The 142,247-nt window shown below is 46.8% G+C and overlaps 3 protein-coding genes across 13 annotated transcripts; 2 read left to right on the top strand and 1 right to left on the bottom strand.

Annotated features, from left to right (window-relative positions):
* The first annotated feature begins 279 nt into the window (after positions 1-279).
* On the top strand, positions 280-59,159 carry DET1 (DET1 partner of COP1 E3 ubiquitin ligase). Of its 9 annotated transcripts, none has more exons than XM_045058833.1 (6): positions 280-413; positions 6,182-7,274; positions 10,074-10,261; positions 17,147-17,338; positions 55,224-55,294; positions 55,698-59,159. In XM_045058833.1, exons 2-5 carry the CDS (start codon positions 6,192-6,194, stop codon positions 55,267-55,269), a joined length of 1,509 nt encoding a protein of 502 aa, XP_044914768.1. In that variant the 5' UTR covers positions 280-413; positions 6,182-6,191; the 3' UTR covers positions 55,270-55,294; positions 55,698-59,159. The 9 variants fall into 9 exon arrangements, with proteins under 9 accessions (XP_044914768.1, XP_044914770.1, XP_044914767.1 ...); XM_045058835.1 differs by having other exon boundaries at positions 57,103-59,159; XM_045058832.1 differs by lacking the exons at positions 55,224-55,294; positions 55,698-59,159 and adding exons at positions 29,775-29,837; positions 31,340-32,126.
* On the bottom strand, positions 54,653-65,855 carry MRPS11 (mitochondrial ribosomal protein S11). Of its 2 annotated transcripts, none has more exons than XM_023254937.2 (6): positions 65,628-65,855; positions 65,320-65,442; positions 59,709-59,807; positions 56,820-56,949; positions 55,738-55,803; positions 54,653-55,041 (listed from the first exon to the last, which is right to left on the bottom strand). In XM_023254937.2, the coding sequence occupies exons 1-6, from the start codon at positions 65,768-65,770 to the stop codon at positions 54,934-54,936; spliced, it is 669 nt and encodes a 222-aa protein (XP_023110705.2). In that variant the 5' UTR covers positions 65,771-65,855; the 3' UTR covers positions 54,653-54,933. The 2 variants fall into 2 exon arrangements, with proteins under 2 accessions (XP_023110705.2, XP_003986865.2); XM_003986816.5 differs by having other exon boundaries at positions 65,569-65,729.
* A 121-nt stretch (positions 65,856-65,976) lies between these two features.
* MRPL46 (mitochondrial ribosomal protein L46) lies at positions 65,977-75,537 on the top strand. Of its 2 annotated transcripts, none has more exons than XM_045058837.1 (4): positions 65,977-66,254; positions 67,548-67,737; positions 68,510-68,683; positions 71,476-72,758. In XM_045058837.1, the coding sequence occupies exons 1-4, from the start codon at positions 66,027-66,029 to the stop codon at positions 71,580-71,582; spliced, it is 699 nt and encodes a 232-aa protein (XP_044914772.1). In that variant the 5' UTR covers positions 65,977-66,026; the 3' UTR covers positions 71,583-72,758. The 2 variants fall into 2 exon arrangements, with proteins under 2 accessions (XP_044914772.1, XP_003986866.1); XM_003986817.6 differs by lacking the exon at positions 71,476-72,758 and adding an exon at positions 75,148-75,537 and having other exon boundaries at positions 65,989-66,254.
* The last annotated feature ends 66,710 nt before the right edge of the window (positions 75,538-142,247 follow it).

The following is a 142,247-nucleotide window of genomic DNA, read 5'->3' on the forward strand; positions in this document are numbered from 1 at the left end:
AAGCCGAAATCAAGAGTAGGACGTCTAACCGACTGTCACCCAGGTGCCTCTGAAACACTAATTTTACCCATGTTTTTGCAAACGTGTCCTGCAGGCGCGGAGACCTCACCGTAAGAGATCACCAACGTGACCAGGTTAGGGCTCCCTGTTAATTTTTCCTTCACAGCCACTGGGCCCCTGTGGTTTCGATCCCCCCTCCAGGCACCAGGGTGCGCTGTATCTTCTCTTGGTGCCGGCTGACGACGGCGCCGCGCTCTCCCCACTTCTCGCTGAGCCGCACTTCCGGCGGCAAGCGGAAGCGGGGACTCGCAGCCGCCGGAGCCGGAGGCATGGCGGGGGCGGGGCTGGGGGAGGCGCGTGCCGAGCAGGCCGGGGGGTCCGTCTCCCCGGCCCTTTGAACCCGGAGCGTACAGGTGAGGACCTCTCCTTTCTTGGCCCAGCCCCCAAGCCCGTCAGGCCCTTCCCGAGGCCTCCCCGGCTTCCCGCCGCGGGGCGGCCCCCTCCCTGCCAGACGCCGAGGCTCCGCGGCCCCCGCCCTCCCTGAGCGGTCTCTTCCCATTGAGGCCCCGCCCCGGGCTTCTCTTTCCGGGGGCGCCCCCTTGGGTGTGTGTGCCCGCCCCTCGGTATCCCCTTACCGTTTTGGGAAGCTGTCACGAGGAATTGAGGGGGGGGGTTCACCGGCCCCCGTGGGGAAGCCGAGACGCAGCAGAGGAAAAGGACAGGTCTAGTGCCACTCGACGAGCTAGTAGCCCGATCCAGCCAGGCTTTCTTCTCGTTCCATAAAAAACGTGCCGAACGCACACGAGGGGCCAGCCCCATCGCTAGGCTCTGAGAAAACTTCGGTGACTGGTGTGGACGTGGTTGCTTCCTATCCGGGGGGTACCGTTTAGTGGGGGGAGTAAATTATTAAACGCACAACCCTGCAAGTACAAGTGCGTATTCAAGTCGTGGCCGTTACTGTGGAGAAGACAAAAAATAAACGGGGAGCCCTGTGTTGGAGAGAATGGTCAGGGAAGACTTCCTGGAGGAGATGGCAGTTAGGCTGCAACTTGAGAAGTTATGGCAAGGGCCTGGGGAAAGACGTTCTAGGCAGAGGGAACAGCACCTGTGGACACCTGAGTTGGCAAAGAGCTTGGCGTGAGGCAGGTCCAACGTGCAGGAGATGAAGCTTGAGAGGTGTCACGTAGTGTGATGGGCGTGCAGAACACCCACCACCTAGTGCCACAGATAGGAGTAAAATGCAGGGACAGAGTTGCAAGGGTGGTAAGTGCCGTGAAGGAGAGGTGTGGCCAGTAAGTTAGTATTTTAGCTAATGGGGAGTCGAAGGAAGACTCTTCTGAGGAAGTGATTATGAGGCTGATGGCTGAATTGGGAGTTAACTCAGCAAAGGGAGGAGGAGAGCATTTTTAGATTTGGTTAACAGCAGGTGCCAAGCTTCCGAGACAGGAGGTAGGGTCCCTCTTGAAGAAAATAAATGGTTAGAGTTAACGGGAAAAGATGAGGCCGGAGAGGCAGAGCTGAGACCTTTGAGCACCTGGTTGGCATGTTGAGGGCTTGATTCTTCTCTTTAAGAGCAGTGGGGAGATACTGACCTGTATTAGTCCACAGGGGAAAGGACGCAGTCACCAAAGCATTTTGGAAAGGTCACTCTGGCTGTTGAAAGGAGTGGATTTAGGTAGGAAGCTGGTGCAGTAACGCAGACGTGAAAGTGTAAAAGTTCGGAGAAGGGTGCCGGCAGCTTGTGATAGGAGTAAGTGGAAGATTAGAGAGGAGTGTTTAGAGGGTAGAATCTCCAGAGTTTGGTGACTGATCAGGGGGCCGAGGGAAAGAGGGATCAAGGAAGACTGTCAGGTTTCTGGTTCCTGCTAGCTGGAGAGTTGCTAGGCCATTCATTCACTGGCCTAAGGGAGCTGGGAGAGGGCCAGATTTTAGGACACTCGTAAGTTCCTCTCTATTTTCGTAAGTCTCACCCTGACTAGAGGGGACTTTCATTACATACTTTTTCTATAGTGTTTGAGTTTTTATGAGCGTGTACTTTTATAATCAGAACAGTCAGGGAACAAATTGAAAAAGCCTTGAAAAACTCCATGTCTCTCAAAATCACAATTGTGTGATATAAAAGTGTGTGTGTGTGTGTGTGTGTGTGTGTGTGTGTGTGTGTACGTACAGAGAGGGAGAGAGAGAGAGCACGCACGCTGAGGGAAGGAAATTCAGTGACGATTTCCTGTACGATTTGGAGCTGAAGCCAACAGGTCGTCAGCTCCACTCACCCCACCCCTTCACACCCATCACCCCAGTTACTGGTGTCTTTCTCTTAAAAAGACAAATCAGAGAGGGGCGCCTGGGTCGCTCAGTCAAGCATCTGACTTGGGCTGAGGTCATGATCTCGTGGTTTGTGAGTTCAAGCCCCACATCGGGCTGTCTGCTGTCAGCATGGAGTCTGCTTTGGATCCTCTGTCCCCCTCTCTCTCTGCCTGTACCCCACTCGTTCTCTCTCTCAAAAAAAATATATATATTTATATTATAAAAGAGAAATCAGAGAATTTCAGATGGGACTATGCAAAGTGTATCCCAATTTTCTTAGAATTAAGCATCTGTTTTGCTTAATATGATCAGTGGCTCTTTCTTAGCTGAGCAACTCTAGTATGCACTTTATCCGACTCAGCAGTTCGTCTGTTAGATGGTGTCTGGTCCCTATTCCTCCTGTTCCTGGGCCTCGTCTGGCTTTCTCATCCCGGTCTGCTCTCCCTCTGACTCCAACCCAGTCTTAGGTTGGCAGGATTGCCCTCGGCAGGGATTGAATGAGGCAGTTTTGTATGCTGTTTGGTATTTTAAAATGCTTCAACCTTAATACTGTGTTTTTAAGGCTGAATCAGAATAGCCACATCAATAATGTCACTGTTACAAGGAGTAGCTGTGTATGACTTAATACCGTATTGTCAGCTGTGGAGGATTTTGCTCACTTGATCATGCCAAGGGTCTTTGAGAACTTATGAGATTGCTTTTAAACTCCCGCCGTTTCTTCCAAGCATCTGTTATTAAGTTTGTATCTTATTGGCCGTGCACATTCTGTAACTGATTGTGTTTTCCTTTTTGCTCTGGCTGCTGAGAAAATCAGGGCCAAATGAGAGGGCTGGCAGTGCTGCAAGTCCGTGTGGTGTGCCTTTCTGCGTACGTCTGGCTTCGTCTTATTGTCCTACCTTAGTTTTCTCTTCACAATTATTTTCTGATTAAAAATTCTGAGTACAAGTAATACTTTGAATGTATGTAATCTTTAAAGAATGACAGTACAGTGAGTGCTGATTTAGGAAAAAAATGTAACCTTGGAGTTGCCAGTGTGTCCCAACCCGTATCCAGTTTCTTACTTTTCTCAGGTAACCACTGTTCTAATTTTATAATACCTTTGCTTTTGATATTTGTGTTCCATATCTATTGATGGCTTTTATTTATTTATTTATTTATTTTTAAATTTTTTTTTTAATGTTTACTTTATTTTTGAGACAGAGAGCATGAATGGGGGAGGGCAGAGAGAGAGGGAGACACAGAACCGGAAGCAGGCTCCAGGCTCTGAGCCATCAGCCCAGAGCCCAACGCGGGGCTCGAACTCATGGACCGCGAGATTGTGACCTGAGCTGAAGTCGGACGCTTAACCGACTGAGCCACCCAGGCGCCCCTATTGATGGCTTTTAAACTAGAAATTGTTTGAAGCTTATGTAAAGAGAAACACGCGAAATACTCTGCTGCTTGCTGTTTTCATTCATCATTGTGTTCTGAGATTCATTTAGGTTGTTATGTGTAGCTAACATTAATTAGCTAAGCATTAATTTATTGCTTCATGAGATTCCACTGCATGAATATGCCTGGAAGAATTTATCTAGTCTTCTGTTGCTGGGCATTTGGAGTGTCGTCAGTTCGGTCCTGCCGCAGACATTCTTGTTATTTACGTGCAGATATTTCTGTAGATCAGGGTTTCTCATCCTTAGCACTATTGACCTCTTGGTCCAAATGTGGGGGCCCGGCCTGTTTACTTGGCAGCATCCCTGGCTTCTGTTTGGTGGACACTCATAACACCCCTCCTTCCCAAGTTAGGACAACCAACCATTGTCTCCAGGTGCTCCAGTTGCTCCAGTGAGGAACCAGTGCCCAAGATCAGTGGTTGGCAGACTTTTTCGCAAGGGGTCAGATAGTAAGTATTTCAGTCTTGTGGGCCCAGTGGTCTTCGGTCTCAACTAATCATCTACGCCTCTGTAGGACAAAAGCAGCCATAGGTAACCTGTAAATAAATGGGTATGGCTGTGTCCCAATAAAATTTCACTTACAAAAACAGGCAGGCAGACTGGATTTGGCCTGAGGGCATTCTGCGCTCTCTTGCTGTAATCTGGATCAGTAGGGAATATATTTTATATCCTCACCCAGTGCCTGTAACTCGTATGTATAATTGAAACAAAAGTTTCATGAAATAGTACTTGCCCTTACTGTATGTGATACAGTTCAGTGTTTTCTGGTTTTGTTCCACTTTTTAAAATGTCTGGTATATCCACTAAATTTATTTCAAAGCCTCATCAGTGAGTTGTGACTAACAGTTTGAGAAATCTAGTTTGCTCAGTCATAGAGATATGCACATCTTTCACTGGACCAGATAGTATCTATACTTAGGTACAGCATTTCAGATCCCTTTTAGAAGGAGGCAGGGTATAAGTAAATACCACACTGTGTATATGTTTTTATTTCTAAAATATAGATTAGGTCAGTCACTCCTGGTTAAAACCCACAATAGCTGGTGTGGCATTGGTGTGGCCTGGCGTGACATGTGAAGTGTTTTCTAGTCTGCCTCCAGTCTGCTTTTCTAAGCTTCTCTTTTATTACTCACTCTGTGCTTCCTGGGCTCTAATCACCTGGAATCTCTATTCCCAAATGTATCACGCCTCTCTCCTTCCAAGTGTATTTCCTCCAAGTGAACGCTCCTCTTTTACTTTGCCTTGTGAATTCTTTACCCTGCAGGGCCCATTTTGAATGTTGTTCCATGCATTCATTTAACCTACTTGTGAGCACTTGCTGTGCCTCGGGTTCTGCCCCAGGTGGTGGTGGGGATTCAGCAAGGAATTGGGCAGGGTACCTGGGGTCTTGTGTGTGGTGACAGATACTGAAAAGGTAAACAAGATAATTTAAAAAGTGAGAAGGGCTGAAGAAAACAAAGTAGGGTGAAATGACAGTTGGTGTGGATGGGAAGGTAGGGAGAATCTGAGAAGTTGCTGTTTTAGCTGAGATTTGAATGGTGACGCAGAGGCAGCTCAGCGCTTCAGAAACTTTCTGCTTCCTTCCGGCTTCCACAGTTTCCCAAGGAATCCACAGATGATTGCATTGTTCCCCTCCAGACAATATATCATTTATCTGGTTGCTTGCAAGATTTCTACTTTGTGTTTCCGTTTTTTAAGTTTGACTGTGATGGGTCTGGGCGTAGATGTCTTTGTGTTTATCACGCTTGGGGTTCTCTGAACTTCTAAATCTTGAGTTTACATCTGTGAGGGTTTGCTTTCGGATTCTCTATTGTATTCCATTGGTGTATTTGTCTGTCTTTATGCTGGTGCCACGCTTAAAAAAAAAATTACTTTGGCCTTGTAATATGTTTTGAAATCAGGAAGTCTGAGTCTTCCAACTTTGTTCTTTCACAAAATTGTTTTGGCTGTTTGGGGTGCCTTGAGATCACTTGTGCATTTTAGGATTAATTTTTCTATTTTTGCAAAAAACGCCATTGGGATTTTGATAGGGATGCATTGTGTTTATACATTGCTTTGGGTAGTATGGACATCTTAACAGCCCAGTAAATAGACTTCTTTAATGAATGTGCACTGAACGTTGCTGTTAACACTGAACAACTCTGATGTAGCTCTAGGTTTATTCTCTTGAATATTCCCAACATCTAAGCATGCTTTGCAGGTGTTCCTAGTGAATCAGGTCCTTCCCTCAAACCTGTTTTTGGACTCAGAAATGTCGGGACCACTTTCTGACTCTAATCTGAGAAGGAGAACTGCTGATCACTGTCATTTTGGGAGTTCCTGGGTCCAGGGTATAAGGAGGAAAAGCTTTGACTTTCTATACTTCTATACTTTCTATACCTTTCTATATTTGTATTTCGGTCAATTTTGTTTTGTTTTCGTGACTTCTTCACTTTTCCGTGCAGAGATGTGATAATGGATCATCATGTTTCCACCATCAAACCTCGAAGGATCCAGAACCAAAATGTCATTCACCGCCTGGAACGCCGACGGATCAGCTCGGGCAAGGCAGGCACCCACTGGCATCAGGTCCGAGTATTCCACCAGAATGTCTTCCCCAACTTCACGGTCGTCAATGTTGAAAAGCCTCCTTGTTTCTTGCGTAAATTCTCACCTGATGGACGCTACTTTATTGCTTTCTCTTCAGACCAGACGTCTCTCGAGATCTATGAGTACCAGGGCTGCCAGGCAGCCGAGGACCTACTGCAGGGCTATGAGGGGGAGATCCTGTCCAACGGCAATGACCAGCGGTCGGTCAGCATCCGCGGCCGGCTCTTTGAACGCTTCTTCGTCCTGCTGCACATCACCAACGTGGCCGCCAACGGTGAGCACCTGAACCGGGAGTGCAGCCTCTTCACTGACGACTGTCGCTGTGTCATCGTGGGCTCAGCTGCCTACCTCCCGGATGAGCCGCATCCTCCTTTTTACGAGGTGTACCGCAACAGTGAGTCCGTGACCCCCAACCCCCGGTCCCCTCTGGAGGACTATTCCCTCCACATCATTGACCTTCACACCGGCCGCCTGTGTGATACGCGCACCTTCAAGTGTGATAAAGTGGTCCTGTCGCACAACCAAGGGCTGTACCTGTACAAAAACATCCTGGCCATCTTGTCAGTGCAGCAGCAGACCATCCACGTCTTCCAGGTGACCCCAGAAGGCACTTTCATTGACGTGAGGACCATCGGCCGCTTCTGCTACGAGGATGACCTGCTCACCGTGTCAGCTGTCTTCCCTGAGGTGCAGCGGGACAGTCAGACGGGCATGGCCAGTCCTTTCCGAGATCCCTTCATCAACTCCCTCAAACACCGGCTGCTGGTGTACTTGTGGCGCCGGGCGGAGCAGGACGGGAGTGCGATGGCCAAGAGGCGCTTCTTCCAGTACTTTGACCAGCTGCGGCAGCTGCGCATGTGGAAAATGCAGCTTCTGGACGAAAACCATCTGTTTATCAAGTACACTAGTGAGGACGTGGTCACCCTGCGGGTCACGGATCCATCACAGGTATGCGGTGCTCTCCTGCTCTTTGCTCCTCCCATCCCCTTGGGAAGATGGGAGCATTTCTGTCTTTGCCTATAGCCAGCCTCTCCGAAATTCGCATTTCATGTAGTCTTGAATTTTTGTTTTCCTAGGCCTCAAACTCAAAGCAACTCCACTTTTCTCTGGCCACGTGTATTCATTTGGACAAATGGAAGCTAAATCTCAAGCCATTGGCATGTGGATAGTCAACTCTGTGATTATTACCCTGATTCTTCTGCAGAGCATTTTCAGTACCCCTGAGATAGAAGCCCAAATGCTACAGGGTCGAAGTTTGGACTGCCTGTGGATAATCCTGCCTTGATTTTGTGAGGCTGTGATTAGTGGTCTGACTGCTTTAGTTCTAGGAATGAGAATGAGCCCACCATACCAGAAACATTTTCTAAAAATTTAGCCTCTCTTTCCTGCCCAGATGGTTAATGTCAGTATACTTCTTCGTAAAGCCTTTAGAAGGTAACTAATAGGTAAGCTCATCTGGCAGTTAAGTTTTATGACTTTACTCTGACCTTGCCCATGCATAGATTGTAGGGCAGTGAAAAGATTAAAAGGAAGCCAGAGTTTCTTATCCCCCAAGTGAATCATCAGGACTTCCAAGTATTAGGGTTTTTCACTTTGGATAAAAGATCTCTTTAGGGGAGATAGCTATTTCTCAGATGGGAATAAAATGGTGTTAAGGGCACAGAAACATGTAAGACTCTTGGGTTGAAACACCATGTTGAAATTCAGGGTATTTTGGGCATTTCTCTTTGAGAGGCTCTCCACTTTAGTGTTGATCAAGTAAGATACCTACCTTTCTATACCTTTGCCCCCCTGTTCTATTTCCAGAATCTCTCCTTAGATAGGAGTTTGGGAATTGAGAATAGAGAGCAAACCAGTAAACCACAAAGGGGGCTGAGTCTGGTATCTCCCACTGACTTGCAGTTGCTTCTATCATAGGAGAGACTGTACAGGGCATTGTTTCCTGAGACCTTACCAGGCATCCATGGTAAAATGTTTTCCAGTATTTTTCTTCTGAATCATAGCCTGTGTATTCTTCAAGGTGGCGGGGAGGGGGAGCGGTGAGTAATAACGGTTGGATGTTACTTTTTCTGGATTCTTCTTCCCTATTAATGATGAAGTCACCCGTTGAGCCATCACGAAGGAGCATCTAGTGTATCTTATGTGTCATGGGGGGTTGGCAGTGAAGCCCTTGACTTCTGTACCCTTCTGTCTCGTATTTCCCAGTCTGCCCTGGAGGCAAGCCTAGTAAAGGTTTGTGTAATTTTATATTCATATAATTGTGATGGATCCTGGTGAAGTCCTGAAATGATCCAAATGTTGTCCACGTATATAGAAAGGACATGACTCAATCTTTTATTTAGGTTTGAGCTATAATTACCTTTTTCTTTTGGAAAGACTAAGTCATCTGTGGTAGCTGCATTTGAGATTATCCTTCTTCCCTTTGCTAAAAAACATGACCTACTTATTTCCGGTAGCTGTAATAAATTGTAGCTAGAATCAGTACTGGAGCTCGGTGTTTTGCTGACAGAGGTTGTAACTTTAAACCCAGTTTGCCCTAGTTGTCCTCCCACCTCCTTCCCCAGTTTAATTTGATAGGTTTCAATAAAGTTAATGAGTAAAAGGCACATGTACACACAAAGCCTTGCTAATATTATGGGTATTATTCTCAGGTTACCCTCCAACCTCTTTAATTTACAGCCGCATTTAATTTCCAGGTGACCGAAAAAGTCATGTAATGAAAGCTCTGGAAGGACTAATGACTAGTAAAACAGGTGGGCCACGTGGCTCCAGGAAGTGGTGATGGAGACTTAAAGTCAGTCATAGGAGGGGGAGTACTAATCCTAATGTTCTGAAAACTTCTAGAGTCCTGTTGGAAGCCTGCAGATTGATTCACACTGCCACATCCATTGTGACAAAACGCAGGGATTCCTGGAGCTTCCTTGTTAGGCAGAGCAGAGAGCACTGGTTGTTTAAAGGAAGAGGGCCTGTCCCCCAGAGGCCCATTCAGAGAAAGCAGTAACCCTGCCACCTGTGGCATTTGAATGCTTTTCAGATGTCCCCTCTGATCTTAATTGCTACAGATCTCAAATGTGTCTTACAAATGCTCTTGGCTGAAAGAACACTTGTGAAGGAAGAAATGGAAAACGCGACTCTGATTTTCCATTTGTTCAGTGGCAGTTCCCTGCTTGGTGACAACTTGCCTGGGCAGTTTTAGGACACAGTGTACTTAAGGTGTCTCTCTGCATGTTAGAAATCTTAAGAGGGAAAATAAATGCCCCTGAATTGAACTTTCAACTGTACGTATACAAGAGAAAATAATTTGCCAACAGGCAGCTACAGGCTACCAATTACTTTCTCAGCAGGAGGGAGAATTAAATCTGGCATTTTAAAAAAGTGCTTTTTATTTCAGGGTGGGTTGGAGAGCAAGTCAGGAATAATTACTAGGAAGGAAAAATGTTGAATTTGCAGTCTTAAATGAAAGATTGAAAACCTTTCTACACACATACGTGGGCCAGCTCAGTAATTCTAGCAGCAGATCCAGTGGTAAATCTGGCGACACTGGCCATGACTGATGGCCCTGGACTGATCAAGTCCACCGAGGCCTCCTCCTTTCCCAGAACCACGTGCAGCCACGTTGTTGTGCTAGTGCAGGAGGGGAAGGGTTCGCTTGTTTTCCTTGGGTAGTTTGAATTTTCAGCCAAGTGAGAAGTTTCCAAGGCATGGCCTCACACCCGCTGTCTCAAAGCTCTCTCTCTTCTTCTGCAGGCATCTTTCTTTGTGGTGTACAATATGGTGACAACAGAAGTGATTGCTGTGTTTGAGAATACATCCGATGAGCTTTTAGAGCTCTTTGAGAACTTCTGTGACCTCTTCCGTAACGCCACCCTGCACAGTGAAGTCCAGTTTCCCTGCTCAGCTTCTAGCAACAATTTTGCAAGGCAGATCCAGCGCCGGTAAGCTCTTTCAGGCTTAACAGGCTTAATCTCTCTAGACAATTCACTGATGTTAGGCCAGTAGTTGCTTCCTCCAAAAAACTCTCCCTGTATTCTCTCCGCCCACCTTGGTTTGGTTAGGTCTGCCTGTGGTAAACCCTTGGGTCACCCTGACCTTTTCCTTTCTGTCTCCCAGCACCTGTGGAATTACTAGTACACTGTCCGTGATTCCTCCCAGACTGTATGTGAGCTACGGAAAGATAGAGACTGTGTCTTTACTATTTATTGCTGTGTTCTCATGAATACGTTTATTATATGTATTGCATTTAAGTATTTGTGGAGTGATACGACTTAAGGAAATAATTTTAGAACTTCTGGTTAAACAGGATACGATGTGTTGAACACATGCATTTATCTCTGCTTCATCCCCAAATCCTATTAAAGTGACAAAAAGAAGTAAAAGGTGTAACTTTAACAAAAACAAAGAGAATGGGAAAGGAGAGACATGAGAGGCAGGAGATGATTGGCGACGGGATAGGAATCAGTGTTGGGAGCTGAGAAGCTAACTGATGAGTGGTAACTGACTTGACACACTTCAGAGAACAGAAACAAGACTGCAGAGCTTAGCCATCAAGAAACAAGTTGCCTTGCACCAGAGAACTCTGGAAAGGGTCAGAGAATTAGAGGCCCTAGGTACCTCTGAAGATACCTGTAATGTGGGCTTAAACTCAGAGGATTGGGTGAAGTTCTTGCAAGGAGCAATCAGAGGGCTCCTGGTGGCTCAGTCGGGTAAGCGTCCTACTCTTGGTTTAGGCTCAGGTCATGATCTCACGGTCCATGAGATTGAGCCCCACGTTGGGCTCTGTGCTGACAGTGTGGAGCCTGCTTGGGATTCTCTTTCCTTGTTTCTCTGCCCCTCACCTGCTTGTGTGTGCTCTCTCTCCCTCAAAATAAATAAGTAAACTTAAAAAAAATTAAAAAAAAAAAAAGGAGCAATCAGGCCCTTTAGCCCCTTTCTCTAAGCCTACTTAGCCAATTGACTGTGTCTTCTCCACCTCCGCAGAAGGCTGGAGGTTCAGTCTCCTGAGAAACTGAACCATGTAGGCCCTGGTTTCATGTTCGTGAGGCATAGCTGAGAGTAGGGATGAGATTGTCATGCTAAAAACAAGAATTGAATGAAAGCCAACAAACTGAAAGGTAAGATATGACAGCCAGGCTTATACTCCTTATGCAGGAGATTAGAGATTTTTCACTAGGGAAACTGACCAACCCAAAGAAGAGACCTTCAGATACTGACACTTACAAACACCTAGGTCACCCTAAATTAATACCACCCCCCCCCCCCCCCATCATCAGACAGGGTTTTCTCTGAACCAGAGCTTCTGATACAATTATCTGAGTACAACATTATTGTGAAATGAATGGTTACTCTGGGCCAAGGGCCCAAGCTGAATCCTACTCTAGTCAGTGCCTCATTGGATGCCACTTTAAATTGCTCCCCCAACCTTGGCCAGTTAGGGAAAAGATCTGCTTTAGGTTTCAAGATAGATCACACTGGAGTGAACAGAAGAATCAGAATAAGCATTACTGCCACTAGGAAAAATGAGCAGAGTAGGTACATTAACGCAGTGGCATCATCTTTACATAAAAGGATAGTAATCAACTAGAAATGGGTATTGGTTTTCAGACAGCTAACTTGCCTTTTCCTTTTTCTCTGGTTCACACAAATTTTCTGCCTTCTAAGCGTTTCTGTTCAGTTATGGAAGGATATTTGGAGACAGAATGTGGCTCAGATTGTGGTTTGTTCTTTTTGGAACAAATTTCCTTCTTTTAAAATTAACTTTAAAATTAGGCAGATCATTATCAACTAATTACAAAGCTGGGTACAGCTGGCTGAGTGAAAACATCAAAAGAAGTCACTGGAAAGAAGGTAAACTCCCATGAGGGCAGGGATTTTTGTCTGTTTCATTCACTGCCATATCCATAGTACCTAGGCCAGTGTCTTTCATGTGGGAGAAGCTTATTAGGTATTTGTTGAGTGAATGAAGTCACCCAGTAATTATAGGAAGCTATGTTTTGTTTTTGTTTTTTTAATTATTTCAGAATGCATCTGGAATTAAGTGAAATTTTAAGAAGTCCTAGGAGAAATAAAGTTTGAAGAGAAAGGTGGTGTTCTAGCTTTGTGATTCTCAAAATGTTGGATCATACCACCAAAAGATGTTGAACAACTGTAGATGTCCTTACATATTAATTTTTAAGTTGATCTTAACATTTTTTTGCTATTAAATTTGAATAATTGCAGAAGATGCAATTTTCAGTGTATATTAAATATTCGTTTTTAAAAATATTACAAGCTTTTTTCCCCCAGCTTTATTGAGGTACAATTAGCATATAACATCGTATACGTTTATGGTGTATAACGTAACACTTTTGAACATAGCCAGGGAAACCTAGTTGCAATAGTAATTTGGTGTTAGTATTTGATATAAAAAGTAGAGAGCAAATTATTCCCATACTGTTTGAAATTTCACATTGTTTCTTCTTGTCTTCAAATTCGTATTTGTATCCTAATATAACATTTTATATGAATTGTATCCTAACATATCCTAATATATATTCCTAATAGATCCTAATATATTTTGTTAGCCATCTTATCACGCTTTGCTGCATTGAAAGTACAATGTGTATATAAATTGGAATCATTTTTCATTTCGTGCGAACACATGACTCTAAATGCTCAATTTTACAGTCTCCAGTAATCTTTTGGTAAAAATAAGTGAAAGTGGATCCATTATAGGTTAGAGCAAATGTTCAAGAAAAAAAGGAGGTGGGGCGCCTGGGTGGCTCAGTCGGTTAAGCGTCCGACTTCGGCTCAGGTCACGATCTCACAGTTTGTGAGTTTGAGCCCCGTGTCGGGCTCCGTGCTGACAGCTCCGAGCCTGGAGTCTGCTTCGGATTCTGCGTCTCCTTCTCTTGCTGTGCCCCTCTCTCATTTATGCTCTCTCTTTCTCTCCATAAATAAAAAAACATTAAAAAAAAAAAAGAAAAAAAGGAGGGGAACACTGAGGATCATGAGTTACTTAAGGAAAATCTTTAGACCAAAATAAAACAGTAAAGAATAAAGGAGCAGTATTGCAATCACTGAAATCATTGAAGCTATAAAAAAGGAAACATTCCTAAAACAGAAATTTAAACTTTGTTAGGTATAGTTGAGAGAGGAGAATAAACAGATAAAAGTAGGAAAATGGGAGAGAAACGATGAAAAGGAATTACAGAATTTGCCCAGGAGGCCCAACATCTGTTTATTTGCAGAGGGTGGGTGGAGAAAATGAAGAGAGGAAATAGTGTAAGACAGTTTCCCAGTAGTGGAGACAGTTTCCCAACTTCCAGGTTGGCAGGACCTTTCAGTGATGTGCTGGGGCTGGCTTGTACTGGCTCACGAGGGCCAGTTGTTAAACATGGCAGGGATTTTTTGCAAGCTATTGCTAAACGTGGTGATTATTAAAAATTAGTTATTTCCTAACTATTTTACTATTATTTATGGTCTTGAGTGTATTTGTGTCTGTCTCCTCTGTGTGGTGAAAATACTGTATATTCTCTCTCTATATACATATATACATATGTATATTCTCTGTATATTCTGTATATTCTCTCTCTATATACATATATATATATGTATTTTCTCTACTGAAAATCTGCTGCTGCTCATCTTTCGACAATGCCACATTCAGTGATGTCACGTTGGTACCTTGAAACTGACCACAGCAGTAGGATTTACAGCACAGAAATTGGCGAGCGCTGCAAATCATGGCTTCTTTCCCCAGATAAATACTTCTTAAGTCTTTATTAGTGTATCACCAGCTCCATCAAGTACCCAATGGAAAAAAGACCTGTATGGAGGCATACCATCATGAAAATTTGGAACATTGAGGCCAAAGAGAAAATTGTAAAAAGTTTCAGAAAGAACATACATTTCACATGTTAAAAAATAAGTTAGCAGAATGGTATTGCGTTTATCAATAATAACACCGAAAGCTTGAAGCCATTAAGATCATGCCTTTAGAAGTCTGTGGAAAAAAATGATACCGAGTCTAGAATTTTCTATCCAGTAGGGTGGAACAAAGATTTTTTCAGACATGTAAGTTCTTGAAAAATTACTTCTCATGTACCGTTTCTAAGGAAGCCTCTGGAAGATGTGTTTTCCACATAAAACACAAAAGTATGGTACAGGAAATAGTCTGAAACCAGAGAGAAGCACAGAGCTCTCTGAAGATGATGGTAAAAGGGAAGTTCTGGGAGGGCTGGCTGGACCGGGGACTGTAGCCTGAGTGCCTGCAGCAGGAGGGCCTCACGACGTTCATGGTTATACATTTAAGTGAGCGTTGTATGTTTCCCTCCAGCCGTGGAGAACACCGAGCAGATACAGGCATGGAACGGGCAGAGTTGAGCTTAACCAGGGCTGTAGGTTTTCCAGGGAAGTGCCCCCAAGCAAGAGAAGGCAGAGTTGTGCAGGATGAGTGCAGTGGATTAATGTGGAATTGAAGCATGGCCTGAGGAAAGAGAGAGGACACAGGATATGGTCAAGGTGTAGGGTGACAAAAACTGGTCGAATCAGTGGACTGTAGGTCCAGGGAGTAGAGGGAATGGGCTGGAAAGATAGGCGAGGAGGAGGCTGGAGAGAGTGGTGCCTCACCCTGATGTTACAGAGAGGTCGCAGTCATGGGTAATGGTGAGACTGAGGACGTAGTACCTCGGAATGAGGGCTGAGGCAGAGAGGAGGTTCAGGAACCAGGGGGCCATGGTGCTGGAAGGATCATCTCTACGAATTTGGAAATCCCCACGAACTGAGAGAGGCATAACTGGACAGAATGACGGTGAGCCAGGTGTTAAACGCTGCAAGTTGTCACAGGGATGACGGCTTCATCTTTCTGTCCGTGGGGAGCATGGCGAGTGGAGGTGGTGGTGCTGCTGGAAAAGCACTGCTTTCACCGTGGGCCAGCCCCCGTCACTGGGAGCCGGTGAGCCAGGCAAGGCCGTGGTGCGGGCTGAGAGAGGTCGTGCTGGATCTTGGCTGCCAAGGAGCTGAAAACGATGATTCCTGCTCCTTCAAAGGGAAAGAAATAAGTTCTCTTTGGCCCAAGATTTAATTTTATGACTTACACTGAGGTGGTGAAAATTACTGTCAAGACGACTAACGAAAAGCAGTATTGATAGCTAGGCTCATAAACGAGGTGTTAATGTCCATCTAGAATCACAGGTTAATGGTGAAGACAAAATACAGAACCCATCTCATCAATCTTTCTGGTCTCCTCAAAGTCAGGAACGTTTAAGTTTTTAAATTTATTTTATTTGCTTTTCATGCCATTAATTTCAGGGATGAGATGTCATATTTTGTCCCTGGACTAAATTATTTTCCCTTTGTATTTTAAACCATATGATATACTTTGATGTAGAGGTTAAAGAAATACATACTGATGGTTGACATTCTTTCTAAGAAACTGTAGGAAAGTGAAAAAGAATAAAAACAAAATGTGATTACACAGGCACAATTATTTTGATGTATTTCTACCAGTCTGATTTTTTTTTTTTAATGTTTATTTTTGATAGGCAGAAGGTGAGTGGGAGAGGGGCAGAGAGAGAGGGAGACACAAAATCCGAAGCAGGCTCCAGGCTCTGAGCTGTCAGCACAGAGCCCGACGCGGGGCTCGAACTCACAGACCGTGGGATCATGACCTGAGCCGAAGTCGGATACTTAACCAACTGAGCCACCCAGGCACCCCCACCACCAGTCTGATTTTTAGGACTAATTTTTTTCTCTGTTTTTTTTTTTTTTTTTTTTTTTAAATCATGCTGTGTAGACAGAGTGTAGCCTGTTTCTTTTACTTACCATTATGATAAATGTTTCCACTGTTACTATGCAGGCTTTGAAAATTATGGTTTTCCATTAGGTTCTTAATTTTCTGTCAATTTATTGCTATCATCAGCAATGCTTTATTAAAGGGGCAGAGAGATTTTTCTAAGTATGGGATTGCTTCCTTAGGGTAAATTTCCACAAGAAGAGAAATGCTTGGTCAAAGGGTATTAAATTTGGTATTCATTACAAGTGTGAGAAATTGCCCCATGGTTGTTGTTATTAAAAATAAGTGAGATGTGTGACTCTGTGTCCGCGTGACAGTTCTTCAGACGCTGGCGTTTCTGCAGGAGCACAGGTAGCTAGCTCGTAAACTTTGAACACAGAATGAGTAGTTCGTCCAAGGTTTTTTTTGTTTTGTTTTAATGTTTATTATTTTTGAGAGAGAGAGAGAGAGAGAGAGAGACAGAGAGCAAGCAGGGCAGGGGCAGAGAGAGAGGGAGACACAGAATGGGAAGCAGGCTCCAGGCTCTGAGCTGTCAGCACAGAGCTCGACATGGGGCTCGAACTCACAGACCGAGAGATCATGACCTGAGCTGAAGTCGGCTGCTTAACTGACTGAGCCACCTGGCGCCCCTAGAGTTTTGATGGAAGTTGGCTTATAACTGATCCCAAGGAGAGTCACAGAGAGGCCGCTCTGTTCTACAGGGTTCTTTGCTCTCTAGAACTCTTGATGCAAACCTAGGCTATTATTTGGGGGAAGTAGAATTGAATGGAAGTGCTGTCACAGAGTAGTCACATTCCTTTTAAACTTGCTTGGAAAGTCTTTGTTAACTCTTCTAATGTAATTTAATGTTCCTATTGCGAATTTTTTTCTGTTTCTGAGAATATTTGTAGCCGGGCCGACTGGGGATGTGTGAGAGCTCTGACTTCCTGCATTACCTAGATTTCTGTTTACAGAATGAGTTGTTTTTAGACATGTTTTATCAGCTTAAAATCCAAGACAGCTTGGTGTGTCCACTAACACAGCCTTCCTTACTGGTGCTTTATTTTAGGTTTAAAGACACTATCGTAAACGCCAAGTACGGAGGGCACACGGAGGCAGTACGCCGGCTGCTGGGGCAGCTCCCCATCAGTGCCCAGTCTTACAGCGGTAGCCCCTACCTTGATTTGTCTCTCTTCAGCTACGACGACAAGTGGGTGTCCGTCATGGAGCGACCCAAGACTTGTGGAGATCACCCTATCAGGTACACCATCACTGTAGCCTCAGGGCTACGGGCGGCCCGCCCCCTCTCTCTTCTTGGACATCATTTCACTGTGACTATGTCCGCTTGTACTCATGGCTTCAGTTGGAGGGACAGGCTGTTTCTGTAATGTGGTGAGTGCTTTGATCATGTAGGTACTAGTCTCAGTAGTTCTGCCCTTTGCTTCTCCTGAAAACATCCAATTCAGATGAGTTTGTTCCCTTTTAAAGGTATCCAGGGTATAAAACCACATGCCATTTCATAATAGCAGTAGGTTGAGACTTTCTAAATTTATTTCACTCAAATCATTTTATCTCCCGTGTTATCTAGTAGAAAAGCTAGCAGAGATAGTTTGGGGAACAGGCAGGTTTTGGAGAAACTCCCGCTTCCTCACTTGAAGAAATTCTGGAATGTTGATGCTGTATTATTGCTAGAAACTTGAGACTGACCTCTTACAGGCAGTCCCTCCCTCACAAATGTCCTCTTCACAGAACCCCCCCCCCACCCCCCTGTTGGGAGCTTGTGTTGTTCTGTGTGATGTATTGGGTACTAGGGAGAGGATTGGGCACCACTGCCACCCGTGAGGTTATTTCGGGGGAGGTATGTTCTGGAACCCTGGGCTGGAGAGTGGAAGCTCTTTTTCACGTAGAAACATAGAAACAGTGGTAGCTGGTATTTCACTGTCCGGCTTCATTGTGTATGAAAGAGGCCTGTGTAACATATTCTGTACGATTAATCACCATTCATGGCGTTTCCTTTGGGAAATTTCAGTCAGTTTCCAAAAAACAGTTAACCTTTTTTTTTAATTGCAGAAAGTTTTAAACATATAAAAGCGGAAGAGTGTAATGAACCTGCATGCGCCCACCACCCGGTCTTTTTTTTTTTTTTTTTTTTTTTTTCCCCCCACCACCCAGTCTTAACAGTTGCCATCCCATCCCATGGTCAGTGTTGTTTTGTCTTTCCACCACCACCACTCCCCCTCGCCCCAAATGCCACCCTTGATATGATGAAGCAAATCCCAGATTTCATAGCATTTTGCTCATACATATTTTAGTAATGTCTAAAAGAGAAAGACTTACAAAAATACAACCTCAGTACCATTCTATCTTAAGAAAATTATCAAAAATTTATTAAGACCACCCAATACCTAGTTTTCACATTTCCCTGTTGTCTTGTAAATATTCTTTTGTGGTTCCACGTGTTCCCATCAGGATCTAAACAGGGTTCATACATTGTATTTGGTCGCTTCTCCCTTAAGTCCGTTTTATTCTATACGTTCTGCTTCCTTCCTCTTTTCCTTGCAGTGAAATTGTTGAAGAAACCATGTTGCTTGTCCTGTAGTGTTTCCCACATTCTGAAGTTTGCTCACCGCATCCCTGGAGTAGTATTTACTATTTTTCTCAGTCTCTCATATTTCCTGTAAACTGGTAGTTAGATTTAGAAGCTCAGACAACTCGCTTTGCTTACAGGCCCTTTGTGTGTTGGGGACTATGTGGGTGAGGTGAATGTGGTTTTCACGCGTAAAAGCATATCGTGGGCCTCATTTGATATTGTCAAGTAGTGTGAGATACACTCCCCTCCTTTCTGACCTGCCTCTGATTTGAAAAGATTAACCTAAGTGACAAATTTGGAAATGGCTATTGCCCCTGACTACAGGGGTTTTTCACTTATTTTTAATTTAAAATGAGAAATGTAAGGATATTAGAGGCACTGGAAGAGGAAATGCTGTGACTTGAACACCTGTATTGTGTATTCCAGTCTCGTCTTTGTCGTTCTGCAGGTTTGCACGTGCCAAGTTGTCATCCTGGTTAGCGTAATACTTTGTAGTCGGCTTGTATTTTATAAATGTTTTTCTGTGTTGTTACATAGTCCTCCTGACAGCATATTGTTCCCTCGTTAGACGCACCACAGTTGATTTAACTCTTCCCCTGTTGCTGAGCCTTTATTCTCGGTCTGCATTTTTACATTAGAGCTTTGATAGAGTAGCCGTCTTTATTCACATCACTTAACTTCATTTAGATTAAATTCTGAGGATACAAATTCTTGGAAATGGGATTATGAGTATCTTTATGGGTACATAGGTTTGTTTTCCAAAAGGGAAATTACAGAGCTCTCTATTTCAGAGCTCTCATTTTTCTGGAACTTACCCTAATTCAGCCCCAACCCCCCTGAACGTCTCTGGTTCCTGATTCCAGAGGACACTTACTTTGCATATGGGAAAATGTATTTAAGTATGGGGATGAATGGAATTATTCGATGAAAAATGTCAGACTAGTTAGTATTTTGTTTTTGGGTGTGAAAAAGAAGAACCTTTCAAAAGAGTTTGTTCTTAACAACTCAAATATGGGTCTACATCTACACTGTCCTATATCGGAGCCACTAGCTGCATGTGGCTGTTAAGCATTTAAGATGTGACTGGTCCAAGTTGACATGTGCTCAAGTGTCACACATCAGATTTCAAAGACTTAATACAAAAAAAAAGAATGAAATATCTCATTAATATTTTTTTACATGAATTATAGGTTGGAATGATAGTATTTTGGATGCCAATATTGGGTTAAACAGAATATTTTATTAAAATTAATTTCACCTTTCTCTTTTTACCTTTTTTAAATGTGACTACTTGGAAATTTAAAAGTGTGCACGTGGCTTGCATTTCATTTCTAGCTCTGGTCTAGATACTCTTGGGGCAGCGTGTCTGGAAAAGAGGAGGCTGTAGTTAAGGCTGTAACTAAGGGTTATCTTGGGAAAGAGAAAGGAGCCAGTGACTCAGGACAGCACAGTACAATTCACAGTGACCCCTGCATACCACGAGCAGCTCAGACAAAGGTGGTTTCGCAGTTCTGATACCCTGAGGCTGATGTAAGAGGAGATCCCGTGAGTAAGATTGAATTACGAGTTGCCGCGTTCCCGTGCTGAGCGGATTGCAAAGTGGTGGTGAATATCTCTGTACCATCCTCTCTTTCTCTCCTTGTTCTGTTTAGGTTCTATGCCCGGGACTCTGGTCTGCTCAAGTTTGAGATCCAGGCAGGCTTACTGGGCCGCCCCATCAACCACACAGTGCGGCGCCTTGTTGCATTCACCTTTCACCCTTTTGAGCCTTTTGCTATTTCCGTGCAGAGGACTAATGCCGAGTACGTTGTCAACTTCCACATGCGACACTGCTGCACGTAGGTGCCTCACCAGAGCCCCGTTACCTGGTCTTCTGAAACGTTGCCCCCTTCTTGTCTCAGTGGACTCTGAAGCAAAAGCTCCTGCCTACCGGCTTTGTTGGTTCCAGATGGTTATACCTCAGTTGGGGAGAGCCGGAGAGAGGAGCGAGGGTGGCCCAGCCAAATGGAATTTTTATCGTATCCAACTACTGATTGATTGCAAGTCCTCTGGTCCTTTCCCTGTGGGAATGCCCAGCATTAATTAAGTCCAGTTAGTTTTTGTTCTGTTTTGCATTTTATTGCTATATGAAGATGACAGCATTACACCTCCCCCCCCTTCATGTCCATTCTTTGGCATTATGGTATGCGGTCTGAAGTGGGTACATCTTTGCTCACGGGAACTGTGTCCATCTTTCCACGTAGCCGACAGCAGGGCTATCTTTATATAAAGAGAACACAAATAAAGCCTTGGTATTTTCTTACTTAAATATATCCTGTTTGCTGACTGCCTTCTGTCCCGATCTCACCGAATACTTTTCACATTTGTGGTTCCAGGAGGGACTGTGAAAGGGACTGGAGGCCATGGCTCCAGCAGCTGCCCTGGGGAGAGTGGAGTGGTGTGTGCCAGCACGGAAGACCGTTATCTGTCAGGATTGCCGTCTTCCCTGGGGTTTCGTCCTGGTAGTCGTTACAGCTGGAGGGGCCGGGCATAACTGCACGTTGTCATGTGGAAGCACGCTCCCATCTGCACGGTCTGTGTCATGCAGGTGGGAGGGTGATCCGTTCTCTGGGGCCGTAGCGGATACAGACACCGTGTAGCACGCACAGCAGTTGGGTCGTGAGAGCTGGCAGGCTCCACGTGTCCCTAAAGAGATCAGACTGACTGCTCCTGGATGGCCCGGCCGTCACAGCTCCTCCGAACACCTGCTGGCCCCCAGCCAACCTCCTTCTGTGCGATCTCAGCCAGTGTCCTCTGGCGGGCTCGTGAGGCTGCTTCTGTCTCATCCGCATAACGTATCCCCGCTTATGGAGTCAGCTTGTTTAGTAGCACCTGACTTTGAAAGCAGCTTGAAATGTTGGATTTCAGAGCAGGTTGTGGAAAGAGTCACGGATGCGAACAGATGGATTCCGTATCCCTCTGCCATCCAGATCGACCTCCCTTGGGAGCATAACAAGTGTGATAGGAGATACAGAGCCCCACCAAAACCAGCTCAGCTAATTTCATCATCCTCAATATCGAACGGCTGCATTCTTTCTCATTCAGCGTGCAGCGCAGGATTTGAGCACCAGCTATGGGTCGGGTAGATGCTGTGCTGAGATCTGGCGGATGAGACAAATAGGCCAATAAAGAGAATTATAACGCAGAATGGCAGAAGCCCCAGTAGTGGTTCTCTGGGAACAGTGGAGAAGGATGAAGGAGAGGTGGAGGAGGGGAGCCATACTGGGGAAGGGACACTGGAGCCGGACAAACGGGAGTCTGTTGTGTGGACCAGGGCAGGGGACGTTTCGAGGACAGAGCCTGCACGCACAAAGGTGCGGGAGGGTGAACAGGGCTGTGAGGGCCGTGGAATGGTAACGAATTCGGCTGCGGCACAGGCTGTGGGGAGGCCCGGGGAGTGTGACCGAATCATGAAGAGAAGTCTTGTGTGTGGTGTTAGGGTTTGTGCGGTGGAAGACGTGATCCGAATTTCACAAAGACTGTCTTTAGCAGTCTGGAAGGTGGTTTGGAGGCGGGCCGACAGGCCAGTGGTGGTAATCCAGAGGAGAAGAGGAGGGTTTGAATGACCTCACTGGTCTTCTGGAAGGATGAAATACTGAGGCATTCTCCTAGATTCTTCGTAGGTCATGACAAAATCAGGATCCCAAGGCAGTCACACGTTTGTGGGGACTCAACCAATCTTTCGTGGTTGAAGCCCTTCACCTGCAGCTTTCTTCTGTGCCAGGTTGCTTGACTGTACCTGAGGGACTGGGGAGTGGAGTCACTCGGGCTGCAGTGGGAATCCCCGCCCTTCTGCCCAGTAGGTCTGTGACCCTGGGCGGTGTCCTAGCCTTTCTGAAGCTTAATGTGTACTTCCTGTCGCCTTACTCCTCCATTCTCCTGGTCGTATCTTCTGTCTTCCATCTTGTCTAACTCCCCAAGCAATTCTCATACACTTTCCTGCTCTGTCCACTCTCCCGCTCGCTGAAATTGCCGTTTGACACCTTCATTCCTCTTCCAAAGCCCACCTTCCTTTTCTCCCTGATCACCTTGCCACCCACTTCCAGACGGGAGTGGAAACAACCACGTGGGGAAATTGCCTTATCTTTCTTTCACCATGTCAACCCCATGACTTGTGTCTATGTTCCTCGCCTGCTTTTCCTCCAGAGTCCAGTAGCCTTGCTTCCCTAAAAGGCCAACTCCTCCCCGTGCTCACTGAATCCTGTCTCTTCTAGACTTCTCAATTTCTTCACTCCTGCAATTATTCTTTACTGTATCTTCCTCTTGATAGGTCATTTCTACTAGCACATTAGATACACTCTAGGATGTTCTTTTTTTCTTTTTTCTTTTTTTAAAGATTTTATTTTTAAGTAATCTCTCCACCCGACAAGGGGCTTGAACGCACAGCCCTGAGATCAAGAGTTGCACGATCTACTGACTGAGCCAGCCAGGCGCCCTTACGATCTTCTTTATCTTTTTTTTTTTTTAATATTTATTTATTTTTGAGAGAGAGAGAGAGACAGAGTGCAAGAAAGGGAGGGGCAGAGAGAGGGAGAGAGAGGGAGACACAGGATCTGAAGCAGGTGTCAGGCTCCGAGCTGTCAGCACAGAGTCCAATGTGGGACTCGAACTCACGGACTGTGAGATCATGACCTGAGCCGAAGTCAGACTATCAACCGACTGAGCCACCCAGGTGCCCCAGATCTTTTTTCTTTAAAACCTCCTGCTTTGGCCTCTTCTCCCCCTTCAGTTACTGCCCACCTCTGTTACCCTTCACAGAAAAACTTCTCAAAGGAGTTGTTTAAATTAAATGTTTTCACCCCACCACGTCCTGTTTTTCCTCAGCCCACTCCAGATGGGTTTTAGTCCCCCCTCCACTGACACGGCACTTGTCCCAGCCACCAGGGACTCCGTGTTGCCAGTTCAGCACGCACCTCTCATCCCTTTTGTGCTCAGCCGCCCGACATCGGGCATAATTCATTTCTCTCTCTGTCAGGAAGCACTTGCTTTTCTTGGTTTCCGGGACAGTACGAGTTTCTGGTTTTCTTCCTGCCTTGCTGATGGTTGCTCGTTGGTCCCCTTTGCTGGCTTCTCGGCTCTACCTTTATTTTTTTTATTTTATTTTTTTCAACGTTTATTTATTTTTGGGACAGAGAGAGACAGAGCATGAACGGGGGAGGGGCAGAGAGAGAGGGAGACACAGAATCGGAAACAGGCTCCAGGCTCTGAGCCATCAGCCCAGAGCCTGACGCGGGGCTCGAACTCACGGACCGCGAGATCGTGACCTGGCTGAAGTCGGACGCTTAAGCGACTGCGCCACCCAGGCGCCCCTGGCTCTACCTTTAGATGCTAGAGTGCCCCAGCCCTTGGCCTTGGATTCTCTCCTCATTTCCTCTGTATACCATTTCTTTAATTGATTTTGTCCATTTCCCTGGTTTTATATTCTAGCTATATGCTGATGATTCTCAAAATTATAACCCCAGCCCTGATGCCTTTCTGGACCTCCAGATTCATATATCCCATGGCTTACCTGGCATCTTCATTTGAATATCTAATAGGCATTTCAAAACCAGCATCTCCAAAACTGGGCTCTTGAGTCTCACTCCCCACCTCTAACCCATTGTTTTCCTCCCAGAGTTTCCAGATGGCTTCAGCGTTTACCCATTTACTGCAGGCAATAACTTAGGAACTATTTCCAGTTTTCCTTTTTTCCAGCCCCCACCTCTCCCCCTGGCGCCCACATATCTGCCTTTGCCTTACCAACCGTGGTGATCCCTTACTCTGTGTTAGTGACTAGAACTAGGTCAAGACCAGCTGGCAGAAGGGGTTAGTTTACGAATGTCGTGTGACTTCTGTCAGGTCAATTATACTGTAAGGTAGAGGTTTCTGGAACTGTGGGGGAAACATTTCTCTTTTGAAAATGTCTGTGAGGAACCATGTGGCCCACAGTTCCACAACCCACCACCCAGTGATCCTATTCAAAAAGAATCAGCCAGGGGTGCCTGGGAGGTTCAGTCAGTTAAGTGTCCCACTTCGGCTGAGGTCATGATCTTGTGGCCTGTGAGTTCAAGCCCCACATGGGGCTCTGTGCTGACAGCTCGGAGCCTGGAGCCTGCTTTGGATTCTGTATCTCCCTTTGTCTCTGCCCCTCCCCTGCTCATGCGCTCGCTTGCTCGCTCTCTCTCTCTCTCTCTCTCTCAAAAATAAACAAATGGTAAAAAAAAAAAAATTTTTTTTTTTAAATTCCCTGAGGAGGGAGCTGAACTGGATGGCAGAGTAGAGAGGAAAGAACCCGGATCGTAGATAACGTAGTTGGTTGGCTGGATCACTCAACCCTATAACCCATCCTACATCTGGGTTTCTGGTTCTGGGAGACAATAAGCTTCCATACTGTTTAAGCCACTTTGAATTGATTTGTTGTTGTTGTTGTTGTTTCTTATAATTGAAAGCAAATTAATAGATGCAAAGAGAAAGGCAGGTCCTCCGTGGAAAGAGTCAGGAAATTCCTGCAGGCTGGGTATCTTATTAGGTTGGGTTTGAAAAGGCCCAATTATGACTCCTGTTCTCTGATTTCAGTAAGATTCCTGGCTCTCCGATAGCCCCCTTCAGCCATACCTGTACTGGCCTGGGTGTTTCTTATAGCTAAAAGGATGTAACTAAAATGAACGATAAAGCGCTGAGCTCACTGAGCACTTGAGCCATATGAAGTTCACAACCCCTGTGTGTTTATATTAACTTTGTTTCTAAAGGATTTTAGGCTCCTCTCAGTAAATTCTAGTGCCTTCTTTCTACAGATATCCAGTGAACTTCAAGAATCTTTGGAGAATCAAGCTCTTTGGAACCAAAAATGTTTAAGAAAAGCAGAGACTTCAGGGGATTTATCTTTCAGATCTAAACTCTTGCCTGGAACTCTCTTCTCATCCCTATTCTGCAGGGGCTGATGTGTCAATGATCAGGGCCAAGCCGTTCTGGGCCTTTGAGAGAAAAGCTCCATTTAAATTTAGTCTCTTTCATTCAGAGTCCTTGTAGAGAAGCACAGTATTAAATCAGTGAAAAGCCTAAATTAGATAATTTTTAAAAGAACGGTAGCTTCATTATTTTTCAAGTACACAGAGTAACTGCATCTCAGCCATGAAGTGTTCCTTTGTAGAAACCCTTGGAGACTTTTCTTAATGAATGGATTATAATTATTGGTAATCAGCATAACGGTTCTCTGCAATACGTGCTTCGAAAGGAATTGAGCATATTAAATGATTTTGATGTTCCAGAGGGCAATTTTGTTTACAGCATCAATCTGCTCAGTGTATACCCTTTATAGCTATAACCCTCTGTTGTTTAAAAAAAGAAAAAAAAGCAAAGAAAGGAAAAATTCTGAAGACTCTCTCCATCATACAACATTTGATTACCAGAGGCAGAAATAACATGGGAGGATAGAGAGATGCATAGTAGGACTCATTCTTTACCCACATTGTCCTGACAGAACTATGGGAACAGGTCAGGCTTATGAGTGGGGCCTGTCCCTGTCACCTGCTAGCTCTGTATCCTTGGGCTTGCTTGATGATAAGATTTTTACCGAGTTTCAATTTCTCTGTAAAATGGGGTAACGTCTGCCCGGCAGGGCTGATGTGAGCAGTAAATGAGTATTAGTTGAAGCTCTTCATACAGGAAGTAGCCAATAAATCCTAGCTTCCATTCTCTCCCTAGATTTCCTGGCCTGTGGGGGAGGCTCCCCCCGCCTCCTTAATGTCACAGAGACCGCACCCAGCCCTGGTGGTGCCTCTCTGTTCCTTGTTGATCCAGAAACACAACCTTGCCCCTTCTCTAGGCCCAGCCCCTACACAGGACACCGGTGGCTTTTGAGGGGGTGCCATTCTGCCACCATAGTCTCTGTTCTGAGAAGACCAGAACATCCCTAACCCTCTTTGCGGCCAAATACATTGGATTCAAAGGAGCCTTGTTTGCTGACAGTTTGTTGTCGTTGATCGTGAACGTTTACTAAGTGCTCACTCTGGGGTCAGGAGCTAGGTAAGCACCTTATATTGGAAGGTATTCCTTCATTTCATCGATTCTGAGATGCATTTTTCAAAATTGGAGTGTATCCAATATGGGGATCTCGTCAGTGTCAGTCGGCAACCACAACCTCACCGCTGTCGTCGCCTGTGCAGGTTCACACTGAGCATGCTCTTCACGTTGTCCTCCTTGCTGTTGAGTAATGTGCGCTGGGGATACCACATGTGTTAAGTGTCCATGCTCTTTGAAGTGTCTTCAAAAAGATTATCCTGGGGGCGCCTGGGTGGCGCAGTCAGTTAAGCGTCCGACTTCAGCCAGGTCACGATCTCGCGGTCCGTGAGTTCGAGCCCCGCGTCAGGCTCTGGGCTGATGGCTCGGAGCCTGGAGCCTGTTTCCGATTCTGTGTCTCCCTCTCTCTCTGCCCCTCCCCCGTTCATGCTCTGTCTCTCTCTGTCCCAAAAAATAAATAAAAAACGCTGAAAAAAAAAAAAAAAAGATTATCCTAGGATTTGGTGTTGAAAGGTTCTTTTATATACAGAAAGGTACGGAAGCCGAGCAGTGTGGTTAATTTTGGTATCAGCGAAGCAAAGGTTTGCCACTGAAGGAATGAACGTGAGGCCACATTTTTTTGCAGAGCAGCCACCGAGTGCTTTTTGGAACTAAGAGAGAAAGATAACCACTGGCAAACGAAGTTTTACTGGCATACTGAGTTTCGTGGAAAAGGACCGCCTGTCACACAACCAACAAGGCAAGTGGAGGAAGGGGAGACTGTCATAGGCCTCGGAATAAATGGAAGAAGTTGTAATGCAACGAGAGGACTCGTGTGACCAATTCATGCAAAGCGCAGGACTAATCATTAAGGTGTGAACTGGTCAGAAACTTCCTGCTGACTCTGAACAGAAGCCGATTCACTTCCAGGGGCATGTGATTCAAAATAGGAAGAAAATGAAAACTAGAACCTAAGTCGAATGAGAAATACTAATGACACTGGATGTTCTTCAGTGTGCCCCTAGTACCTCTATATCCAAAAAAAAAAAAAAAAAAAAGGCCTAAAATGCTCTTTGAATATGTATATGTTTTAAGGGTACTAGTAGGGTTTGTTTTAACTCCATATGGTAAGACACACAGAGATGGAAATGCCTGTCATGAAGGAAGAAGTCTGTCTTATCTACACGTCTCTAGAAATGGGGCAGGGCATATCAGGCCCCATGGGGAGGCAGCTGGGTCAATCGGGAGGTCGAGGAGCCAGGGGAAAATGTGGGTGAGAGCCTTTATTGTGGTTTCTACAACAGGCAAGGCAGGCTGAGAAGGCTTGGGATTGGCTAATCTGAATAATTTCGGTGAGCTCTGCGACATAGGGGCTGGCCCTAGTTGTCTGATACCTGGCTCTGAGGTGATTAGGGCAGCTGGATAGTGGCCCAGAGTGTGAGAGCACCATATAGGAGGTGGTTGGGGCATTGGCTCCGGATTGGTTGGTGTGCGTCTAAAGGCACACTCCCAGGGAGTTGTTTGCTGTCTCTAGGAGTTAGCTGACTCTGGGAGGGGCAGTCCCTGTAAGGTCAGTGAGGTCCTAATAGCTCAAAGCATCAGAAAATAAAAGGTACGGTTAATACGGTACAAAATGTCCTAAGTACTAAGCGTCGTCGTGGTACGATTATCTAGGTTCCTTTGTTAGTGCCGCATGGTTGGTAGCCCGCTTCCAGGATGTCCCGCAGTGATCCCGCCTCCTCGATTCATGCTCTTGGGTAGTTCCCTCCCACATTATATCTGGGTTGGTCTGTGTGACCAAAACGACACAAGCAGAAATGTGAGTGTGTCACTTTCAAGCCTCGGTTTATAAACGGCATCTTGGGGCCAGGCTTCTGCATCCACTCTACCCCCCCGCTTCAACCACTCACTCTGGGGGAGACCAGCTGTCCTGTCGTGAGGACATTCGGACAGCCTTCCGGAGAGACCCGCTTGGCTTCTTGCTAATTAGCATGGGAGAGAGATACCTTGGAAGCGGGTCCTCCGGCCTCAGTCAAGCCTGCGGATGACTGCAGCCTCATGAGAAACCCTGAGCAAGAACCACCCAGCCAAGCCACTTCCAGATTCTTGACTCTCAGAAAGCCTGTGAGATAAATGTGGTTTTAAGCTGCTGAGTTTGGGGGGCAATTTGCTATGTAACAATATCTGATGAACACACATAAATAATGGCGTGTTTTGCAATATGGCACCTTATATTTGAAAAAGGCCATATTACCCTCGTTTTATAAATAAGGAAACTAATCTCTGAGACACTAAGTGATTTGCCCATCATTACTAGTTAATAGCAGGTAAAACTAATCCAGCCTGTGTCAGAATTCACTTAAATCCTGGATTTATAGAGATCTAAACTGGGGTTTCACTGATTACCAGTAACATTCACAGGGAATTCTTACGTTTCAGCGCCTCTGTATCCACTCCCTCCCTTAGAGGGGGATGACCAATAAGGATATTTTTGATTAAGGTTGAAAATCCACATATTTCTCCCTCTTCACACGAGTTTGTTGGTTGGCTTATTTGTTCATTTATGTATTAAAAATGTTTTGAGGACCTACTAAGTGCCAGGAACTAGGAATATAAGAATTCGTGTCATAGCCCCAACCGTTTCTGGTCTGAAAATGTTTCTGAATACAGCCGTACCTCAGAGATAGTGCCAGTTTGGTTCCCCAGCACTGCCGTAAAATGGATATCACAATAAAGCAAGTCAAATGACTGCTTTTGTTTCCCTGTGTGTATAAAAGCTGTATTTACACCATGCAATAGTCTGTTAAGTGTGCAGCAGCATTATGTCTAAAAAAAACAATGCACATACCTTAATTTTAAAAATGTCGCTAAAAAATGCTGCCACCTGAGCTTTCAGTGAGCTGTAATCTTTTTGCTGGTGGAGGGTCTTGCCTCAGTGTCGACGGTGCTGACTGGTGGCCGCTGAAGGTTGGGGTGGCTGTGGCAATTTCTCAAAATAAGACAACAGAGAAGTTTGCTGCATCAATGGACTCTTCTATCACAAATGATTTCTCTGTAGCTGGTGATGCCATTTGATGACTTTTTCCCACAGCAGAGCTTCTTTCAAAATTGGAGTCTTCTCAAAACCCGCCGCTGGGCTGTCAGCTGAGTGTAGGTAATATTCCAAATCCTTTGTTGTCATTTCAACAGTCTCCTCCGCCAGGAGGAGGCGCCGTCTCAGGGAACCGCTCTCTGTGCTCTTCCCAAGAAGCAACTCTTCATCTGTTACAGTTTGATCATGAGATTTCATCAATTCAATCCCACTTTCAGGCTCCGCTTCCTGTTCTCTTGCTGTTTCCACCACATCTGCAGTGACTTCCTCTCCTGAAGTCTTGAACCCCTCAAAGTCATCCAGGAGGGTTGGGATCAATTTCTTCCAAACTCCTGTTCATGTTGGTATTCTGACCTCTTCTCATGAATCATGAATGTTCTTATTGGCATCCAGAATGGTGAAGCCTTTCCAGAAGGTTTTCAATTTACTTGCCCAGATCCGTCAGAGGAATCCCTATCTGTGGCAGCTGTAGCCTTACAAAATGTATTTCTTAAATAATAAGACCTGAAAGTTGAAATTATGTCTGGATAATGGGCTGCAGAATGGATGTTGTGTCAGTAGCTGTGTAAACAACATCAGTCTCGTACATCTCCATCAGAATTCTTGGGTGACCAGATGCATTGTCAACGAGCAGCAATATTTTGAAAGGAATCATTTTTTTTTTCTGAGCAGTAGGTCTCAACAGTGTTTGGGTTTGCAGTATTTCGTGTACCATGTTGTAAACAGAAGTACTGTCCGGACTTTGTTACATCACTGACAGAGCACAGGCAGAGTAGGTTGAGCATAATTCTTAAAGGCCCTAGGATTTTCAGAGTGGCACATGAGCACAGGCTTCCACTTGAAGCCAGCAGCTGCATTAGCCCCTACCAACAGAGTCAACCTGTCCTTTGAAGCCAGACGTTGACTTCTCTCCAGCTAAGAAAGTCCTAGATGGCATCTTCTTCTGATATAAGGCCGTTGCATCCACACTGAAAATCTGTTGTTTGGTGGAGCCACCTTCATTAACGATCACAGCTGGAGCTTCTGGAGAACTTGCTGGAGCTTCTACATCAGCACTCGCTGCTTCACCTTGTAGTTTCATGTTATGGAGAAGGTGTCTTGTCTTCCCTTAAACCTTACGAACCAACCTCTGCTGGCTTCCAACCTGTCTTCTGTGGCTTCCCTACCTCTCTCAGCCTTCACGGAAGTGAAGAGAGTGAGGGCCTTGCTCTGGATTAGGCTTTGCCCCCAGGGAAGGTTGTGGCTGGTTGGATCTTCTCTGCAGGCCATGAAGACTTTCTCCTTGTCAGCAGTGAGGCTGTTTCTCTTATGTGTGTGTTCACTGGAGTAGCACTTCTAATGTCCTTCAAGAATTTTTCCTTTACATTCACAACTTGCCTAACTGTTTGGGGCAAGAGGCCTAGCTTTTGGCTTCTCTCAGCTTTCAATATGTCTTCCTCACTGAAGTTAATCATTTCCACCTTCTGATTTCAAGTGAGAGATGTGTGACTCTTCCTTTCACGCAGACACTTAGGGGCCACTGTAGGGTTACTAATTGGCCTCATTTCAATATTGTTGTGTTTCAGGGATCAGGGAGAGTGAGAAAGAGGGGGACAACTGGTTGGTGGAGCAGTCAGAACACACGACAAAACAATTATGTAACATCAAAGATCACTCATCACAGATTGCCACAACAAATATAATAACAATGGAAAAGTTTGGAATATTGCAAGAATTACCAAAACGTGACACGGAGACTCAAAGTGAGCAAAATGTTACTGGAACAATGGAGCCGACAAGCTTGTAGACATGAGGTTGCCGTGTAAAATCTGCGGTGTCCGAGAGATCCCGTAAAATGAGGGGTGTCGTCGTGCCATCGGGGAAGCTTCCAGATAACCAGTGTCTGAATGCGGAGGTGGGAGGAAGGAGCCGAGGGGTGGGTTGTTGTGCGGTGGGAGCCCGGGCTTCTCTGTGTCCTGTTTTATTAACTCTGATGATGGAGCTCCGTCCCCCCCCCCAGGGAGCACTTACAGTTCCGTCCCCCCCAGGGAGCACTTACAGATCCACAGGACAGCTGCCTGAAACTGCCGCCTGGCCCTGCCAACAGAAGCCGAGTTCCCAGGCCCCGTGCTGTGCGTCCCATTCATCCTCCTGAGACCAGAGAGATCTCCTGGTCTTCAACTACTGTGTGTCTTCCAAACTTAGTATTAATTTCCCAGGATTAGGAGAGGAGACTGTCACTTCGCTTTAATTAATTGTTGAAAGAACAGAGAGGGGTCTATATTTCTAAAAGGAAAATTTAAAAAACGGAGGGAATGGAAATATTCTGAATGGGGGAACCCAGAAGTAAAATAAAGGTGGTTTTCAATCTCAGTTTTTTCTCCCTCATCTTTAAAGGGTTTTTTGGGGGGCGGGGGGACATGTGTTAAGAGGTTTGAAGTCTGTCCTTAAGGAGGGATATGTTATTGAAAATAAATTGCCTTTAGATTGTTTTTCACAGTTTATTTTATTTTATTTTTATTTTAGAGAAGAGAGCGTGAATGGGGGAGACGGGCAGAGGGAGAGAGAGAATCTTAAGCAGGTTCCACGCTTAGTGTGGAGCCCAATGTGGAACCTGGTCTCACAAACCATGAGATTGTGACCTGAGCCAAAATCAAGAGTCAGACACCCAACCGACCGACTACCCAGGCGCCCCTTCCACAGTCAATTATTTTTTTTTTCAACGTTTTTTTATTTATTTTTGGGACAGAGACAGAGCATGAACAGGGGAGGGTCAGAGAGAGAGGGAGACACAGAATCGGAAACAGGCTCCAGGCTCCGAGCCATCAGCCCAGAGCCTGATGCGGGGCTCGAACCCACGGACCGCGAGATCGTGACCTGGCTGAAGTCGGACGCTTAACCGACTGCGCCACCCAGGCGCCCCCACAGTCAATTATTTTTAAAGAAATGTTTTAATGTCATTTTGGTTAAAATTTTTAAGAATATAGCTTATCTGAAAAGTGATTATCAACTCAGGGTAGGCTACAGATAAAATTGAGGTTGTGGGCATGTTAGAATCTTGACAGAAATTTTGAAAAAATTAGTTGAGATTTTTATTGGGAGAATGAAAAAGTGTGTAAGTTTTCACATTACAAATTGCACATTACAATTTGTAATTTCACATTACAAATTGCAGAAAGTTAAAAAAAATCTTATCTGTTGAGGTTATGTGGAAGATGGATTCATAACTGAGACACATCTCCCCCAAATCTTGGAGGGACATGAGATTTTCCTGCTTATCAGATAGGGGGATTCGCTTTGGAAGGCTGAAAAGCATTGCATTCGATAAATACTGGTTTTCAGGGCTCCTGGGTGACTCAGTTAACCGTCCAACTCTTGATTTCAGCTCAGGTCATGATCTCACAGTTGGTGAGATCGAGCCCCACACTGGGCTCCACACTGAGCATGGAGCCTGCTCGGGATACTTTTTCTCCATCTCGGTCTCTGCCCCTCCCCTGCTCATGCTCGCTCGCTCGCTCTCTCTCTCAAAAATAAATAAACATTAAAACAAGTTGAACATATACAAGTGGAAACTTTTGCATAACAATTAACAAAATCACATGACAAATGACAACACATTTACCAAAGGATTGATTTTCTTAGTGTAAAACATTTTTAAAATATAAAAAGATGAACAATCCCCAGCTAAAAATGGGCAAAGAATCTTATTAGCAGAGTGTTCACAGAAAATACATACACGTGGTCAACAGCTATATGAAAATGTGACATTTATGGCACAAAAACACACTCAGATCAACAGAACAGAATAGAGAACCCAGAAATGGACCCACAAACATATGGCCAACTAATCTTTGACAAAGCAGGAAAGAATATCCGTTGGGATAAAGACAGTCTCTTCAGCAAGTGGTGCTGGGAAAACTGGACAACGGCATGCAGAAAAATGAACCTGGGCCACTTTGTTACACCATACACATGGTGTACTTTGTTACACCATGAAAATAAACGCAAAATGGATGAAAGACCTCAATGTAAGACAGGAAGCCATCAAAATCCTCAAGGAGAAAGCAGGCAAAAACCTCTTTGATCTTGGCCGTAGCAACTTCTTACTCAACACGTCTCCGGAGGCAAGGGAAACAAAAGCAAAAATGAACTACTGGGACCTCATCGAAATAAAAAGCTTCTGCACAGCGAAGGAAACAATCGGCAAAGCTAAAAGGCAACTGACAGAATGGGAGAAGATATTTGCAAATGACATATCAGATAAAGGGTTAGTATCCAAAATCTATAAAGAACTTATCAAACTCAACACACAATAAATAAATAATCCAGTGAAGACATGGGCAAAAGACATGAATAGACACTTCTCCAAAGAAGACATCCAGATGGCCAACCGACACATGAAAAGATGCTCCACATCACTCATCATCAGGGAAATACAAATCAAAACCACAATGAGATACCACCTCACACCTGTAAGAATGGCTCACATTAACAACTCAGGCAACAACAGATGTTGGCGAGGATGTGGAGAAAGAGGATCTCTTTTGCATTGTTGGTGGGAATGCAAGCTGGTGCAGCCACTCTGGAAAACAGTAGAAGGTTTATCAAAGAACTAAAAATAGAACTACCCTACGACCCAGCAATTGCACTACTAGGCATTTATCCAAGGGATACGGGTGTGCTGTTTTGAAGGGGTACAGGCACCCCCCCAATGTTTATAGCAGCAGTATCAACAATAGCCAAAGTATGGAAAGAGCCCAAATGTCCATCGAGGGATGAATGGATAAAGAAGATGTGGTATATATATGTATACAATGGAGTATTACTCTGCAACCAAAAAGAATGAAATCTTGCCATTTGCAACTATGTGGATGGACCTAGAGGGCATTATGCTAAGCAAAATTAGTCCGTGAGAGAAAGACAAATATCATAGGGCTTCACTCATATGAGGACTTTAAGACACAGAACAGATGAACGTAAAGGAAGGGAAGCAAAAATAATATAAAAACAGGGAGGAGGACAAAACATAAGAGACTTAAATATGGAGAACAAACAGAGGGTTACCGGAGAGGTTGGGGGGGGATGGGCTAAATGGGTAAGGGGCATTAAGGAATCTACTCCTGAAATCATTGTACTATATGCTAACTAATTTGGGTGTAAATTTAAAAAATAAAAAATTTAAAGCAGAAAAAAAAGAAAAGAAAAGAAACAATAACCTATAAAGAGAATATATGATAGTGGCATCCTATCAATAAACCATTATGACTTACATAAAAAAAATGTGACATTTATTTTTCACCCATCAGATTAGCAAAGGTTAAGTGTTTGATGATGCCATGTTGTCAAGAGCGTACGGTGCTCTCCCCTACTGTTGGGGGAGTAAACTGATTGAAACTTCTTGAAGGACAAAAGAGCAGTGTCTTCGTAAATATTCATATTTTGAAAACCCAGTTAAATGCTGTGCATTAGGACAAAACATTTGCATATGTGAGCAAGACATATGCACAAGGCCATTTCATTGTAACTTTTCCACTGTGAAAAAGTGCAAACTACTAGCTGTGCATTGATAGAGGACGGACAAAATGAATTACAAGCTCTGTCCATAAGATCGGAGCTGATACAGCTGTGAAAAATAATGAGGCAAGTCCATACATATTGATTTGGAAAGCTCTTTGAGCTGTAGTAATTGAACAACTGTATTTAATGTGAAAACACATTTTTAAAAAAAAAATTTAAAAAAATCTGTGCTGAAATTGGGGTCACTATAGATATTAAATATATACATAGTCACGGAGTCTAACACTTTTGAAAACATACTGAAGATGCTATTAACAATAATTACTTCTGGAGAGCAGACGTGGGGGCAAGGGAATGTGGACATTTACTCTCTAGCTTATTTCTTTTATCTCTGTAATCCTTTAACTGTGAACACGTATTACTTAAAATTTTTAATGAGTTCAATTTTTAGTTGGGGTATAAAGCACAAACCATCAAATTTACCAGCTTACTTATTTACGTGCAGTTCAGTATTGCTAAATATATTCACATTGTTGTGCCATCAATCTCGGCAGTTGGTTCATCTTGCAAAACTGAAACTCTGTCCCCATTATGCAATAATTCCCATTTCTCCCTCGCCCAGCCCCTGGCAACCACCGTTGTGCTTTCTTTCTATGAGTATGACTAGTTACGTCCTGTAAGCGGAATCATACGGTATTTGCCCTTTCCTGGTGTCTTTTTGTGACTGGTGAATGTCACTTAGCAAAATGTCCTCAAGGTTTGTCCATGTTGTAGCCTATGTCAGAATTTCCTTCATTGCCGGGACTCCCGGGTGGCTCAGTTGGTTAAGTGTATGACTCTTGATTTTGGCTCAGGTCACGATCTCACAGTTTGTGGGATTGAGCCTCGCGTCAGGCTCTGCACTGGCAGTAGGGGAGCTTGCTTGGGATTCTCTTGTCTCCCTCTCTCTCTGCCCCTCCCCTGCTCATGCTCTCTCTCTCTCTCTCAAAATAAATAAATAAACATTAAAAAGAAAGAATTTCCTTCATTTTCAAGGCTGAATAATATTCCATTACATGTACATGTTTACCACTCTTTGTTTATCCATTCACCCCTGTGTGGACACGTACGTGTTGCTCTCGGCTATCGTGGATAGTGCTTCTGTGACCATGAGTATACAAATATATCTTGGAGATCCTGCTTTCCATTCTTTTGGATATATACTCAGAAGTGGGATTTAAAGAGTTAAAAAAAAAAAAAAAGTGTTTAGCCAGTGAATTCACCTGTAGCAGCCGGGATGGTATTAGGTAGGCACTCTGTGGACTAGTTGAGCCTCATAGTCTGAGGCCAGGATTTTCTTTACTAGCCCCCCGGGGGCTCGGCAATTTCATTGCAGCCCCCCGAGCCTTTTCCCTGTACAGCCAGGAGGGGCCTTAGCAGGATGGTGAACCCGCTGCTCCCTGCCTGCTCCTGCCTGCATTAATTCAGCACATTTCTATAGCTCCCTGAAGAAAGAGGCTGCAGCAGCATTTAATTAGCGGCCAGGAACATGCTTTCCCAAGGACACGACTTATTTCGCAGCCAGCTGTTGCCAGTGGCTCCCTAGCAACATGCAGTGCTCACATCGGATTGCTTCTCTCCAGACAAGTGGGGGGTGGCGGTTGGCCAGTCCACCTGCTGTCACAGCCTGGGGTGGGGGCGTGGGGCAAAGGGTCCCTGGGTCCAGGGCTAATTCTCTAAAAGAAGCAAATGATCTGAACCTGTTATTCCTGCAAAGCCAGATGTGGTGCTAAAACCTCATGACCCTTGAACTGCCCACGCCACCCATCCTTCGAGTGCATGATCAGAGCAAACAGCAAGAATATCACCAGCTATAACACAGGTAGAGCAACATGGTCTAGAAAGGTCCATTGGGATTATGAAGTGCAGCTGAGAGACTTTGGGAAAGAGAGATGATCTCACCCCATAGTAAGCAGAGCCTGCCTATCAGAATGGACTTGGGGGTGCCCTGGGAGCACCCCATCTTGGACAAGGGCAAAAGGAAAGCTTCACTCCAACTGGCCCACTAACTGCTCTGGGTTTCCTGGGGCTTTGGGAAGAGGGCATGGGGAGACAGAGGTCAGTGGCAGCCACCACCCTGAACCTGAACTTGCCATTCCTTAAGGGGTCTGAGAGGTGGCTGCTCAGCAGCCTGACTTGAGGCCCTGGTTCCTCCCAGATGCTTCTTCCGCAGAGGCCACAGACTGGACGTTTTTGAGATGAGGTGCTGCTCAGTGACACGCTTTATGTAGCATACGTGGTGTTTTTACAGTTTTGAGGATTTGTAAAATAGCCGTGTTGCCATCAGGAGGCCCGCAGGCTGGCTTGTGTAACCCCACTTTGCCCATCCATCGGCCCGTTGTGTGTGTGAGTCCCGCGCCCTTCTGCACCCATAGTGGTGAGGGAGGCTGCACCTGCAGGGCCCCCCTCGTATTTACTCATCGTTCCACAGACATTTCTTGAGCTGCTTCTGAGTGTCAGAGCTGAGCTGGGCGCTGGGCTGAACAGACCCAAGGAGACAGGCTGCGGGATTCCTTGAAAGCAGCTGAGAGACAGACGGGTGCGCCAGGGGCCTGGGAGCAGACACCCTGGGTGCCTGACCCACACGGGGCCAGCTTCTGGCAGAGATGCTGCCTGAGCCCAATTCCGAAGGAAGACGGGGGTTAGCCTGGTGAGGAAAGGGGAGAGGAGGGGAGAGGGAAGAGGAGGGGACCCCGCCAGAGGCTGGAGTCACAGAGCTTGGCCTGCCTGGGGACTGGCACAGCAGACCTTCAATTCCCCAAGGCCAAGAGCACCTGAGGGGGTGGTTCTGCTGAGGGCTTGCACTTGGCCCCGAGGAGTGTCATCGTGAAACCATGTGTCAGATTTGTGTTTCCTGACCACTCCGGCTGCAAAGTGGATTTGACCTGGTGAGGGCAGTCAGGAGATAGGGAGGGGCTGGGGAACAGGCTGTTGAGGTGACAGAGGAAGTGAAACATCTGTGTAAGGGCTCTTTGGGGTCCTCCCTGTCACACCCCAGGCGGGGAACAGAGCTGCCTTCATAGGTGCAGAAACCCTGCAGGGTGGGCCTCCCGTCCTCTGCGTCCAGCCTGCTTCTCACGGCTTCTCCTGCCCACCTGGTTCCTGCCTTCTCCCACCTGACTAGCTCCGTACATCTGGCGGCTGACCCTGGAACGTCAGGTGGAGGCTCGGCGCCGTGTGGCCCAGAGTCAGCGCTCAGGCCGTGACAGCTCCTGTTGGATGGCAAAGCCGGTTGAAAACTTGGCTTCTCTCCGAGTTGCTGCCTCTCAGATGAGGACCATCTCTGTGCTTGATCCGGCCCCGGTCCTGGGCCCACCCAGCACACTTGACCAGGCCTCTGTGCCCTGTGGCCTGTGGGGGGGTGGGGTGGTCAGGAGCACTGGAGGTCTGGCAGTGACCCAGGGGTGGGGAGGGGGTGAGCAGTTGTACTTGGGGGCTGGGGGAAGAACAGGTAGGGATGAGTTAGGCAGGTGGGACGGGGCAGTGCCCGACCAAGACCAGGGACCCAGGAAGAGGCTGTTGTGGGAGGGAAAGTACCAGACACAGTTGGCAGGCTGTGGGACGCCCCGTGAGGCATCCGCCGGAGGGTGCGTAATGAGCCTGGAGAACCAGAGCTCTAGCCTGCAGGTCAGGATCGAAGGGCCAAGGTCACCCAGGGGAGTGTTCTTGTTGAGAAGAAGATACAACAACAATAGCTAGACTCAATTGATGGGTCACTGTGTGCCCAGCACGGTATTTAAACTACATGTTCATTAACTCCTTAAATCCTCACGACAACCTCATGAAGCAGAAACTGTTGTGGTTGGCACTTGGAAGACCAGGAAGGAGAGATTAGGAGGCATTTCCGGATCACTCGGCCCCTGGCCCTTGGTCGCTGGGTGGGAGAGTGGAGACGGGAGCCTGAGTGGCCTGGTTCCAAAGCTCGTGTTGAGAACTGACTGTCCTGGGCTCCACCCGTGACTGCCCTGCTGTGCAATCCCACCTCTCTAAACAGCAGCGCCGTGTGGGAAGTAACATTACTCCTGTTTTCACAGGAGCCCGTCGAGGCCCGGAGACTTAACTTGCTCCAAATAACACACGCAGTGCGTGGGAAAGTCAGGGTGTGAATCCAGTTCTCTCGAAGTCCGATGCCTGAGCTACTCTCCTGCACGGCCGGGCCAGACAGCGAAGGAGGCGAGGACCCCATGAAAGACCGAGGCGGGAGTGGGTGTTCAGATGGCCTGAGTGTAGGGGAGAGTGAGGGAGGGACAGGGCTGGAGGGCAGGCTCACCCCGCACTCCCGAGGGAGGGAGTCTAGTGAGGGCTGAGAGTGTGGCGTCTAGGATTCTGACTCCACCCCTTCTCAGCCTCAGTTTCTCCACCTATAAATGTGCACAAGAATACTGATGTAAGGGTCAGGAGGATGAAGGAGGAGACCGCACGCCCGACACGGTGCCCAACACACGTGGCAGAAGGCACCCTCTCGGAGTGGTGGGTGCGAGGGAGGGTTGGAAGGGTTGACCGGGCATTTTCACGTCCTTCCACCCGTGAGAGGGAAGGCTTCGCTTTTCCCATTTCTAGAGAGACCATGGGGGACGACGACCCTTGGTTCTGGCTTCCCTTCCAGCTGCTTCTTATTGATGAAGTGAGAATAGGAAGCCATCACCTCAGGGTCCCCCCACTGTGGAGGCAAAGGCCGGCTTGTCCCAGCCTGCAGGCACCTTCTAGGTGGACGCTTGGTGTTGTGTGAGCCACAGAACAGCAGGAAGCCTGGCTCGGGGGTGGCCGTGCAGAGGGAGGCTGTGGAAGATGGAGTCTTTCTTCTCCAGGAAAAACAAAGCTGTGGCTGGACTCGGTGTCACAGAACTGAGGGCAATGTCGCACAGCACCGAATTCAGAGCCTCCTTCCGTTCACTCTTGAGTGAGGTCGTGGGCTCACTCCCACGGCTCCGCTTTTCACGCCATCGAGTGACATTGTCATTTCTTTGGCTCCCGCGGCATTTGGACCTCTTCTTGGGTTTGCGGGATCCTGCACTGCACGAGTCCCAATCGGGAGCCAAGACCAGCCCCCTGGCAGGGGTGTCATGGCCGAGGCTCTGCCCGCCCCCTGGCCCCGCCACACTTGTGGGGCAGCGACTCAAGATTTACTATCAAAACTGCCTGTTCCAAATACAGTGCACACCGTGAGTAGCATACGATTATGGAGAATCTGGATAATTACTGCTGGAGTAACGAGGATTAGGCAAAATAATTCCCATTTTATAGAATGGGAAAGTAACTAAGAATAACATGGGGGGGGCGGTTCCTGGGTGGCTCAGTCGATTGAGCATCCAACTCTTCATTTCGGCTCAGGTCATGATCTCATGATTTCGTGGGTTTGGGACCTGCATTGGGCTCCAGGCTGGCAGTGCAGAGCCTGTTTGGGATTCTCTCTCTCCCTCTCTCTCTCCCCCCCTCCCTGCTCACGCTGTCTCTGTCTCTCTCAAAATAAATAGATACACTTAAAAAAAAAAAATAGCATGGGGGTCTCTGTGCAGACCTTTCATGTTATAGTCTTTCTCTAGATTCTTAAGTTCCCTCCATGGGTGTCAGGACACTTCCTGAAGAGGGTTATAAAGCCGTTGCTTTGGCCATCAGTATTAGCACGCACACGAACGGAGCTGACAGCCCTGCTTGAGTTAAAGGGGATATCTGCCGCCCAGGGGGCCTTCTGGAAGGTCAGAGGGAATGCAGGTGAGCTAAAAACAGCTGCCATTTTCTTGGGCGCTTCAGCCAGATGAAATTCTTTCTGTGTGTTAACTTAGTGAGTCCTCTCGGCTAATCCTCTGAGCTTCCCGAAGTGCCTACTGTTGTGGTCTCCATCTTATAGATGAGGGACTCAGGCACAGAGAGACTGAGCAAGCTGCCGAAGGTCACAAAGCTGGAGCCGGAATTCAAATTGGACTTCAGAGTCTGCAGCTAAGTCCCTTCCTAGCCCCTGCGTGTGGCGAGGGGCCCTGGGGAAGGACGTGGGGTAGAGGAGGGCACGTGGTGTGTCTGAGACTCCCACTGCCGGCAGGCGACTCTGAGGGAAGGATGGAAAATCCCCAACAGGGCCATAGATCCAAGCCAGGGGGACAAGGAGAGATGCTCCAAGGGATAAGGGCCTTTAAAGAGAGCCATGAATCTCTGGCCAGGGAGGGCGGGTGGCAGATGGGCAGCCGTGGGGCCCAGCCCTGACCAGCTGTTGTTTGCAGAGTAGGGAGAGTGCGTGGTGACAGCTGGATTAGGTGTACCCAGCAACCTCAGGGACCGTCAGGTGGAGAGGCACAGAGCGCGTGAGGCACGCGGAGTGCGCCCTTCTGGCTGGCTCTTCTAGTGCCTCCCAGCCCTCGGGGCTTAGTGCTTGCTAATCTCTGTCCTCACGGCAGCAGGAGGTGACAGGGCCATCGCTCAGGCCGTGGCATCTCCTGCCTCTTGACGGCCAGGGAACCTTGGATCAGAGAATCTTCTCCGTTCTAGAAAGTAAGATGTAAATCTCCAGTGATGGACCCAGAGTCCGTAACTGGAGTGAACCGTCTCTCCTGGCCTGCTCTCAGCTCTCCTCTCTTCCCCGGCCTCTGTGCTGCCTCCAACTTGGGTCTGCTGATTTCATTTGTTTTGTCTGCCCTTGTGTTTCCTGCCTCATTTCACAGAGGGGTTGAAGCAGCTGTCAAAAACGCTTTCAAAACAATAGGACAATAAATATTTGCATAACTCGGGGCCAGAAGAATGCGAGGGGGAAGCCACCAGAGGTGTGTGTGGAATGCTAGGACCCCTTAGGGACCCCTTTCCAGATCACTGCTTCTTACACTGTAAAGCTTAGAATGAATGACATGCTGGGCATAAGTTCTAGTATTACATTAGCAGTCGATTCGTTCAGTAAATATCTGTTAAGTACCTACTTAAAAAACCACCCCCCACCTTCTGAATTCTTTTGTCACATTTTGGAAACATTGCTGTGGTGCCCTTTCTGAACCAGACACTGGCGAGTGTTTTGAATCCCAGGTAACACTGTGGAATCCACTCCTGAGTATTATTGTTCATCTAGTTGGTAATCCAGAGTCTTTCTACTTCTTGTTTGGAAATGTTTCTCCAGAAACATTCTAGAAAACCACTTTAAAAAAAAACCCACTTTATGTGATGCTCTCCAACGATTCTCATGGCATCTTTCTGGAAAACAGCTCAGTCAGCATCCGGGTAGTACTGCTCAGCAGTGTGGAGCCGGTCGGGGCAGCCCCCCGGGGAACTGAGGTAGAGGCCAGCCCCCCACCCAGATGCTGGCTTAGTGGCCTTTGTTCAGTGAGTGGTGGTTGAGTACTCCTTACGTGCGCGCCCTCTCTTCCACCCTGGGTCCCCCCAAAATCCACAAACCCTTACGTTCACAGAGTTACATTCCCGTCCATGAAGCAGAATCTAAACAGGAAAACTAAAACCAGAGACATCATCTGGTTTAAGGTTTAAAAAGATGACTCTGGCTGCTGGTGGCACATGGGTTATGCTTGAGGGAAGGGGTGATGGGAAACAGGGAGGCCAATCGGGAGGCCAAGACAGCGGGCCGGGCAAGAGCAGGGTGGTAGCAGACATGGGGAGAAGCGGTCAGAACGGGGTCTGTTTCGGAGGTAAGGCCACCGGGACCCGCTGATGGATTTGGCGTGGGCGTGAGGAAAAGGAAGCAAGGATGCGTCCAAAGATTTTTGGCCTGAAGTGGGCCCGCGGTGCATCAGGTACCTTAGGTAAGACAAGGAGAGGGAAAGAGTTTTATTTTGGCCATGTGAGGTCAAGATGTCATTTCAGTGAAAAGAAAAAAAAAAGATCTATAATTTTCTGAGTGGTCTGGACATGCAGGAACAGAGGGGATGGTCCCAAAGGGATAGGCTGTCCCACGCGGTGCTGCCTGGATCAGGGCAACCCGGGCTCTTCTGGAACACCCCCCGCCCACGGCAGCTCGCCTTGTACATTCATTCATTCACTTGGCACATGCCACACATGTTTATTGAGTGCTGTGCTGGGTGTTTTCCACTTGCCCCTCAAAGCCACATGTTTATGGCAATCTAAACGGACAACATGTCCACTTCTGTTGTTCCATTTAGTATTTTAACTTTGTTTTTTTAATGTTTGTTTATTCTTGAGAGAGAGAAACAGAGCGCTAGCGGGGGTGGGGGGCAGAGAGGGAGACACAGAATCCGAGCAGGTCGATGCTCCCAGCTGTCAGCACAGACCCCGACATGAAACTTGAACTCACGAACCACGAGATCGTGACCTGAGCCGAAGTTGGACGCTTAACTGACTGAGCCACCCGGGTGCCCCTTAGTATTCTAACTTTTGAAGAAACATGAAAGCCAGATGAATGAATAGATCTGTTTATAAAATATAATTAATAAGGCCCACGAGGCCAGGCCCCTGTGACCCGGGCTGGTGGGAGGCCACTCAGGCTGCCACCTTCCTCTGCTCCGGGATGTTGTCATGCCTCTGACAGAGCCCTGCTCAGAACCATCAGGTGCACCCCAAACTCCTCTGCATGGCTTTCCTCTGGGTGGCCTCATCTCCCTTTCAGTCCTTCCTGTCGGCATTCCCAGCCTGCCCCTGCCCCTGTGCCATCCTCTCTCAGGGGGCACCTGGCTGGCCAGCGCCCTTTCCCTGTTTCTCATCAGTTATTCTGCTGTTCTTTGTCCCCCCCCACCCAGTGATGCTTTCCACCGTCACAGCTGCAGAGGTCCAGCTCAGAGCCACCTCTGAGCCTTCCTTCCCCGGTCACTGCCTGCTCCTCTTCCCAGCCCCAGCCGGCAGGCCCGCTTTCTCCCCTGTGCTTCTGCAGTGCCGGTCCTTTGACGACCGGAAACCCCAGTCCCACCAGGAAGCACCACTGACCTGTGCCTGGGAAGCTAGACTCCTTCGGTCACAAGGTATGGAGGAGGCAGGCGGCTGTGTCCCCCATCACTCACGAGGCTCTGTGCACAGTAGAGACTGCTGGCTGTGATCCTCGAGGTTCCCGAGTGTGTCTGACTCACCTTTGTGGCCCCCGCTCACCTGGCCTGGTCCCGCTTGTGCAGGACAGTAAGGGGGCTACTTCCTGCTGCCTTGGAATTGCGATAAAGGCCCGCAGCTGAGCACAGTAGATGCCAGGTTCCCTCACAGTCTGCAGCTGTGCCCTTCAGCAGGCCAGGGGTCCGGTTACTGCAAAGGCATTGTTACCCGGAACTTGCTCGAAAGGCAGACTCTTGGGCCTTATCCAAGACCGACAGAATCAGAACCTACATTTTAACAAGGGTCTCCTGGAGAGTTACGTGCACGGTCCTGGAGGAGGACCAGTCACATCCACGTGGGATGTAATAAAAGATAGCAGAACCAACCCAATAACTGTCCCCCCCCCATCCGGGCAAAGGAAGAGATTAGAAATTTGAAAAAGTACAGTCACGGGAAACAGAAACTACTCTGGCTGCTCTAAGTTGAAAAGGATTTGTTACTGGAAATTAGGTGTTTACAGTGCCGTTGGAAGGGCCCAGGCGTGGGTGACCTCAGACCACTGTCTCTCCTTGACTTAAGGATGGGGACCCCGCCCCTGCCACACCGCCCCTCAACACCTGCAGAACTGGAAAACATCTAGTATCTCCCTAACCAAAGCAGGGGGGAGGGGATGGCCTCATCTTCCTTCCATAGGAGGCTGGGTGCTGAGATGGTGGGAGAGGTCAGTCACGGAGTGCACATGCTTGTCGCTGAAGCAGTCATGTTGGGGTTCTCTGGGGAGCAGACTCTGTGACAGCCCTGGGTACAAACTGTTCATTAGGGAGTGGCCCAGCATCGAGGCCTGTGGAAGGGAGGGGAGGAGCAGGGTCGAACAGAGGTGGTGCAGGCCCCACAGCCTGGAGCTGAGGGGGCCAGGTGCACACTCGCTCACTCGTGTCAGATAGGTCGTTGTAGGTGGGTGTGCCTTTGGAAGGGTGTGACTGGTTCAAGGCAGCTCTCTGCAGGCGACCCTGAGGCTGATGGAGCTCCTGGCAGCTGGGCAACCCCCTTACTTGAGGGGGTGTGGACAGCACAACTCCATGCCCACCACGGGCCCAGGGCTGAGGTCCCTGCATCGGTGGCTGGGTGGATGGGACTGGTCTCCAGAGAGCCCCCATGGACCTGTACAAGCGCCAGCCTGTCCTATGGAGGTGTGAATGCTAGCGTCGGCCAAGAGAACCCCAGACAGGAGGACAAGGCACTCTCCAAGCCCCTTGCCCCCACGTTGCATTCCCCTCAACCCTGTGCTCGGGGGAGTGGAGACAGGCTGCAGACACAGGGTGGAGAGTGGGGGAGAAGCTCTGGGCTGCCATGAGGTTGAAGTTTTGTTATGGGTTGGGCTGGACTTTGAGTCTCTGAAAGGGAGTGGTAACTATCCAAATGGAACTTACTCTTTTTTTGTTTTTCAGTTTTATTTTTATTTGTTTTTTAGAGACAGCGAGCAAGCAGGGGAGGGGCAGAGAGCAAGAGACAGAGAAAATCCCAAGCCGGCTCAGCACTGTCAGCACAGAGCCCAATGTGGGGCTCGAACCCATGACCGTGAGATGATGACCCAAACCCAAGTCAAGAGTTGGATGCCTGACTGAGCCACCTAGGTGCCCCCAAATGGGACTTATTCTTTTTTTTTTTTGTTAACGTTTATTTATTTTTGAGACAGAGAGACAGAGCATGAACGGGGAGGGTCATAGAGAGAGGGAGACACAGAATCCGAAACAGGCTCCAGGCTCTGAGCTGTCAGCACAAAGCCCGACGTGGGGCTCGAACTCATGGATCGTGATATCGTGACCTGAGCCGAAGTCAGACGCTTAACCAACTGAGCCACCCAGGCGCCCCTGGGACTTATTCTTACAATTAAATAGGGGATGGGGACTAAGGAGGGCACTTGTCGCGATGAGCACCGGCTGATATATGGAAGTGCCGAATCTCCATATTGTACACCTGAACTAATATTACTGTATGCCAACTAAAAAAAAAAAAAAAGTAACCAGGAAGCCATGGAATCTTCCTGCGATGGGGTTCAGGGCTATAGAAAAGGAGGTCTGACATAGTCGATTTGAGGCAGTGATGGGAGAAAAAGGAAACCGGACCCTGTTAGACTCCATCCAAGTCCAGCCCGTTCCTGAACCTGTCCCTCACCCAGGGCCTGCACAGAGCTGGCCATGTCCTTGGGGGGTCTGGAGGGTGGGTGGGCCTGCACTCTGTGGGTATTGCATCCTGGGAGGTCCTGGAGCCCACTTGGTGACCCAGTTTCCTGCCTCTGCCAGAGCGACTGAGCTCTGATTATGGGGGTGTGAGGGCTCTAAATGACCGCAAAGTACTTTTCAATCAGACAGGAGATAGGCGAGAAATGCATTTCTGTTAGTGCCCCAATTATCCCAATCCCAGCAGGACAAAAACATGTGCCTGCTCCCAGGGACAGTTGTCAGGATCCCCTGACTGTCCTTCCTCCCCCAGAAGCAGCTTTGTCTTCAGCTCGCGTGACCGAGGGGCTAGAGATGGGTCATCCCAATGGCTGAGGCTCATTTTCAGAGGGCCCGGGAAGTAGAGCCCGAGAAGGGAGCCCCTTCTGCCCCCCAGTGCAGGGCCCTCTTGGGGCCATCTGTTCCTGGGTGCCTGTGAGGAGCTGGGGCCACTGCCACCCTCCAGGTCCCTTCCGTGAGACATTACCGGTGACAGCTTGGTGCTTCTCGGCCCTCTTTCACCCGGAAATAGCAGTTGTGCCTCCTGGACCTCTGTTGGATGAGCCCTGCCCGACAGTCTCAACTGCTGTGGTTTTTCTACCAGATTCTCATCTCATTTCTAGGGGAGAGTCCGCTCCTTGCCTCTGCCAGCTTCTGGTGACCCCAGGTGCTCCTTGGCTGTGGCCGCATCTCTGCCAATCTCTGTCTGTGTGGCCACCCGGCCTCCCCTCTTCTGTCTGTGCAATCAGACGCTGCCTCCATTTTATTTGTTTAATGTTTATTTTTGAGAGAGAGAGAGAGTCAGAGTTGGAGAGAGGAATATTGCTTTTATTTCAGAACAATCGTATGGAATATGGGGGCTGTAGTGGTGGTGAGAGACAGAACTCAATTAGGGGAGGGGCAGAGAGAGGGAGACACAGAATCCGAAGCAGGCTCCAGGCTCTGAGCCATCAGCCCAGAGCCTGACGCGGGGCTCGAACTCACGGACCGCGAGATCGTGACCTGGCTGAAGTCGGACGCTTAACCGACTGCGCCACCCAGGCGCCCCTTTATTTTTATTTTTGAGATAGGGAGAGACAGAGCATGAACAGGGGAGGGTCAGAGAGAGGGAGACACAGAATCTGAAACAGGCTCCAGGCTCTGAGCTGTCAGCACAGAGCCAGACGTGGGGCTCGAACTTACGGACCGTGAGATCATGACCTGAGCTGAAGTCAGACGCTTAACTGAGCCACCCAAGCGCCCCATGCCTTCTCTTACTCTTATCTTCAGCTCAGATGTCACCTCCTCTAGGAAGTGTTCCTTGATACCTACTGTCACACATGTGCTCCCACATGCACGTGCTTACACACACACACACACACACACACACACACACACACGTGCTCCTGTTCTGTGGTAGCACCAGTGGTATTACAATGGTCTTTTCCAGAATTTGTCTCTCTCACTAGCCTCAAAGCTGCTTAGGGCAGGTACCAGGTTTCAGGCATATTGTGTCTGAGTGTTGATAGATTTTCAAGGAAGGAAGGAGGGAAGAAAAACCCTTGAGGGATAGACTCTTGAGTCATTTGGCTTTTTAATTTAATTTTTGGCTGCAAATTTTTAACAATCTGGCTTAATCTACAGTTGAGTGGATTTAAGGGAGCAGGAGGACAGGTGATTGGCTCCTACAGAACATTTTCTGATTAAAAAATCACAGGAAAAAAAAAAGCTTTTAAAAAGTAATAATGATGATGGCAGCAAGCTGGACCCACACCTGTGTTCACCACCGTGTTCCCAGCCGGTGCCCACACTGCCCAGAGCCCACAGGAGTTGTGAGAGGGACACAGGCACCCTGGATGAGCACCTGCTGTATACAGCAGAGTACACGGTGGTCTTAGCAAATGCCCCTAACAGCCCTGGGAGGTGGAGAGGCTGAGGTTCAGATGAGGCAGGGCTGGTCTCCAACGACCAAGCCCTTCCCACCTCAGCAGGCTGGAAGGGACGGGCAGCTGGAGGAGCCTGAAGGCCCCTGGGAGACAGGATTAGGGGGAGAAGGGCTAACTGCACTTCTGGGACACACAGTCAGGCCTCTGTCTGTGGAGAACCCAGAGGCTCTCCCCCAGTGTGGCCACCAGTGTGTCAGGACCCGGGCCTTCCATGAATGATCTGTGGGCTCCTGGGATGCCGGAGCTGCGTCCCACTCACCCCCTCTTTGACCTGAGGGGGACCCTGAGGTCTGGAGGGGGTGGGGTGGGGAGTGTGGCCTGACAGCCTGTGTGCCGAGTCTGTGCTCATCTGGGTCTAGATGACATTTGTTCTGCCGGCCAGGGCCCCCTGGACACTAGGCTGCCCCTTCGTTGACATTTCGTTTCCGTTCAAGGGGATTACGCAAATCCATGGTGGTTAAGCCGCCACGGGGCACTATGGAAACAGAGCACTTCGCTCTGTCTGCCCCCCCCTTCCAGCCCAGCAATAATGACACCGAGGCCGGCTTCTCTGGCAAGACTTGTTATGCTAAATCGCAGAGCGTGTGCACAATTTAATTTGAACCCAGGCAGGCAGAGGGGAGAAGCCAGATTAATTACCACAACACATTTCTGAGCCAAGTCAGATGTCTTCCCTCAAATACCGGACCACCTGCAGGATGGGGGTGGGGTGCGTTACAGGGTCCGAGTGGGTCAAAATATCCATTAATGATGTTGTGTGCATACTTTAGCAGATAATTTATATATAATGTCTAACTTCGCAGCTTTTATACATTTTTTTTTTTTTTTTTTTTTTTTTACAAACCGGTCCTTTATTTCTATTTTATTGTAGTTGGTTCATTAATTAATCTGAACAAGCACCAGTGTTTACAAGGCACCCTATCCTAAGGGTGAAAAAGATACAAAGTGAAGACTCCTCTCCGCCTGTTTCCCAGTTACCGTTTCTCTCCCTACAGAGACACTGCCATTTTGGGGTCTGTCTTCTCAGGTTCTTAATGCATATACATTTACGTACACCTAGCTTGCCCTTAAAAAAAAATTTTTTTTAATGTTTATTCATTTTTGAGAGACAGAGACAGACAGGCACGAGCAGGGGAGGGGCAGAGAGAAAGGGAGACACAGAATCCAAGACAGGCTCCAAGCTGTCAGCACAGAGCCCGACACAGGGCTCGAACCCGTGAACCGTGAGATCATGACCTGAGCCGAAGTCAGGTGCTCAACCGACTGAGCCACGCAGGAGCCCCATATCCTGCCCTTTTGTACAAAAATTAGTGACTATCCTATGCACACTGTCCCCTGGACCCTTTTATCTTTCACTCAGCGATACATGTTGGCTTGTTTCAGGGTTAACGCTCCATTATAATGGATGCACCGTGATGTCTTTTACTGGCCCGCTATTGATGCACATTTTGGTTGCAGTTTTTGGCCCTTACTCACAGTGCTTCAGGAAATCTGTATCTTTGCATATACTGGCCACACCCATGAACAGGATCTAAACTGCACTGTCCAAGGTAGTAGGTACCACCAGCACGTTTCTGTTCACGTGTCCGTTAATCCGAACTGAATAAAACCCCAAATTCAGCTCCTTGGTCATGCTACCCACATCTTAGGTTCTCAAGAGCCACATGGGGTCAGTGGCCAACAAGCCAGCGGGGGGGTGGAGCATTTGTATTGCACAGGGACAATGTTCTCTGGGACAGCGCCTCTGGCTCCCCAGGATGTTATTCCTCGAAGGGAATTCTGAAGCCAAAGGTCTGTACATCCTAAGTGTTGACAGATACTGCCAAACTTCCTTCTGAAGAGGCTCTAGCTATTTCTAGTCCCCCCAGTAAGGGCTCAGAGAGGAATAGCGCTTTTATTTCACTTCAGAACAATTGTATGGCGTGTGGGGGCAGTGGTGGTGGGGTAGGTGGGGAGAAACGTTCCCTGTGTGCTGATTGCAAGGACATTCTGTTTCAGTTGCTGATGACCAGTCAAGCATTGCTGTCCCCAACTTACAGTGGGCACGCCTGTCACAGGGAGCCCCACGCGGGCTGCCTCTCCCCTGAGGCCTGGCTTCCCGCCACCTTGCTGAGGGCTGCCTCTCCCCAGCTCCGAGCCACTTCCCTCTCCTCCCCCCCGAGGTCCGGGGCGCCTCCACACCCCGACTCCTGGCCCGCCACTTCTCAGGGGAGAGTGCGGGTGTTCTGGCACGCTCCCTGTAGCCACGACACAGACGTTACCAGGATCCTCCGCCTCTCTCCTCACCTCCCACGCTCCCCCAGCCACTCTCCCTTTGGCGGACGGTGACTTTCGTGTTGCCAAATCCAGGTGGCTGTTGCCCGGTCCTCACCTGGCTAGAGCTCTGAGCCACAGCCTGCACTTTGTCCCTTGGCTCCCGAGACACCACACCTGCTGCCTCTCTGACCGCTTCCCCCCCCCCCCCCCCCCCCCCCCCCCGCCGCCTGCTTTGCAGCCTTGTCCTCTTGGAGCATTTACAACTCTTACAAGTCAGCCTCCTGCTTTCCTCATTCTCTACTTTTTTCCTGGGCAGTCTCGGCCCCACCATGGCTTTGATTAGCATCATTTGGGGAAGGAAGGTCATGCATTTTAACTCCCATTTCCTGCTCCCTGGTAAGACTGAGCATCTCTTCATGCTTTCTGACCTTTTATATTCCATATAAAAGCAGGTTAGAAGCAGAGCAGACCTTGGACCCAGATTCTGTCCGTGCAGACCGGGGCTATGGTGGGTCCCTGTCCCTGCCTCCTCCAGGCATGACAGGCCCCTTCCATTTGCACCCCTCCCCCCCACCCGCACCCCCATCCCAGCGCACAGCCTGCTTTCTGCTTCGGGACTCCTGCCACCCCTCCCTTTCCTCCCTGGCCCCCAGAGCTCCGCTCCCCCAACCCTGCACCTCACACACACAGCGGTGGCCACGGGAAGGGGTTGCTCTTCCTCTTCTCTGGGCCACTGGGCTTCGTTTAGGGACCTTTGCTCTCACAGCCTTCTTCTCTGTCCCCTTCCGACTTCCCTTTGTGGCATCAGCATTAAGACGGACAACTCTGTCTGCAGCTCATAGTTTCCTGCCTTAAACCTCTGGGATTCTTATTTCCAGTTGATCTTAGACGATGCCTACCTACCCAATTTCATCGGCTGTAAACAGCGAGCGTTAAAGTTCCTAATGTTGGAGTTCCTTCTTGTCTCCTGCCTTCTCCACACCCACCTCCCCTTCTCCGCATCTGCTGGACCTACCCTTTATTCTTGGTGTAGCCACAAGGTGTTTGACTCCTTCCGTAAGCTTCTCCCTCTGTTTGTCCTCCTATCCGGTCTGAACCCCGGGACCACCCCCTCCATGCCAACCAAGCTACACCCAGTAACCCGATGATCTCTGACCCCTCCACCTGGGCTGTGTTGCCTTGCCAGCTTTCCATCCTAAGGACACAGTCCGGTCCGGTGGCTTCTCTTGCTTGCCATCTCCCCCATAAAGCCCTCCCTTCTGTCCCTGAAACTGAGGGGGCCATTCTTACACTCAAACACCGAGGCCATTCATGCCTCTTTTCTGGAACTTCTTTCTGATTTGGCCCCGTGTCTGTCTAGCTTCCCCAGACTGTGAGCTTCATGCAGGACGGTCACGGCATTTCTGTTCCCCCGGTGCCCAACCTGTTTGTGCAAAAAAAAATAACCTATGTTTGCTTAATTCGGTTGAATGGGTAATTTCTGCTTGGGGCTGATACTACTCAGATTTAAAAAGCAGTGTGTCTATCCACTAGAGGAAAAACAAGTAGAGAAAAATAATAAGGGAGCCCAGGGGGAAGGTATATACGCGTGTTTTGTGGGTTTTTTTGAATGGACGTGTCAGGGCAAGGTTGCAGGCAGAGGTAATTGGAGAATGGTTTCCCTTAACGTGCAGGGATGTTCTACCAGCGTCCAGGTGCTCTAGTGTGAAGCAGGCTTATTTCGGCGGTGATGGTACATGTCGTGTCAGGTGATGACCTTGGCTGGTAAAAGGGAAAACACTGGGTCTCTGCGGAAAGGAGAGAAGTCGTATTTGCCCTTCTGCCTGCGTGGGAGCAGAGAGGCTTCCGTGACGGAGCCAGTCCTGTGCCACTGGCTCGGAGGCGGTTGGGGCAAAACTGCAGGTGCCTCATAGAGAGTCCGGGGCCCTGCTGCCCGGAAACGAGGAAGTCGTCACACAAGCTGATGCCGACACTCTGCTGGTGCAGAGTGGGGACCCCCCGCCCAGCTCTGCCTGTTCTCTGCCCCCCGGGAAGGTGTGAGCACACGGCCCACCTGTGTTCTCAGGACCGTGGGGCCCGATGCTCGGAAGGGTTTGCAGCCGCAGGGGATGGGGCGGCCAGCAGTTCAGGTCAATGGTTAACTGCCTTACTAAGTCAGACTTGGGTGCACGCGCTTTAGTCTTCTCAGGGGTGGGGGGAGGGAGGGCTCGGGAGCAGGTCTTTGAGAGGTCAAGACCATACTACAGTTTAAGAGAGCACCGGAGCCTGGCCTGGCCTCACAGAGCCTGCACACCACGGCGTGCACGGAGCGCTCACACCAACGCGGCGTGCACCCTCCAGCATACCCTGACCGTGGGCTCTGGAGGCAGTGCCAGGCATCTGTTTCTGGACCAAAAACCATCGATCCTCTAGGGCCCCGGTGTCCTGTCTGTGCTTGCAGGCTCTCCTGGGCGTGATCTTCCTGTTCAAAGCCCCGCTGTGATTAAGAGAACGTTTTCTAAAACTAGCGTACAGAGGACTGCTCTTCAGGAAGGATGGGGACCACCACTGTGGCCTGTGAGGCCGAGCCTCCGGGACCAAGGCTGCGTTCCCCACGGCCAGGTTCTGGGAACTGTGCTTCCCCCCCGCCCCTGGCAGCTGCGGGTGGGAGGGCTTCTGGCTCTTGCTAGAACGGGAACGCGGCCGTGCTCGTTCCCTCAACCCTGCCCACACCTCTGTGGAGAACCTTCGTTAAACTTCTCTCTTAAACCTTTGGAACCGTTTGTTTCTTGCTTGGGCCCTGCCTGATAAACCGTCCGACGGTCCTCTGCCCACCTGAATAAAGGCTAAACCCCAACAAATCACAGAGCCGTTCTCAAGGGCTGTGTGAGCGCTCGTGTTTTTCATGAATCCTGTTTACGTGCTTTTGCTGAGACAACAGACCACTTTCCAGCAATGGCCTTAACCCGACAAGCCTCCGGCTGGGTTTCTTCAGTCAAGGGTCACAAGTCAGCCTCAGGTCCTTCCGAGGACAGAAGAGAAGGCGGTAGGGAGACAGTTTTTCCTTCTAAACTCACGCTCAGCCTGTGGTCTTTCTCCCCTCTAACCCTGCATATCACAGGTGCTTTCCTCTTTGAGACAGCGCCTGTGGATGAAGTCCCAGGAGTTCAGGCAGATGACATTGCTTGGCCGGCTGGGCCCAGATGTGGGACTGCACGGCGCCCACCTCTCTGTGCTCGGCAGGCCCTTCCTGCAGCCTTGTTCACGTGGGAGAAACGGCGTGTGTGGATGCTCTGGATGCTGGCCGGCTGTCCAGGGAGGCCGGGTCCCTCCTGCCGGGTCTCCAGACCCCTCACCCTTGGCTCCCCGTGTGGTATTCCGGGGGTTCCAGAGCCCCAGGGTCTCTAGACCCCTCACCCTCAGCTCCCGCGTGGTATTCGGGGAGCCCAGAGCCCATCAGCGAGCAGCCAGTCCTGCCTGGGGTTCCCAGGCTGAGCCCACTGGTGTCTACACCTTCTGGGCTCCCCACCAACTCCTGCTCCTGCCCACCCTCCGCCCACCCGATTTTCTAGAGAATCCCATCTTACACCCCTCTATCTCTTCCCTTTAGGGTCCCCCAATCTTGGGTGCTGGAGATGCTGAAGGGCTTGGGTGGGCGTCAGGTGACTTCGCTGTGGGGAAGCTCTGACCGTCCACACTTACGGAACCTGAGCTCAGGCAGGGTCCTCTTCCACCACGGGTGTGAACTTTAGACGTGTCTGCTAACAGTGGGATCTTCTACTCCCATGATACTCCAGAGGTAGGAGGCAAAAAGCCCTCGGTTTGGGGCCCGAAAGGAAATACCTGAAACCAATGAGGAGGCTATCTGATAAACAACAGCTCAGACTTCCCTTTTCAGCCTCTGTCTAGGCTCTCACCTCGACCCACGATCACTTTCTCACTGTCAGAAGGCAGCGGGGAACGCTGTTTGCAACTCTGGAAGAGAGCACGCACGAACCACTGCAAGTGTAGAGACATTTTTATTTTTCCAGAGCAGAGGCGGCATTTCCTGGTTGGAGTCTGGGCATCAGCCACCCTGGGGCTCCTCTTGAGTCACTTCTGGGTACCGGTCTCCAGTCGAAGGAACAAGTGAGAAGACCACATAAGGGGGCAAAGCTCTGTCTTACTCCCTGAGGGTCTCCGGCAAGCCCTCCTCTGGAGAGAGCTCTGACAGTGTGCTTTCTACGAGGTCCAGCTGGAGGCGGGACTTGAGGTCACGTTCAGGGGCAGGCTTCCTTTCCGTCACAGCCTCCGAGCCTTCCTGGGGCGGCAGCCGTTGTGCGGGATGGGGGTGTTGTCTGTGATTGAGATCACTTCCAGGCCCCCCATGGTCAGTCCCTTGATGGCAGACTAGAAGGGGCAGAAGGAACAGTAGAATGGCATGGTCCCAGAGACGGTGACCCAGCATGTCCAGACGGGCCTTGGAGAGGGCCGGGGTGGGGCTTTCATACCTACAATCCTGACTCTGATCTCTCCCAAAGGACTCCCGACCAAACCCCTTAACCACGTCCTCGATGCTTCCATTTCTCTAGGTGCACCGACCACTTCCCACCGTGTGCTTTGGAATCTGACAACTAAGAGTATCTGTAAACCCCAACACCCTGTAAGCATTACACTTTTGTTGTTTCCTCTGCCTGGAATGTCCTCTCTCTCCCCCCACACCTGGCTAATACCTTGCTATTCTTGAAAAGTCAGTAAAGATGTCACCTTTGGGGAAATACCCCATGGGCACCCAACACGCTGGGCACAAGCTTTACCACTGCACCTGCTGTCTGTGCCGAGGGGTCCGTCTGTGACAGCCCCCAGGGAGCACCTTTCTATTCCCAGTGCCTGGCACACAGCAGGCACTCAGTAAGTGTCTGATGAGTTAAACTAAGTGATCTGGGCATGCTTTTGAGAAGCTTAGTAGGTTCGAAGACCAGAAAGAAACTGAAGCCCTCATGGAAATCCACCACAGGGTTTTTTCCCAGTCTCCTGACTCTGCGCTCAAGCCCCGTTTCTCTCAGGAAGGATGCGCACACCCTGCGGAGACCCCGGCTCACTTACCAAGCGCCCTGGCCCCAGGCCTTTCACGACCACTCGGATGTGGGTCACGCCCTTCCCGGCAGCTTTCTGGAGAGGAGGAAAGAGTGTCAGTGCTCCAGGGAGAGAACTGCTCCATCAGATCTGTTGCTACTGCTACCGGGACCAAGAGGGTTATGAGCTGCAGGGAAGAGGCATCCCCGTCCTTAAACAGGCAGAACACAGGGAAGGCAGCAAAGGCCACAGTGCAGGGCAGACACCGGCAGAGAGCATGGAACTTGTCAAACCCTAGGTCAGCACTGCCACCTGATGGAGATTTCTAAATATCGCTTCCGTGTTCTCAGGGGAGCGAATGCAGATTTTTAAGGTTGGGCCTAAATACTAAGTAACCCACTTAAAAACTGTTATTTTAAATTTTAAGGGTTATCATTGAAAAGTTTCTTTCCTGATTATAAAGGCTGTTCATTATAGAAAGTCTGGAAAACACAAAGAAGTCCACTCAACCTGCCATGCAGAGCTCACTGTTAATGGTGGCATATTTTAGTGTATACAGTCTGTCCAGTGGTGGACACTTAACACATTCTGATGGTCATTTATACATAGCAAATACTGTTTTGGGGCATCCAGCTTTGTTTGCAGGCTGAAGTTTTCCTTCAGGAAATACTTCCAATTTGGCAGAGTGTGAACCTTTGTAAGGCCCGTGCTACGGCAGCCCGGGCATAGGCCGTGGTCCTAGACCAATTACTCTGAGCGAGGCCCACACTCCGGATCTTAACTGGCTCTTAAAAACGTGGGTAATACTGAACATCCTCTGAGGAAAGATCACGAAAGCAGAGTGCCTGCTGTACAGCAGATGGTCAATAAATATACAAATAGGCGCACACTGCCAATTTGCTTCTAGAAAGGTCTGCAGCAGTTCACAATCAGATTGGTACTTCATGAGAAAAGAGGTCCCTTCAAACTGCCCCCGATGTTAGGGTATCGAACAACAGTTGGCAAACACCACTGCTCCTGGGGGACTAGTTCAAGGAGAAGCTCCCTCCCAGGGATCAGGCCTGCACAAACCAGCACACACCGCAGGGGGCGCCAGAGAGACACACGCTTACCGCGGCCGCAGCTATGCCTGCTGTTTGTGCGGCGATGCCGGTGCCCTTCTTGGCATTCCGGAATCCCTCGGTGCCACAGGACGCGCGGGCGAGGGGCTGGTGGGTGGCAGAGACCACCTGGATCTGCGTGCTGGGAAAGCAGGGAGGCACACAGGACACAGCACTGGTCAGGGAAATAACACTAAGCCAGGCCCTTGCACGCCTGGCTGAGAAAGAGAAAGGCACTCAACTAGCAGTTGAGTGCCCTCTGAACTTGTCAGATGAATGTTCTGAACTCCTACAGGAGGCGTCAGGAAGGGTCCCAATCACCCCCTGAACCCCGTCAAAATCTGACACGTCACAGAATCTAAGGACAGCTCAGGTATGGACTGCATGTGTGTGTCCTCCCCAAACTCATGTTCAAATCCTAATCCCAAATGTGACGGTATTTGGAGGAGGGGACTTTGAGAGGTGAGTAGGTCACGAGGGTAGAGCCCCCGCGAGCAGGGTCAGTGCTCTGTTTTATAAAAGGGACCCCAGAGAGCTCCCTCACCCCTTCCATCGTGTGAGGACACAACGCGAAGCCGGCCACCTGTGACTCAGAGGAACTCTCACCGGAACCCCACCGCGCTGGCTCCCTGATGCCCGACTCCAGCCTCTGGAACCGTGAGGCACCCACGTCTGCCGTCTAAGTCCCTGTTTGTGGTGGTTTTAGTAGGCCGAGCTAACACAGGCTGCACAGTCTGGAGTGGGCAAGTGTCATCCAGAAGGGTGGCACGTTTCCCTCCTAGTGTCTTCCCTGTGGCCAGTGTCTAGACTTGATATCCCTGTTTGGCTTTTTTCCCTAAGAAGTTAGATGTTTTATATCAGGTAACTTAAAAAAAAAACCCAAAAAAGGCTTTTGTTAGGGGAAGTTTTAAATATATACAAAAATAGAAAAGTATATGAACACCCATGGGCCCAGCACCCAGCTTCAGGAATTATTAACTCATATCCAATTTAGTCTCATCTATAAATCCTGTTTCCACTCTGGTCTTCCCCACGATGGGTTATTTTGAAACAAATCCGAGACCCAACATCTCATCGGTAAATATTTCAGTATTTAGTTCTAAAAGATAATGACTTTGAAAAAATCCCACAAAACCATGATCATACCTAAAAAAGTGAGCAATACTACCATATTGGATAATTTTTTTTAAGTAGGCTTCATGCCCAGTGCAGAGCCCAACGTAGGTCTTGAACCCATGACCCTGAGATCAAGACCTGAGCTGAGATTAAGAGTCAGACGTTTAACCAACTGAGCCACCCAGGCGACCCTCCTGTTGGACAATTTTAATGCTAATGACACTGTTCCATGACCAAAAAACTTTTTTTTAGAGAAGTGAAACTTTTTTTATAGTCATCTCTGACTTCAAGAAATAGTTAGCCATGGGTGCCTGGGTGGCTCAGTTGGTTAAGTGTCTGACTTTGGCTCAGGTCATGATCTCGTGGTTCATGAGTTCGAGCCCTTGTCAGGCTCTCTGCTGTGAGTGCAGAGCCGACCTCCCTCTCTCTCTGCCCCTCCCCTGCACATGCGCATGCTTTCTCTCTCTCAAAAATAAACATAAAAAAAAAAAAAAAGAAATACTTAGACATACTTATTTCCCCTCGGTCAACACTGCTCTGCTTTCTGGCCTGACGGGGCTCAGGGGACCCTAGGCGGCCCCGGGCAGTCTGCTTGCCCGGGTTCGGGCAGTCTGCTTGCTGGCCTGGCTATGACCTTATTGGCCCGGCTACGAACTGCCATTTCCCCTGGCAGGGCTTCCTGGGTTTTCTGTACTGAACAGAGCGCAAGAGAGCTGCCTGTCTCCGACACAACTTCAGCAGACGGACAGGGTGGGCCACAGAGGCTCGAACAAGCACAGCTAACCCACATCCTTATTAGCCGGAGAGGGGGAGCCAGAAATCTGGCTGCTCTCACTTTGAGCTTATCAGACGAATGCTGGGTGAATCCTGCAGCGTCTCACGTGTGCCCCACACCCCATCCCTGACCACCAACAGTCTCCCATGTGGTTCTCTGAATCGTGTCATGGGCAGGCTGAGAGCAAACAGTGACCCCACCTCCATGTGGGGGCCTGGCCTGCAAAGCTGTCCTCAACGTCAGCAAGGCTTCTGTTGCCAATACACAGCCGGGAAGTCCCTGGGCACCCACCTGTCAGCCACTCAGAATACTAGTCTTGTCACATTAAATCACTATTCTTGTTTAGCCCTACAAGGTGAGAGGTCAACGCACAGTGGCCCAAGGCGAGTACTTCAAAGGGACAATGCTTATTTGGAGATTGACATTTTGGTTAGTTTGTAAATAAACTGCATACTCTTCAACCGCCTCTCTCATTTATGTATCACCCATTCGCTGTTCCCCATTACAAAGTAACACTAAACAAACACCTCAATAAACACTCTCTCCAGCTCTGGAGCAGAACCAGGAAATACTACTCCCAAGAAAGGCAAAGAAAGCTTATCAATGTAGTATGCCCAACCTAGTTCACACTCTCGTGAAATCTGAGTAAACTTTTTTTGAGAGAGAGAGGGTGCAAGTGAGTGAGGGAGAGAGAGAGAATCCCAAGAGGGGCAGAGAGAGAGAGAGAGACGCTCAATCTCACCCGATATGGGACTCGAACCACGAGACCGTGAGATCATGACCTGAGCAGAAGTCAGAGCTTAATGACTGAGCCACCCAGGCACCCTGAATAAACTTTATAAAGACAGAGGTGGATTCCCCCCAAAAAAGGAGGGAGGAGTGCCGGGGGGGGGGGCTGTGCATCAACACTGCCCTGTGGAACTCAGCCCTCCCTCCCCACCGGGGTTGCCCTCCCCCACGAAGGGGACAGAAGCCCCCACGAGACCTGCCCAGGCGATCCTACCACTTACTTGTTGTAGGATGCTTTAATGTGTGCGATCGGGATCTCCTCGAATTTCTTTCCTGCCCACCTCAGAGGGCTCTCCTGTCCTGGAACTGGAGGGTAAATGCTGCAATTAAAGAAACACTTTAGGTGAATCCTGATTTTTTTTGTTTTAAGACAACAAAAAACAGCAGTCTGCCACCTGGACCTGCTCCTGTGGCAGCTGCCCCCAATCTGTCCGGTGCCACTGCCATTATGGGTGAACACCGTGCTTCAGTGGTCTTTTCTTGTGTGCCGACTTTGGACACTCCTAGTGAGTTTCTGCTAGGAGAAGAGGATTTCATCCACGCTCTCGACCCTCCCCTGTCCCTTCTTGTACGATCAGATCACTATTTTCAATTCTCTATGGGCCACTCTCTGCAATTAAAAAAAATAAGGTCAAATCTCTATTTCTGGTTTTAGGTGGCATCTTGACTCTCTATTTTATAAAAAAAAGACAAAATAATATATCATTACTATTAAAAAAAAAACCCAAAAACCAAGCCAGTATCCCCTATGAGAGACGTCAGCATGCCTTTTCTGTAAAGGGCCAGATAATAGACAATTTAGGGTTTGCTGGCCATGAAGTTTCTGTTGCAACTACTCGGCTTTGCCGCTGGGAGTACAAAAGCAGCCACAGACCACGGTAAATTAACGGGTGGGACAATGTTCCAGTAAAATGTTATTTATGAAAAACCAGGAAACTGGCCAGATTTGAGCAGGGGCCCAGTTTTCCAAGCTGGTTGAACGGCAGAATCACATGGTTGTGATGCTTAGGCCCCATGCCTGACTTCTGGAAGGGGCCGAGAATCTATTTCTAAAATATCCCTGGTGAGGCAGATGTGAACTCCAGCTGAGAGCAGTGACCTAGACGTTGTGTGGGGCTCAAGTTCTTTCTCTAGCTCAGTCGAATCTGTCCTCTGGCCATCTCTAGGTCAGTACTCTTATTTGCAGGTGGAGACACGGAGGTACAAATAGGGGAGCAGGGTGAGCAAGGGAAGCCAGGCTTTGGGCTTAGGAGACCTGCCTCAGTTCAAAGCTCTGTTCACCACACTGTGCTTTCTTTATTCAAACACACACAGCTGTGACTCAACATTCCAGACCTGAGTAAACCTACTGCTGTATCCCGCCTACACGCAGGAATCAGACGGTGTTTGTACCTCCCACAGCCTCCTGAAATTCAGTGGATGCTGGGTTAGAAAATACTCTACTAGAGGATCACGGTCCTGCCCCGGAGCCCCACCTGCTTTCCTAGATAGTTTCAAAAAACAAAACAGAAAATAACACAACGGTATTCAAGAGTTACAAGTGTGCTCCCTCCTGCTAGGGCAGATTGTGGAGGTGATTCAGCCCCTCAGCAGGTCACTGGCTTTTCAACCTACAAGCCAAGACGGACAGTGGATGAGGCTCTGCGATGACATCAATGTTTAAAACATCATCATTTCCCCTACTGACTTGGGGTCCAGAAACTTAAGGTTACCCAAGACTGAACATACCAGTGCACTGCCTTTTATACACAGCAAGGGTTCTAAGCTAGGGAGGGTTTGGAATGTGAACCATTTTAATCGAAGGCACGGACAAGATAGGGCCTCTAAGCCAACCAGGTCCACTGTACAGATGAATGAGTGGTTCACCGCAGGGAAGCCCAGACAAAGGAAAGACAAAGCCTCCGGGCGCCGGTCTGCAGCCTCTTCACACCCGTCCTCATACCAGGGAGAGGGAGAGAGGCCTGCATACACGGCGTCTCTTTGGAAGGGTGAGGACTGAAAACAGCCGCTGCTCTCTCTGCTGAAGGGCTGGAAAGTGGGGGCGGGGGGGTCTGACTTCCACTGCAAGCACCTGAGGCATGGGTGTGTGCTGGGCCCTGCATGCCACCAACCCAAACTGACCCTGACAGCCTGGCAGGTGCTGGAACCTGGGCAGGGGAGTCTGCAGTTCCGCTCCCGGATAAAGAAGGCCTGGCCTCCTGCTCTTCAGCCCACTTTCTCATTGCGGCTGGAGAGGATTTTTTTTTAAATGTAAATAAATGTGGAAAAACGCAGAGGTCATAGCTCCTGGCTCACCACTCCTATCATAATTGTATATATGGTATATACGGCTTCTGTTTCTTGACCTCCTTTTCTCCAGTGACCCTGTGTCCTCTATCCTAGCCTGGCTACTTACTCCTGTGGTCATACCTGGCCTTTGTCATTACCACGTCTGCAGCCTCATCACCTCGGTTTCAAGCACCACTCAGGCCACCGGATGCAGGCGCACCCACAGAACCTCACTCCGGGAACCCTTCAAGCCCACTGATTCTCCCCACTCGTATGCTTCCCCCCACCAAGGCCTTCACTTCTCTCCTGGCCTTCAGTAAATTCCACCACCGGCCAATCATTACAATCACTCCCTCGCATACCCCTTCAATCCTCTGCCTCCTCTCCATCGTACCCTCCTGGCAAACCCTAACCCCGGCCGACCCATCTCTGCAGCCGTTCTGAGCCTGGGCGTGCATTTGCACAGCTGACTAGAGAAAAATACACACCAGTGTCGACTGGCCTCTCCACGTATCATGGTTTCTCAACTTTAGCACTAGTGACATCTTGGGCAGGACAATTCTTTGTTGTGAGGGGCTGGCCTGCACGCTGTGGCGTGTACAGCAATGTCCTCGGCCTCTATCCGCTGTCCCTCCAGCGTCCTGAGTTGTGACAATCAACAATGTCTTCAAATACTGCTAAAAGTCCTTTTGGAGGCCCAATCGCCCCAGTTGAGAGCCACCGCTTTATTTTAATGACTTCTGACATCAAGTGGGCCCTCAGCACTGCCTGGCGACTGGCTCTGTATGCATGTCCCCAGTTCAATTATCCTCCTTCCACTCTCCTGGATGATGCTTTATACCTTCCTTTGTCTCCTTCAACCTCCGCCTGCTTTCTGTTTCCTCACAGCCAGCTGATGACCTTGACAGGGAAATACAGGCAATCAGAATCTCTGCCAGCTTCCTCTACCAAACATCTGTGCCCACAATCTTTGCCTTCTGTTTGGATGCTCCACTTGTGTTAGCCTCTCAAGGACACCACTCTAGCAACGTTTCCACCCCATATCCTTCCCGTCGGTAAAGCATGCTGTCATTTCCCCAACCTGAAAACAGACAAGAACCTCTTGATCCCAAAGCCTCCCGGAGCTACTGCCCATCTCTTGATTCCCTCTTAAAAGAACTGACTGTACTTGCTGTTTTTTTCCATCTCCTGCTCTCCTTGAACCCACTCCAATCAGACTTTAGCCCTATGACTCCACCAAAAATGCTCTAGGCAAGGTCACTAACCAACTCACGATGTTAAATCCCATAAGCAGATCTGCCATCAACACAGTGACTTACCCTATCGACAACATCTGACACAGCTGATCTCTCTGCCCCTGAACTACATTAAAAAAAAAAAAAAAAAAAACCCTCTAGGTTTTCTCACTACTTCTGTGGAGTGTCCTTCTTTGTCTCTTTTGCTGGTTCTTCGTCATCTCCTAAATTTCTAAACATAAGAAGACTCCAGGTTTCAGTCCTTGGACCTCTTCTCTTTACCTACACTTATACTCTTGATGACCTTGTACAGTCTTGTGGTTTTAAACACCATCTATACGATGAATCTCCTAAATGTGTGTCTCTAGCTCCAGCGGTCCCCTGAACTCCATTTCTAAAAGCCTACACTGGGGCGCCTGGGTGGCGCAGTCGGTTAAGCGTCCGACTTCAGCCAGGTCACGATCTCGCGGTCTGTGGGTTTGAGCCCCGCATCAGGCTCTGGGCTGATGGCTCAGAGCCTGGAGCCTGTTTCCGATTCTGTGTCTCCCTCTCTCTCTCTGCCCCTCCCCTGTTCATGCTCTGTCTCTCTCTGTCCCACAAATAAACGTTGAAAAAAAAATTAAAAAAAAAAAAAAATAAATAAAAGCCTACACTGTATCTCCATTGGATGTTAAGCACCTCAAACATAACCCCCCAAAACCAAACTCTTACAATCTTCCTGTCTTAGGTACAATTCCACCTTTCCTGCCGTTTAGGCCAAAAATTTTACATCGTTCCTTCATTCCTCTCCTTTTCTCACACCTTACACGGACACATCCTGTTGGCGTCACTTTCTGTGTGTTCCACCCAGACAGTTGTCACCCTGGTCCAAGCCACCATCATTTCCTGCCTGGATTATTTCAATAATCTTCTAATAGCTTACAGGACTCCTCCCAGTTTCCATCCTTGCTTCCCTATAGTTCAATATCAACACAGCAGCCAAAGGGACTCTTTGAAATGAAGAAACATCATGTCAACCCTGTACTCAAAGTTCTCCAGCGGCTTCCCAACTCATTCAGTTGTCAAGACTGAAGTCCTCACGAAGTCCTACAAGGCCATACAGATGCAACCCTGCATGCCTGCTGCACCACTCACCCCCTTCCCCTTCTTGCATTATTCCTCACTCCACACTGACCCTCCTACTCTTCCTCCTGGACAACAGACACACTCTCGCCATGTCATGTCCTCGTGTTGTACGTATTTCTTATTTATTGGTCTCCTATCCATTAGAACTTAAGTTCTATGGGGGCAGGGTTTTGGGGTGTTTGGTCACGGATGTGTCCCAATACCTCAAACAATGCCTGATGTTGCTGAAAGACTCCAGCAGGATCCTGGCTTAAATTCTTTCAGCAGCTCAGGGTGAAAGCCCCACTGTTACAGAGAAGACGTCGGCATTCTTACTCCTTCTTTTGCTGCCCTCCTCTGCCATCACTCTCCCCCGCCCCCGAACATACCACGTTCTTTCATACCGATGCCTTTACACAGAATATTAGCTTTGCCTAAAATGATCCTTTTCACATTGTCCAGCTGAACTCCCGTTCAATTCAGTTCTTAGCTCCATATTATCTTCCTGGCAGTACTTGCCTGATTTCCTCAGGAGTGGGACATCTCTTCCTTCACACTTCCAAGCAACCATTTCTTACCTCCAGTACACTACTGACCACATTACGCTGAAAATTCTTGCACATCTGTCTTCCCTAGTACTCTGGGAACTGCTTGTGCGAAGAATGATCTTTTGTATTTGTGTTCTCAGCACCTAGCACAGTGCCTGGCACCAAATAGGTTTTCAGTAAACGTGTGTTAAATGCATGTGATGGCACACAGGGGTGGTGGCACTGATGGAAAGCAAGGTGCCAATCCCTAGGGCTCAGCACAAAAGCCACCCTGCACCAACGCAATAATCTACACCACAGCCTAGAGCCTCCTGTCCCCCCAACCCCCCGCCCCGCTCCCCCGCTTTCTATTTTGTATCCGAGCCCAGGGAAAACTGTTAGTCTCCCGGGATACCCCTCAGAGGGAAACAAGGTGACATCTACCCTACACCTCCGACATTCACTCATTCATTCATCAGACTGTTAACAGAGCATCCACTTTGTGCCCAGGCGCATCTCATGTGATCCTCACAGCGTCTCTCGGTATCCTTTCCATTCGTAGGCGAGAAAGCTGAGTCTGAGAGATTAATTTGCATAAGGTCCCAAAGATGGCAAGTGGCAGAGTAGGGGATTGACTGGTTCTCTGACTTTGGTCGGTGGAATGGGTCTTCCGTGGGCTAGACTTAAGTGGCTCTCACCTGAAGCTGCTGCGGCTCGGAGCTGGGGCGGCCGCCTTCTCCTCAACTTCCTGCTTGGCCGCCGCATCTTGTAGCTGCCGGGCGCCGGTGCGGATGGTGGAGGCTGGCGCCCCAGGCACGACCCTGCGGGGAAGGAAATCTCGGTGAGGTCCAGGCCTAACGGCTACTGCAGTCCGGGCGGCTCAGGGACACGGGCAGCAGCGCAGTCGCGGGGGTAGAGGTGGGTTCGGAGGGGGTGATCATTCATACCCGGGCGTCGGTGACCGAGCCCAAGACCACAAGAGCCAAGACCCCGTCTTTCGAACCACCTGCATGACTTGAATTGACCCCTGTCAGCTCCCGTCCGCGCGACCCCGGAACCTGGCGAAGCTGGAGCGGCGCCAGCACCACGAGCGCTTGTGGGGGGGGGGCTTAGAAGGAAAGTCATCTCATTCCTCTTCAAAGGGTTCATTAAAGATTTTTTTGTTCCAGTTTAAATACTCCGCAATAACTTCAGTTTATAGTACCAACTGGGAGTGTCTTCCCTTTTCCCTAATCGTCTAACATGATATCTTCGCTCACCTCCCCCCCCATATTGGAATGGTTCGTTCTAGTAGTTCCCGGGACGGAGCTCTTTCCGTCTTGCCGCTGCCGCGCTGCCTTGTGGGAGCATGGGATTGGCCTAGGATGCCGCGGGGAGCCGCGGTACCTTGTGGGAGAGCAGAAGAATGGCGGCGCCCGTAAGGCGGACTCTGTTACAGGCGGCGAAGGGCTGGCGGCGGTTCGAGGGGCACTGGGCCGGTAGCCTTGGCTCCCGCAGCCTGGCCCCTGCGGCCGCACCCTTGAGCAGCGGGTCTCCATGGCGCTTGGTGGGCGCGTTGTGCCTGCAGCGGCCACCGTTGGTCTCGAAGCCGCTGACCCCATTGCAGGAAGAGATGGCGGCTCTACTACAGCAGGTAGGATTGAGGTGCAGCTCACGGCTTCTAGGAGGCTCTTGGGGGAACCAATAGAGACACGTGGGCCTGGGTTCCATCACGACTCCGGCACCAGTTAGTCCGAGTGTCCTTGAGCAAGTCTTATCTCCTCTCAGAACTTCGGGGTATTTACCTGCGCACTGGTATCTACCTTCCTGGGTTGTTTTGGTGCATAGAAGGCGTTCATTAAAAGATAGTTTGTTTTCCTTGTTCTTTATTGTCACGTTAGGCAGCTCTTTGGAGAATGGTTTCCCTTTTCATTGCACACGCTAGGTATGCGGTGGTGAAGACGACGGACGTCTCTCTCCTAGGTCGTCAATAATTTAGACAGGAGAAAGTCTGATGTGATGTTTTAGGAGAAGGCAGTGGGCACATCGATAAAATGGTGCGATCAAGGCTGTCTGAGGGCCAAGTGAGAAAACAAGGGCAAGTATTCAGTGTAGTGGCTGTGAGGGGCTTAAATCCCCTCAGATACTGACTGAAGGGTGTTTTCCCAGAGTCTGAGATGTTTTGCGTCTTGGCTACTGAGAGTTCGAAACTTCAGTTTGTGCTTTTTACTTGGTTTATTAGTTTATTCTGCAAACACTTTATTAATCATTTTATAGATAATCCGTTACCACCTGCTTTGTACAGACACTGTGCTAAGTGGTAGGCACGCAGTAGTGAGTAAGACAGACATGCCTTTGGTTTTCAGACTATTCAGTCTCGTGGAGGTGGACCAAGTCAGTAACCAAATAATCACATGACTGTATAACTGCACATCTTGTTAAGTGTCATAAAGGAAGATACAGGATACTGTAAAAGGTTTAACAGGGGTATCTAATTTGATTTTATGGGCGGTGTCAAGGAATATCTCCCCAAGAAAGTGATATTTAAATTGAAATCTGAAGGATAAGCAGGAATTTCTTAGAAAAACATGAGGGACAACATTCTAGGAAGAAGGGACAGCACCTGTACAAATTCTGTGAGGCAGGAAAATCCATGATGAGATCTTGATAGAAGACTGACAGCACGGGAGCATAGGAAGTGGGCAGGAAACGCCTGTCCCGGTTTTCTGTTCTTTGAAGCAGCTTGACCTTCAGTCACCTTCTAACATTTTAGCAAATGTAGCCCAAGCCCAAAGTGCAGGTGACCTTTCTTCTTTGGTTCTTTTTCCATGGTGTTTTGATTGTATGTCTGGTTATGATGACTGGTAAAGTTCTTCGTCAGGCGTGCTATAGCTCTGTTTTCTACTCTGCCTGTGGCTTTCTTTTTTTGTCCTTTTAATTTTCCCAGATTGAGGTAGAGAGAAGTATGTATTCAGACCATGAGCTTCGTGCTTTGGATGAAGCCCAGCGACTGGCAAAGAGGAAAGCTGACTTGTATGATGAAGAAGAAGACGAACAGAATGTGCTGTTGGTGCAGGATTTGGAAGATGTATGGGAGCAGAAATTCCTACAGTTCAAACCTGGAGCTCGCATAACAGGTTTGTGGTCTTTTCAGGCCAGCAAGAGACAAGGGAAGGGGTGGTTAGGTATTTTGGTTCCCAGACAGAGAACATTTGTTTAGCTGTTACTTTGTGTCATAAGTAACGAGTAATTGCAAAACTTCTTTCAGGTTGGCAGAGAATAAATTATTTTCCCTGTTCCTCACATCTACGCTAATATCATTTTTAAAGGCCTTTGTTATTTTTGGGCGGGAGGTAAGGGTGCTGGTGGGATAGCCTCTTCTCTCTCAGTTGAACTTCATGAATGTTACCTGAGTTTAACTCCAGTTTGGGAGTGAGAACGGGAGGGAGATTAAACCTTTCCCATTAGTTTCCTGTGTTTTATCTGAAATCCTTCCTAAAGCAGAGGATTGAGCTCTCTTATCTTAGTTCATACGTGAAGACTGAAGAACAGAGAAAGTCGGGCCTAGTGAAGTTAGTAATAGTGTCAAACCCAGCGAAGTTGTGGTGTTTGAAGTAGTGTGGGTGTAGCTTCTTTTCTAAAGGCTCAAAGAACTTTGTGTTGTGCTCCTCAAAGGAGAAGTTCAGCTTTTGGTCTTCTCTTCTTACACTGTAGTTTTCTCAAGATTGTGAGACCCTGCCCTGAAAGAGGTACGAATTACATGTGTCAGGCTTGTAATTTGATTATAAGAGGACAGAGGTTGTGGCTTCGAGGTACAGTCTGCCTCAAAGGAAGATTGTAAAATTCTGTTCTCCTTGGTTCTGGCAGATCACAGACTTCTTGTCTTTTTTGACCCCCTTTTCTTCACAGAAGCTGATGAAAAGAACGACAGAACCTCGCTGCACCGGAAGCTAGACAGGAACCTTGTTCTATTGGTCAAAGAGAAGCTTGGAGACAAGGATGTGTGGATACTTCCCCAGGCCGAGTGGCAGCCTGGGGAGACCCTCCGAGGAACAGCTGAGCGAACCCTGGCCACACTGTCAGGTGAGTTCTCTGCCCTCCTCTGAACCTCACAAGACTCCCTTCCGACTCAGTCCCAGGCTGACTTACGAGGATGGCTTTAAGGGTTGGAGGTGGGTCATTGATGGAAACTTTGATGTCTCTAAACATTTCAGCTAGAAAGAATTCTTATGTCTTCTTTTCTTTCTTTATATTATAGCACATCGGTCTTATTGATGGCAGAAGAAACAATTCTTTCTTTCACTTGTAAAATGTATTCGCTTTATTGAACTCTATATTTTTTTTTTCTCCTCTTTGTGTGGGTTGAATTTTCCCCCCCCTAAAATCTACATTTTCATTCTCTAACTACTAACATCCACATGGCAGTTGCTTCTGAAGGGGAAGGAAGAGGTCCATCTACAGGTTTGGATCTTGAAGTTTCAGTCAGTGGCCCTTTTCTTTATAAAGACTCTGAGGGTCTTAGTGCCCAGCCAGAAAGGTTGGAGAAACTGCTGGCTTGGCCGAGTGGATCTTGTTGTTTGGCCTTCACCTCGTCTGCGGAACTCAGGAGTTTGGTTGTATGTCCTTCCTCCCCGCATGCCTCTGTTTCCGCGGGCCGGTGTTGCAAAGTGGTGCTTCTTCGTGGTTGCCCTTCATCAGTAAATTTAACAACTGCTTCCGTAGCTGAAGAGCGGAGAGCTTCAACTTCTCAGTAAGACTTGTTGTCTTCCCAACAGAGTATAAAACATTCATCTTCAGGTTTCCACGCTTTTACGTATTCCACAGGGATGGATTGTTCTAGTACTTTTCCTGGTTTCGTTGGCCCAGATCTTCTCTTGAGCCCACTGTTGTGAAATACTTTATCGTAGTGGGTAGCTACGACGGATCCTGCCATCTTGGTGGGTCCTACTCGTTGCCTTCGGTGGGATTTCTGTCTCCGTTTGGAACACCAGTGAAACTAACAGTGCAGACAGTATTTGCAGGATCAATATCTACAGTAAAATGGTTTTCAGTTTTTACACCACTGAAAGCTTCATTATTTATTGTTCATAAAACAGATCAGGAGTTGCTGTTTGGCTTTCTCTTTTCCCACGTTTTTGATTATTTTAATCTGGATTTCTTGAGGAAGTGGATTTTCTTTAATCTCTGCATAGGATGGATCTTTTCCTGACCTGCTTTGTGTAGAATTATCTTTTCCTCTTTTTTTTTTTTAAGCTACAGCATTGTGCTGAGAGGCTAAATGACATGAAGTGTCTTTAGCTCTTTCATATTTAGAATATGGTCTGTCACAGATTCACTCTTTAGCCCATACTTCAGATCTTGAAGAAGTACTCAGTCTTCTAGAACCTCTGTTTCTAAGTCACTGTGTTCTAAAATTAGCTTTGAAGTTTGAGTGTCTCTTTGAAAATGAGGACATTTTTCATTTCCTTGGCTGTCTGCTGTCATTTTGAGGAAGATATTTTGGTGGCTCAGTATTTGACAGACTGTATTATCCTTGATGAAGCTGTTTCCCCTCAGATTTAGGTTCTGCCTCAGGGCCCAGCACAGAGGCAGCCAATTGAAAAGTACCCAGACTTTCTATGAAAGAGGCTTATTTGCTTATCTTCAAATAGTTGGCTTGAGGGGCAAGCATTCAATTCAACACAAATCTAGGGGGCTGCTCAAATACCCTCTGGGGACGCTGGCAGGCGCCATCCCTGTTCCTTCTCTGCTTCCCCCCCCCCCCCCATTTAAAATTTTAGTGTGTACTTTCAAAAGTGAGAATCCTGCCACGCTCAGCTTGCACCTCTTCTTATCCTGGCCGCCTTGCTTACTGGCCCGACACTCAACTCAGTTACCCAGCTAGAAACCTCAGAGTTCTCTTTGGCTTCGGTCTGACCTCCAGAGCTTCTTGAGTCCTGTCTGGTCTGAATATTCCTCTCTTTATTCTCACAGCTTTAGCTGTCACCCCTTTTGCTTCTCACCAGATCAGGGGTTCTCAGCCTTGGCACTGTTGACATTGGGCCTGGGTAATTCTTTGTGGGGGCTGTTCTGAGCGTTGTAGGATTCAGTAGCATCCCTGACCTCTACCTGCTAGATGCCAGTAGCGCTCGCCCATCCCCCACTCCCCCTATTGTGACAGCCATGACAACCAAAAATGTCCCTAGATGTTGCCACGTATTACCTGGGGAGTCAAGTCACGGTGGTTGAGAACCACTGCACTGGACCTTTGAAATAGTTGCCCAAAAAGTTCCCCCTTGCTTTCATGTCATGCTCTTCAGTGTTGCCAGAATGAGCGTTCAGACACAGGTCCCTTGTCCCTTCTCTGCCTGGGTTTCCCATAAAGGTTCAGACTTTGGAGCATGGCCCACAAATCCATTTGCTCTGGCCCTGAGGTTGCCGGTCTTCCCTCTGGCCGCACATCGCCATATATTCTGAATTCCAACCCAGCAGACCTTCTGCGTTCCTCGAATAACGTGGTCATGCGTGTGTCTCTGTTTTGTGGCATGCTGGTCTCTGACCGGAGCGGTTTACTCCTCCCTGGTCTGACTGCTCAATTTTGAAGACTCAGCTTGTACATCGTACCTTCCGTGGTAGAACCTTCTCCGAGCCCTTTGGTAGACAGAGCTACTCCTCCTTCTAGGCTTTCATAGAATTTGTGTGTGCCTTTATTCATTTTATGCAACAAACATTTACTCTGAGCCTGCCGTTTGCCGGATGATCTTCAGGCAGTGGGGTCACAGCGATGAACGGGACACGACCCCAGCTCTGTGCGAGCTTTGTGTTCTAGTGGAGAATACGCCCTTTCACTTCCTCCATCGCCTGGCAATTGTTTATCGACACATTTCTCTCCCCAGCTAGAATTCTGACTCCCTTGGAGGGACGGACAGTATCTGTTCTTCCCCGTCATCCCAGCTCCCATCAGGTACCTGGCTCACTGCTCGCGTGTTTACCGAGGATGTAGATTTGGCAGGATCGGTTCCCAGTCACCTTACTTGCCCTGCCACCGGCACAAGCACGTGCTAACGAAGCAGCAGCCCCGTCGGTCCTTCCCCAATCTGCGAGAGAGGGGGTGAGACAGAATGGAGTGGGTGGGAACCTTAGCTGTGCTCCCATGTCCTCAGCTGTCACCTAGGAGGTGGCATCTGGGTGTCTCGCCAGGATCACTGTGTTCAGATCCTCTGCTTCTCTCACACAGTCATGACTGATGCTGGCTCAGCTCTGCCTCCTGTGAGCCACGTGGACAGGCTTCCATCTCGGCACCCACTTTCCTCCTTTTAATATTCCGTTGCAATAATTAAATGTGAGGGGAAATGTATAAAAGAGGTATTGACATTAAACGGGTGCATAACAAACAAAATGTGTTGATTGCGAAGTTATTAAAATGGTAAATAATATAAAATGATTAAAGTGGCGAAGAAAAGCTCACGAAATATAAAAGTATATGTACGTGTAAAAGTCGGAGTCCATTTATTTCCTGCTTGTTGGCACTTCCCTTCCCAAGTCCTTCTGCAAGATGGAATTCCTAGAGGTGGGCTAAATGCTCAAGGATGGCCACTTAACTATTTGATAAGTACGACCCAGTTGTCCTGCAGAGTGTCCATAACATTTGACCTTTTCAGGAGTGGTGTAGTGGAGCGTCTGTTTGTGTAGACCCCACCAACATATGTAATCATCTCTTTTTAATTTTTGCCTATCTTAGTAAAACATCTCTTCTGGACTAGGGTTTTCCTGATTGCTAGTGAGATTGACCATGTTTTCAAGTGTTTATTGGCATTTGTACTTATTTGTGAGTGCCTATTTAAATTTTTTTAATGTGTATTTTTTAATTTTTATTTCTTTTAAAAAAATTTTTAAAATGTTTATTTGTTATTTTTGAGAGAGAGCGAGAGAGAGACAGAGCACGAGCAGGGCACGGCAGAGAGAGAGGGAGACAGAATCTGAAGCAGGCTCCAGGCTCGGCTCTGTCAGCACAGAGCCCAGTGCAGGGCTCAGATGTCATGAACTACTAAATGATGACTTGAGCCGAAGTTGGATGCCCAACTGACTGAGCCACCCAAGCGCCCCTGTTTATTTATTTTTGGAAGAGGGAGCGAGACAGCTTGAGTCGGGGAGAGGCAGAGAGAGAGGGAGACACAAAAGCCAAAGCAGGCTCCAGGCTCTGAGCTGTCAGCACAGAGCCTGATATGGGGATTGAACTCACTAACCAACTGCAAGATTGTGACCTGAGCCAAAGTCGTATGCTTAACCTACTGAGCACCACAGCTCCACTGTGAGTGCCTATTTAGATTCTTTGCTCATTTGATAATGAACTATTTCTTTTTTCATATTGTTTGGCTTATATTTTTAATCTGTTTTTCCAGATTATAGAAAAATAATACATACTCATTGAAATAAGTGAAAAATTCAGGAAAGTATAAAGAAACTTTCTAATAATTCCATCACCGGTAGATACCCATTGCTGACATTTGTGTGTGTGTGTGTGTGTGTGTGTGTGTGTGTTGCAGGTGAGCTCACCTCATACATAAATTCCTCATGTGATGCTAATAGTGTTTTTTGTTTGTTTTGGTTTTAGTATTGAGAGAAGCAATTCATTATATATGGTGCCTAGTAAATGTAATATAGGATAAGAAGTAATTTTCTGTCTCAGAGCAGTTACACCATTAACACTTTTTGGTGTATCCTGTTAGAAATCACAAGCACAGGGGTGCCTGGGTGGCTCAGTCGGTTGAGCGTCCAACTTTGGCTCCGGTCATGATCTCTCAGTTTGTGGGTTCGAGCCCCACGTCAGGCTCTGTGCTGAAAGCTCGGAGTCTGGAGCCCGCTTCAGATTCTGTGCCTCCCTCTCTCTCTGTCCCTCCCCTGCTCACACTCTGTCTCTCTCTCAAAAATAAATAAACATTAAAAAAAATTAGAAAACGAAAAAGAAATCACAAGCACATACATATCCCATCCGGTTTTTGTTCTCCACGTAGTAGGAACATGGTTACATGCCTCCGTTTTCTCAGCTCATAAGCATCTCTCTGTATCAGCGCGGGAAGCCATAGCTTACGCTTTCTGACACCAGCCAGCGGTTTCATAATAGGCATGTACCGCAGTTCTCCTTACCAGTCTGTTGCTTTTTACAAATAAGCTGTAGTGAGCATCCACTAATACTCACCTTTGCTCATGTGCGCAGAGAAACCATCTGAGGGGATCAAGTTCTAGAAGCAGAGTCTCTGGATGAAAGGGTACGCCTACTTGAAATTGGTAACTCTCATCAAAGGTGACGGTTAATACTAATTTCTACCCTGGCAACATACATGAGAGTGCTGGTGTTTCTCTTACCCTTGACAGGCGGCGTATAGCTCAAAGTTTTGGGACTTGGGTAATAATGACACGTTGTTGTTTGAATTTACGTTTCTTTAATTGAGTAAGACTGAGCCTCTTTCAAAGAGTTTATAGGTCAGTGATATTTATTTTTGTGTGGAAGGTCCTGCTTATATGCTTAGTTCATTTTTCTTTTAGATTTGTTGGCTTCTTCTTCATTGATCTCTAAGTACTTCTTATACCTGAAGACATTCTATTGTGGAGCGTGTCAGAAATATTTTTCTCAGTGTGTCATTTTTGTCTTTCACTTTTATGCTTTGTTTTTCCTGGTAGAAATTTTATGTAAATACATAGTTTTCTGTTTTATGGATTTTTTGAATTTTGTGTCTTGGTTAGGGTTTTCCCTCTCGAAAATGGTACGGAAAGTATCCCACAGTTTTTTCTAGTACTCTTTTGGCTTCTTTTTTCATTAATGAAAAATTTGAAGAGACAGAACAATTCAGGAAGTATTAAACATCCACGATCCAGAATGAACAATCCTTTTATGAAAGTTAGATGTCTGTTGTTAAATCTTGGATCTGTATGGTGTCAATTTTGATATGAGGACTGAGATTGGTGGAATCCAGCTTTATTTTTCCTCTTTAGCTAGTTCTCCAGATGCCATTTAGTAATTAATGCTTGGTTGGGGTTAACCCTTCATTATAGATTGCAGATAATATCTATCCATCTGTCTTTGTCTTTTAACTTTGGTTATGTTTTCACCCTACAGAAGTCAAATTGGGTCTTTTTCATGCTTTTCGAGTAACCCTCCCTTTAAGAGGCTAATGAGCTTTGCTTTACAGATACCAAGTGTCTTGGTCCTTCATCAGCAGACAGTGGCCGGGCTGAGTCTAGAAGCTTGGTGCTGTGACTCCAGGTAGTGGCATTTGAACTGCATTGCTGACTTCAGTTTGAAGGCAGTATCCTGGCAAGTGTGATAGATCCAGCGAATCTGGAGCCGGAGCCCGAGGCTACGGGCCAGGAGCATTTGGATGGAGACGGGAAGAGGCTCTTCAGGAATGACCCTCATCCTCACTCCTCACTCCTTACTCCCAGGGATTGCTCTTACCTCTCGAGGGAAATGGCTCTCACAGAGACCCCCTGTGACTTGGGGAGCCAGAGTGAACAGGTGGGTGTGTCCTTATCTTCCAATTCTGTTTCTTCCCCATCCCCCCCTTCAGAAAAAAAAGTGGAAGCCAAGTTCCTGGGAAACGCCCCCTGTGGCCACTACAAGTTCAAGTTCCCTCAGGCAATGCGGACAGAGAGTAGCCTCGGGGCCAGAGTATTCTTCTTCAAAGCACTGCTCCTAACCAGAGGAGACTTCTCCCAGGCCTGGAAGAAGGGCCAGCATGTCTGGGTCTGTAAGGAAGAGCTGGGCGACTATTTGAAACCGAAGTACCTGGCCCAGGTTAGGAGATTTCTCTTGGACCTCTGACGAACAGTGAACAGTGCTGCTGTGGACAGTGCTCGAACAGGCCTGCAACCGGGGCCTCAAGGACACTATGTGCTGGCTCCGTCTTTGCAGGGAACATCGTGCAACCAACTCAGAGAAATAAACGAGTTTATTCTTGTGTGGGTCTTGGCTGATTTCTCCTTTGAGAACGACTGGCTTTTCCTTGTGAAGAGAGGGCCGTCTCTTAGGGCGCCTTTCGCTTGTGTCCAAGCTGATAATTGAGTGTTGCGTTACTTCATAGTGAATCAGCTGGCTCCCTGGGCCCAGAAAGAGAACCCAAGGAAGGAAACTGAACTTCTAAAAAAGCCTTGAGGTCTGTGAAAGCTTCTAGGCTCAGGCAAAAAAAGAAAAAACGAGTTCTGTGCAGTGTCTTAGCCTCTATCCATTTTGTGTTTTTCTCCCTTTGTACTTGATATGAAAGTCTAGCCTAGGAAATAATTTCTTCCTTTGTTTTTTTCTTTTGGTTTTTATTTTCTTTTTTCATTTTTTTTAAACATTTTATATTTAAGCAGAATTTAATCATATCTGTTCTGAGACAGTCATGTGAATAAGCAGGTCGGACTGTGGAATCTTGGCCTTTTATCAATGGTGGAATCTTGGCCGCACAGGACTTGGCCCCAAGTCTTAACGGCACTGAGGGTGCAGGAGGAGAATGCTGATCTCTTGCCTCTGTGTTGGGGCTCCTGATCCCTCCCTGTGTTGCTTGAGTCATCCCTGGTCGCTGGCACACGGAGGGCACCCAGGGAACATTTGCTAAACGAGTGGAAGAGAGGGAGCGTCTCAGGCCCACCTGTGTCTGCACAGGACAGTGGTTCCACTAGCAAGGCTTTCTGGCTCCCAGCTCCCTGGTTTCCTCTCACACAGCCTTCTGGGTTGAATAGATGGGCCCGTGTGATGTAAGCTAGCAGACTGGGATTTCTGTTTCTGCTTCAGACGTAGCCTTGTGTTCTTCCCCGGGGTCAGGGAGATTGCTTTCCGAGGTCAAAGTTGAGGTGTCTCCTCCTGACAATGCCCTCCTTCCCATGTACCTCCTGCACGTGCTCTTTCCCCTCATTGCAGATGGAGATGTCCCCTAGCTGAGGCTTGCTGATTTCATGGGCAGTAGTGCCACCCTGGGAGTGAAACCTGGCCACCAGGAGAGGGTAAGTCCAGACATAGGACCAGGAGTGCATTTCTCTTTCTGGGATTTGGAGTGAGTTGTAGAGGTGAACATATTTGCCACCTCAGGGAACTCCAGCCTAGAAGGGAAGGGATCCCCAGGGTGAGGTGGAGACTGTTTTTAAGACTGTGATATCATGATTTATATGTGTGTGTGTGTGTGTGTGTGTGTGTAAGAATGTATGTTTTTGTTCTCTGTACCTATTCCTTGCACAGAACTCCTATGCAATTAGTGGTTTTGAGAGCAATCAAGTTGTCTTTTGTTTTGTTAATGAGGTGAAGTTTAGAAAGCCCCTTGGTAACCTAAGGATGGGAGCTGATTGCTGGGGAAGCCAACCTTGTGACAGAGAGTTGGAACTTTCAGTCCAACCCCATGACCTGGGAGGGAGAAGGGCAGGAGTTGGAGTTCCATCACCAGTGGCCAATGATGTAGTCAGTCTTGCCTATGAAATGAACCCTTCATAAAAATCCTAAAGGATAGTGGATGGTCTTCTGACAGCTCCTGGGGTTGGTGAGCACGTGGGAATTTGGGGAGGGTGGCGCACTCCAAGACGGCATGGTGTTTCTGTACCCTTTCCTGTAGCTTGCCCAGCACATCTCTTCTATCTGGCCGCTCCTGAGTTAGGTCCTTTTATAATAAACCAGTATTCTAGTAAGTAACCTATTTATTGGAGTTCTGTGAGCCAATCTAGCAAATTAGGGAACCCAAGATGGGAGGTCCTTGGAACATCTGATTGAACCAGTTGTCTGGAAGCACAAATACCTGGACAGGAGATTGGCATCTCAGGGATTGGAGGGGGTGGGGTAGGGTGGGGGAATCTGTTAGGACAGAGCCCTTAACCTGTGAGATCTGATGCTCCCTCCAGGTAGATGGTATCAGAATTGAGCTGAATTGTAGGACGCGCAGCTGGTGTCTGAGGAATTGCTTTGTGTTGGGGAAAAACTCACACGTTGGAATTGGTACCAGAATCTTAATGACTGTTCTTAAGGTGCTCCATTTTGTTATAAGGTTGCTTCTTTAATGGGAAGTAACATATATACAATTGGTAAATAGAGAAATGGTGTCAGGATAACCCAAAATTAGGTTAGCTCCTATAACATTTTCCCCAGAGCATTAATATTTTGAAGTGTTCAGGGACAGGATTGAATTACCTTAAGAAAAAAGCCACGAATTATATAGAAGTGCCTTCTTTTATTACGAATAGTGGCTGGTTTAGTAGCTTCAAAAAGCACTATTAGCGTTTCCACCGTGTTAGGCTGTCTGGGGAAATGGCGCGGAAAGAAAGATGCTGGGAAGGCATCCCCTTTGTTTTACAAAACTGATGAGAAAGCCCTTTCCTGGATGTTTTTTATTTTGATGGAAGTAGTCTCTGCACGTCAGGAAGAAGCATGAGGCCCGGGAGTAAAGGTGCGAGGAACCAGTGCACACGCCAGTGGGAGTTTAACTGCAGCGGTATCACTGGGTTTGGTTCTGTTTTATTTGTGCTCTGGCTACAAAATCCCATAGCTTCTGCGTGGTCTGCCTTAACCCCCTTTCCCCAGAAGCCTTGTTATTTTTGGAGTGTGATTTTACAAAATGCAAGCTTTTTTGGCATTAGAGTTGAAATGACTGTGTATGCTGAATGCCAGCCTGAATCTTCCATTGGCTGCCAGACATGACCAGAAAATTGTTCCTAGTGTATCCTTAGGGACAAGATCTCCAGGGAGCCAAGAGGTGGTGTTCTCTGTGTTTTAGGGGATGAGCACCTTCCAGGAAAATGGTAGGAGGAAGTTAAAAGTAAGCTGTGGGTTTTGGGGGTTAGGAGTTGCAGTTTGAGGTATGTTTGTGCACCCTTCGAAGAAAATGCCACTTAGAAGTGAGAACGCCCTTAGAAGCCCCTCCGGAAGTTGAGCCCCGACCCAACTCCCCAAGTGATTTCCAGTCACTTCATTTTTGTTTACCTTTGCTGGTTCTATGGAGGAAATATTACCACTCTTATAAACTTGTTTTCCTGGTAATTTATCGTCACGAGTAAGTTCCTCCTGTGCCTTTCCTGCTTCTGCACTTAGCACTTTATAGGACAAGGAGTTGTATGTCTGGCTCCAACACCTAACCGAACTTCCAAATCCCAGGACAGAGACTGCCTCATGGCCACACTTAAAAAAATATATTTTAAGTGAATCAGCCTCCTTCCCCTTAAGTGTTGAACTTCCTCCTGGGGGTCAGGAAACCTGGGTTTGGATTTGTCCTTTGACCTGAGGCAAGTGTCAGCCAAGAAGGAATTCATTGAAAATTTAAGCAAACAGGCATTTTATTTGGGCAATTAGTTCTGCAACTTGGGATACACAGTCTCAGGTCAAAAACCTGACTGTGTCCTGAGGAAGACAGAGGGGCGGAGTGAAAAACGGGAAAGGTCACAAGTACAGCTCTCCTTCAGGTCCTTTATGCAAAACAGGGATTAATGCTAGGTTAGCTGGGATTACTTGGGTTAATATGCAAATGAGGGATTGAATTGGTTCTTTTCAAAGTGAAGAATTGGGTGATGAGTAAGTGAAGTCCCCGCTGAGGGCTTGTAGCTGGCAGAAAGTTCCCATTTCCTCCCATGAGGACGGGCCTGCACCTCGACCCTGTTTCATTTTTAAAATGTTTATTTTGTGAGAGAGAGCGAGCGTTGCACACATGAGCAGGAGAGGGACCGAGAGAGAGGGAGAGAATCTCAATCAGGCTGCGTATCACAACCGTGAGATCACAGCTCAGCCTGAGCCAATATCAGGAGTCGGACACCCAACCGACTGAGCCATCCAGGCGCCCCCCCCCCCCCCCCCGACCCTATTTGAAAGGACGTTGTCTCAGCTAGGCTGGCTTGCTCCATCCTGAAGTCTACACAAGTCTCTGTTGATAGAGTGGAGAAACTGAACTAGTGTCTGTACCCACAGCATCCGTTTCTGTCTAAACCAGTAGGGCAGGTGTCATTATCCCTGGTTTATAGATGAGGAAGGAGACTCCAAGGGGCTGGTTAATGTGTGTAGCGTGACTCACTAGTGCATCGTGGGATCAGAGTCTGAACTCCGATCTGTGCACCAAGCTAGTTCTTAAGTTCTCTTGACTTTACCTTTCTCATCTGTCAGAGGAAGACGGTATTATTTCTCAGGTAATGCGATACTTCATGTGAAAATACTTATTAGCACTGCGCACGGCTCGTAAACACTAAGTAAGAATGTTTCCCTTTTCCAGTGTATTTAGGCTCCTGAATTCTCTGGAGCCCCCTGTGTCCTCTTTAGCTTTTGTAGCTCCCATTTCCCACCTTGTCCAGGTGCTACCTTGTGGCAACCAAGCGTTTCTGACCGGTTTGGAAAGGGACATGGGAAATTGGAGATTAATGGATTCCAGTAGCCCTTTTCAAGTTGGGTGGGTCGCACATGTGACTGGTTGGGCATGCCAGCACTGTCCCACCCGGGCCAGGAAATCCGGAGCTATTGCTAGGCGCTGGCCTGTGGGGCACCAACAACAGAGTGGACTTGGGGGCCCATCCTCTTACCCCAGCAGGGGGAAAACACAGCTTAAAAGGTCAGCAACCCAGTTATTAAGAGCTCACGGGTCACTAAGCTGCAAGCACACACAGCAAGATAGAGGCCGTTTGCCTAAAATCTTGGGGTGGCCTTGTACCCCCCTTCGCTGCGTTTCCTGGAAGCCTGGGGGATAACCCGTCACTGCAGGCTGTCAGTCACCACCCCCACCCCCCCACCCCACCTTGGAATGTCAGTGCTTCAGACCACAGGAAGTGAAGGGGGGGGAATTGCTCCTGTTTCCAGGAGAGGTGTCCCGGATACACAGGCTCAGGGATAGGTCCAGACAGCTGAATCACTGCCACAGCCCAGGGCCTGAAGCTGGAGGTGCCCTGTGAGTCTGGCTGGGGACGGCCAGGGAGGCACTAGTCCAGAGCAGGGGATAGGTGCGTGTGCGCGCGCACACACACACACACACACACACACCAGAGCTACCTTGTCTCAAGTCACCCTCAGATGGGCTGAAGGAGACAGCAGCAGGTTCTGTTTGGGGGATCCGGCAGTACAGACACACCACTGGTTGCTGAGGAATCAGATACCCAGGCCCCAAGTAGCTGCTGAGCGGTTGAAGAAGGGACTGAGGGGAGGGGAGGGGGGAGAGACCCCTGGGTTCTCCTTTGGCCCAGAAGGGGGAAAATGGCCCTAGTACAGTCAGATGAGGACCATTGAGGACAACAGGACTGGTGGACGAAATTGGGAACATCCTGGAAGTACAGGGTTTGGGAGGACACCTCCAGGTCAGGAAGTCTTGGGGTAGATGGGGCTGAGGAGAGGTGGAGTGGGTGGAGGGGAAGAGGAGTAAGGCAGGGCTTTGGGATTCAGCTGGGGTTGGATCTTCTGCATGAGCACCACAAGGTGGCAGAATTTGCTTGACAACCACTTTGTCCCTCGATCTCCCTGCGCCTGGCCTTAGGCCACTACCTGGGAGAGGCTCCTTGCCCAGGCTCTGCAGAACCGCCAGTGCCATGTCCCCTGGGATCAGGGGGGTAGCCTCAAGCTGACATGCAACCGGCCAGCACAGATGTGGGGCATGTTCTCCCACTCTGCCTCACTGGATTCTCCTGTCACCCACCCCTACGTGGCAACTTGTATTCTCACCACGTTTTGATCAGCAGAAAAGCTTGCGGAGGTGAAGGGACTCTGTGAAGGTCTCATAGCCAATGTGTGGTGGAGCCATGATTGAACCCACAGCCATGCTGCCTAGACAGTTACCTTTGCGTCATCTAGTTCCCGCATCTGTGGCCCAGGGGCAGTCTGCTGCAGACCCGTGGAGCCCTGGAAAGGCCTGAACTGGTGTAGTTTGGGAGAATATGGAAAGGATTTGGAGTTGAGAACAATGAGACTGCAGAGGTTGAAGCAACTGAACTCGGAGAATGACAAGAGTCACGGTCCTCAAGTTTGCATGCTACTTCTATGAGGGAAGGTGATCAGTCTCCTTTGGATTGGAGGTGGTGAGCTTGAAATGCAGGAGGAGGAATTTCAGGGAGACTACAACATGAGAAGAGTTCCTTGACATTTAGCCTTATTAAACATCAAAGTGAATTCCTGAAACATTCCAGTGACCGTTCAACAAATATTTCTGGAGGAGGTGGTTTGACTGCCAAGCACCGGGAATAAAATGTTGATCAAAATACTCTTGGCCAACGTTTTCTTGATGGTTTAGTGCTGCGGGTGGGGTTCAGGAAGCAGACTCATCCACCAGCAAAGGGAAACTGCCATGGGATCACAAGTGGTTTTTATCCAGCCTGGTCTGGGGCAGGGAGGGCATCCGGGCCACACGCGATGAAGCTGAGGCCTGAAGAATAAAGGCGTGTGAGCTGGGGTGGGGGAGGGAGTAGCGAGCAGGTGCCCACAGAGGCCCTAAAGTTCTGTGGGGCTGGAGGGCAGTACATGTGGGTGTTATCTTACAGTGTCTTAAAGACAGATTAAGAGTTGCATTGTTGGAAGGATGTTCATTACTTCCATCCTGCCAGGCAGGAGAATGGGTTCCATGATCTCTTATTACAGTGAAGCCACATCCATCCTGGGGGCTGGAACTGTAAAGTCAGTGCACAAATCATGGACAAAGTTCCTGTTGAACTATCCTTTAGAAAGAGGTCACATTAGGGGAATCCAACACGGCTAGTGTTTCTTCCAGTGTTGGAATCAATTATGGTTGATTTGGTTGAGCTTAAGATTGCCCAATGGCTTGTGTTTAGGGGCTAGGTCAAATAAAATACTAGGACTCCTGTACCTGTTGCCAATGGGAAATTGAGTCAAGTGTATGTCTCCTGAGGAGAGGCCCAAATTGGGGCAATTTGGAAGAACACAAAAGGGATTTAGACTCACATTCAGTCATCAGGAGGTGCTCCCACAAAGCTAGGCATTCAGGATCCAAGGCGGTGTTTCCTCACCCATCTCAGGCTCACTCCAGAGCTGTCAGCACAGAGCCTGATGTGGGGCTCGAGCCCACGAGCTGTGAGATTATGACCTGAGCTGAAGTTGGACACTCAACTGACTGTGCCCCAGTAATTTTAATTTTTAAAAGTCAAAGGTGCATATGGTGTGGTTCCATCGTATTTATTTGGTTCCCAATTGTTTCCGTAGCTCCCTGCGCAATCTCCTGGGCAGTGACTCATTATTAAACAACAAAACTTGTGTTTTAACTCATACCCCAAAGAGGCTTGGCCTTAAAGGTGACAAATTAGCACTTTCTTTTTTCCTTTTTCTTTTCTTTTCTTTTCTTTTCTTTTCTTTTCTTTTCTTTTTTCTTTTTTCTTCTCTTTTCGTTTCTTTTTTAAGAAGAGAGATTTGCGTTTTGGAAAAGTTCTTAAGCCAGCAATGGGAGTGCTTAAGTGATTAAGGTAATTCTGGCCTCAGCCTCTAAGACTATGGGGCGACTGTAGCGATGATTGTAGATTTTATGTGTGGCACACAAACTGGCAGAAAGCAGGTCCCAAAGCTTCACTGAGCTGTGTGGTTCCATCAATAAATTAAGAATTATTTTTTGCTAAAAAAAATTACGTGTCCTCTAGTCCCACCTCATATACATCCTTCTCCGAACACTGTCCTCCTAGCCTTTTTGTGTGCATACAAGACAATGAAAATTTTTGCATGCATATCCATCCCCGAGAAAGACACATGGCCACCTTTCCTCCCATGTCCATTGAGAACATTTCTGTACACTTCCTTCCTCCTTCCTGTCCCCACTTCTCACCAGTCTCTCACCCAGCCACACACACCACACCCTTGAACATCATGCCACACAGCTTTCAGGATTCACATCACACATACACACAGCTTTGAGTGTTCACAGCACACACACACACACACACACACACACACACACACACACCCAAGAGCTTTAAATATTCTTATCACACATACACGTACTCTTGAATGTTCACATCACACACAAACCCTTGGATGCTTGCTTCTATCACACATTATACAAAACCTTGAAATCCATCTGATGCACACACACCCTCGAACAGTCACACTAAAACACACACACACACACACACTCTACACACATGCACACACGCACCTTTGAAACTGATAATGACATGCACATTTTTGAGCATTCACATCACACACAGACTTGAGTATTCACCTCACATGCTTGTTCGGGTCATTGCCTGTTGCTCTCAGATCTGCTCCTCACCCTTTCCCTGCTGTGCTCTACAGTGTGTGTGTGTGTGTGTGTGTGTGTGTGTGTGTGTGTGTGTTTGCATGAGTGCGCTCGCCTGCACACACGCATGCGCTCATGTGCATTGAGGCAGGTGCTGCCCCCTGAAAATTGCATCTTCCAAGCCTTCTTGCCTCTGGGTTCCAGTTGGGTTTGTCCAGTAGGAGGTACTGGTGAGAGATGGGAGGGTAAAGAGGAGGGCCACGTATTTCTCCATATTCTTTGCCTTGGTGGTATTCCCAGCATCACTTCTGTGGACTCCTTCCCACTAGCAGCCTCCTTGTTGATCCCAGTTCCTGCAGGATGGCCAAGACTCCAGACAGCACCCCCTCCTTCCCGTGTCCCTCCACTCATCTCTGGGTGGCTTCACCCTCCCCTGTTTTTGTTCAGTCTTTCCAAACACTTGTGTCAGTAGTCACCTGTATTACAGTCCCTCTTCTGAACTACCTGGCACGGGCGACTTTTCCCTACCTGGACCCGACAGCTACTCGGCTGGTGTCCACATGTTAGGATTTTCTCTGCTGTGGCCAACAGATTTTCTTCTAACTGTGCTCAGATCTTTGTTGGATCAAATCCTGGCACGGAGTAGGTGTTCAGTATTTGTTGAATGAATGAGCATGGTGGCCCCTCCTCCCTGTTCCAGGATTTTTTTGTGGGACAGAGCATGTTGTATCCCTGAACTAAGTGGCTCAGGGGCATCTTCAGCCCTCTCTGGGCGATCACAAATGACAGCAGTGAGCCCGGTCTCATGGGATCCAGGATATCTCAGCCAGGGCCCATTTGGAGAGTGGAGTCCTGGAAACTTTCAAGGAGCCTAATGTGTAACCAGATTTTGCATCAGCAGGCTAGACATGGTTTCAGAAACAAGGGGACTCTCAGTGCCTGTGATAAATAGAGAGGATGGAGGTGTCTCTCTTTCTCTAATGGTTTGGGTGCACCAACCCCCAAATCTAAATTCCTAGTTCTGAAACTGGGGCAAGGTGTTCTTTGTTTTAGCTTCCTTGCTTATGGAATCACGAGGAACTGTCACCCATCACTTAACTCCTGTCTACAACTTGTCAAAAGAACTGCCTGACCTTGAACAAGTAATATGCCTCCGTGCAAACCTCGGCTTTCCCATCTGCAACATAAGGAGGTTGGATTCACGATGCTGCTCGGGTTGCCACGGGCTGGTGGTTAGGTGTTGGTGATTGGGGTGGGTCCCAGGCAGTACATGCATTGTCCACAGGGAGGCTCTACACGCAAATGCATACACAGCCCCGGACTCTGGGGGCCAAAAGCCCGTGGTGTCCTTCTGCCGAGCCTCCCTGCGTGTGAGTGCCTCTGAGTAGCCATCTGCCTGTTGCAAATTGACTTAAAGCACTGAAGGCCAAGGCAAACATGCAATGATATGGTGAGGCAGAAGTCACCAACTAAGGCATTAACACATTCGAGTGAGCTCATGAGGATTAGGCAGAATTACGAAGAGTTTGTGGGAACCCAGGGGAGGGAAAATTTGAAAGGGAAGACAGAGCCAAGGAAAAAAGTAATAATGTCAGCATCCAAACACTTTCACAGGTATTTGATTCAATTTAACATATTTTTGCTTTGAGCCAACTGTTACTCTACATCCTCTGTTGCCCAGTGGCCTAGAATTATGTGGGCTTTACAATGTGCCTGAGGAAGGCAGGGCCGTGTCAATATTCCTAATTGACAGGCGAGGGGAGCTGAGAGCTGGGGACGCAAAGTGGCATGACCCTTGTCACACACCTGGGAAGTGGCAGAGCTGGGGCTCCAATCCAAGTCCTTAGGAGCTGCGAGGGCCACCCCTGGGAACTGGGCACAGTTAATAGGGTGGTCGCGTGCCTCAGGGCAGCCTCGAGTGGTTCTGGCTGGTGAGCAGCTCCTGACATGTGACAGGAGGTGGCGCTGGCCGGACTCTCACATGGCAGTGGGCGAAGCTGGTGAGCTCTTTGACGCTTGGAGTCGTGAGGCCCAGAGGAGGAGTCTCTTGTCTTGAGCCTCACACAGGGCCAGAGGCAAAGGCCAGAGACCCCTGGGGCTTTTGTTTAGACACCATGTGGAGTCTGCCAGACCTCAGCATGAGATCCAGGACCTCCTGGCAGCCTCTGAGAACCTAGGTCCTCCCCTCTTGTCCTCAAATTCCAGGCTCAGAAGAGCCAGCATGACCATGGTGATGGGCTTTCCTCAGCCCCCTGGCAGGGCTCTTTGGCCTTCATGACCCCCTCCCAGGAGAGCAGGGATTACCCAGCACACTACGGCCTGTGGTGGTAGAGAGGAGCCAGACTCATGGCTCTGCACAGCTTTCCCTGGGATTACAAGATAAGGCATATGAAGGAACATTAGCTCATCCAAGTTTATGGATTTTGTGGAAATCAAATTGTAGTAATCTCCCTGGCCATCTGGTCTTGGCGCCATTAGACAGAATTCCCAGAAACCCTCTCAGGTCCCCACACAGGGCTGGGGCCAGGGCTGGACAAGATCGTAGTGCCCAAGGCCAGGCCAGGATTTTCCAACCCAGTACCTGAGTTTGTTGGGGGGAAGGCAGGAACGCGGCAGCTGGAGCTCAGGCAGGGATGTGGATACCCATTCATTGCCTGTAATACTGCGTGTGGATGGTCCACCTGTGTGTGCAGTGGAAACTCATTTTAGAAGGGATCATTGGGCACATTTCTGGGGTTGGGGAGGCCGGAGGGGGATTTTTCTCAATTGGATGCAAATATCTCCCAGCCTCCTTAAGGGGTGCAGCTTGAGGAATGGAGTGTGCTTCCGGAGGCCTGGGCTTTCCCTGCCTGTGAGGAATGGGAAGTCAGATTTTCTAGAGCTAGTAATTTGGGCTCTGCTTCCATGGCTGACCGAAAGCCCAGAGCCCACTTAAGCTTTTGAGGGAAGAAGAAGTGAAGGAGGGCGTGTCACGTACAGGTGAGGCCTATAGACTCTGGCTCCAAATGGTCAGGTTTGAACTCAGCTGTGTTTCAGTCAGTAGCTGAGCGGCCTTGGGCAAGTCGTTTGACTTCTCTGCACCTCCGTTCTTCATCTGCACAATGGGAATCTAAATAGGACATACCCGTGGGGTTGCTGTGAGGTAAGTGAAAGTATGTATTTAAAGCACTTGGAAGATTGCCTGGCACCAGGGTCCGTGAGTCCAGAGACTGTCCCGAGTGTGGGGTTGTAGCTGATACTTAGTCCCAGCAATGTGCTGGCCAACAGGTGTTTGGAGGTGTGGGCGGTCGGTGGGTACTACTCGCCGATTTCCGTGGTGTAAACACTCCCACTGTGGCCGGTGTTGAGCCGCCACTGTGGTGTCACTGAATGGGGAATTGGGAAGAGGTGCCCACATCTGGCTCTCCGGAGGTGACGGGAGCTGGTCACAGCACAGCCCCGGCCCGGCACCACTGGTGTGATAAGCTTGCTTAATAAATACTAGAAAATTTTCATACCGGCTGGTAAATAGACCCTGCCTTAAGAGAACTCCTGATCTGTTAGCTCTGGCCTCTCCCTCAGGCTCCTCCCAGACCTCCCACAGGCCCATTAACTAAAAGAGTTCCCATCACTTGGCCAAAATCTGTTCTGATAGGTCAAGCCTGGGCCAGACCAGTCGGCGAATTAATCGAATATCACAAGTCTGCAACCAAGAGGTGCCCGGCCAATGGGCTGAGTGACTCTGGCTTGTGGACTTGATGCCCGGGCCCACCACTGTCTTCCTCGTCCGACTTCCTGCCCGTAGTGTTCCCCAGCACACCCACTAGACAAAGACGGATCTCTGTGTCTGGAGGTTGAACTGGGCTCCAGGGAGTGTGCATTTCTCTTAAAACAGAGTTTGCGCATGATTTGCTGAAATGACTGAAAAATGCAGTCCATACAAACTGCTTCACGAGGTTGGAATGAAAACACTGTCACATTTCTTTAATTTCTCCAATTAATTGCTTGAGCAGTCTTTATTATTCAGAAGTTCAGGTTCTCCCTTTAGAGGCTTCCTGCCCCTATTGAATTGTTGGCTGCGTATGAAGGAAGGAGACCTACTTCCAAATACCAGGCAGAACAACAACTAGAGTCTGAGTAGCCTGCTCGCTGGCAGTCTGGGTGGGTGGTGGCTGTGGTGTCCTCATCCAGGCTCCCCTCCTGAACTTGTGTGCTAAGGTGCCTGGATCTGGGCCCAGTGGGTAGTGGAAGTGAGTGTGATGTGTTGGGGGTGTGCAATAGAGAGTGGTGGGGTCTGTGGTGAAGTGGCATGTGCACTCCCTCAACCAACTGTGGCCAAGTGTGGGCTCCGTGTTGCCAGATTTTCACATGCTTTCAAAAGAAACAAGATGTATGCTGGGTTTTGCTTTTGAGACATAGTTTATATACAATAAAGTGAACAATTTTTATGATTAATTTTGTACTTTTTAATTTTAATTTTTTCGTCATGATAAGTATGCTCTTTTATCCCCATCATCTATTTTAGCCATCCCCCTGCTCACCTCCCCTCTGGTGACTATCCGTTTGTTCCCTGATAAGATGTGTTTCTTGGTCTGTCTCTTATTTTTTTCTTTGCTCGTTTGGTTTGTTTCTTAAATTCCACATATGACCTGTTTTGCTTAGCATAATACTCTGTAGCCCCATTCATGTTGCTGCAAATGGCAAGATTTCATTCTTATTTATGGCTGTGTAGTATTCCATTGTATATAGAAACCACATCTTTATCCATTTATCTATCAGGAGACACTTGAGCAGCTTCCTTAGTTTGGCTCTTGGAAATAATGCTGCAATAAACATTGGGGTGCATGTAACCCTCTGAATGAGTGTTTTTGTATTTTTTGTGTAAAAAATCATACCCAGTAATGTGATTACTGGATCATAGGGTAGTTCTATTTTTAATGTTTTGAGGAACCTCCATACTGTTCTCCTGAGTGGCTGCACCAGTTTGCATTCCCACCAACAGTGCACAAGGGTTCCTTTCTCTCCGCATCCTCGCCAACACCTGTTGTTTCTTGTGTTGTAGATTTTAGCCATTATGATAGGTGTGAGGTGATATCTCGTGGTTTTGATTTGCATTTCCCTGATGATGAGTCATGCTGAGCATATTTTCAGGTGTCTATTGACTATCTGGATGTCTTCTTTGGAGAAATGTCTGTTCATGTCTTCTGCCAATTTTTAAATTGGATTATTTAGATTTTTTTGGTGCTGAGTTTCAGGTCTCACCTTAGGTCTTTAATCCATTTTGGATTTATTTTTGTGTATGGTGAAAGAAAGTGGTCTCATTTCATTCTTTTGCATGTGGCTGTCCACTTTTCCCAATGCCATTTGTTGAAGAGACTGTTTTTTCCCGAAAATGCACAAATTTTAATGAATTCTTACATATGTATACATTTTACACTTGTAACCACCATCCATATAAAGATAGGGAACATTTCCATCTCTCAGGAAGTTCTCTTATGCTCCTTCCCAAGTCAATAGTTTCCTATTTCCCACCAAAGGTAACCACTGACTTCTATATCCATAAGTTAGTTTTGTCTTATATTGAACTTCCTATGAATAAAATCTTAACAGTATGTGGCTTCTCAATATAATACTTTTGAGATTGTCCATCTTGCATGTTATCAGTAGTTCATTCCTTTTATTGCTGGGTAGTACCAAATGTCATATTTTATTTATTCATGCTCTTATTGAGGGATATTTGGATTGTTTTTACTTCTTGCCTGTTGTGAATACAACTGCTTATGAACCTTCATGTATAAGTCTTTTTTCTGGACATATGTACTCTGTATATGGACATTTGTACATATGTATATATGTACATATATTAATATATATATATATTAATATGTATCTACATAGAGGAATTGCTAGGACATTAAATAGGTCTATGAAACTTTGTTAGAAATGGACAGTTTTCCATAAAATTTATATCAACTTACATTCTCATTAGCAGTGTATGAAAGTTCTAGTGGCTCGACGACATCCTCACCAGCACTTTTGGCTGTTCCAGTGGGTGTAGAGTGGTACCTCATTATGGTTTTAATTTGCATTTCCATGATGAATAATGATATTGAGCACCTTTACATGTATCTATTGGCCACTCAGTGTTTTCTTTTATGAAGTTCCTTTTCAATTCCCTTTTCTCTTTTTTAAATTGGGATGAGTTATTATTACGTTATATATGCATTTATGTATTATATATATTTGTTCTCTATTCTTCATATATTTGAGTACAAGCCTTTCGTCAGATATGTGTGCTGCGAATATTTTCTCCCAGTCTGTTGCTTACCTTTTCACATTCTTCATAGTGTTACTATTTCATTCCTTAAATGTTTGGTAGAATCTATCAGTGAAGGGGCGCCTGGGTGGCTCAATTGGTTGAGTGACCGACTCTTGATTTCAGCTCAGGTCATGTTCCCATATTATAGAGCCCTGCATCGAGCCCTCCATTGAGCCTAGTGTCAGGCTTCATGCTGAGTGTGGAGCCTACTTGAGATTCTCTGTCTCTGTCTCTCTCTCTCCCTCTGCTCCCCCTCTCAACTTGCACTCTTTCTCTCCCCCGACTCCCCAAAAAAAGGAAGAAAGAAAAGAATCCCTCAGTGAAGCCATCTGGGACTGAAGTTTAATTTGTATAAGGGTTTTAACTACAAATTCAACTAACAAAAATGGGATTTTCTGTTTCTTTTTGGATGAGTTTCATAACGTAGTGTTTTCAAAGGATATTTTTTATTTCTTCTAAGCTGTCAGATTTATTAAGATAAAGTTCTTAATTGTATCCTCCTATTATCTTTTCAACATCTTAAGGATCTATCATAATACTCTCCTTTTGGGGCGCCTGGGTGGCTCAGTCGGTTAAGCGTCCGACTTCAGCTCAGGTCACGATCTCGCAGTCCGTGAGTTCGAGCCCCGCGTCGGGCTCTGGGCTGATTGCTCAGAGCCTGGAGCCTGCTTCCGATTCTGTGTCTCCCTCTGTCTCTGCCCCTCCCCCATTCATGCTCTGTCTCTCTCTGTCTCAAAAAGAAATAAAACATTAAAAAAAAAAACTCTCCTTTTTATACCTAATATTGGTATTGTGTTTTTATCTCCTTCTTGGTAAACATTAACCAATTTTATTAATTTCAAATAACATATATTTTTGCTTTGTTGGACTTCTCTGTTATTTTCCTCTTTTCTATTTCATTGAATTTTACTCGTTTATTTTCTTCCTTCTATTTGGGTTGATTTTTTTTTAAAGCTTTTTGAGGTAGAATCATTGACCATTGATCTATACATCTTCATTCTTTCCTAATAGATGCCTTTAAAGCTATACATTTTCCTCTAAATGTTGCTTTACCTGCATCCCACAGATTTTAGTATGCTGTATTTTCAGTTCAAAATATTTTCTCATTTCCTTGAAAATTTATTCTTTGATTCTTGGAGTTCTTATTATTGTGGTTTTAAAGAGTGCTACTTAATTCCTACATATTTATATATTTTAGGTTTTGTTTTGTTAATGATTTCTATTTTAATCCACTGTGGTCATAAAACATACTCTGTATGATTTTAACCCTTTGAGGCTTATCAAAACTTGATTTATGTCCCAGCATATAGTTATTTTGGTGACTGTTCCATATGAATTTAACAAAAGTTATATTCTGTAGTGTTGAATATTGTTTTCTGTGATATTCATTAGGTCAAGTAGTTGATAATATTTTCAAATCTTTATACTTTTTTTTTAGAATTTTTTTAATGTTTATTTTTTTTGAGAGAGGGGCGGGGAGGGGCAGAGCGAGGGAGACACAGAATCTGAAGCAGGCTCCAGGCTCTGAGCTGTCTGCACAGAGCCCAAGATGGGGCTTGAACCCATGAACTGTGAGATCATGACCTGAGCCGAAGTCAGATGCTTAACCGACTGAGCCACCCAGGTGCCCCAAATCTTTATACTTCTTGACTTTTTGACTAGTTATTCTATGAAAATATTCACCTATGATTGTGGATTGTTTATTTCTCCTTTTATATATGTGAGGTTTTGCTTCATATAATTTGAAGCTCTCTTATTAGGTGCACATGCATTAATGATTGTTAAGTCTAACTGATAAGTGGACACTTTTATCATTATAACATGTTCCTATTACTCCTAGTGATACTCCATGTTTTGAAATCTATTGGTCTGATATGAATACAACTATACCAGCTTTCTTCTGATTAACCTCTATATGGCATGTCTTTTTTCATCCTTTTACATTCAAACTATGTCCTTATATTTAAAGTTTGTCTCTTGTAAATGGAATAATTTGAGCTTGATTCTTTATCTAGACATTCTTTTTTTTATTTATTTTTATTTTTATTTTTTAATTTTTTTTCAACGTTTATTTATTTTTTGGGGGACAGAGAGAGACAGAGCATGAACGGGGGAGGGGCAGAGAGAGAGGGAGACACAGAATCGGAAACAGGCTCCAGGCTCTGAGCCATCAGCCCAGAGCCTGACGCGGGGCTCGAACTCACGGACCGTGAGATCGTGACCTGGCTGAAGTCGGACGCTTAACCGACTGCGCCACCCAGGCGCCCCATAGACATTCTTTTTTTTTAAATTGAAGTGTTTCATGTATTTACATTTTGTATAATTAAGGCTATACCTAGCTTTAAGTTTGACCTTTTAATATGTGTGCCGTTTCTTTCTAATATATTTGTTCCTCATTTCCAGCCTTCTTTTGAATTAACCAAGCATTTTTAACTATTCCATTTTATTCTTTTTTTGAATTTTACACTGTACTTTCTCATATTCATTTTATTTTATTATTTTTTAAATTTAACTTTATTTTTTATTTTTTAAAATTTACATCCAAATTAGTATATAGTGAAGCAATGATTTCAGGAGTAGATTCCTTAATGCCCCTTACCCATTTAGCCCATCCCCCCTCCCACAACACCTCCAGGAACCCTCAGTTTGTTCTCCATATTTATGAGTCTCTTCTGTTTTGTCCTCCTCCCTGTTTTTATATTATTTTTGTTTCCCTTCCCTTATGTTCATCTGTTTTGTCTCTTCAAGTCGTCATATGAGTGAAGTCATATGATTTTTGTCTTTCTCTGACTGACTAATTTCACTTAGCATAATACCCTCCAGTTCCATCCACAGAGTTGCAAATGGCAAGATTTCATTCTTTTTGATTGCCGAGTAATACTCCATTGTATGTATATACCACATCTTCTTTATCCATTCATGCATCGATGGACATTTGGGCTCTTTCCATACTTTGGCTATTGTTGATAGTGCTGCTATCAACATGGGGGTGCATGTGTCCCTTCGAAACAGCACACCTGTATCCCTTGGATAAATGCCTAGTAGTGCAATTGCTGGGTTGTAGGGTAGTTCTATTTTTAGTTTTTTGAGGAACCTCCATACTGTTTTCCAGAGTGGCTGCACCAGCTTGCATTCCCACCAACAATGCAAAAGAGATCCTCTTTCTCTGCATCCTTGCCAACATCTGTTGTTGCCTGTCTCATATTCATTTTAAATGTCTGTTGTAGAAATTATAATAATCATCTTTAATTTTTCATATTTAATAAATAATATATATAATCAGTATTATTACATTTAATAATGCAAGAATCTTAGAAAGTATGATTCTTTTTACTTTACCTCCCACCATTTGTGGTATTTTTTCTTTTTTTTTTTAATGTTTATTTTATTTTTGAGAAAGAAACAGACAGTATGAGCAGGGAATGGGCAGAGAGAGAGAGGGAGTCACAGAATCAGAAGCAGGCTCCAGGCTCTGAGCTGTCAGCACAGAGCCTGATGTGGGCCTCAAACTCATGAACCATGAGATCACAACCTGAGCCAAAATCAGATGCTTAACCCACTGAGCCACCCAGGTGCCCCTGTGCTATTTTTCATGTATTTCACATCTGGACATGATATAAACCCCACAGTTCAGTGCTATTATTTCTTTGCTTTCAATAGGCATATATGTAGTATATGACTGCCAATATTTACCCTTTTTTTGTACTCTTTATTCCTTCCTGAAGATCTGGGCCTCCATCTGTTTCTCAGCCTGAAGAGCGTCCTTTAGTATTTTTTTTAGTGCAATCTGCTGGTGATGAATATTCTCTTTTGTTTTTCTGAAAATGGCTTTATTTTGCTTTCATTTTTGAATAATGTTTTCACAGCATATAGAATTATAGATTGACCATTTTTTCTTGTGGTGTCTAAACAATGTCATCCTATTATTTTTGCATTCCATTGTTTGCTGTAAACAGTATTTACATTGTTGAGACATTTGCTGTAAATCTTATGGTTATTCCTTTAAACTTAATGTCCCTTTTTTCTATGGCTACTTTAAAATTTTCTCTCATCTTTATTTTTCACTGGTTTTACTATAACTTGCTTAATGGTACTATTTGTATTTACTCTCTTTGGGATTCACTGAGCTTCCTGGATTTGTAGGTTGGTATATATCACAAAATTTGGAAAATTCTGGCCATTATTTCTTTAAATACTTCTTTTGCTCCAATTCTCTCTTTCTACTTCTTTTTGTATAATTGTATTTATATACACTGTCTTTTTCTTTTTTCCCTGTAGAACTTTGATGCTATATTCTGTTTTTAAAATTCTTTTTCTCTGTGCTTCAGTTTTGTAATTTTTCTCATTGACCTATTTTTGAGTTTACTGATCCTTTCCTCTACTTTATTCAATCCATTATGAAGTGACTTCATTTCAGATATATATATCTTTTTTAGGTCTGAAATTTCCACTTGATTCTTATTTAGAGTTTCTGCTTCTCTCATGAAATTCTTCATCTTATTACCCATGATGTTTATACTTTACACTTATTTCTTAAAATGTTTATAAAAATTCTTATCTGTTAATTTCATTATCTAGGTCATCTATAGGTCTGCTTCTATTGACCATTTTTCTGTTGCTGAGAGTTGTCATTCTTTTGTGTTCACTGTAATTTTGGATCACAAACTAGATATTGTGTGTAAAAAGACAGTAGAAACTTAGGTGAGTAAGGTTTATCCCCAGAAACACGATGTCCTTTCTTCCTTCAGCAGTAAAATAATGGTTTAATCACCATTGGTTTCAAATGCCTTGAGAATGGGATGATACTTCTCCTTGGGATCTAAATAGTAAATGATCATAAGCTCTCTCTCTGATTTCCTTTCCTGCCTTCACATTTTCATTCTGTGGGAGATTCTAGCTCTGCTCTCCAGCCCAGATCACATGCTGCTGTGCACGTGACAAACATCCTGTGGAGGAGAATTGGTGGGCAGCAAGTGCCATCTCTACGTGAGGGCTCAGTCAGAATCCAATCCATCATGCCAGGCTTTATGGTCATTATGAGCTAATCCGATTTCCTCTTAATTCAGCAAAGTACCCCTATCTATTGCAGATTTGCTTCTCTGCCTGCCCATGTCCCCAAGAATAAAAGCAGCCACTAGTCTCTGTTCACTTATTAAAGGCTTGTCTCTCTTTAGAATTTAGTTCATTTAGATTTCTTTGCATCCTTAGCTCTTTGTTGGTTTTACAAGATACGATTTTATGGTTTACCTGATGTTTTCTCGTTGTTATGGTAAGAGTGATGGTATTTCCTGACCTTCTCCATCTTAACTGGAAGCCCAGATGACTGTTCCTTTAGTGTGAAATCATCTCATTTTCAAGGTAGAAAAAAATTGCAATATTTAAAAAAATGTTATGAAGGCTAATGGAAATACTTCTGTGAGCTAGACTCCTTCTAGCCTACATTTATAGCTCTGATCTAAAATTATATATTGATTAAAAAATCATTGATGGAATAATTATAAATTACTATAATATCCTACTTATTTCCCTGAAAAATAGTTTGAGGGTTTTGTTAAACTCTATCATGCTTAAGTTCTTCACATCGTTCACAAGTGTTATGATGGTGAAAATGGTAAGAATTGGCTTGATAAATCTGCTTGTGCTGTTGGTGCTTGTGGTTGATAGTGCTTCAATCACTTAAATCCTTGGATCACAGCAAGCATTACCTTGAATACAAACAGGATGGGATCTCCTGGAGTGAAGAGGAGAAGGAACTGAGATTGCTAGGGGTGTGTGTGTGTGTGTGTGTGTGTGTGTGTGTGTGTGTGTGTGTGTGTTGTGTGTTGGTGGGGAGCACTTGGAGAAACTAAATTAGCTGGGTAGGGCTATCCAAATCACCAAGTCCAATGTGTTGTATAATCCCACAGACCTGGACAGAATGCAAGGCCATCCTTTCTACAAGTCTAGTGAAGTCAGGAAGTCTGTCAGAAGGACCCAAAGGGTAGAGAATGGCTCTAGGGGCAGGGACTGATGGGAAGTGAGCCATACCCAGTATAACAAACATACTTCATTCTAGCAGATCTCACCTGCTATTAATAAAACCATGTTATTTTTATCTTCCTCATTGTGAAGGTTAATCTTATTCTTCTCAAATATAACTTTTTTTTTTTTAAATAGACTCCACACCCAACATGGGGCTTGAACTCATGACCCTGAGATCAAGAATCACATGTTCTACCAAGTGAGCCAGCCAGGCATCCCTCAAATATAACTCTTAATGAGCTCAATGACCGAGGTCTTGAAAGAGCATATTATTCTCCATGATTTGAAATTCTATGAAAAGTTTTTTTCTTTTGGGTTTGTGATCATTGAGAAAAACCCAGGAACCTGTCCTTTTGAATATGGAGGGCAACAGGGGGAGTCAGAGGTGAATAGTGTCTGAGTTCACTGTGACACTCATTATTTGTTACACACTTCCTATCTTGGGCCCAACCGTGCTTATTATAGCTCAGGCCGCTATAACAAAATAGCATAGACTGGGAGCTTAAACAATAGACGTTGATTTCTCACAGTTCTGGAGGCTGGGAAGTACAAGTTCAATGTGCTGGCAGATTTGGTTCTTGGTGAGGGGCCCTCTTTCTCACTTGCAGATGGCGGCCTTCTCGCTGTGTCCTCATAGGGTGGAGAGAAGATGCTCTGGTGTGTGTTTGTCCTCTGATCAGGGCACCAATGCCATCATGGTGGCTCCATCCTCATGGCCCCATCTACACCTAATTACCTCCCAAAGGTCTCACCTCCTCATACCATCCCACTGGGGGTGCCACTTCAACACATGAATTTGGAGAGGACATAAATGCTTTTTGTTTAGCCCGTAACACTTACTGATACTTATCAATGGAACATCTCGTTGTGTAGCAGTTCTGCAGTGTCTTCTCTTCTGTTTCTGGTTTTCTCCCCTCCACCCCCAGGCCTCTGCTCACCTTCACTTCCCCCGCCTCACCTCGTGTCAGCGTTAGCATTTATTTCGCTGCTCCAAGGTTGTAGAAGCAGTTACTCTGTGGTTGCTCAGAGTTCTTACATTTGGCTAGCCATCTTTACCCTCCTTGAGAATTAAAAACCTTCAATTAGTTAAATGAATGCGCCAACACACAAATTTTGATTAAGCAGATAAATGCTCAAAAACAATGCAATTCTTGTGCATATTTTTATGTACTACATTAAGAGGAAAAAAAGTGACTTGCTTGGTGAGGCACTTTGCAGAAATTCAAAGGTTAATTTAGGCGATTAAGTAAATACTCGGAAATGCGTACAGTTCTTATCAACACTTTTATATACAGTTCAAAATAGGTGACGCATATTTAATATCAATGCTGTAAAAATTCTAAATTTAATTTGTAAGTATTAAGTCAACAAATGCTCAGAAGCATATCAGTCCTTTCAAAGGCAGTCACCAAATGGAGAGACATGTTTTCCAGTGGCTGGAGTCATTATTTTAAAAATGTGTGCTCAGCGGAATCTTGAGGAAACAAACCTTTGGATTTTATATGTCACTAAATGGGCTTTATAACTCAACCTTGCCCTGGCCCCAGCCTCAGTAGAGGCCTGAAGGGTGGCAGGAGGTGGGGGCACTAAGAGAGGATCCATTAGGTCACTTGGCATTACAGAGTTCAGCTGAGTATTTATTGCTGTCCCCAGGCCACATGACATGGCAGCAGGACCATCCCTAGGGAAGGAGGCCCTGTTGGCCAGCTTGGTGGGGGGAAGTGGTTTATCGTGTCTGAATCTGTCTGGGCTGGGGCGGCAGGGACCCAAACTCTGGCCCTTGTGTCCTGTCTTTGGTCCTCTGGCTGACCACACTGTGGAGGGGAAAGAGCCCATACTTTGGGCTGAGAAATCCTGGGGTGAGATCCTGCTCCAATACTCACCAGCTGGGCGAGTCACTTAGAGTTGACAAGTTTCTTAGCTTCACTGATCTTCAGCTTTCTCATCTATAAAACAAGGCCAGTAATGCCTATTTTTACTGGGTTTTTAGATAACGGATACAAGAGAGCTTGGGAAATTATTTAAAGGTTGCAGACAGTGCTAATGGTACTACATCCACTGCAGATACTCAGTTCAATTCAAGAAGCAGGTGGTAAGCACTACTGTTTACCAGGCGGATCCTGTATTATGCACTTCCGGTGTTAGAGTGATGAGTAAGAATCAGCTCTTGGGAGGAGGCTACGACGTGTCAAAAGTAGCGGTGATGGAATTCTTTTCCACGTGGATTTATGTCTGCAGTGGAAATGCACTGTTAGCAGTATGTCCAGTTTGGGTTACTTGCTCTAGTGGCCACAAGTCACTTGCTTCTCAAGCATCCATTCCCCGTTTTTCTTGTAATGGCATTTTCCCATTTTCCTCTGAGGGTGTACTTCTCTCTCTCTTTCCACTTTGAGTAGACTCCATCCCCAGCCCCAGGGGTGGAGCATAAGGCTGTGGCTTAAATAATGGGTACATTTCATTCCCCTGCTGACAGTAATTGCTTCAGGAACTGGCACATGACTGAAGGCAGGCTAGTCGGATTGAACTCTAGGATTTTTATTTGTTTCAGTACTGGGGAAGTAGACTCACACTTTCTTGTAGGCCTTGAACCTAGAAGTATGTGGTGCTGGAGGCACCGTAGTCATCTTGTGGTAACTGTCAGAAGAGTCCTTCTGAGAATGGATCTTATCCAGAGAAAGCAGAGATGGAAGGCCAAATTTTCGTGATACTCTGAGCGCCTGTATCCAGCCATGCCTGAAGCTAGCACTAGCCCTGAACTTTTGAACTTTCAGTTACATGTATTGCTAAGTTCTCTCTGGGGCTTAAGACAATTTGGATGGGGTTTCTGTGCGTTGTGACAGAAATGCCCCTAACTCACACCAGAATACCATGAAGACTTGCCAGTAGGCTCCCTGGAGACCCTACAGAGAAGACCACACAAAGCAAATATTTCACTTCATGTGTGCTTTCTACTACTCTAGCTCCTCTCTGTACATACCCATACCTGCCACCCGAGGTAGCATCAGGACCTTTTGTTTTAGCTTTATTGAGATATAACTGATATAAAACACTGTGTAAGTTTAAGGTATACAATGTGATGATTGGATCACCACAATAAGGTTAGTTAACCCATCCTTCACCTCACATACTTCCCTTTTTTGTTGTGGTGGTGGTGAGAGCACTTAAGATCACTCACTCTTGCTCACTTACTCTTTCAACTTTCAAGCATACGATACAGTATTGTCAACTATAGTCACCAGGCTGTACGTTAGACCCCAGAACTTACTCATCTTATAATAGGCAATATGTACCCTCTGACCAACATCTCCCATTTTTCCCACTCTGTAGCCTCTGGCAACGGCCATTCTACTCTGTTTCTATGGGCTTGGCTTTTTTTAGATTCCACATATAAGTGAGATTATGCAGTATTTGTCTTTCTCTGTCTGACCTATTTCACTTATCAGGACACCCCCCAAGATCACCATGTTGTCATAAATGGTAGGATTTCCTTCTTTTTCACGACTGGTCATACCTTAAAAAAATTTTTTTTTTAATGTTTATTTATTTTTGACTGAGACAGAGAGAGAGAGACAGAGCATGAGAGGGGAGGGGCAGAGAGACGGAGACACAGAATCTGAAGCAGGCTCCAGGCTCTGAGCCATCATCACTGAGCCTGACGTGGGGCTCGGACTCACAGACCATGAGATCATGACCTGAGCCAAAGTTGGATACTCAACCAACTGAGCCACCCAGGCGCCCCCAACAACTGACCATATCTTTCTTTTTTTTTTTTTAATTTTTTTTTCAACGTTTATTTATTTTTGGGACAGAGAGAGACAGAGCATGAACAGGGGAGGGGCAGAGAGAGAGGGAGACACAGAATCGGAAACAGGCTCCAGGCTCCGAGCCATCATCACAGAGCCCGACGTGGGGCTCGAACTCACGGACCGTGAGATCATGACCTGAGCCAAAGTCGGATACTCAACCAACTGAGCCACCCAGGCGCCCCCAACAACTGACCATATCTTTCAACAGCCGGATACCAGGCCGCTATTCAGCCACATGTACATGACAGCGATGCGGCTCCTTGCTCCCAGATGGCACCAGGCCTGAAAACTCTGTCCAGTTTACTGCCCTCTTCCCTCTCTCTTGTAACCAATTCTTGGACCCGACCTCATGCAGGGACGCTTTTCTAAGCAGGGGAAAGCATGAACCACCTTCCTGTTTACACACCACCCCTCTAACCCTGTCCAAGATGACCCTCCACCAAAGAAGCTGCAAGGGCAGGCCATAGAGGTCATCTAGGTACAAAGTGAAGAAGGACCTTGTCCACCTTCACTTTGTGAGCTAGTTTCAGGGTCAGGACAGGCAACCAGGTCTCTGCATTTCTAGTTCAGCCCTCCTGCCACCACTGTTAATAGCTTTTCTTCCTTTACATTCTGTATTTTTACATCGTGACATCTTAGATGCTTTTAGATCCGTGTGGTGTGTACTGACATTTATGCCCCTAGGGAGCGGGCATGGTATTGTTTGGTTGGGTCAGAAGGCCACCTCCAATTTGGCATTCTGCTCACGTAAGAGTACAGCAGGGGTTTCTGGTGATAGACTGAGGATGGCGGGGGGTTATTTTTGGGCTACAGGTCCGGGTGGACCAAACGTCAGGCTGTCACTGGGGGACAAAGATTATGTCTGTGTGAAGTGTGGGTAGATGGCTCCAATAAGGAGCCAGTAAGGGTCCAGCTGAATTCCTCACCTGCCGTAGGGACTTCCTGCTTTGGACTCATTGCTCCTCTCTGGGAAATGGGACTGATGCCTCGCCTCATTTCCTTGATGGAGAATCTACTTGAGCTCAAGCTCTCCCAGGAGATGGTGAGGATTTTGAGAGCTGGAGCCAGTCTGTAGTGGACATGTGAGTGGGTTTGTGTCTCTGCCTCTGTAATCTACTTATTCATCTCATGGGGCTCCTAGTCGCTGGAAGGGGCACCTCGTTTGTTCCATACAGTCTCTCTCCCTTGACCTTAACTGATTAGACCAAGGGTGGACACGTGACCTAAGGTGATCACATCTGCTCTCAAGAATTTGAAATGAGGACTCTGAGGGGCTGAGTCGATGAGCTCTGGGGCGTTGAGCCAGGGAGTCCTGCAGAGTCCAAGCTTGAGTGGGCCCGGCACACGGATGCCCATGGAAAACCTGTGTTGGGGGTGAGTCTGGGCCATGGTGGGTAGACGAAGCTGTAATACAGCGAGAACTGGACACACAGTCATGACACTAGAAACAGGAGAGAGGGAGGGAGTGAGAAGCTCTGAATGGGAGGAACGATTTTCCAGCTCCTGTGAAAAAGACTTTCACTTCCTGCTCGGTACTTCCTTGAGTTTTCTTGATCATCCTTCAATAAAACCCTCTAGTAGTTGAGCTTAGTTGAGGCACTTCTGTTCCTTGCAGCCAAATGCTCCCCGATTAGGACAGCATCTCACACCTCCTGCACCCCCAGCTCCTTGCAGCAGACCCTGCCTGTTTGCCAAAGGCAAATGTGCGCCTCTGAGTGCTGTGTGGCTGCAACGGAGGAGCCTCGGTAGTCCGGTGGGCCCAAGGCGGAGACCCAGGGTGAAGACACAAATGCTTCTTAACTGGATGGGGGAGGCCAGGGAGGGCTGAGCTGTGGATGCTTCCAGGATTTCCTAAGGAAGGCTTGGTTTCAGTGACAGAAAGCAAACAGCTCTAGCATCCTCTTCAGAACCACATGGGACTGGAATGTTGCTGGTCTGCACTGTTCTTACTTATGCTTTTAGAGCCCCTACGGCCCCCTTTTCCTGTGATTGGAGTTCTTCATGTTGTTCCCCAGCCCCCCTTAGCTCCTTCTTGGTCTTATCTCTATTCTTTGAGTCTCAATCAATTGCACTGCTACTCTTTCCTCCTCTTCTTCCTCCTCCTTCTCCTTTTCTTTTGATGTTGAGATCTGCACACCTAGCAATCAAAGAGTCTATAACACAAGGTGGCAGATACTCTCTGCTTCAGCCCTGTGTCCTCGGGGCACATCCTACCTCCTGATCTCCAGGAGCCGATAGCCAGCCCTCTCATAGGACTGTGACATTGGTCTCATGTCTTGTTCTGTGCCCAGCATGTGATAGGTACTTAGGCAGCATTTGTGAAGCTGAATTTGGGGGAATATACTTGATATAATTGGATGCTCTTCTAGGGAGACTTAGACAGTCTGAGGGGAGCTGAGGAGCTTCAAGGCCTTGGGGGAATAGGGAGGAGGGAGCAGAGGTTTGAGAAGCCGGGATGTGGTAGGAGGTGGAAGCAACATATTTTGTCAGGATAGTCCAGCTCCTGTAGTAGAGAAGCTCAAGGTTGCAATGTCTTAACACAATAGAGGTTTAGTTTTTGCTTAGATCGCAGTATTGATGTGTGTCTGACAGGTGGCCTCCCATGTGGCAATTCAGGCATGCAAACAGCTTCCATTTTGCAGCCCCACCGTCCCCTAGGGCCTCAAAGTACTCTCTGCTGGGTTGGGATGCTCTATATCCAGCTAATAGACAGGGGAAGCGAATGAGAGGGAGGCAGGGAGGAGAGACAGAGAGAGACAGAGAGAGGGAGAGAGACTTATAAGGGGGGCTCTGGTGGATCAGCCCTGGAAGTGTGTTATCTTATACTGCTGATCACATCTCATCGGTGAGGCCAAGAGATAAGGGGTGAAGGAGCAGGCTGCCATTGAAAAGAGTTTGTTGCCCATAGTTGTCAAGTTTGTTATGCCGCACCATGGGGACCACCCAGGGAAGCAGCAGGGTCAGTGAGGAGGCAGAGGGAGAGTGAAAAGCCTTAACTGTATTTTTCATGGGGAGGGGGATGGGTGAGGCAGGGTAAGCTGCTTTAGGATTGGCTACTTTGAATAATTTTAGGGGCTCAAGGTATAGAGGCTGACCCTAGTTGTCTAATACCTGGCCCTGGTGTGATTCAGGCAGAGAAATAATGTCCTGCAGTGTTAGAGCGGAGAAAGTAGGGGCTTGGGTTGGGCTGGTTAATTTTCAGGTGACAGACATACTCTTGGAAGAGTTGCCTGTCTCTAGAAATCTGGTAACTCTGGGAGGGCAGTTTCCCCAGCATCTTAAAACTCCAGATGTGGAAACATCAGACTAAGGACACATGTTTAATTCAATGACACAGTGAATCGTAAGAAAGGCAGGGAAATGTAATCTAGCTGTTTGCCCAGGGAAAAGAGATCAATTTTGGGGAGCACACTGAGTGTTTATACCACAGCAACTTAATGAAGTGGAGAGAGCTTCTGGTTTGGAATCCAAGACTTGGACTGAACTCCTAACCCCAGGACACGATGCTGTGTGAGCCTGGACCAGTTACTTTCTCTGGAAGAACAGCGGTTTCACCAGCTTTCGAAAGGGGGAAATAATCAGAGCTGCATTTCACTGCAGTTGTGAGAATCAAGTAAGATGTCATATAAGATGCTTTTGGCAAACTCCGGGGCACTGTTCAGATGTTAACTGCTATTTCATGGTCTTTCCAAATTTGGGGGACCCACGGTGGCTCTTGGACCTGGAACTCTGTTGTCTTTCATGCACAAGGCCCGCCCCCAGCCTGCTTGGGGTGGGACCAGAAAAGCAGCTGGGGTGACCTGTTTCCCCAAAGCCACATGCAGAGGCTCAGAGGGTCTTTACAAGGATAGCTCAGGATTAACAGATGTGGCTGGGGGATTTCGTGCCACATCCAGCTGGGAACACATGCAGCTCAACAGGAAAGATGGTGATTAGTGACTCTGCCAATGCTTTTTAAAAACGATTCTTTTCCCCATTTTAAATCAGTACATGCTCATTAAGGAAACAGGGTTAAATATAGAAAAATACAAAGAGTAAGTAAAAGGCATTCCCGGTACCACCACACAATCACTGGTAACATCTTGTTTCTGCTTTTTCCCCGCCTTTTGGTATTTTTCTACTGTGAAATGGCTTTTAATTCATTTATTCTTAATCAAAAATTCATTTTGATACATTGTATATACAAAATTCAAAAGTTACAGAGGGTATGCAGGGAAGCGGAAGTCCCCCGCCCAGTTCCCTTCCTGGAAGGCAACCTCAGTTACCAGCCCTTGTGTTTCCTTCCAGAGTTAATCAGTGTATATGTAAGTATATGCACGCCTCGCATTTTATTTTTAAAACACATTCTTGCATGGTCTACACCCTCTTCAATAGCTTGCTTTTCCACGTAATAGTAATATGTCTTAGAGAAGGCTCCACATCCGTTCAGGGGAGCGGCCCGCCTCATTCATTTGAAAGGCTATATACTATTCATTATATGGATCGTTTCATGATTTATTTAACTAGTCTTATATTGAAGGGTACTTAGTTTGTTTTTAGTCTTTTACATTTTTAACGATGCTGCAGCGAATACATATGTCATTTCACACATGTGTAAGAATATCCGTAGGATAATTTTCTGCAATTGCAATTGCTGGGTTAGTGACTCCGCACATTTTAAATATTATGGTTTACTGCCTCTAGAAAGGTCACAGGCAGAGAATGAGCGTGTTAGTTTCTTCACACCTTTGCTAATAGTCTGTTATTAAGCTTTGTCATCTTGGCCAACCTGATAGGTAAAAATGGTATCTCATTTAAAATTTCACATCTTGTGGGGCGCCTGGGCGGCGTAGTCGGTTAAGCGTCCGACTTCAGCCAGGTCACGATCTCAAGGTCCGTGAGTTCGAGCCCCGCGTCAGGCTCTGGGCTGACGGCTCAGAGCCTGGAGCCTGCTTCCGATTCTGTGTCTCCCTCTCTCTGCCCCTCCCCCGTTCATGCTCTGTCTCTCTCTGTCCCAAAAATAAATAAACGTTAAAATTTCACATCTTGTTATGTTTAAAATCCATTCCACTTCGGTTATTGGTAGCTTTTATCTTGTCCACATTTTCCTGTTGGAGTGTTGATCTTATTGATATGTAGAAGCTCTTTGTATATTGAGGGATTGGCCTTTTGTCTGTGATACACGTTGCAAATGTTTCCCTCAGTTTTTACTCTTCTAATGACTCTTTTTCTCATAAAGAAAATATTTATTTTTGTGAAGTTAGTGTAACAGTCTTTCCTATCATAGTTTCTGGGTTTGTATCATACTTTGAAAAAGGCCTTTCTCCCTCCAAGAATGTAAAAGTTTTTCTTTGTGATTTTGTTTTATGCATATGAACTTTTCTTCCATCAGGGATTTATTTTGGTGTAAGGAATAGGTTGAGATCAAACTTTTCTTTTCCAGGTAGAGACACAGTTTATCCCAACATCAATTGTTAAATACTATATCCTTTGTTCTACTGATTCAAAATGTTATGTTGACCTTGTACTATATTTTTACCTGTATTTGGGTATGTTTCTGGAATCTGAAATCTGTTTCACTGATGGATTCTCTAAAATAACAGACTGAGGGAGGAGTGATCAGGGAAGGTCTATGCAAGAGTATGACATTTCAGGAAAGGCCGGCAGGGCTGTTCTGGTGGAGGAAGCAGCATGTACAAGGGCCCTGAGGCAGGAAAAGAGTGCATTGGAAGAACCAAAAGAGAGAAGCCTGGTGCGGCTGGTCCTCAAGAGAAGAAGCACATGGAACAGGACAAGGCTTGAGAGATGGGGAGGGGCCTGATTAGTCCTCATGGGCCATGTGAAAGCTTTTGTACCTATCTTATGCAATTGGGAGGCTTTGAAGGGTCTTAAGCAAAGGGGTGACATAATCTGGTTTATGCAGGAACTTAAACTCTCTTTTTAAAAAAGGCTTGGGGCCCCTGGGTGGCTCAATCAGTTAAGCATCTGACTTTGTTTGACTCAGGTCACTCTCATGGTTCTTGAGTTCAAGGCCTGCATCGGGCTCTGTGCTGACAGCACAGAGGATCTGTGGTTTAGATCCTCTGATCCCTCTCTCTTTCTGCCTTCCCCTGCTCCTTCTGTCTCTCTCTCTCTCCTTCAAAATAAACAAATAAACTTTAAAAAAAAAAGGCTTAAGACATTTGTTGAATGAATAAAGACAAGTGGTGTAGGTTTGTTTTGCAAGACCTCTGAGGCATGGGGGAGGAGTGCCCATCTTTCTTTACTCTTGGCGTTTCTCACATCGCCCCCAGGCCCTCTTCCTCCTCTGCTTCATTGTGCTGAACACAGTGAGACCAGCATATTAGCCAGTAATTAGCTTTTAATTAGAAAAGCATGTCTTTGCCTCTACGAAGGGACAAATACCTTTAAAAATGGAATCACTTTAATTGAATAAATCTTTTACCAGATAGTTTTGAAAATTCTAGTCCTTTCATTAGAAGCCCCATCGAGCAAAGCCATTTGAAAATGCTCGCTTAATGTAGCAGTCACTGGAGCATCATTTTGAATATATTGTTTTATCACAAAGGGGAATCCAACTCTTGGCCAGAACAATACTCTTGCCCTGATGCTCAGGGCCTCCCTTGCAGGTTCCCTGGAGTAATGCTGCTCCAATATAGTCCCAGACCAGCAGCAGCACCACTGGGGAGCTCGCTGGAAATGCAGAATCCCAGGCCTCACTGCAGACATCTAGAGTCAGAATCTCTGGGATTGGGGCCAGGAAATTGGTGTTTGAAAAAACTGCCCCGGAAATTCCTAGGTATGCTCAAGTCTACATACGGAGCTCCAGCCTATTGGATGGATGGTCACAGGCAAAGGCATTCTTACTGAGCACTGGTGATCATGTGTGCACTCCACAAACAAGTGTGGAGGAAGCCCGGAATGCCAGGCACTTCCTAGGGATTGGGAATACAAGAAAGTCTCTGTCCTCTAGGAATTCAGTCCAAGAGAGAGGGCTTTTTTGCTTATTTGTTTTTTGTTTTTAAGAGTGTGAATTGAGTCACTTACGAGGCAAGTCCAGGATTCTGTGGAAGTGTAGAGAGGTGTGGCTGAGGTGGGTATCTGTTGTTTTCTCACTCGACATCAGACCTCACTTTTGGGGGATAGCTTCTTATGTTTTGGGAGAACCACCTCCTTCTCATCCTCAATGTTTATGTTTCAGAAAAAGCTGAGCCCATGCTGGGCCCCCAGGATGGTCAAAGCTCACAAGCCAGGTCACAGGATTGCTGTAGTGATGGACAAGTCTCCCCTCCAGAGCCCGTGAGAGGCAGCGAGCCTTCGACGGACTTCCTGGAAGGAGGCTTCTCTCCGCTGGATGTGAAGGTGAGTGGGTCGGACGTCTAGAGCTGCTACAGCCCCCTAGTGACTCCGAAGAGGAGACTGTCTGAGTATTAAGACAACCATGGAGGAGAACAGAGAGAGCCAGGTGAAAGGAAGGAGTCACCCAAGCTCTGGTGACATTGCTCAGGCCCTTGCAACCCAGCTGGGCCTGGAGCCATCAGACTGGGGAAGCCAGTTTGGGCTGGGTTCTTACTGCCTCCAATTAAAAGAATGCTAATTTTCAATATCGGGACAAAATGATAGTACTGTGGCTTAGTATTTATTTCATGGGATGCTGAAATGCTAGTGTGAATACTGGTACTTTAAAATCAAGTATTTAAAATTTATTTTTACATAATCAGTGACACTAAAACCTTAATACCTTTCAAATATAAACTGTGTATAAACAGATTACAAAACGTCAACCAAAAGTATTAATTAAAGTATGAACACAGAGAATACATTATTATTCTGCTATCATTCTGAGATGTGCAATTGCCCCCCACGAGCCCTCGCTCCTTCCTCTCTGCCCTCCTGTCCTGGTTCTGCTCACCACTCCCCACTGGTCTCCTGTCGCCCCTGTGTGTGGTTCAGGCTGCCCTCGGCCACTAGTCCCATGTGTGGGCTCTGTCTTTCTTTGTTCTCTCTGAACCCTGTCTATACCTTTGTAAACAGTTCCTTTACTGAACTCTTCTCAATTAGCTAGTTTGAATGTGCCATCTGCTTCCCGATACATGTCTCAACACCGAAGCCAAAGCAGTCACTGAAGAACGCTACCTGATGGGCATCTAACTACCTGGAGGGGGGGTTGGTCGGGGAGGGCTTCCTGGGGGAGGAGCTATGTGCGCTGCTTTGGGGGAACGAATGGGAATTAGGCAGGTAAATGGTGATGCAGCTCATCCCTCCAGACTGATCCCTGGACTCACTGCCTCCGGGAAGCCTTCCCTGATCTGGAGGAGCTGGGGAATGACAGGGAGGACATTCCAAACAGAGAGAGCAATACATGAAGCCTAGGGAGACTGTACAGGGCTGAGGGCAGAGGGTTTCAGCAAGCTCTGAACGTAGATCATGAGAATGAGTGGAGGTGAATAGAAGGTGGAAGAGGTAGGCAGAGTCCAGGATCCCACTTTGCCCAGGATATGATGCTTCTCTAATATCTGGCCAGATCAAGGATGCTAATGAGCCACCCACGGGATATGGACCACATCTTCTGTTTGGGTGTTTGAAATGGTGCTCATACAAGATGGGAGTGGATCAGGTTGTGGTTGGCCCATGGATTTCCCCAAAGCTCAGGAAGATCCTGGGGGGGACACTTAGTCCAGAAGATTTTTCTCACCAGGAGGAGAGGACAGGGAGTCCTTTTGGTTCTGACCCGAGGGCTTGGCCAATGAGCTCAGGAGATGTTTCTTGATGGCATAATGTGCCACTGAATATACACATGGGGGGAATCAGCTAAGTCTGGGGGATACTCTTATCAGCAAACCATGCCAGAAAAAAACAGAGTCATCCTGAACAACAGTGGTTAGTCAATGGCCTTGAAAGGTGGCTTCTGGCTGTATGCTCAGACACAGCGCTGACCTTGGTTGCTGACGGCTTCCCAGGACAACCAGTGACTCCCTGCCCTCAGCTGTGCAAAGAGGTGGAGGCCCAGTTGACCTGAGAATTGGAGGGGCCCTGACCCCTCCAGGACACCCACTCCCATGACACCCTAAACCCAAAGACAAACAGTGTGAATGCTCAGGTGTGCTCACCTGAGACACTCAGGGACACCCCAGGAGACTTCTCTTTGACGTGTGCGAGGCAGCCAGCCGCATTAAAACTTGTGATGGGGCCAATGGGGCCGGAAGAGGAGAGGGAAAGAAGATCACCATTTATTGAGTCCTTACTATGTGACAGACATAAGCTAGGTTCTCATAAACACCTCACAGAAACATTGAGAGGTAGGCATTATTCATGCCTGTTTTACTGATGAGAGTAGAGAACAAAGAGATTAAGACAATCTTCTATGGTCACCCAGCTAGTAAAGGTGAAGCTGGGATTTGAACCCAAGTCCCCCTGGCTTCAAAGGGCATACATATCTGTTCTACGGAAGGTATTGAAAATTGATATTAAGTGGTCCCTCTGTGATTTAAGAGCTGGACAGTGTGTGCAGAGCCTGAGGCTGGTCCTGGTCTCACTGGCTGGGGATGCCGGGCAAGGCCTTGAAACCTCCCATTCTTCAGTCCAGCCACTACAGCCAGTGATGGATCCTTGTGGGCACCTTCTCGCTGGACCAGCAGCAGAAAAGCATCCATTTGGAGGTTCTAGTGCAAAAGCCTCCAGAACAGATTTTAAGGAATGGCAAGCTTTTCTGTGTCTTCTGTGCTTGTTTCCTCATTCCCTGGGTGCGGACAGAGTTGCTCCTGGGCGAAGTGCAGTGTCGATTCTCCCTTGCGAATGTCTTAGGAAAGGCCGAGAAGTGGACCGGCTTGTAGACCATTGTCATTTCCTCGTCTCTGCCTTCCCCTTCCAGCCTTGCCCTGCACGCATCGGCCCTAGTGATTTCCAGGGCCATGGCCAAGGGTTTGCCGACCTCTCTGTGGTTTGGGGCTTGCCCTGTGCCGTAAACTGGCACCGCCTAAAACTGGCCTGGAGCCGTTTTCTCTTGCCACTTTATGTGCCGCGTGTCAGCTCGCTCCAGATCGTCCTCGCTCCTGAGGTTCCACTTCTGACTTTGCAAACTCAACCTTCCTTCCTTCCTCAACTCCATTTTGGAGCGTTGCTTGACCGGTTCTGCCCCTGGCTGCCCGTCCCACCCTGCTCGGGACCCTCCAACTCAGTGCAGTCCGCATGCCCCTCACTCCCAGCAGGCTCACCGTGGCTCAGCAGGCAGGACTGGAAAGGATACAGTGGAAAGTATACAGTGTCCCCTACCGGGACAGAGGCGTGGTTGTGCTCAGGGGCCGGAAGTGGGGACAGGATCAGATACGCCTGCTCTCAGGTCTAGTTTACCAACTTCACCGGGCCAGTCTGGGAAAGTCGGTGTGCACTTTGGGTAAGAGAGTTAGTTGCCTCTGAGAAGAGTTCTAGAACACTGACTCTGAAGAGGGCCTGAGGGATTTACTCCAATGTGCCCCTTTCATAGATAGGAAAACTGAGGTTGAGTGTGTTTGATGCCCTGGCGATTGCACACAACTCGTTTTTGGAAGAACTGCAGCCAGCATTCAGGCATTAGATTTCCATTTTGATGCTCTTTGCCCCATATTACAGGGAGGAGCAAATTTTTCTTCGAATTTAAAACCTTTTTGCTCTGAGAGGGATAGTCATTTCTTAATGTCAGTCCCGAGCAGAGGAACAAATCGAAAAGAGCATCCTATTTTTTTTTTAATTTTTTTTTAACGTTTTATTTATTTTTGAGACAGGGAGAGACAGAGTATGAATGGGGGACGGTCAGAGAGAGAGGGAGACACAGAATCTGAAACAGGCTCCAGGTTCTGAGCAGTAAGCACAGAGCCCGATGCGGGGCTCGAACTCACAGACAGTGAGATCGTGACCTGAGCTGAAGTCGGACGCTTAACCGACTGAGCCACCCAGGCGCCCCGAAAAGAGCATCCTATATAGCAAAGAAATGACATGCCAGGCAGTTTGCTATGGGCTTTTAGAAACATCTCGGGGAGATCCCACCAATGACCTTTGAGGCAGGTTTTTCCTGTGTCCGTTCTAAAGATACAGAGAAGCAAGGTGTAGAGAGGACAAATGACTCCGAAAGTGACTGTTCGTAAGGAAGAGAGCTGTAAGTAGTGGCTTGTTTGCTTCAGGGTCTTCCTCTAATGCCATGCTATCTTTTAAAGTGTGTGCACGCAGGTGTGTGTGTGAGCACATATGCGTGTGTGTACACTTGCCCAGATGCAGGCGGGTGGAACAGAAGCCCCGGATGGAGTGGATGGTGAATGTCTGTCCCGGGCCGCCTGATGGAAGAGGTTGAGAATGCTGATGTTTGGAAGTTCTAGGATGACCTTCCCATTAGATGCCAGTCTAGGCTGGTGCATCAGGAATGATCTGAAAGGGCAGCGTGGCCAGCCACCCGGGGGGGGGGGGCGACCAGGGAAGCCTCTGTCCTGAGAGGGGCTGGAGCAGATGGCACAAGGGGCCCCTCCCGGCCCTGAGACATTGCCATGACTGTCACAAGGTAACGGAGATCACTGGCAAGCGACAGGACTCTGGATTTTCTCTCGGCCGGCGTGGGTGGGCACAGGGGGCGTTAGTGAGCACAGGCACGTGGCCTCCCGGTGTGAGTGTGTGTTCAGGAGTTGACAGGAGCCATTTGGCTGTGGGCCTCACACTCTCAGAGGGCTTCAGATATGGGCTCTTGATATTATCCCCAAATGAGGTTACACTCGCGGTCCGAGATACGCTGACAAGATGGAGAGGAGAAGACATTCATCACACAGCTCTGAGCACATTGCGTTACCGAAGTGCGCTGCCTGTAGTGGCCTGAGAATTAATAGTTCATAAATCCTATGGTTATTTTGTGGATAACACAATTATATTGCATTTAAAACACATGATGATAATTTGTTAAATGTTAACATTTAGAACAGCTACAAATATGGGGACTCGGTTGCAGCAATTTTTCATTCTGTAATATTCTGGAAGCCTCAAAACTGCACATGGCCTGGGTCTCTCATGACCTCTGAGGACCCCCGAGTGTGGATGTTCATGTTGTTATGATTATTTGTGTGAGTACCTGTGAAAGTGTGTGTTTGTGAGCCGGTGAGGGTGTGTGTGTGTGTGTGTGTGTGTGTGTGTGTGTGTGTGTGTGAGTATGTGGGAGGTCGTGTCAGGGAGGGCCCCCAGCCTATGGGGACAGGGGGAGGGGAACCGTCAGCCCACTGCCAACCGAAGACGTCAGGGACATAACTCGATTTGATGATTTGGCCTGAGTAACCCTCTCAAAATAGAAAAATCAAGGACCCAGCGTGGAGGCAGCCTGTCTGGGCTTGGGCTGGTAATGAGGACTAACAAGGGTTGATGGAGCCTGGGAGCGATGGGCCGAGATGGCCCCGAGCAGCCTGGCACCCTGGGCCCTGCAGCCATCCAGGGCTCCCCGCCTGGCCTAATGCTATCACCCACAAAGATCCTCACTGATAAGGGCCAAGAGAAAGGGAGAGCAGCTTTGCAGCCACAGCAGGACGGCCTACAGACACCTGACAGGAAGCTGCCCTTGTGGGTTAGCAAAGCTGAGATGCCTAGATGGAACTTTCTGGAGGGTGCTTGGTCAAATACCCACTGGGACAGGGGGCCTTCCCTATCCTTTAAGGGGATATCCTTGAAGGGGCTCCTGAGTGGCTCAGCTGGTTAAGCGTCTGACTTAGGCTCAGGTCATGGTCTCGAGGTTCACAAGTTCGAGCCCTGCGTTGGGCTGGCTCCTGTCAGCAAAGAGCCCCCTTCAGATCGTCTCTGCCCCTCCCCTGCTCATGCTCCCTCTCAAAAATAAATAAACATTAAAAAATATATCACATAAATACATGTTCGTTTTAGGAAACTTGGCGATATAGAGTATCATAAATTGAAAAAAAACACCCAGCCTTACCCAGACATCCCTACTGTCCACACTTTGTTGAATAGGATCTGGCATTGGGGGGTGGAGGGGGGCAGTCCACCAGGAGGAAAATTACCCTGGACATTTCCTTAAGGAATGTGTTGCATTAGCAGTGGACAGACGACCTCTCAATCCATACAACCCAACCACTTTCTTCTGGGATGGAACCAGATCACTGTTTTGTTGGTTGAGCCCCAGAAAAAGTAGCTGGCTTGCATTTAGGGGACAGATAGCACGAAAAATACACGTCGTGAAACATTCTAGTCACACTCAGCATGGGGGGATGCTCACATTCTGGAAGGCAGATGGGAACTGAGAGGGACTGAAATTTCAGCAGCCTCGTGTCCCCATCTTAGCAAGGAGGGTGGCAGATCACAGGTACACTATTGAAGTTGTTCTATCTTTTTCTCCCCTGCCCCTCCCCCACCGTGTGGCATAGGCACAGCGTTGAATTCAGAGAAATTGAATGCATGTATGATGTGACTCCACTATATATCTTTTGAATCTTTGTCTATGCATATGAATACATCTGTGATTGTTTGATAAAAACAGGATCATAGTGTATGTGCTCTTTTCAGCTGTTATATCCTGGATATCCTTCTATATAATATCCATATTTTACTTGACCTCCTGGTATGCCACTGAAGAGATAATACCATCATTTGTGTAACTAGATAATCAATCCTTCACTGCAGGGCATTTACTTTCAAACTTTTTGTGTTCCTAATAATTACTGCAATAGATTTCCTTCTGTAGGAATCTTTGCTTTTTTGCCCAATTATTTTCCTAGAAGAAATGTTTGCATTGAGGAATTCTGTGTCAAACCTATTTACTGTGTAAGCCTTGGGTGGGAGCCCACCTGCTATTTTCACTCTTATCCCGGAAAGGGGAAGAGCTCAGAAAAATGTGATCACAGCCTAGCAAGAGGTGGATCGGCCCCGTCTGTGGGTGAGGGGCGTGGGGACAGTGGTTCCGATCTAAGCTCCTCTGTTTGTCTTACCTCTTCCATCTGCCTCAATTTCCCCATTATTAGCAAATGGGATGAGCTAGGCTCGGGTCATCCTTGGTTTCCTTGGAGCAATAAAGACGATCCATTACATAGGTAGAGTGCTTTACAGATTTCGAGTCAGTTTTAGAAGTTGTATCCTGTTGAATCTTCAAAAGGCAGGCTTTGTTAGGCCTTCACTTGGCAAAGAAGGGGATGGTGGCCCGGAAAAGTTAAGGGAGATTCCCAAGTGTACAGACAACAGAATTGGCAACGAGGGCCTCTGAATCTTAGTCCAGCAAACGGAAAGTGCTTCTGGGATCATATGGTGAGAAGCGTCAGGGTCTTTGCTTGCAGGCTTGCCAGTCGCTATCCCGTTCGTAGCCAAAGGGAGCAGCCAGCACTTCCTGTCTGGTGGACAGCTGCCATTTCTGCTGCCCACCATCCATTATCTTTGCTTTTAGTTACATCCTGAGTGGAGTTTGAGGGCTACCTTTAGGTTAGTCATTGCGAACCCAAAGCATATGGCACATTTTGTGGGGCCATCCCTCAGCCTCACCGCTGGTGACATAACCTCAATAGGCTATTGCTTCATTCTATGGCCAGTTGCTTTTGGGTGATAAAATATAAGGGAGGAGATATATGTATGGGAGAAATCTCTTCTTCCCTTCGGACTTCATCCTGTTCTCAGCATTCAGGGTATGCACATTACCCAGGTCTGGCATATTCTGTCCCCTTGGCTGTTGCAGTTGGTTCGGTGATGTGACCCAAATTGGATCAATGAGACCCAATCCGTGGACTTTTTTTTTTTTTTTTGGAAAGAGAAACTCTCTTTCTCCTGGATTGGGGCTGCCAGAAGCCGCCGTGGGGGGAGAACCCACATGAAAAACCCAGTCCAAGGAAGTCCGGTGCAGAGGAAAGCAATGTCTGCAGATAGAGATGGATATAGCAAGATCTCGATTATTTTCTCATCTGGAAATCCTGCAGATGCTGTGACCTTCTGCTCAGCTCCTACAAAAGTACAGGTTGGCCCTCCACTGCACCTCCTTCTGATATAGCTCCTGCAGATCTGCCTGAGACCTCGTAATAACTGTAACCTCACTATTGTTCCCTCTGCTTTCTAGGTCTCACGCGAAGGCGTCTGTTTGCAGGAAGCTAGTCTCATGTCTGTACCTTACTTAAAAGGGAGGCTGGAAAGCACCGTTTTTTGATTATATCTTAGAAAGGCAGGATTTGTAGTGTGGAAGTGTTCAAAAGTTACAGATGTCACTATAATCCACTCCTTCACCCCTAGTGTCAACATGGGCCCTGTTTTCATACTTACATTTCCAACCACAGCAGTAACGGTGACCTGTGCTTGCCCAACATCATACAACTATCCCTTATGCAATGATAATCCACTTCCCCAAAGGAAGGACCCAAAGTTTCATTAGTTGCTGATTCCAGAAACAAGTGGGTGGTAGGCATTTCTCCTGTAGTTCTGCCATATTAGCACATTGATATTCTGTAGCCCGTGGACTAAATTGTAAACAGTAGAGAAAAGGGAGGAGGAAGAAAAAAGAAAATTTGTTGAATATACATAGATATGTACGTGATAAAGCAGACAGAGAAGCAATTATGGATAATTACTGCAGAACTTATGTATGAAACTGGCCACAAGGTTGCAGCTGGTCTTTATAAATGTCCTTTCTCTGCTACCGATTCATGTTCTCTTTGTCCTCAGCAAAAGAGTCCGTTGGCTATGATTCTTTATCCGGAGGGGTGACCCAATCTTCATTCTTGGGGAATCTGAATACTTCCTAGCTCTGCCTGTATGGGGTTAGAAGTTACCTTCTGTTAACTTTTATCACCGGACATGGCAATTTTAGAGGTGCCCCAGGGAATCCCTTATGGTTTACAGAAATAGTCCTTTCTGCCTACATGTATGGCAGCAGTCTACTTTGATAATGTGGATCAGTCATTTTGTCCAACAGGGCATGATAACTCTCCAATGTCCAGGTGGAAGTCTCTGGTTCCAATTCAATGGATCCATTATTTTGTCTCCTGGTAAAAGTATCCCTCCCGTTGGTTCAAAGACCTTTAAACTTGCAAAGCCCAAAGTCACAGAAAGCAAAAATTCAGCAAGTGGTTGATCAGGTAACATAATGAAGGGAGCTACCCCTACTTTTACCATTGTTTCTTGGGGTGAGACAGTCATCATTAACTTAAAGAATAGACTGAATTTTGTAGGACAACACCTCAACCTTACCAGATGTCTGTCTGCTGATGCCATCACATCAACAGCGCATTTCTCTGTCCTATAAGGCCAGTTACTTTGGGACAATGGAATACATGGAAAGACCAGTGGATATTATACACATGAGCCTATCACTGCAATTAACTCGCTGTACATGAATTCCTTGGTGATGAGCAGTGTTTAAAAGATGTCCAGATTTTGAATAAGGCATTCAGTAAGTCCATGAATTATGTGATTTTCAGAAGCATGGTAGGCAAGGAAGATGTATTAGTCTGCTAGAACCACCATAAAAACATACCACAGACTGGTGGCTTAAACAATGGAAATTTATTTTCTCACAGTTCTGGAAGCTGGATGTCCAAGACCAAAGTGTCAACCAGTTTACTTTTTTCTGAGGCCTCTCTCCCTGGCTTGCAGATGGCCATCTTCTCCACATGTCCTCACATGGCCTTTCCTCTGTGTTCACCTATCTCTGGTGTCTTTTTGTGTGTCCAAATTTCCTCTTCTTATAAGACACCAGTCACATTGGATTAGGGCCCACCCTAACAGCCTTATTTTATCTTTGTCACCTTTTAAAAGACCCTGTCTCCAAACAGAGTCACAATCTGAGGTACCGAGTGTTAACAGCTTCAACATACGAATTTTGGAGATACACAATTTAGCCCAAACTGGAATAAGTATCTGTTCCAGTAAGAACAAATTAGTGCCCCCTCCATGGAGAAGAGACTGCAATGCTATCAGTCTGCCCAAAGGTAGTTGGCTGTCTGTCAAGGTATGTGACTTGTCCAGGGATCCCAGGTGGTTATTACCACTGGCAAGTTGTGTGTTTACCAGTGTCATTTTCTCAATCAGGGAAAGTCCTTGTTGAGCCCATGCATAATATCCATCTCTGTCACCACGGTCATGTTTTTAATGAGCCGTTGAGCAATTAAGGGTGGCTGAAGGAAGAGGCCTTGATATCCACAGAACAGCTTATTTTATCCATCCTTATATTATGAGCTTCCTCTTCAGTAGGAACCACAGAGTATTCTCATCCTGTGTCCATTCGGAGAGGTCCATCCACATGCCTCTTCTCTAGTACTTGTCATCAATCCTTCAATATTAGCTCCAAGTCTGCTCAAACCATTAGCCACTGCCCATGAGACCTAGATGATCCCAATTCCAGGGCATCTCTCTTTCCATATACAGCAGAGGCTTAGATGTGCCCTTAAAAGTCTGCCTAGTGGGGGAGATTTCTTTTCCTTACTGTTCTATACTGTTCTTTTCCTTACTGTACTGTTCTGTTCTTTTCCTTACTGTATCTCTGTGTGGAGTGATAGTCCATTTTCATCTGATGCCCCCAGAGTGCGCAGAGCTACCTAAAAATCAGGTACTCGTTTTTACCTTTATAGTCAATTGGTCATTTGGAACACCTCTTTTTTTTAATGTTTATTTATTTATTTTGAGAGAGAGCGAGTGCACAAGCAGGGGAGGGACAGACAGAGAGAAGGAGAGAGAATCCCAAGCTAACAGTGCAGAGCCTGATGTAGGGCTTAGTCTCATGAACCATGAGATCATGACCTGAGCTGAAATCAAGAGTTGGGTGCTTAACCAACTGAGCCACCCAGGTGCCCCATCATTTGGAGCACCTCTTAAGGCTATGGCATGGGTTGAAGAAAGGATGGAAATGTGGAGAAGGTAGATACCCTGGGAGATCATGCAAATTTCTTGTGTCTTTTGGATCAGCTAAGTTTATACATTGCATACCACTTCCATCTGGTCATGAAGTGTTTTTGGATCCACCCTAACACTGGTTGGCAATCTCTAGTTCACGATGGGCAGCTTAATTACAAGGCCTCCAGTTTTCTCATGGTTGGACATTCTGCCTCTGCCAATAGCAAGCCATGAACGGTTGAGGTGACATCAACAAGATGGCGTCACAGATCCTGACTTTGCTCTCCCTCACAAGAACAATTAACAACTATTCGTGGGCAAGACACCCCTGAGAGAATCCTAGAACACGGGGTGAGGCTGAGGCACCCCTGCACACAGAGACCAAGCCAGACTGCAGGAAGGGAAGAGGAACGGCGCAGGGAATGGTTCAGCACCTAATAGAGAGGTCTCCTAGAGCCCACAGTCCCTCCAGTGGGAAAAGAGTGCCCCTGGAGGACATCCAGCTCCCCTAATATTGTGGGTTGCTTCTTGGGGTCTCCACTCCAGGTGTGCCCCATAGGGATGGCAGGGGATCCTCAGGGCTCCCCCTGGGAATCTGACTGTGCTGGAGAAGCAGAGGGTTGGAACAACCCACACTGGGATCTAAGCAGACTCGGTTCCTCCCTGCAGAGCTCAAGTAGTGTCCTGACCAGCACTTTGCTCATCTGCAGAACGAAGTCAGTGGTGCTGTCTGACCAGGCACCTGTATCCCGCCCATCTGAATAGAAAGGCTGACAAGAACACATGGAAGCCACGAAGTGTAATCTGCCCACTGAAAGGGCATGGCTTTGTTTCAAGGCTCCAGCTGCCTCAGCTGTGGTTCCCTTACTGGGGTTGGCTACCGGCTCCACACAGCTCTCAGTCAGCCACAAATCTGCCAAGACATGCAGGCCTAGTGGCATAGTTTTGCACTTCATCCAGAGCCTTCCACACAGCCTTTGTATTCCACACAAAGCAGGCAGCCTTGTGGGTAAGTCTTACCTGTTTCAACTACACTGTCATGAACTGGTGGAATAGCTGAGGTGGGACTCACACCCAACTCCGGTCACCCTTACTTCCACAAGCCTCTACCTTGGCAGTGGACCAGAGCAATATTCTGTGTTGCTAGAGATTAGTATTAGCTCAGAGCCAGGATCAAATAATCCCCCAAAGTCCTAAGAGTTTTTTTTCCCTAGTGTACAGTTATGCTGAAATGTATTTTATGTCCCTTTGGTAACATTTGATGGTACGTGCTTTGATGTTACCACATAATTCTTTTTTAAGGATACCCAATCTCCTTTTCAATCAGAAAGCTCTGGCTCCTTGAACTGATTTAGGTCTGGGAATTGGGTGAGTCTCTATAGTAGTGATGTAGTGAGTCTCTAGAGTGGTGGCTCAAATCAATCTTTTCTGCTTACTAAGCCTAGGGTTTTTTGTTTTGTTTTGTTTTTTGGGTTTTTGGTTGGTTTTTGTTGTTGTTGTTGTTTTTTGGTCATGCAGATTAAGTAAAACTTCGGTAGCCCATTTAATTCAGTCACAGAGATCTAATTATCTCCAAACATCCCTATAGGTAAAACCAATCCATTTGTTATTTTGGCTCTGCTGTGTATTTTGGGAACTACTCTACATTTGCTTGGGTAGTTGAGTACACCTGCTAGATCTTTGTTATTCTAAGTTTCCATCATGTCACCTAAATTAAGGAGATCATTATAATGGCAGCTTTTCCTGCCTTTATACTTTATCTACAGTGGATAGCTACTAACGTGCTTCTAAAGGACGTTGCTGCTCTTTGTTGACAACATATTTTTCAATACTATGGTGAAAAGATTGTCTTCTGAGCCCTCGCGTGGGTTATTTTCAGGGTAGGAATTGTGAACATATGAGAAATCTGCTCTTATAGTCTCATCTCCGCAGCTTTTAGGGTTCTTTCCTCTATATTATATCAAGTTCTTTCTGGCATTTCAAATTCACATAGGCTACTGTTGACTCTAGTTTTAGTCCATCAACCAAGCAAATAAATGGAATCCTTCCCAGTTGCTTGAGTCAATATTTTGCATCCAGAGTCTCTAGTAGGTGTTCACACATTGAAAATTTAACCTAATCTAAAATTAAGTTCCTCTCTCCCTGTTCCAGGTCCACGAGGCTCCATTCCCACACATGTTCCTCATAAATATTTTTTTAATTTAAAAATTAACATACAGCAAAATGAACTTTCTTGGCGTATAATTCTATGAGTTTTAATACACATATAGATTCATGTAGATACCACCACAATCAAGTTACAGAATAATTCCATCACCCCCGAATCTTTGTACTACCCCTGTGCAGTCTTAACGCTTCCCCCACGCCTAACTCTTGGAAACCATGGGTCTGCTCTCCATCATTGTAGTTTTGTCTTCTGATGATGTCATATAAGTGGAATCACATAGTATGTAGTTTTTGCAGACTGGGTTCTTTAGCTTAACACACTTGAGATTCATCCACGTTGTTGGTGTGTATCAGTACTCTGCTCCTTTTTATTGATGAATTTTCCATTGTGTGGATGTGCCAGTTTGTTCACCCACTCAGCTCTGAAGGACATTCTGGTTGCTTATAGATTTTGGCAATTATGACTAGAGCTCCTCTAAACATTCATGTGAGAGTTTCTGTGTGAACATAAATTTTCATTTCTTTAGGGTAAATACCTGAGGAGTGGGATTGCTGGGTCATATGGTAGGTGTATGTTTAACTTTATTAAAAAACTGTTCAAGTGTTTTCTGGAGTGAATACATTATTTTGCATTTCTGCTCACAACGTATGAAAATTTTACTTCCTCCCCACTCTTCCCAACTTGCTTGATACTGTCAGGTTTTTATTTTATGCCCGCCTCTCTAATAGGTGTGTTCTAATTTGTGTTTCCTTAATGGTCAATGATATACATCTTTTTTTGTGTGCCTATTAGTCGTCCATACATTTCCTTTGTCCAAATGTTTTGCCCATTTTGTTTTATTATTTTTTTTAAAGTAGGCTTCATGCCCAGCGTGGAGCTCAATGCAGAGCTTGAACTCATGACCCTGAGATCAAGACCTGAGCTGAGATCAAGTGTTGGACGCTTAACCAACTGAGCCACCCAGGCGCCCTGTGTTTTGCCCATTTTAAAATTGAGTTGTCTGGTTTCTTACTGTTGAGCTTTTAAAGATATCTGTATTCTGGAAAGAAGTCCTTTGTCAGATACATGATTTCACATATTTTCTTCTAGTCTGTAGCTTGTATTTTCACTCTCCCAACAATGCCTTTCAAAGAGCACAAGTTTGTGATTTAGATGAAGTAAATTGTTCTTTACGGATCATGCTTTTGGTGTCAGATATAAGAAATCTTGGTCAAACCCAGGTTTTCTCTTATGTTTTCCTCTAAAGTTTTATAGTATTAAGTTTTAAATTGAGATCTCTATTCCACTGAAAAAAATTTTTTTTGGTATGTTGTGAGGTTTAGAATGAGGTTAAAAATTTTTTTTGAGCATGAATTTCCAGTTGTTCTAACAAAATTTGTTGAATGAGATACTTTCTTTGTTGAATTGGTTTTACATCCTTATTAAAAATCAGTTGTCCCAGGGTGCCTGGGTGGCTCAGTCGGTTGAGTGTCCAACTTTGGCTCAGGTCATGATCTCACTGTTCATGGGTTCGAGCCCCACATCAGGCTCTGTGCTGACCACTTGCTCAGAGCCTGGAGCCTGCTTCAGATTCTGTGTCTCCTTCTCTCTCTGCCTCTCCCCTGCTCACGCTTTGTCTCACTCTGTTTCTCAAAAATAAATAAATGTAAAAAAATTTTTTTAAATGTTTAAAAAAAATCAATTGTCCCTATATGTGTGTTGATTTCTCATCTCCCTGTTCTGTTCCACTGACCTATTTGCCTATCCTTTTACCATTATTCCACTGCCTTGATTACCAAAGCTTTACAGTAGGTCTCCAAGTTGGGTAGTGTGATTCCTACAACTTTATTCTTCTTTTCCAAAATTGTTTTGGCTATTCTAATTCCTTTGCCTTCCATATAAACCTTAGAATTAACTTGATTGTATCTATGAAAATTTCTGCTAGGATTTTAAATGGACCTGTAGATCAACTTGATGAGAATTAATACCTTTATATTATTATCTTCCAATTCTGCTGTGGGTCATCCATTGAGTTTTAAAACATTTCATTTAAACCAAACCAGGGGCATCTGGGTGGTTCAATTGGTTAAGTGCCCAACTCTTGATTTTGGCTGAGGTCATGATCTCACAATTCATGAGTTCAAGCCCCACATCAGGCTCTGTGCTGACAGTGTGGAGCCTGCTTGGGATTCTCTGCCTCCCCTTCTTTCTGCCCCTCCCCCATGTGCTCGCACTCTCTCTCTCTCAAAATAAATAGTTTATTTTTAAAAAAGACTATTAAAAAAACCAAACCAAACCAAAACAGTTCACTCAATTCCCCAATCCCTTGAAAGATATGAGAAGAAATAACAGATGCCCTCCTGTCAGCCTTGAGGAAGCAAACTGCCATATTGTAGAGATGGCCATGTGGCAAGGACCCAAAAGCAGTCTCTGGGAGCTGGTCATGGTCCCAGCTGACAGTTAAGAAAATAGAGACCATATCACATGGCCATAGGGAAATTAATTCTGCCAATAACCTGAGAGAGTGAAAGTTGATCTTTCCCTAGTCAAGCCTCCTGAAGAGGATATAGCTGGCCAGCACCTTGATTTCTATGAAGTCCTGAGCGGAGGGCCTAGGTAAAATATGGTGGACTCTTGATATATGGAAATTATGAAATAATTAATGTTTTAATGTTAGTGGCTGTATTAAGCCACTAAGTTTGCGACAGTGTATTCATAGCAATGGAAAACCAATGCATTTTACTAGCACGCTTACAGAATTTTAGAAGGTCCAAGATCCAAGCTTGAAAGCTACAAAGCCAGAATTGACACAACCGGGAGGTATGTCCAACCATACGATGAAACCGTTATAGCTGCAATCCTGCTGCTGCTTTCATCTGATGCACAGCATTTATGAAACCAAGGATCAAACACTGTGAATAAAAGCTGTCCGCTCTGGCAGGGCTCAGATAACATGTTATTATGATGTTGTTTTCTCATCTGCGAAATAGGAATAGTAATGGTAACTACCTCAATAGTTATAGGATTAAGTGAAAGAAAAGCTTTTAGAGTATTTGAATAACATACAGCTCTCAATATTCTGCATATGTTAGCTATTATTATTATTATTATTATTATTATTATTATTCATAATTGACTTTCCCAAGGCCACAAAATTAGTAAGAAGCTGAGTGGAGACTTAACTTTAGGCCTGGTACTACCAACATTTGTTCTCCTCTTCTTCATCCATTCTTGACTTTAGCGGGAAGAGTGATCCAGGAACCCAGTTTTTAAAAGACTTTGCCCATTCCCATTCTTGGTCTCTCTCAGGAGAGAAAGATTCACTTCAGAGATACAAAGGAAACCCTGCATAATGGAGCATGAATATTTTATAAATTGGTCTTCACTGAGTAAATTGAAGGGTCATTAACATACTCATTAACAAGTGCAGCACTTTGTTTGGAATTCTGAAAATGATTGGACAGTGCACAACCAAATGAGCTCATGAGGACTTCTTGAAATTCCCTAGATCAGCTTTCTTGCACTCACAGTATTCTTTCTCACTCCTGACTTCTGCCTTTGATGTCATACACCATGTTCCAAATATACATCTCTTTTTCTCTTTTACTAATTGTCTGGAAGTCTTCTCTGCCTGTCACTGGGAGGAGAGGGTGTGAAAATTTGGAACATCTGCCTTTACATACGCATCTGACATATGTGTCTGTGTGTGGGCACGTGCATGCGTATGCATGAGTGGAGAGCAACGCAGATGGTTAAATGAGGGTGTTATAGGCCCTTAGAACTCATGTAAAAGAGGGGAATTCTGACCAATATGGTACAGGTTGAAGGGGCTAGTGAAGCACTATGCACACCAGGGGGTAAAATGATTTCATAGTATCAGGGAGAAATAAATTTAGTCATATGCAGAAATATAATTATTATAAAATAAAATATTTTAAGTCGAACTGTTAATTAAGAAAATGAAAAATTGAAAAAATTAAAGGCAGCAGTGATCTGGGATAATATCTTCAAAGAGTCATGATGGCCAGTGGTTGTGGAGAGGTCTTTTGAAGCCACATATGTAGGCAAGATTTGAGCAACATCCAGTCAATATAAACCTGAGGTATTAGTCCCAGCCCTTGATTGTAAATAATAGAATTTACTCTGGCTAATTCAAACCAAAATGGATTTATCTGCAAGGATATTGACATGCTGCCCAAATAAATGACAGATAATCTAAAGGCTGGGTTTCAAGTAGTAAGATATATGGACAACTGACTAGAATGTTTCTCAGTTTGTATAATAAAAATATTTCAAGAGATTTCTGACTTCAAATGGTAGAGGACGTTATATCAGACCAACTTTCCCAGTGACAATAACTTAAAATTCTTGGAAAATACAAAAAATAATTGTTTGAAGGCACCATAGAGTGACCAAAAGCAGGTAGAAACTGGAGGGGCTACAACCCATGGAAAAAGGGAAACATCCTAGGTGAGATGTGGTTTTTTTGTTTTTGTTTTTGTTTTTACTTGAGAGCATTCCCCAGTCTGCTTAATGTACAAGAGCTCATATAGAATTCCAAATGGACTGAGGAGAAAGAGGTTGGAGGTCAGGGCTGCTAGAATGGCTGAAAATTGAAGGGTGATATTGAGGAAAAGAGTTATGTGAGAGTAAACCCCTAAATCTGCATACAGTCTGCTCTCAAATTCTTGGTTGACCCCTGAACTGTGAAGACACAGGGCAAGACTCTAAGGAACCCTATAAGAAAATTCTAGGGAACTTCCTATAAGAGATATTACAGCAATTCCCCAGTTCTGTGGATACACAGTTTAGAGTTCAAGTTCTGCCAAGTTAAAAGAGTTTGACAAATACCTCAGCTTTTCTATTAAAATGTCAAAGGGTAAAACTCTAGGCATAAGGGCCATGTACAAGGACTATGGGTTGCTCCTTGGGAAAAATGAAAAACTGAAAAGACCTATCCTAACAAAGCTTAAAATAAGGCCTCCAAAAGACCAAGGTTATCCGCCAGTAGTTTAAATGCTTGCTAAACAAAAATTAGACATGAGAAGAAATAGGAGAATGGGACACATAGTGAAGAGAAAAAAGTCAATAGAAACAGACCAAGAGTTGCTCTAAATGTCAGCTTTAGTAAATAATACTTCAAAATAATTGTAATTAGTGTTAGAATCTATAGTAAAAGATGATATAATGGTGATGAGAAGGAGAATTAAAAAAATTTTTTTTAATGTTTATTCATTCTTGAGAGACAGAGAGACAGAACATGAGGGTCAGAGAGAGAGAGAGAGGGAGACACAGAATCCGAAGCAGGCTCCAGGCTCCATGCTGTCAGCACAGAGCCCGAGGCGGGGCTCCAACCACATACTGTGAGATCATGACCTGAGCCAAAGTCGAATGCTCAACCTACTGAGCCACCCAGGCTCCCTAAGAAGGAGAATTTCAAAAGATATTTGAAAACTATAAAACAAAACCAAATAGAAATGCTAACGCTACAAAAATAAAATATTAAAATCTATTGGATGAGATTAAAAGCAGATGGGACAGAATAGAAAAGAAGATGAGTGAACTTCAAGACAGGCCAATAGAAATGATCTGAACTGAAACGAAGAGGGGAAAAACTGAAAATAAAATAATAAGGTCTCAATAACCTTTGAAAGGAATATTAAGGAGTTTAGAATACATGTACTTGGAGTCCTGAGGTGGCAGGGTGGGGATGGGGTTAGGGGTGGGGGAGGCAACAAAACCAAGAGCCCAAAAGCATAAGGCAGGAAAAATATTTGAACAGATATTGACCCAAAATTCCCAGTTTGATCAAAGACAGCAATTTACAGATCTAAAAAGGAGAGCCAACCCCAAAGGAGGTAAATATAAAGAAAATCACACATGATCAAAATGATGAAAGCAATAGATAAGTAAAAAGTCTTAAAGGCAACCAGGTAAAAAGTCTAGAGAGGCAGCATACAGGGGAATGATGATAAGAATAACAGCTGACTTCTCATAAAAGTCATTCAAGAAGAGAATGTAATGACATATTAAAATCTATCAACTTAGGATTCCATGTCTAGTATAAAAATCTTTTGAAAATGAAGACAAAATAAATGAGAAAAAATGAAGGCAAAAAATAAAGGTATTATCAGATAAATGATATCAGGTAGAAATCTGAATCTATTTACATGCTGAAATGATAAATATATGGGAAAAGATTGTTTTCTTAAATTACTTTAAAAGTGAATTCTTTTTTAATGTTTTTATTTTTGAGAGAGCACAAGTGGGGGAGGGCAGAGAGAGGGGGACAGAAGATCTGAAGTGGGTTCTGCACTGACAACAGCGAGCCTGATGTGGGGCTTGAACTCATGAACCGTGAGATCGCAACCTGAGCAAAGTTGGATGCTTGACTGAGCCAGCCAGGCTCCCCAAAAGATAATTCTTTAGCATAAAAATAACAACCATGTACTATGTAGAAAGGAAATATATGACAACAAAGGGGGGGAAAGTAAATGGAACTTTACTGTTATAAATTTTTATATGTGAAGTAGCATAACATTAATTCAAGGTACACTGTGATAAATTAAGTATGCATATTGTAATTCTGTGAGAACCAAAAAGTAATGCAAAGAGGTATGGCTTAAAAGTAATGCAAAGAGGTGGAAGAGACAGAATGGAATACTAAAAAATTTGATTAGCTCAAAAGACAGTAGGAAAGGGAAAAACAGAGAAATGAAAAACACAGGGACAATTGCAAAAAATAGTAAGATGATAGAACTAAATCGACCATATCAATACATTTGTCAAATGTACATGGACTAATCCTAAACACTCCAACTAAAAGAGATAATCAGAGTGATAAAAAAAGTAAGACCCAACTATATGCTGTTTATGAGAAAACCACATTCAATCTAAAGACAGATTGAAAGTAAAAAATGGAAAAGTATATAAATTGTAGACACTCAGCATTAAAAGATGCTCTGTTAGTATATCAAGATCAGACAAGCTAAAGAATATTACAGATATAAGAGTATCATTTAATAATAATAAAAGGTCTAGTTCATCAAGAAGATCTAATAATCTTAAATGTGTACCCACCTAATAAGAAGCTGGAAAAACACATGAAGCAAATATTGATGGAAATAAAGGGGGGAAAAAGAGATGAATATTCGTAGTTGGATATTTAATATCACTGCACTGTAATTCGAGAACCATAACTAAAACATAAGTAAGTGTATAGAAAATTTAAACACTATGAACTAACTTGATCTAACTGATAATTGTAGAACAGCGCATCCAACATCTGTAGAATGTACAATCATTCTTTTCCAGTGCATATGGAATGTGCACTATACAGAACATATACTGGGCCATAAAACTAGTCTTAATGAATTTCAAAAAGCAGCAGCACTATCAACAATAGCCAAATTGTGGGAAAAACCCAAATGTTCATCAACTGACAAATAGATAAAGAATATGTGGTATGTATACACACACACACACACACACACACACACACACACACACACACACACAAGCGCACACACACACACACACACAAAATGGAGTATTACTTGGCAATCAAAAAGAATGAAATCTTGCCATTTACAACAATATGGAGGTAACTAGAATGTTTTATGCTAAGCGAAATAAGTCAGTCAGAGAAAGACAAATATCATCTGATTTTACTCATGTGGAATTTAAGAAACAAAACAGATGAACATAGGGGAAGGGAAGGGAAAAATAAAAACAGAGAAGAAGGCAAACCGCAAACCGTAAGAGACTCTTAAATACAGAGAAAAAACTGAGGGTTGCTGGAGGGGCATTGGACGGGAGGATGGGCTAAATGGGTGATGGGCACTAAGGAGGGCATTTGTTGGGATGAGCACTGGGTGTTACATGTAAGTGATGAATCACTAAATTCTACTCCTGAAACCATTATTACTCTATATGTTAACTAACTTGGATTTAAATAAAAAAAACAATGAAATAATACAGAATGTGTTCTCTGATCACAGTGAAATTAAATTAGAAATCAGTAACAACTGGGGCACCTGGGTGACTCAGTCCGTTCAGCCTCTGACTCTTGGTTTTGGCTCAGGTTTGGCTCACAGTTTTGTGAGTTCAAGCCCCATGTCAGGCTCTGCCCTGGCAGCACCAAGCCTGCTTGGGATTCTCTCTCTCCGTCTCTCTCTGCCCCCACTTGTGCTGTCTCTGTCTCTCTCAAAATAAATGAATAACTTAAAAAAAAGAAATCAGTAACAATAAAATATTTGGAAAATCCCCAAATATTTGGAAATTAAACTGTATTTTTAAGAAAGCCATAGGTCATGGAAGTCATCACAAGGGAAATTTTAAAGTACTTTGTATTGAATGATAATGAAAACAGAACATGTAAAAATTTGTGGGATAAAAATAAAGAATGATAGCTTGAAAGGCTCATATTAAGAAAAGGCTTAAAATCAATTATCTGGCTTCCACCTTAAGAAACTAGAAAAAAGAAAGCAAATTAAATCTAAAGTAAATAGTGTAAAGGAAATAATAAACATAATTGTAGAAATCAATGAAGTAAAAAGAGTCCAAGAAAATGGAGGTAACAGAAGAGTTAGTGAACTTGAAGACAGATGAGTAGAAATTGTATAATCTGAAGCAGAGAGAGAAAAACGACTGAATAAAACATAGACTAGAGCATCAGGTACCCAAGGGACAACATCAAAATGTCCAACATCTGTAGAATTGGAGTCCCAGAAGGAGAACATGGGGCAGAAAAGGAAATGTTTGAAGATACAAATGGCTGAAAATTTCCGTTTTGTGAGACATAAATGGACAGATTCAAGATCAGTGAATCGCAAGGACAAATATAGGCATGCCTCATTTTATTGTGCTTTGCTTTATTGTGCTTCACAGATATTGTGGTTTTTTTTTTTTTTAATTTCAAGATGAAGATTAGTGTCAACCCTGCACTGAGCTTCTGTTGGTGTCATTTTTCCACCAGCAGCTGCTCACTTTGTGTCTCTTTCATATTTTGGTGATTCTTGAAATATTTTGAACTTTTGCTTTATTGTATTTGTTATGGTATTCTGTGATCAGTGGTTATAACTCACCTAAAGCTCAGATAATGGTTAGTATTTTTTAGCAATAAGCATCACAGGTCCAATGAAATCAATAGGAAAAGCAAGAAGTCACTGGGTAGGGGGAGTAATTGACTCTGATTGTCACGGGGGCCAGGTTTGCTCTTACATAATGGGGACAGGGAAGAGTATTTCAGGAATTTAGATGATTCACTGGGGGCATATTTTGGTGCCACTGTGCTTGTGGGAAACCCTAGCAATGGTGGCTCTACAAGGTTGGGGCAACTAAGGATTCAGACTCCTTGGGGGTAGAAGGTCTAGGTCACTGCACCAGGCAAGCAGAAATGGATGCTGAATGAAGTGATGATAAGTATCAGTTATAACAGCTCAGGAGCAGCTGCCATAATGCAGATGTAGCAAGTTTGGCCCTTTAAGTCTTTTTTGGAGATTGAAAACTGCTGTCACCTTGAAGAACTGGATTTCATCTCACTTCTTGGGATGAGTTGAAGGTATCTTTTTCTGATATGAGATACCTGTTATAAATTGGAATGAGTAGATCCAAAAGGCACAAGGGGTGGATTGTACTGGACTCTGGTTGTATGCCACCCCAGGCCCATGTGGCCACAGCTTCCCTCTTCCTGGGCCTTGGTAACTTGCCTTGTTCTCCAGTCAAGCAGAGTCAGCAAGAGCCTCGCATGTTGTTACCACAACAGTGAAGCCAGTTCTCTGGCTGTCTGTGTCATCACTACCACTATGGATGGAGGATCCTTGAAGACAAGACTGCATAATGATATTGACTGCTGTGCCCCAGACCCCCAGAAGCTTCTCTAGAGGTTTCCTGGGGAGATCAGGTCACACATCTTAGAAGAGCAAGTGGATAAATGCTTCACAGAGTTGACTTTGACCAATGGGATATGGGGGCCAGGAGGGAGTCAATAGATACATTATTTTCCATTCCTCTCCACAAATGAACCAGGAAGAGGTGTGGCAGAGCAACTGTTAAGATCTGAAGGTGACCATCAGGGAAATACAAATCAAAACCACAATGAGATACCACCTCACACAGGTCAGAATGTCTAAAATTAACAACTCAGGAAACAGCAGATGTTGGCGAGGTTGTGGAGAAAGGAGAAAGGGGAACCCTCTTGCACTGTTGCTGCGAATGCAAACTGGTGCAGCCACTCTGGAGAACAGTATGGAGGTTCCTCAAAACATTAAAAATAGAACTGCTCTACGACCCAGCAACTGCACTACTAGGAATTTATCCAAAGGATAAAAAAATGCTGATTCAAAGGGGCATATGCACCCCAATGTTTATAGCAGTGCTATCAACAATAGCCAAATTGTGGAAAGAGCCCAAATGTCCAACAACTGATGAACGGATAAAGAAAATGTGGTATATATACAATGGAATACTACTCGGCGATCAAAAAGAATGAGATCCTGCCATTTGCAACAACATGGATGGAACTGGAGGATATTACGCTAAGTGAAATAAGTCAGTCGGAGAAAGACAGATATCATATGATTTTACTCATGTGGAATTTGAGAAACTCAGCAGATGAACATGGGGAAGGGAAGGAAAAATAATTTAAAACAGGGAGGCAAACCATCAGAGACTCTTAAATACAGAGAACAAACTGAGGATTGCTGGAAGGGGAGGTGAGTGTGTGTGTGGGGGGCGGTTAAATGGATGATGAACATTAAGGAGGGCACTTTTCAGGATGAGCACTGGGTGTCACATGTAAGAGATGAATCGCCTGGTTCTATTCCTGAAGCCAAGAGTATACTGTACGTTAACTATCTTGAATTAAAAAACAAAAAAGATCTGAAGATGACCTGAAAGACTAAAATATCAGGGGGCGCCTGGGTGGCTCAGTCAATTGAGCATCCAATTTTGGCTCAGGTCATGATCTCACAATTCGTGAGTTCGAGCCCTATATCCAGCTCACTGCTGTCAGTGCAGAGCCCACTTTGGATCCTCTGTCACCCTCTCTTTCTGTCCCTCCCCCCACTCTCACTCTCTCTCTCTCTCTCTCTCTCTCTCTCTCTCTCTCAAAAATAAACATAAAAAAAAACCAGGCTGACCTATCAGTAATCATTTGCGTCTGCTGTGAAATGTGGTGTGCTTCTTAAATATCCTCTTTTATTTGCTCCCCCTCTTTCCCTGCCTCAGGCTCCTTTTCCCTGGTATTGCACTCTCCAACCAAATGTTAGTAGGTAAGCTTTCCTCCCAGGCAGGATCTCTTCTCCAGGAGCCCTGGGTGAAGACAGATAGTAATAACAATAGCACGTTGTTGAGGAGGGTGTTGATGTGGGTGTGATGAGGGGGGTGAGTGTGGTGGTGGGGGTGGAGAGTGATGATGGTGTGGGTGGTGTTTGTGTGCTTGTGATGGGTTGTAAATTATTATAAGGACGATGGCAACCTGGCAAGTCAAGGGTGTGGTAGGTTGTATAACTATGTAACTCCTGTTTGGTGTCCTTCTCTTTAGCACTCTTCGCTGGGGAAGGATTATATATCCCTATCTTTTTGAACCTCAACATGGCCATGGGACTGGCTCTAGCCAATCAAGAAGCTCTAGAAGCCAGCAGGTGCTTCTGCCAAGTTCACTTTCCTTCTTCCCTGGTGATTGTCAGCCTTCAGGAGTGACTGCTCCTTCAGCCTGGTTCCTGGGGCAGAACCATAACTGACCTGGGACAGACATGCTGCAGGGGTGGGAAATAATCTTGTGATCGAGAGTCAAGGAGATTTTAGGGAGTTTGTTACCAGCGCATAATGTAGTACACCCTGGCTCTATGTGAGAGAAGGAAGTCTGTCTGAGAAACGTGCCATTCGGACTGGTGGTAAATAGGGAAAACTACCGCCTTAAAAAGTTTTACCCTCCCATGGAAAAACCTTGAGAGAAGTTTTGGGAGAATCAGAACCCATCTGAATCTCGCCCGAGGAGAAGTGAGGAAAACTGTCTTCGTGGGTGAGGCAGCTGCTAGGTTATAGCACACTTGCATGTCCACATTGCTGGGCTTCTTGGCAAGTTGAGGAGTTCTGTAGAGTTCTCAAGAAATGGATTCGAGGCTGTGATGGAGCTGGGGAGAAGAAGATGGGTCCTCAGCCTGGGGAGCCTGGCGGGGAGCCTCCCCATGTCCTCGCGTCTTGCTTGGCTACTGTAGCCCCTTGTGCCAGGAGGGAGCAGTTCTCCACTTCCCCTGCCAGCCCAGAGGCGGTTCCTGCCAACCAGTAGCTCAGGCTGATTCTCATTAATGCCCTCTATTTACAGGTAAACTGATCAACTATGGAAAGCACGGTTTTTTCATCTTAGTTTTGTGCTCCATTTTCTAGCTGCTGGTGTTTTGGGCCAGGAGTGCTGGGGAGTCAGTGGACTTGTTTTCTCTAAACTGGAAAGGGATGATCCTCAGAGCCAGGCCCCTGGTCCAGCAGCTGGGCTTCACTTAGGAACTTGTTAGAAATGCAAATTCTCGGGCTCCCTCCCAAACCTGCTGAGTCAGAAACTCTGTGGGTGGGGCCAGGAGCTGTATTTAACAAGCTGTCCTGGTGGTGCAGCTGTCCCTGCCGGCGGAGGACCAGTGCTGTGAGGAAGGATAAATAGGGTCCAGCGAGGGCTGAGGTGCTCTGCTGTGTGCAGACTTGCGGGCACTTTAATCTGTGTTCTGTCTAAGCAAGGGGCTTCTCCCTGGGTCCCAGCTCTTGTGCAGTGTGATTGGATTGTTGCAGGGTGGCTGAGTCCTAGGGTGGAGTCTGTGCGCCTGTGCCCGTGTGCATGCAGAGGGAGGAAGGAAGGGTAGAAAGAGAAAAAACCAGGGCTCAGAGAGATGTGGGTCTCCTGCTCCGCTCCCTGCGCTTAGCTGCTAGGGTTTACCCCGTGTCCTGGTTTCAGAGCTCCAGCGTGGGGTCCCAGTGGTCCTTAGACAGCAGAAGTGTCTCCTGGTTCCCACTCTCTCCCACCCGTGAGTGGCTTCCTGGAGCCCAGGCTGAGTGTCAGGAACACTCTGAGAGGCACCAGCTGGCGGTGACGCTGTCACAGACTCTCCAAATGGAGTTCTTGAGAAGTGCAGCTGGGCTGTGTGTGGGAGCCTCGGAGATGCATGCATTTGGGTTTGTAAACACGGGCCTGTTAAATTTAGGGTGGGCCACGGGCCTGGGAGAGCTCCGTAGCATCTTTTGGCAACTGCTGAACATTTTGAGTGGTTTTGAAACATTGCTCATACCTTATATAGTAGGAGGCCTGTTTTAGCACAGTGCGTTGTCAGGGGGAGGAGGGAGGAGGGATTGGCACCCACCACCCTCTGTGTGCCAGGTCCTTTGCATGCACGGTCTCATTTTGTCTCTGTGCCCTCCACGAAGGGCTGGAGGCTGTTAGCTCTGCTTTATAGACAAGGTCCTTGACTGAGAGAAACATCTGGGCCCCAGTGGTGTCCCAGGGAGTCCCACCTGACTTGATGTGGAGGATGTGCTTTGTTAGCCGCCGGGACCCTGACTGGAGACTGACATGACAGCGGTGAGGACACCCTGCCCACTGTGGGGGCAACACCATCATGCCAGCTGTCATGGGGAGCTGGCGTTCCCTTGTGGTCTGCTCGTCCAGCTTGCCTAAACCAGAGTTTGCCAGAGAGAGAGAGAGAGAGAGAGAGAGAGAGAGAGAGAGAGAGAGACATCTGCCCAGCATGAATCCCATGAGATACTCCCCAGCTCAGGGCCCCACTTGCTAAATCTGTTTCAGAATTGTCGTAAAACTATGTTCTACTCTTGGAGGTTATAAATCATGATAAAAATTGGCTGAGGCAGAGTTCAACCAGAGAAATAGGACCAGGAGGATGGATAGATGGGATAGACAGACAGACAGACAGACAGACAGAGATTTATTGCAAGAAATCGGCTTGCACAATTTAGGGGTGCCCAGGCAAGTCTAAAGGCTGCAGGGCAAGGAAGGGCAGGAAGGGCAGGCTGGAACCCTCGAGCACTGGGTGCAGCTTCAGTCGGGCAGGATTTGTTCTTCGTGAAAGACTCAGTTTTGCCCCTGAGGCCTTTGGACTGGTTGGCTCAGGCCCACCCAGATGGCCAAGGATGATGTCTCTTACTTGAAGGCAACAGATCATGGATTTTAATCTCATCTACAAAATACCTACACAGGAACACTTAGATCAATGCTCGATTGAATAACCAGGGCTTCTGTCCAGGCATGGTGACGTATAAAAACTGACCACACAAATAAACACACTGAGAAGTCCCACACCAAAGTCACTCTCACTTTGGTGAGCCCTCTGTTTCCTAAAATTGCGCGAACAAGAACCTGCCAACAATAGGCGTTCCCATTTACACCCAGCGCACCCCACAGGATACTCTGGAAACCGTCGGTCGGGGCTCCCTGGCCCTGTCTCAGAGCATCTGTGCAGTGGAAGCCCAGACAGAGCACAGTTCTGTCCTGTCTTCAGGGGCTCTAGGTCTGGGTCTCTCCACTGTGGTACTATGTACTTTTCGGTTTTGGTGGTCTTATTACAGGAACTGTCTTGTTTACCGGAGGATTTGGGGCAGCATCCCTGGCTTCTCGTTAGATGCCAGTTGTACACCACATCTCTTGAGCTGTGAAAATCAAAAACATCTCCCTACATTGCCCCATGTCTCTGCCGAGGACCACTGGTGAGGAGGAAGAAGCTCTGGGGAGGCACAGGGGCTAGCAGGCCTAGCAGCCCGGGTTTGAATTCTACCTCCGTGTGAGTTTTTGTTTTCTCTTTGATTCTCTGTCACATTCCGAAAGGATCTGAGTGGCTAAGTCTGTCCGTTGATAGATCCGTGATTCCGCGGAAGTTCTTTTTACTTCGTGAGCCTCGGTTTTCACCTCTGCAAAATGAGGGATCACAAGAGCACTTGCCTCATCGGGTTATTGGGGAGACTCCCTGAAGTAGAGCACGCAGGGTGCCTAGATCTCAGTGGTTATTCTGGAAATGTTAGTTCCTTACCCTCCAAGAGGGAAACCGAGTTTCACAGTTAGGTTTGTGTAAGCACCGAGGATGGCAGAGTTGGAAGGGAAGAGTCTTAGCTGTCACCAGTCCTGGACGAGATCAGCTCAGTGCCTGCCTGTGGTCCCAGAGCTCCAGGCTGGAGGTCATCCTCGACCGTGAAGCGTGCAGCTTCCCTGGATAGCCTGGAAAACAATGGTCAGGCGTCCCTCCTGGTTCCCGCTGCTGTGGAGTCTGGGGAGAAGGGTGTGGGGGACAAGAGGCTCTCAGGTCCCCCTCCGGGGGCTCAGCACACCCCTGGCTCCTCTCCCAGTCGCTTCTGGAGGCTGCTCACGCCAGATCATCCCTTCCCTACAGGCTGTGGTGCAGAAGCTGGAGCCCAAGCCAGAGGCTTATGAATGGCACCCCCCTGTGCAGCCTAGGTCAGGCTTTGCCAGGAGGGTTGTTAATGGGCTTTCAGCCTGCACTTTCGGCTCGTGAGCTCTATCTGTTTCCCTGATTCACAGCCGGACGTGGGGAGATGCGCCGCACCAGCAAAATCTCCCTCTTCGCTTGGTGGCAGGGGTGTGGCCGGAGGCGGTGATCTAGATACTGCCCTAGAGGCTCCACTGGGGTCAGAACCCACAGCTTTTACCCAGTCTCGGCTGTCTCTCAGCCCTTTGAGGGGGAAGCAGCCTCATCCGCAGTCAGAATGGTGATCTCCATCAGGCCTTGAGTGGGGAGGCTGAGCGCACCAGCCTTGGGCCAGAAGCTCTGGGCTCTGGCCATTGCCGCATGCCAGGTGGATGGCATGGGGGAAGCCACTGCATCTCTCAGAACCTCAGTTTGCCCACCTGTAAAATGGGGGCAGTAACAGCCTTTCCCCCGGGTGGTTGTGACTATTCACTGAGAGCTGGTTCAGAGGGGCCTAGTAAGGGCTTCCTCTGTTCTTCCCCCTCCCCCACCCCCGCCCAGCACAGAGCTTTGAGTTGGATAAGGCCCTCCTCCTTGTGTGAAGGTGTGAGTCCCAGTGGGACATCGTCCCCAAGCGTAGAGACTGGGCCACTCGGTCACCCCAGAGGATGGCAGCTTCAGAGAGGCTCCTGCCCCATCCCTCCAAAGGACATTGTCTTCTCAGCCAGAGAGAGCCTGGGGAAGTTCCTCTGTGCCCCTACTCACACCTCGGGAGCCATCCACGTGGTTCCCAGGAGAGGGGCTGAGGAGGGGCGAGGCTCCTAGCATGGCATCGCTCGGTGTCTCTAGGCGGTTTATCAGTCTTCACAGGAGAGTGAGCCCAGTGGCACACATCCCCCAACAGAGGTGGATCGGGCTGCCTCAGCCTCTTCTGAGGGGCTTGTTAACTACAGATTCTGGGGCCCGCCCCAGACCCCCAGGGTCAGAACTGCTCAAGCCCCGAGGGATGAAAGCCTCTTCCCCCGGCACCATGGTCTCTGTGAGGCCACCCCATTCCCGGTGGTCCTGCTAGGGTACCAGGAGCTCTGGGGATTCACTTCCAGCATTTCTTTCCTTTTATCTTTTTTACAATTTGCTTTTAAGTTTGTTTATTGAGAGAGGGAGAGAGTAAGAGAGAGAGAGAGAGAGAAAGAGAACCAGTAGGGGAGGGGTAGAGAGAGAGAAGGGGACAGAGGAGCCAAAGTGGGCCCTGTGCTGTCGGCAAAGAGCCTGATGTGGGGCTCGAACTCATGAACCGTGAGATCACGACCTGAGCCGAAGTCGGATGTTGAACTGGCTGAGCCACCCAGGCATCCCCACGTCCAGCATTTCTGATTGAGGAAGTTGGCCTCGAGGAGTCCTGAGGGCCCCTCCAGCTCTGACACTCTGTGCTTTCAGGAGAAGTGGCACTCAGCTGTGTCCTGGGGTGGCTGAGCTCTTAGTGGCACAGATAAGCCTGTCCTGGAGGGTAGGCCGGAGCGGTGGAGCTGAGGGGCTATTGTTCCGGGGGCCACATCTAATCCTGCATTCCAGGAGGCGACTGGGCTCGAGACAAGAATGGGCTCTAGCTGGCTCCGTATCAAATTCCCCACCTTCCCGACCCCACTTGAAGACTGGTGAGCTGCAGAGCAGTTCACGGCCTGTGATATACCAGGCCGTATATGAGGTGGACTTGTTCGGCACCCCTTTCCTACCCCACCTGCTTCTCCTGGGCCATTTCTTTATTCAGCAAATATTGACTAAGCACCCACTCTGGGGACAAAAATTCACAGCCCATGAGCATCAAGGGGGCTGCAGAGGAAGCAGGCAGACTCGTAAGCCAGGAAGAGCTTTTCGGTGTCATTGGCCATCTGATGGACAGACCTGTGCCTGGTGGGCCAGATGGCCCCCCAGGGATGCAGCTGGAGAGGTAGGCAGAGCCAGTTCTGGCTTTTCTGCCAAGGACACGGGCTTAACTTTGAGGTCAGTGCCTCCCCCCGCCCCCAACTATCCCTGGTCTGGTGGAGACCCTCCCACCACAGCCAGTTCCGGGTGCTGATTTGGGGGTTTGGGAGCCTGGATCCACTGTACGGCCCCAGCCGTTCCCTGGGTGCCCATCCTCTGAGGCCCTGAGCAGGCAGCTGCTGCATTAGCTGAAGACATGCTCTGCCCTGGGGGAGATGAGCATGCTCTCCTCCTCCCTCTTGGCCTAACCCGGTCCTGGCCTCGGAGAGGCCCCTGGGGAAGGGAGCACAGAGGAGCCCAGCAGTTTAAAAGCCCTCTAATTGCTCTGTTGGTTTCTAGCACCACCCTGGGCTTCCCAAGTTAAAGAAAGTTTACAAGGCCCCGGAAATAGCTCCGATGGCATCAGGCTCTGGAGATGTGGACCAGGGCGGCGGAGGGAGGAGAGTGTTTCCTGAAGGATCTCTGGGAGTCTCCCATCCCTGTCAGCACCCCTGGGACCAGGAAGGGAGGCCTCTGGGGCACCAGAAGGAGAATTCTAGAGATGGGAAGTTTTTTTTTAATTAAAAAAATTTTTTTTTAAATGTTTATTTATTTTTGAGACAGAGACAGAGTGTGAACAGGGGAGGGGCAGAGAGAGGGAGACACAGAATCTGAAGCAGGCTCCAGGCTCCGAGCTGTCAGCAGAGCCCAATGCGGGGTTCAAACTCACAGACCGCGAGATCATGACCTGAGCCGAAGTTGGACGCTCAACTGACTGAGCCACCCAGGCGCCCCAAAGAGATGGGAAGTTTTAGGAAAGGGGATTTGGCAGAAGTTTTTCCAGCATTCTGAGTTTTCTTGTGCATTCAGAAATATTTACTGAGCACCTGCTGTGGGTGTTTGCTCTAGATGGTGGAGGTCCACCACTGAGCAAAATGGAGCATGGCCTTCCCTGCCCTTGCAGAGCTCACACTCTGCCTTGGGGACACAAAAGAAGCACGTGTGCAGGTGTATATGTGGTATGTTGTCAGGGAGTAGGACCTGCAAGAGGAAAAATGAAGCCAAATTAAGAGATAGAGAGACAAGGGAGGTTGGTTTTAGGCCCAGGAAGACTTTCGAGCAAGTGACATTTGCCCCAAGACTGGAGGGAGTGAAGGAGTGAACGAGGCAGGTGGTGGGGGAAGGGCAGAGAGGCCAAGACCCTCCCCTCCCCTCCCCTCCCCCCCCCCCCCCCCCCCCCCCCCCCCCCGCCCTGCCCCAGTGGAATGTGCACCATCTGTTCAAGGAAGAGCATGAGTGTGGGGAGAGGTGGGGAAATGGGGTTAGCGAGGGAGCCAGTGCCAGATCCTAAAGGGGCTCGTGGAAGAGATTCTGGGTTTGGATAGAGGGACGGTTGTGGATTTGGTGATGGCAGCTAAGAGGGTACCCAAGTGTGGCTTTTGTTTCTGAACTAAGCAGGAAACACCAGGTGAGATCAGCTGCTGAGGGTGAGGGGGACTTAGGGAGCAGGGGATGGAGGGATGTGGAGAGAAGAAGAGGTATTCAATGATCAGTTCAGAGAGTGAGAAAGAAGTTTCTAGAGAAACATGCTAGGATTGCTGGGCAGCGCTGAGGATGCTTTGTGGTCTTGAATTTAGAGGAACACCAGCCTCACCACGTGGTTTGCTTCGTTGAGTGACTAAGAAGGGTTGGCCAAGGGCTCAGCAGTAATGCCTGGGGATGTGTGTGTAAATTAGTCGTGTCCCTGCCCTATGGCAGTGTATACCTCTGCAGGGGAATTAAGTCAAGATAACAAACAGCTATAAATCAGACCAATGGGACCACGCAGGGAGGAGGGTTCAGAAAGATGCGAGGGGCTTTGGAAAGAGCTTGATGAAGGAGCAGGCTTTGGGGACAGCAGACCTGGTTTGTAACCCCAGCTTCGCCACCCGTGGGCTGGATTGGATACTGTGAGGCAAGTCACAGAAGCTCTCTGAAACTCAGATGTTCTCAACTGTAAAATAGGGATAATCCCATTCATCTAATAAGGCTGGGGCCATGATTAAATAAGGAAATATAAGTAGATGTTGTGCGGAGCAGGAATTTAATGAATGGCAGCCATTGGCATTCATTTTTGAGAGCAGGAGTTGGCAAATTGTTACCATTCTACTGACAGGTTTGTACAGCCCAAAGGCTAAGAATGAGTTTTACATTTTTATTATTTTTTTAACGTTTATTTATTTTTGAGAGAGAGACAGAGCGTGAGCAGGGGAGGGGGAGAGGGGGGGAGAGAGAGAGAGAGATTGAGAGAGAGAGAGAGGGAATCTGAAGAAGGCTCCAGGCTCTGAGCTGTTAGCATAGAGCCCAACGTGGGGCTCGAACTCACGAACCACAAGATCATGACCTGAGCCAAAGTCGGATGCTTAACGGACTGAGCCATCCAGATGCCCCTGATTTTTACATTTTTAAATGGTTCAGAAAAAAAAAATCAAAAGGAGAGTAATATTTCATGACACGTGAAAATTATGTGTGAAATTCAAATTTCAGTGTCCATAAATAAAGTTTTATTGGAACACAGCCATGCCCATTTGTTTATGTGTTGTCTATGCTGCTTTTGCTCCACAACTGCAGAGTTGAGTAGTTGCTTGTGACAGAGGCCATTTGGCCCAGAAAGCCTAAAGTATTTACTATGTGGACCTTTACAGGAAAAATTTGCCAACCTCTGATTTGGAGGAAAAGAGGTTGCCCTGGGAACTCAGAAGGATTTGCTGTGCGCCTGGCCTTGAGTGCTGAGTAGGATTCCCATGGGCGACCTTGGGTGAGGGGCTGAGGATAAGGAGGCCGTAGGTCTTAGATGTGTTGGATTCTAGTGGAGGGTGGTTACTGTAGGCAAGTGAAAGAGAGCGCGAGCAGAGACAGCTTGAGTGGAGGAGCGACCTCCACCAAGAACCAACTTCTCTCTTTCCCAGAGGAGCAGAACCAGAGGAGGGCCCTCCCGCCAACAAGGGCTGCGTGTTTTGGGGGCAGGGAATTCCTGGTCGTGGGTCCTAGAGCTCGTCTCCTGGGAAGCAAGGCGCAGTTTCTTCTTTTCAGAATCAAGAGGGAGACAGGATGAGAACCAAAGAAACGTTATAGGAAAAAAGGCACAAGACCGTGTGGATCAGGTCGGCAGCAGCCACGGGCAGCAGGCTTCTTGCTCTGCAGCAATCCGCCATTTTTCTCTTGCTATAGCAGCCAATCCAGCCTGTCCCCACTGTCCTCCAGCCTCTGAGGCCACCCATGTGGCCACTCAGCAGAGGACCCCAAACCCAAACTTGAACAAACCAGGCTGCCTGGTTTGCTCCCTGCCTCAGTCTTTCTGAATTCCCTGGACTTTCTTCACATCACCGCCCAAAAGGAGTGTCCCTTTCCCTGCTCTGTCCCTGCTTAGGCTAAGCCTTCCACCCGTGCATTGATCTCATCCCTTCTTGGCTCTTCTGGGCTCTTGTTCTGTTGATTATATATCTTTCTTGTCTTCTCAGTCTTGTGTCCACTGGCACTTTTCCCTTCCTCCTCTTGTTGGGAAGGTGACTAATATTTAATGAGTTCTTATTATGTGCCAGCAGTCTGCGAGGTGATTGCGTATGCTGTTTCATTTGTTTCTGACAAAAGCCCGGAGGTAGACTATCAGTCAGGACTTTTAGTTGCCGGTGAAAGAAACCCAACTTAAACTAGCATAGAGGAAATTGGCTCACATCACTGGGAGGCTTAGGGATGAGCTTCAGATATGGCTAGGTCTAGCTCTTTAAATAGTGTCCTGAGGAATTTCTTTCTGTATTTCCCGGTTCTGCTTTTTTCTGTATTGGTTTCATTCTCCGGCAGGCGTGCCTCACATGGTGGCAAAGGTGACCACTGCCGGCTCTACATTTCCATTCTGTCTTTGTAGCAATGTCCTCAGCAAAAATCCCAGGGCTGACTCTCATTGGCTTGGCCTGGTCACATGGCCTTTCCTGAGCCAATCACTATGGCCAGGCTGTTGGCTGTACTCTCACTGCCAACCCAGGGCAATCTGTCCTCTTACGGTGATGGGGGCGCCTGCCCCGTCTAAAATACATGGATTTAGAGTGAGAAAGATGTGGTTTCCTCAAAAGAAAACAATGGGGTTGACACCAGAAGATGGGAGAATGGTTTTTGGATAGGCAAAAATGGTAGTTGTGTATTAGAGATAGATATTGCAACCCCCATATTATAGATGAAGAAATTGAGCCTAAAAGAGATTAAGTGGCTTGTAACAGGTTAACACAGCTAAGATTTAGCAGAGATACAATGTCAATCCACATTGGGCTCACTCTTCATTCTGCCTTGATTCTCAGGCTTGACAGGGGACTGCAGGAAACTTCAGCTTGTTCAGGGAGTAGAAGGGAACAGGGTAGGGAATGATGAGAAAAAAAAAATCTGGTCTTCTGGAGTAACCAGTGAGAAAAAAGCCACTGACTGGGTAAACCTCAGATGGACCTCAGGTGGTTGGGCAGAAGTGTTGGGAATCACGGTTGTCTACGGGACACATCTACACTGAAGACACCTGGCCTCTTTAATCTGTTCCAAGTGGCACTACCTGTCTGTTTTGCCCAAAGCCTCTTCCAGCCAGTCTTAATGTTTGGCAAATGCCATTGTATTTTGCCTGACATGACTGGGCTCACAGGGTGCTTTGAACACACACAAGTCCTGGAGTTTCACAGAATGACACCAGAGAGCAGGGGAATCCTGTGACCTCCCCCCACCCCGGGAATGATCCCTACATTGGGAGGAGCTGGACAAATACCACGCAACAAGGTATTTCAGTTCTGTATCCACCTGGAGCCTTGCAAGCAAGAAGGACCCTTTGAGCAAGACCATTTGAGAGAAATGAGAATTTGCCCGCAGGAAGCAGTTTTCTGCCTTTCTAGATTGGGGCTGTTTTCTAGACAATTTGGGGTCAGCTCTGTTCATGCACATGCGTGGAAAGAGGGGGAACACATACGTTCTTTCTGAAGCACTTTATCTGGGGCCTCCAGACCATGATGTGGGGAAATAAAGGCTCCGGTCAAGACTCTGGGGAGGGGCTGCTGGGA

The sequence above is a fragment of the Felis catus genome, chromosome B3, assembly GCF_018350175.1.
Source record: "Felis catus isolate Fca126 chromosome B3, F.catus_Fca126_mat1.0, whole genome shotgun sequence".
Classification (NCBI taxonomy): domain Eukaryota; kingdom Metazoa; phylum Chordata; class Mammalia; order Carnivora; family Felidae; genus Felis; species Felis catus.

Excerpts from the sequence above, each read along its gene's own strand:
- DET1 (XM_006932269.5), top strand. The coding sequence starts at position 6,192 with ATGGATCATCATGTTTCCACCATCAAACCTCGAAGGATCCAGAACCAA. Across the intron at positions 7,275-10,073 it reads GGGTCACGGATCCATCACAG|GCATCTTTCTTTGTGGTGTA; the intron begins GTATGCGGTGCT and ends CTTCTTCTGCAG. Across the intron at positions 10,262-17,146 it reads GCAAGGCAGATCCAGCGCCG|GTTTAAAGACACTATCGTAA; the intron begins GTAAGCTCTTTC and ends GCTTTATTTTAG.
- MRPS11 (XM_023254937.2), bottom strand. The coding sequence starts at position 65,770 with ATGAACCCTTTGAAGAGGAATGAGATGACTTTCCTTCTAAGCCCCCCC. Across the intron at positions 59,808-65,319 it reads CCGAGCCGCAGCAGCTTCAG|CATTTACCCTCCAGTTCCAG; the intron begins GTGAGAGCCACT and ends CTTTAATTGCAG. Across the intron at positions 55,804-56,819 it reads CAGGCATAGCTGCGGCCGCG|AAAGCTGCCGGGAAGGGCGT; the intron begins GTAAGCGTGTGT and ends CCTCCTCTCCAG.
- MRPL46 (XM_003986817.6), top strand. The coding sequence starts at position 66,027 with ATGGCGGCGCCCGTAAGGCGGACTCTGTTACAGGCGGCGAAGGGCTGG. Across the intron at positions 66,255-67,547 it reads TGGCGGCTCTACTACAGCAG|ATTGAGGTAGAGAGAAGTAT; the intron begins GTAGGATTGAGG and ends TAATTTTCCCAG. Across the intron at positions 67,738-68,509 it reads ACCTGGAGCTCGCATAACAG|AAGCTGATGAAAAGAACGAC; the intron begins GTTTGTGGTCTT and ends TTTTCTTCACAG.